General features: G+C 42.0%; 2 protein-coding genes and 1 long non-coding RNA gene across 3 annotated transcripts; 1 reads left to right on the top strand and 2 right to left on the bottom strand.

Annotated features, from left to right (window-relative positions):
• Positions 1–60,341: 60,341 nt before the first annotated feature.
• On the bottom strand, positions 60,342–62,187 carry LOC132405792 (uncharacterized). Its single transcript, XR_009515970.1, has 3 exons — positions 61,572–62,187; positions 61,147–61,264; positions 60,342–60,417 (listed from the first exon to the last, which is right to left on the bottom strand). It is a non-coding gene; the product is annotated as an uncharacterized LOC132405792 (long non-coding RNA).
• Positions 62,188–84,081: 21,894 nt separating this feature from the next.
• Positions 84,082–98,601, top strand: LOC132406054 (sphingosine 1-phosphate receptor 3-like). Its single transcript, XM_059991236.1, has 2 exons — positions 84,082–84,549; positions 93,920–98,601. The coding sequence occupies exon 2, from the start codon at positions 94,078–94,080 to the stop codon at positions 95,197–95,199; it is 1,122 nt and encodes a 373-aa protein (XP_059847219.1). The 5' UTR covers positions 84,082–84,549; positions 93,920–94,077; the 3' UTR covers positions 95,200–98,601.
• Positions 98,602–111,692: 13,091 nt separating this feature from the next.
• Positions 111,693–122,061, bottom strand: LOC132406053 (WAP, Kazal, immunoglobulin, Kunitz and NTR domain-containing protein 1-like). Its single transcript, XM_059991235.1, has 2 exons — positions 121,773–122,061; positions 111,693–115,282 (listed from the first exon to the last, which is right to left on the bottom strand). The coding sequence occupies exons 1-2, from the start codon at positions 122,031–122,033 to the stop codon at positions 113,792–113,794; spliced, it is 1,752 nt and encodes a 583-aa protein (XP_059847218.1). The 5' UTR covers positions 122,034–122,061; the 3' UTR covers positions 111,693–113,791.
• Between the last annotated feature and the right edge of the window lie 22,118 nt (positions 122,062–144,179).

Here is a 144,179-nt window from a genome sequence, read left to right as displayed (position 1 = left end):
AGCAGATATTTGTAGTAAACACAAGGTGGTGATTGTGGGAGATTTTAATTTTCCACACGTAGACTGGGAAGCTCATTCTGTAAAAGGGCTGGATGGTTTAGAGTTTGTGAAATGTGTGCAGGATAGTTTTTTGCAACAATACATAGAAGTACCGACTAGAGATGGGGCAGTGTTGGATCCCCTGTTAGGGAATGCAATAGGTCAGCTGACAGATGTATGTGTTGGGGAGCACTTCGGGTCCAGTGATCACAATAGCATTAGCTTCAATATAATTATGGAGAAGGACAGGACTGGACCTAGAGTTGAGATTTTTGATTGGAGAAAGGCTAACTTTGAGGGGATGCGAAGGGATTTAGAGAGAGTGAATTGGGTCAAGTTGTTTTATGGGAAGGATGTAATAGAGAAATGGAGGTCATTTAAGGGTGAAATTATGAGGGTACAGAATCTTTATGTTCCTGTTAGGGTGAAAGGAAAGGTTAAAGGTTTGAGAGCACCATGGTTTTCAAGGGATATTAGAAATTTGGTTCAGAAAAAGAGGGATGTCTACAATAGATATAGGCAGCATGGAGTAAAGGAATTGCTCGAGGAATATAAAGAATGTAAAAGGAATCTTAAGAAAGAGATTAGAAAAGCTAAAAGAAGATACGAGGTTGGTTTGGCAAATAAGGTGAAAGTAAATCCGAAAGGTTTCTACAGTTATATTAAAAGCAAGAGGATAGTGAGGGATAAAATTGGCCCCTTAGAGAATCAGAGTGGTCAGCTATGTGTGGAACCGAAGGAGATGGGAGAGATTTTGAATGATTTCTTCTCTTCGGTATTCACTAAGGAGAAGGATATTGAATTGTCTAAGGTGTGGGAAACAAGTAAGGAAGTTATGGAACCTATGACAATTAAAGAGGTGGAGGTACTGGCGCTTTAAAGAAATTTAAAAGTGGACAAATCTCCGGGTCCTGACAGGATATTCCCCAGGACCTTGAGGGAAGTTTGTGTAGAAATAGCAGGAGCTCTGACGGAGATCTTTAATATGTCATTAGAAACGGGGATTGTGCCGGAGGATTGGCGTATTGCTCATGTGTTTCCATTGTTTAAAAAGGGTTCTAGAAGGAAGCCTAGCAATTATAGACCTGTCAGTTTGACATCAGTGGTGGGTAAATTAATGGAAAGTATTCTTAGAGATAGTATTTATAATTATCTGGATAGACGGGATCTGATTAGAAGTATCCAGCATGGATTTGTGCGTGGAAGGTCATGTTTGACAAACCTTATTGAATTTTTTGAAGAAGTTACGAGGAATGTTGACGAGGGTAAGGCAGTGGATGTAGTCTATATGGACTTCAGCAAAGCCTTTGACAAAGTTCCACATGGAAGGTTAGTTAAGAAGGTTCAGTCGTTAGGTATTAATGCTGGAGTAATAAAATGGATTCAACAGTGGCTAGATGGGAGATGCCAGAGAGTAGTGGTGGATAATTGTTTATCGGGATGGAGGCCGGTGACTAGCGGGGTGCCTCAGGGATCTGTTTTGGGCCCAATGTTGTTTGTAATATACATAAATGATCTGGATGATGGGGTGGTAAATTGGATTAGTAAGTATGCCGATGATACTAAGGTAGGAGGTGTTGTGGATAATGAGGTGGATTTTCAAAGCTTGCAGGGAGATTTATGCCGGTTAGAAGAATGGGCTGAACGTTGGCAGATGGAGTTTAATGCTGAGAAGTGTGAGGTTCTACATTTTGGCAGGAATAATCCAAATAGAACATACAGAGTAAATGGTAGGGCATTGAGGAATGCAGAGGAACAGAGAGATCTAGGAATAACTGTGCATAGTTCCCTGAAGGTGGAGTCTCATGTAGATAGGGTGGTGAAGAGGGCTTTTGGAATGCTGGCCTTTATAAATCAAAGCATTGAGTACAGAAGTTGGGATGTAATGCCAAAGTTGTACAAGGCATTGGTAAGGCCAAATTTGGAATATTGTGTGCAGTTCTGGTTACCGAATTATAGGAAAGATATCAATAAATTAGAGAGAGTGCAGAGACGATTTACTAGGATGTTACCTGGGTTTCAGCAATTAAGTTACAGAGAAAGGTTGAACAAGTTAGGTCTCTATTCATTGGAGCGTAGAAGGTTGAGGGGGGATTTGATCGAGGTATTTAAAATTTTGAGAGGGATAGATAGAGTTGACGTGAACAGGCTGTTTCCATTGAGAGTAGGGGAGATTCAAACTAGAGGACATGATTTGAGAGTTAGGGGGCACAAGTTTAAGGGAAACACGAGGGGGTATTTCTTTACTCAAAGAGTGATAGCTGTGTGGAATGAGCTTCCTGTAGAAGTAGTAGAGGCCAGTTCAGTTGTGTCATTTAAGGTAAAATTGGATAGGTATATGGACAGGAAAGGAGTGGAGGGTTATGGGCTGAGTGCGGGTAGGTGGGACTAGGTGAGATTAAGGGTTCAGCATGGATTAGGAGGGCCAAGATGGCCTGTTTCCATGCTGTGATTGTTATATGGTTATATGGTTATAGGCTTGAAATGTAAATGTATAACAAACGAAAGAATGAAGTTGAATTCAGAGCAGGAGCTGCAGTCATCACCCTAAATTTCTGGGCACCTGCTCCAACCCAATATCCTCAGCACAATCTCACTAACTCTTAACTTTCAAGATTGTTTAATGTCATTTCCACTATAAAGTACACAATAATAAAAAAACACAATGCAAATATATAAGTTAGCTTCTGTGTTATAGATTCATTGCACAGTTCTGTGAAAAAGGCATAGGCACATATATACAGCTAAGCTGCCTAAGCCTTTTGCACAGTACTGTAGTAATTTTATGCATTGCACTGTACTGCTGCTGCAAAAAAAAAACAAATTTCATGACATAAATGAGTGATGATAAACCCCCTGTGATATGGGTCTCTCTGTGGACTGAGGAAAGGGGAAAGGGAGAAGGGACGCATGGTTGGGGAAAAGGGGAAGGGAGAGGGGAATGAGTGAGAAGCATCAGAGAGACATTCCATAAAGATCAATAAACTAATTGTTAGGGAATTAAATGACTTTGACTGGTGTCTTAGGGCTGGGTGTGTCTGCACCCGTGCCACCTCCAGCCCCTGGCACTCCTTCTCTGCCACCTGTCCCACATCCCTCTAGTGACTCTCCACCCAACATCCTCTGCTCCCACCAGATTTACAAACTCGTTCTCCACTCCATGTTGTCATATAGAATACTGTGCAATAGTCTTTGGCTGCCTAGCTATATGTATGTGCTTAAGACTTTTGCACAGTACTGCATATGGATAAAATGATGCCAGGTGTAATAGTGTCTGTACATAAGGTGACTCTGACAGCAAATGATACAGTAGTGGGGGTGTGGGTGAGTGGGAGGAAGTGTTGATCAGCCTCACTGCTTGGGGAAAGTAACTGTTTTTGAGTGTGGTGGACCCAGTGTGGATGCTGTGTAGCCTCCTCCCTGATGGCAGTGGGACAGACAGTCCATGAGCATGCTGGGTGTGGAATTTTTCATGGAATAACTGGCCCTTGCCGGCACCTTTCTGTAGATGTGCCCTTGGAGGCGATTTTGCAGGTGCCGCAGTTTTGACAGAAGAATTCAAATATTAATGCAGAAAAATCAAATTATATATTTGTGGATACCACCAACTGAAGAAGTAATCACTAACTGAGGAAGATAGAAACAGATTACAGAAAAACATGAAAATAAGTCGAATAGATAACCTGATAAGCAAATACGAGGGGTGATTGATATGCTGGTGGCCTAAGGTAGAAGGAGATGAGTTATTAACTTCAAACTTTCTGCATAATCACTCAAACAGTTGAGCTGCATGTGCATGTAACAAGAGCTGTATAACTCATCTCCTTCTACCTTAGGTCACAAACTTATCAATCACCCCTGCTGTAGATCACTTCTGGTGGTCCAAGATCCGTATGCTCTACGACCGCAGGACTAAGTGTGTAAGTGTAGGAGGGGACTATGTTGAAAAATAAACGTGCTAGGTATTCTAAAATTGACCCCTTCTACCTTAGGCCACGAACATATCGATCACCCCTCGTAAAGTTTAAGAAAAGTAAGTGTGAGATAGTACGCTGTATAAGGATAGAGAAGTAATTTTTTAATCTGGAATCTGTAAATATAGGTGAGATACCTGATGGCTAATATGGGGGCATAACGTTAAGGGGATTGGAGGAAATAGCAGGAATGTCAAAGGTAATTTTTTTTACACATAGAGTGGTGGCTGAATGGAAAGTACTGCTGGAATGGAGGTAGAGGCAGATAGTTTAGGGACACATAACCAACTCTTAGATAGACACAAGGATGATAGAAACATGGAGGTAATGTGGGCTAGAAGGGTTCAATTGATCTTAGATTAAGTTAAAAGGTTGGCACAACATTGTGGGCCAAATGGCCTGTGCTGTGCTGTAATGTCCTATGTTCTGTGGAAGAGCAAAGAGATTTGGAGTACAAATGCACCATTTACTAAAAATTATGCTGCAAGTCAGCTGGGCAATATTAAAAAAAGACTATGTATGCGCCAGGGTTTATTTCTGGAGAAGTGAAAATGAGCTAAGCATTGCTAAATCTTAGTTAAACCACACTTGAGATTATTCTGTATATTCTGAGTTACTATATTTGAAACAAAAAACAATGGAGAAGATGCTGAGGGGGATATCAGAAACATGAGTATGCCAGTTGAGAAAGGGTGGCAGTGGCTCTCATTTCTCATAGGAAAAGAAGGTTGAGAAATTATCTAATAGCGGTTTTGATAGAAGGAATGGAGAGAGATGTTTTTACTTGCAGGGTGTAATGTTGAATCGGGTTGTCGGGCCTAGCAAATGAGACAGAAAACAGTGACTGCATGTAAGTATATTAAACATTTATTTACAAACAGTAACAATTCAAATGTTCCCCAAATTACAGACACTACAAAGCTGAATATTTAACAAACGTACTTAGTTAAAAGCACGTGCAAAGCATACCTTCCCAATGGCTATGTGCACCGCTTGCCTTACACAAAGGAAGAGAGGACAAGTCTCTTCCACATGTTATTTTATACATTGAATCTTTGAAATTGGATACTAGGCAGCTGACCGATAGGAAAAGCAGCTGCAGTTTCTGAACTAACCAATCACAACAGAAGCGGCTTTTGACAATCAGAGTAAACCACACCCCCTACAGGACACAGGAAGGACATAACTAACTAGAATACAGTACATCGGTGCAAGATAGACCCCCCAAAAATTGCCATTGGCTATATAGAAGAAGCTTTTCTACACAAAAGATGGTGAGAAAGTGAAATTGATAATCACAAGGCATGGTTGAGGAGTAGGTTATGGGTTCATTCTGAAACAAAAAGTTTCAGTCTATTTCCTAAGCAACACACACAAAGTGCTGAAGAATTCAGCAGGTCAGGCAGCATCTATGGAAAGGAATAAAGAATTGATGTTTTGGGCCAAGACTGTTGATCAGGACCCTATTCATGAGTCTATTATCAGGATCCTAATATGAGTCTTACTTCCTTTGGGCTTCAAAGAAACCTATTGGATAAATCAATTGCAGCAGCTAAATGCAGAGTGGGTGTTTTTGACTTGTGAGATAATCTGCAAATAAAATAAATGCTATATCATGCAACATGGAAATGTAAATATTATTATGCAGCCATGGAGGCATATCATAGGAAGGGGTTGAGGCAATCAGTTGTAAGGAAGAAGTTAGACAAGGAGATGAGAGAAAAGTGGTTGTCAGTAAATGCTAACAGCCTGAGTACTCACGAGAGAATATGCAAAGTGATTTGTTAAGGGCGTGAATACCTGAAAGGCAGAATGAGCAATGTGTATGATGACACAGTGGTTTATCTACTGAAGTAGCATGCAGATGTCTGGAATATTGATCCTGAGAGACAAGTTGAACTCTTACTGAGATGGCTGTGGACTTTAAATTCAACTAATTAAAAACCTACAGTGCTATGCCAAAGTCCTGGGTACATATATGCATACGGCTAGGGTGCATAAGACCTATGCACAGTACTGCCGCAAAAAGAAACGAGTTTCATGATATGTGAGTGATAATAAACCTGCTTCTGATATGGGTCTCTTTCTGATATGGACTGAGAGTGGGAAGGGAACAGGGAGAGGGGAATCATGTTTGCCAAAAGGGGAATGGAGAGGGGTTGAAGCGAAAGCACCAGTGAGACATTCTGTAATGATGAGGAAACCAATTGAATCAAATGACCTTGCTTGGTGTCTTGGGACTGAGTGCGTCTGCGCCCGCACCACCCCCAGCCCCTGGCACTCCTTCTCTATCCCACACCTCTCCCGCACCATTCCCAACATCCTTTGCTCTCATGCAGACCTGCAAACTCGCTCTCCGCTCCGTACAAGGGGAGCATAAATTCAACAGCTTGCAGAGGGAAGCAGGGATGGAAATTCACCATAACCTAAAACCCCAGTAGTTTTTTTTAGTAGTGTGGTCCGAGGGACATCTATTTTATAAGCATCCATTAGTCTCGTGAGACCATGGATTTGTGCCTTTGGAAGGTTTCCAGGGCGCAGGCCTGGGCAGGGTTGTATGGGAGACTGGCAGTTGCCCAAGCTGTGAGCCTTCCCCTCTCCATGCCACTGATGTTGTCCAAGCACTAGCAGCTTGGCATTGGTGTCGTCGCAGGGCAATGTGTTGTTAAGTGCCTTGCTCAAGGACAGGACATGCTGCCTCATCTGAGGCTCGAACCAGTGACCTTCAGATCACTAGACTGATGCCTTATCCACTAGGCCACGCACCAAGGGATGTCTTAAATAAAGGTGAATTTGATGGGAGGGGTTCTGCACTTTCTGCTGGTATGCAATGGCTGAGCAACTCAATGGTTGACAACCCGAACTGGAAGTTAGCAAGATTAATAATCAGCCCACATTGGCTTAAGCACTGGAAAAGTGAGCGGAGATGAGATACGTGTTTGGATTTGGATGCACTGGCAACAAGTATGTCATCTAGGTAAACATAAAGAAAATCTATGTCTTTTAATACAAAGTCCATCAGTTGTTGGAAAGTCTGTGCTGCATTTTTTCAGCCCAAACAGCATGTGCAGAAACTCAAAGAAGCAAAATGGAGTTATCACAGCTGCTTTGGAAACATCCTTTAAGCACATGGTTGCCTGAGGGTAGCCCCTAATTAAGTGAACTTTAGAAAATATTAACTTTCTGGCTAAACATGATGAAAAGTCTTGGACGTGTGAAACCGGGGTGGAGACCTTGTTGAGTATCGGTAAATAGCACATGGAAGGCAGCCACCGTTGGGCTTAGGAACTGAGTGGAGGGGCAAAGCCCACGGCCTATTCGGCCGGTGCACAATACCAAGCCTTTCCACGTTGGCAGACTCAGCCTTCACAGCGGCCAGCTTTTCTGGCTCCAGTCTACGTGTGTGGGCATGCACCGGCAGGCCAGTTCTGGAAACGTGGTGCTCGACCCCCGTATTTTGTGCCTGTGGTGGAGAATGTGGGCTCGGTGAGGTCTGGGAATTCGCCCAGCAGTTGAGTAAGCGCACACGCAGTGGTGCATGTGCTTGGCAGAATTGTTGTGGGGAACTTACTGGGGGGAGCAGGGTAATGACCCAAGGTCTTTGACGTCCACAAGCCAGCAGTTCTTAAGATCAACTAACAGTCCTTAGGCACACAGGAAATCTGCACTGACCAGAAGTCTAGTCCCTTTAGCCAGGATGAAGTCCCACGTGTAACGTCGCCCACTGAACCAGAGTGTCACCCGTCATGTCCCGTAAGTCTGGATCATGCTGCTGCTGGTGGCCTCCAGTGAGGCTTCGTCACCCTATGCCTTTCCATCAACAGGTGATGCCGCAGCACCTGTGTCACACAAGAAGTGTCAGGCAGAAAAGATGTCTGTAATGGACAGTAGTTAACCCTGGCAGCTGTAACTCATGGTGTTCACAGACCCCTAACATTCCGAAGCACCGGCACTGTCGAATCTGCAAGGTGGCCGTCACTTCCCGCCGTTTATACCAAATCGAGGGTGGTAAAAACTCAGGCCCAGCATTGTCCGTTTTGCAGCCGCGGCTGTGCGTGTGTTGGAAGCTCTGCTGACCGGGCTTACTGAGGCAGGGAAAGGAGGAGGAATTACACACCTCCGCCTGGTGAAGTTTAGGCTATCAGCAATTTTAGCAAGCTCCCTACAGTCATTCTCGGATGCATTAGTGAGGGCTCTGTGAACTTGCTCAGGACTTTGCTACACAAATAGTTCTTTAAAAATAAAAGAAGGAAGGAGATTTCCCAGGAGAAACATTTTTCCTGTTCAGGAGAGTGTTTAATCAGTCTCAACTCTCTCGCTGCCATGGAACTACTGACTAACACTATCATGTAGTAATATCTGGTGTCATCTGTGGTGATCTCTCATGGTGTGATTTGGGCCTCGGCTTGTCCAAACCAAGCGGTGACATTTTTTCTCCCAGAACTCTGGCAGCTTCAAAGCGACAGTGTTGGATAACTCTAGCGTCGCCGGGGTCACCAATGTAGGTTGTGGTAAATAAAATGTCAGAAGCTTTTTAAGTTTAAGGGAAGCCTTGACAGCTCACTTTATTGTCAACCAACACACAGAACATAAAGTGCGGTAAAAAAACATCATGTCATTATGTCATCATGTTAGACCTGTCTCTTAAAGTGACCCGAACTCAATGTCAGCGGTTGAGAATTATCCATCCCTTTCATTACCCTAGAATTTTATAATTAGGAAGTTACTATTAGGAATGGTGACCGTGACAATACTCTATTTTTGTAAACTTACATCTGGTTTACTTATGTTTTAAAGGGAAGAGTATCTGCCGTGGTTACCAGGATTACTCTCTATGTGATGCTAGCACAGGGAAATGCAGCTCCTTCTTAACTGCAAGGAATTCTGGAGCCAGTGAGTATGGACAGTAAATTTTTGGAGTGGTACAGTAGCATGGTGCTACACTTTACAGTTGCCAGTTGTAAGATAGTGGTTTCATTCCCATTGCTGTTTGTAAGGAGTTTGTTATTGTCTCCGTGACCACGTTGGGTTTCCTCTGGGTGCTCTGGTTTCCTTTCACATTCCAAAGATATATTGGTTCAGGCTCAAAAGTTGTGGGCATGCTATGTTGGCACTAGAAGTGAGGCGACACTTGTGGGCTGCCCAGCACAATCCTTGCTGACACGAGGAAATCTGCAGATGCTGGAAATGCTGGTGGAACGCAGCAGGCCAGGCAGCGTCTATAGGGAGAAGCATGAAGGGTCTCGGCCCGAAACGTCGACTGTACTTCTCCCTATAGATGCTGCCTGACCTGCTGCGTTCCACCAGCATTTTGTGTGTGTTGGCTTGAATTTCCAGCATCTGCAGATTTCCTCGTGTTTGTTTTTTAAATTCACTACTGCGAAGCCTCTGCCACTGAAGAAGTTTAAATCTTCTCTTCGATGGGAGTTCGGTGAAACCCCCTCTCACTGCTCCCCATCTATAATTCCTTCGGCCCTTCAACTTTTCGATCATATTTTGATCCAGACCCTCTACTACAGACAATCCTTGCTGATTTGATTTGACACAATTGACGTACTTCACTGTATTTTTTGATGTACTTGTGACTAATAAATCTATTCTTCTCTTTAAATGGGGAAAGCTTGCAACATCCTGTGGGTGTCTAAGTTAAAAAGAAATTTCGATGCATTTAATCCAAGAAGGCTTCATCAGAATGTAACTGTAGATGAAAGACTGAGCTGTGGCCTTGCCCTGGTACAGACATGCCAGAAATTCCGCTTGCTGAATAAGATGTTCCCTACGTGTACTGAACAACTTCCTTCAAGCAGCACAAACAGGCCGGACCTCGCTGCTGTTCGTGATGTCTTGATACGCACCAGTAACTACAGAACAGTGACTGCACACCAGGATAATGACTTTAATGACACAGAAGAAATGCAAGTTTTTATAAACATGGCTTTCTTTACAGACTCCCTTGTATCAGAATCAGATTTAATATCGCTGTTCTAAGTCATGAAATTTCTTTCGTGGCAGCAGCAGACTGCCGGCATAAGAAAAGTTGCAATTAAAATAAATAAACAAGCAAATAAGAACAGTACTGTACAAATGTCCTGGGCACATATCAATAGCTAGGACGCCTAAGACTTTTGCACAGTACTTTGTAATTTCAAGTATTGCTCTGTACTGCTGCCACAAAAAAGATCACGATACTGTATACGTGAGTGATGATAAACCCGATTCTGATATGTGTCTCCATTGTGGACCAAGAGTGGGAAGGGGTTAGGGAGAGGGGAGTCATCGTTGGGAAAAGGGGAAAAGGGGGGCAGGAATGATGAGCACCAAAGAGACATTCTCTAATGATCAATCAACCAATTATTTGGAATCAAATGACCTTGCCTGGTATCTTAGGGCTGGTTGCATCTGCACTCATGTCACCTGCCCCCCTGCCCCTGGCACTCCTTCTCTGCCACCAGTCCCACACTCCATCATCACCATTCCCAATATCCTTTGCTCTCGCCATATTTACAATCTCGCTCTCCACTCCACATTGACAAATACGTTACAGTGCAAACGTCTTAGGCACCCTAGCTATAGGTGCTAAAGACTTTTGCACAGTACTATAAATAAATACATAATAATAAATGAATACACAAATAAATAGTGCAAAATAAGTTGCCACAAAGGTAAATAGTAGTACTTAATTTTACAAGTTGCTTTGTATTCTAGAACTTGATTCAATTTGCCAGATGGTGAAAACTAAAATGGAAAATGTGAGTACTATTAAGCTAATCAGGCAGCATCTGTGGGGAGAGAAACAGAATTAATGCTTCAGGTTAATGACCTATCATCAAATGTGAAGTATATTTGTAAAAATAAGTTTGCACATAGTTCGCACATCTCTTTGCAACAGCAGTGATTACTGGACAAGGTTGAATTCTCGACACTGCCTGCAAGGAGCGTGCACATTCTCCCCATGACCATCTGGGTTTCCTCCCACACATACAGCTTTTGAGTTGCGGACAAGCTATGTTGCCGTCGGTGACACTTGTGGGCTGCTCAGCTCAGCACTCGTCGATTAATTTGATTTGAAGCAAATGACACATTTCACCCTAAGTTTGGATGTTTCAATGTACATGTGACAAATAAAGTTAATCTTTAACTCTTTTCACTGAAACTGAATTCTATTAAACAGATTAGTCAACCCTTGCATATCAGGTTAGCTCTGCCATACCAATTTTCTTGAATCAAATTGCTATGACAGAGCTGTAAAAGGACCTGGTTCCCTCTGAGTAGCCCTTATTGAAATTCTAAAGTTTATGTTAATCACTGAGGAACAGAAGCTGATCCCTGTTTTATGTACAAGGAATAAAGATGAGAGGGAGATTCCCATGAACACTTGTACTGAGCAGAGACTGACTGCTGAGCCGTCAGAAGTAGCAGATAAATTGTCAAGAGAAGTTAAAGCAAAGAGCTGCTAATCTGCTGTGCATTACATGTGTGGGTATGAATCTCATTCTTGTCACATTTGTATTATTTTTTCTGTTCTTTTGTTGCATTTGGAAAGGGCAGATAAGGCAAAGGAATTCATGATCGTTAGTAAGGTACTGAAGCGTCAAAGAACAGTGTGATCTTGGAGTACACAGATCAGCGAATTTGTAGAGTTGTAAAGATTTTCTTCAAGGTTAGTTTTAGTTGTCATATGCACATCAAAACATACAGTGAAACCCGCTGCTTGTTTTAAATCAAATCCAGGAGGATGTACTGGGGCGGGGGGGGGGGTGCAGTCTGCACCGGCTGCCATGCTTCCCACACCAGCGTAGCATGCCCACAATGTTCTAAGCCTAACTCGTATGTCTTTAGAATATGGGAGGAAGCCAGGTCACCCGGAGGAAACCCGCGCAGTCATGGGGCGAACATACAAACTCCTTACTGACAGTGATGGGAGTCAAACCCCAATTGGTGGCCGCGATCACTTGCGCTGTAAAATGAATGTGCTAACGGCTGTGCTGATTGTGATGCAGTGATGCGGAAAGAGCTGATTGTGGACCAGGAAGGGTAAGACGAGGGAACATGAGGGAACATCATAGAGGGATCAGAAGTGGAGAGAGTGAGCAGTTTCAAGTTCTTGGGTGTCAAAGATCTCTGAGGATCTAACCTGGTCCCAACACATCAACGCAGCTATAAGGAAGGCAAGGCAGCAGCTATATTTCATTAGGAGTTTGGAGGGATTTGGTTTGTCAATTAAAACACATGAATATTTCTGGAGGTGTACCATGGAGAGCACTGACATCACTGTCTGATGTGGGTGCGGGGGTGGGTGGGGGGTTGTGGTGAACTACATATACCTGTCTGGACACGACCCCTGCTGACTGCTCCTGTGGCTCCTCCCACAGACCCCTGTATAAAGGCGATCAAGGCCTGAACCCGGCCTCTCAGTCTCCAGGATGTAGTATGGTGGTCACTCACTGTTTGTTCCTTCTTCCAGTCAATAAAAGCCGATATCTCGCCTTAAGTCTCAGAGTGAGTTATTGATGGTGCATCAGGGGTCTATTGCACAGGACCAAGAGGAGCTTCTGAAGGTCGGAAAATTAGTCAGCTTCATATTGAGTACTAGCCTCCATAGTACCCAGGACATTTACAAGGAGTGGTGCCTCAGGAAGGACCCTATTGTTATTAAGGACCCCCATCACCCAGGACGTGCTCTCTTCTCATTGTTACCATCGGGAAGCAAGGCACACACTCTGAGACTCAGGAACAGATACTTCCCCTCTTCCATCCGATTTCAGAATGGCCATTGAACCCATGAACACTACCTCACTTCTTTTAAAATATACATTATTTTACACAATCTTTAATCTATTCAATATATATATATACTTACTGCAACTTATTTATTTATTCTTTCTATATTATTTTGTATTGCATTGAACTGCTGCTGCTAAGTTAACAAATTTCACGACACATGCTGGTGATAATAAACCTGATTCTGATTCTGCTATGTTCAAAGTTCAAAGTAAATAAAGAATTAGGAACATATAATAACAAAGTAGATTAAGAAGGCATATGAAAGACTTGCCTTTAATGATTGGAGCTTAGAATACAAGAGCAAGCTATAACTGTATAAGAGTAACATTTCTGGTTGCACTGTAGCCAGGATATAATTCTGGGGAGGGTGGAAGAGAGTTCAGTGGTGGATGTTTCCAGGGCTGGAGCATTCTAGTTGTAAGGAGGGCTGGGTTGTTTCCTGTGGAACAAAAGAGACTGACAGGAGGTATAATGATGTGTGTACAATGATAATAGACCTCAGTCTGGTAAATTGAAAGAATCTATTTCCATTGGCAAAGAGATCAGTAATTAAGGCAGAGAGGCATGGAGTTAAGTTGAGTAGATGGAAGATTTGAGGAGAATTGAGCCAAGAGTTATTCCATTCACTGAACGGTGGGTTTAGAACTCACATTCTGAAAGCCTGACAGAGACAAAAACTGTAAGCATGTTTAAATAGTAGCTGGATCAGCACTTGCAAAGCTGTTAATAAAGGCTACATGCCAGGAAGTGGGAGAACCTAAAATTAATTTTTAGCTGGCATGAACAGATCAGGTTGAATGGGGTACACTCAAGACACTGAAATAACTCATCCAAAGGAAGCATGTCTATGGAAGGGGGCAGTCAACAAATTGGGTCATTTCAAGAGTCATAAGAACAAGGAGGAGGAGTAGGCCACGTAGCCTGTTGAGCCTACCCTGCCATTCAATAAGATCATGGCTGATCTGACCATGAATTCATCTCTACCACCTGCCTTTTCCCCATAACCCTTAATTCCCCTGCTATGCAAAAATCTATCCAACCTTGTCCTGAATATCTACTAAGATAGCCTCCACTGCTTCATTGGGCAGAGAACTCTACAGATTCACTGCTCTCTGGGAAAAGAAGGGTCTCGGCCTTCACATCGATTTATTCGCCTGACTTACTGAATCCTTCCAACATTTTGTGTGTGTTGCTCAAGATTTCCAGCATCTGCAGAATCTTGTGTGTTTAGGCCGAATGGCTTGTGATTCTTTGACCTGTAATCAGTCACGTACATGACCTTCTCCCATGAGGCCAAACGACATACATCTTGTTTGGGACCAGAGTAATGGGAAGGTACCCCGCATCAGTAGCTCTAGTGAGAATGTATCATTAGGTCTAGGAAGATTTTCATAAAGTTAAATATTTAAAAATTAGCTTCATTTGTCACATGTATACTGAAACATACAGTGAAATGCATCATTTGCTTCAAAGTAAAGCAGCAAGAATTATGCCAGACAACCAGCTAGTGTTGCCACAGTTCCAGCACCATTGTAGCATGCCCACAACTTACTAACCACAACCTGTTCATCGTTGTGGAATGTGGGATGATACTAGGTCATGCAGAGGAAACCCACGCAGTCCCAGTGCAAATATAGATGAACTCCTTATAGACAACAGCAGGACTGAACCACCATCTTACCTCTGGCTCTGTAAAGCGTGAGCTCTTACTCCCATTTACTGTACAAGAGACTCTTTACTCCAGTTTAATGCAACAAGGGAGCAGCAGTTTAATATTAATAAAACAATAAGAGTCTTTTATTCCATTTAAACCTCTGCTTTCTTTAATTGTTCCTATCTTCTGGCCATTATGAAGAAAGTACAGCAGTGCCCCTACTTCCTTAGAAGTTTGCAAAGATTTGGCATGACAAACGTCTATAGGTATGCGGTGGAGAGTATAGTGACACTTAGCCTGGTTACATCTTGGCCTGATATGCAAATACCAATATCCTTGAATGGAAAATCCTGCAAAGAGTTGTAGATATGGTCCAGTTCATCACGGGAAAAGTGCTCCCCACCATCGAGCACACCTACATGGAGCACTGTCACAGGAAAGCAGTATCCATCATCACCACCATCCAGGTCGTGCTCTCTTCTCGCTGCTCCATCAGGAAGAAGGTACCGCGGCCCTCAGGACTTCAACCACCAAGTTCAGGAACAATTATTACCCTTCAACCATCAGGCTCTTGAACCGGTGGGGATAACTTCACTCAACTTCACTAACCCCATTACTGAACTGTTCCCACAATGTATGGACTCACTCTCAAGGACCCTTCACCTCATGTTCTTGATATTTATTAATTATTATAGTTTCCTTTGTCTTTTGCACATTAGTTGTTTGTGCTTAGGGTGTGGTCTTAATTTGATTTATTGTATTTCTTGGATTTTCTGTGTATGCCCATAAGAAAATAAACTCAGGGTTGTATATGGAGACACATATGTACATTGATAATAAATTTACTTTGAACTTTGGATTTTGAGAAGCCACTTAATTATCACTATGGAGACCCTTTACTCAAATTTAGCTTAGTGATAGAGATTTATTTAAAATGGGGTCCCTTTGCTCCTGTTTATGATGACAAATCTTTATCTCAGGTGAGATAGAAGGCATTGCGGTTTTATAGATTCTTGAGTTTTATGTAACTCAGTTTATTTATTTATTGACGTGGACAACTAAAGGAGGACATTCAACAGGACGGCACATTTTGCTCATCTCCTGTGAGCCGTCTACGTGTGCAGATGCTATCATCTCTAAAGTGACGACTGTAACATTTCGGAATCAGTGTTCTGGCTGTGCTGACTTAGCATAATTGGTCATCCTATATTTAAAGTAATGTCGTCCTGACGAGAATACAAAACTCTACAAGCACTGGTGGAATCAAGCCCAAGATATTCTTTGTCTGACTGGGAGCAAACAATTCTCTATTGCTTTTCTATATTGGACGTTCCCAGTTCCCATTCTCATTTGGAATTATGTTATTGTTCACAGAAACCACCCTAAATACCACTTGTAAAAATTTGATTTTAAAAAGCTCCAAAAATATTTTGTGCTCACTGAGCAGAAGAAGCACAATGGATGCAAACCTGCAGGGGCTAACTGTGTTTAGCCAAGTGGATTCCGGTTTGCAGTCAGCTGTGGCTAGAAACTTCACTATCTTGAGAGTAATACTTTTATTATAAACACATTAGTTTGGGGGAGGGAGGTGGTGGGAAGATGGGATGGAGAGGATTGCAGGCAGCGAGCAGTGCAATGGAAAATGACAGGGGAATTGCAAACAGATTCTAATTGATCTCTGCTTGTTTATTGCAGTCACACCCCCAGCCTGAGGAACATTTTAATATCAGGTTTCCTTCCTGCCTTAGCCCTGCCTTGTCACAAAGGACCCCAGCCATCCTGATTTTCTGTGATACACAAACATTGCTGCTAAAATGTTTCCTTCCCTAATGAATGTACATTTCTTAAGGGAAAACTTGGAATGGGTGATGTCAATTTATGAACTCAATTACCTAAGTTAATTTTTAGAGCCCGACTGCACTGAATGATGTGTTTACATTGATCCAAAATACTTCAGATTAAAAGCCCTTCTCTTCAAACTTTCAGACTTTACCAGTTCACATCTTCCTTTCCTTTGAGTTTAAGTACTTCTCCCTCCTACCTTTCCTCTCACTTGGCTACACCTATTGCTTGCACTCGTTCTCCTCCCCCACCTTCTTACTCTAGCCTCTGCCCCCTTTCCAGGCCCGACAAAGATTCTTGAGCCAAAATGTTAACTCTATAGATGTTCCCTGACCTGCTGAGTTCCTCCAGGTTTTTTGTGTGTATGACTCTGAACTCACGGCATCTGCAGAATTTCTGTGTCCCATTATCCCTTGCTGCGACGGAAACTAAAGCAAGACGCTAAAAATCTCTACTAACATCATTCTGCCACTTTATTACCCCCCCCACCATCACATTTTTTCTGTCTTACTCTCACTGTCTCTTCCTGTCTGTCTCTCTCTTTCTGTCTGCCTCTCACTCTCACTCTTTCTCAGCATTTTCATTTTGAGTTCACCTGCTGCATTTAAATCTTTGCATTCTCTGAGTTAGCTTCTTCATTTAGCTTTGTCATTTTAAGTAAAATTGGACAGGTATATGTACAGGAAAGGAATGGAGGGTTATGGGGTGAGTGCAGGTCGATGGGACTAGGTGAGAGTAAGCGTTCGGCACGGACTAGAAGGGCCAAGATGGCCTGTTTCCGTGCTGTAATTGTTATATGGTTCATCTTTGCCCTGGGAAACAGCTTCAACTGCACTGGACAACAATTTTTTTTCTAAAGTGTTACTTACTCAGAATATTTTTTGTTTTTGATAGACTACTTGAAGCTGGACACAAATATAATTTCAGGATACTTGTATCACATTGGAATTTGGAAAAGCAAGAAATTAACTTTTAATGAACACAACGCATAACGGTGCTGACACTTTGCAATAGTTCAACTTAGCTAAGAATGCTTTGTTGATGATTTCATTTGTACTCAGTTTCTGGGGCTTCCTGCTTAAGTGCCCATCAATAATCAGCCAGCTTTGATAGATTCCAGTTGCCTGAATACAATTTCTCCATGTCCTGGAGAAACCTTTCACCACACTCGTCAGCGACAGTGCCAAGATTTGCAGGGAAGAGGTCCAAATGGGAATGCAGAAAATGAACCTTTAGTGACATGTTGCACTTCATGGTTTTGTGTGCTTGAAGCATGTTGTCAACCAGCTGCACATAGTTTGGTGCTCTGTATTTGCCAAAAATATCCTGGAATGCCTTCCATGCGATTTTCTCCGGTCCCAATAGAAGTTCTTCAAGCTGCCTGTCACTGATGACCAGCTTGATTTGTGGGCCAACAAAAATGCCTTCCTCAATTTTGGCATCAGTTATTCTGACTTGAATTATGAATTGAAATAATAAATATAGTTCATATCGAAACAATTGTGCGTGATAGGGACATATCATGGTGATTTTCATGTTCAGCAGCCCAAAATCCTTAAGGTACACCCAAACTATTAAGGAAACCAAACCTTTGTTGTCCACTGTTATCAAAAGAGTCTTCCTTTTGTTGAATTGGTTTATTATTGATACATTAACCAAAGTTCAGTAATCTTCATTTACAACGTGGTCATACATACAAATCATTTCATTCCAACAGAGCATTGAACTACTGCAAGGGGAAACATTAACAGAGTGCAGAATGAATTGTTACATTAACAGAGAGTTGCAGCAACTTAAGCAAATCAATGCCGTAGCTGACGACTTAGCACAGGGAGTTATCTTGCATGACACGCCCTCTGATCCATCCAATAATAATGTTTCAAAAAGTCAAAGAAATGTATTCAATCCTCAATTAGCAACTTGCAAAACATGCAGTCTTGAAGCGATCCAATTAAGCGATCAACAAAAGAAATAACACCTGACGGTGCCCAGTTCTAAACTGCCCAGAACTAAACACAGATGTGTAACTATTCCTTTCGCTTTTACCAAGTCCCCACTAGTCACCATAAGAAACATAATAAAAGCACAACACGGAACGCAATGTGCCAGCCAGTGGTGTAGTGGCATCAACATCGGACTTTGAAGTGAGTGGTCCTGAGTTCGAATCTGGCTTTCTCCTTGCACGCTTTCCATCCGAGCCAGGTTAAGCATCAAGTGAACAATTCGGCCTCGTAAAAAAACGTGCAAATGCTATGGAAACGGCAAAAATGCCACACAATGTGCCACAAGACACTAAAAGGAACAACGACAGAAACAGGTTCATGCCTCTTACAACAAAGGCCAGTGTAGCCAGACAATAAGGAGCAAGGCCATGAAGGGGTAGATTGTGAAGTCAAGGGTCAATATTTTTGTACAGGGGGATTATTTAATAGTCTTTATACCAGTGGGATAGAAGCTGTTCTTAAGCCTGGTTGGTATATGCTTTCAGGATTTTGCATCTTCTGCCCAATGGGAGGGGTGAGAAGCGAGAATGTCCAGAGTGGGTGATAATTTGATTATGTTAGCTGCTTGACCGAGACAGAGGGAAGTATAGGCAGAATCCATGGGGAGGAGGCTGGTTTCTGCTGAGTTGTATCCTCAACTCTCTGCAGTTTCTTTAGGTCATGACCTTCTTGACATTAGCACCGTGGATGCAAACAGAAGTGTGTGCACCATCTACTAACACCCCCTCCCCTCCGCCCCCAACTTCCTGAAATCAAAGAGCAGCTCTATTACTCTGCTGACTTTGAAGGAAAGGTTGTTGTCATGACGCCATGCCACGAGGTTCTCCATCTCCTTCCTGTGTTCCAACTCACTGCTACTTGAGATGCGGCCCACTGCAAACCTGCAACAGACAAGAATGTACAGGGAATAAAGGAAGGTGCAGAGGACACAGGCTTGTGAGGTGCCAGTGCTCAGATCAACTGTAGTGGAGGTGCCATTGTCTATCCTTACTGACTGCAGTGTGTTGGTCAAGGAGTCAAGGATGCAATTGCATAGTGAGGTGCTGAGTCCCAGATCTACGATTTTGAGGATAAATTTGCTTGTAATTATGGTATTGAAGTCGGAGGTGCAGTCAATAAATAGTAGCCTGAAATAGGTATCTTTACTATCTTGATGCTTCAGAGATGGGTGTAGGACCAGGTGGTAGGCAAATTGCAGTGGGTTGAGTCTCCCAAGGAGTCTGGAATATATAAATGCCAGTCAAAATTCTCTGTAAATGCCCTCTCTCAAGAAGCAAGTATCACTATTTTTACAGTTAAGCATCTACAAGGAGTGCTGCCACAAGAAAGCAGCATCCATCATTAAGGACTCTCACTATCTAGGCCATGCTCTCTTCTCCCTTCTGCCACCGAGAAGGAGGTACAGGAACCTTGGATCCCATACCACCTGTTTCAGGAACAGTTATTACCCTTCAACCACCGGACTCTTAAACCGGTGTGGATACCTTCACCCATCTCAACTCCGAACTACGGACTCAATTTCAAGGACTCTACAACTCTTATCCTTGGTATTACTTATTTACTTATATTTGCACATATAATTCAGTAAATCTGGGATGAAAAACTTATCATTAACAATGGCAACATACACTCAGTGGCCACTCTATTAGGTACCCCCTGTAACTAATAAAGTTGCCACTGTATATACGTTTATGGTCTTCTGCTGGTGTTTGACGTGTTGTGTGTTGAGAGAGATGCTCTTCTGCACAACACCAGTGTAACATGTGGTGATTTGAGTTACTGTTGCCTTCCTGTCTACAATCATGTTCTCATTATTATTTATTTACTTGTTTGTTTGTTTTTTTTCTATTTGCACATTTTGTCTTCTTTTGTACATTGGTTTTTTGTCAGTCTTTGGTTGTGTGCAGTTTTTCCATTGATCCTATTGTATTTCTTTGTTCAACTGCAAATGTCTTCAAGAAAATGAACCTCAAGGTTGTATATGGTGACAGATATGTACTTCAATAATTAATTTGACCTTTGAGATGCAATGAAATACACTGGGCATCCAATTTTATTCATGCCTGTTTCAATTCCTGGACAGCACTTGCAAAATCGACATTTTGTTATCCAGCTCTGACTGTGTTGAATAGAATGGTTTGCTAAATCATTTCTGAAGACACGTAAGAGTCCACCCACATTGTGGCCTGGGGTCACATATGGGCCAGACTGATTAGCAATGGTAGATTGCCTCCTCTGACGCACATTAGAGAACCAAATGTGTTATTATTATCCAACATTGTAAAAAGAAATCCCTTGTTACTTGCAGAATTTAAACTCCACAGTTTCCTTGAATTTAGATTGTTATCCTGCTCCTCTGAATTTCTTTCCCCAGGGCTTCATTTATGTTAGACATGAGTTAAGGGTTCATCCATGATTCCATCTGACGTATCACCTGATTAGGCAAACAGAACATTGGAATCAGGAGCTGCTGCTCCATGATTGTTCAGTCCTTTGGCCTCAGCTCCACTGAACCGCCTGATCTCCGTAACTTCTGCCACCTCCTTACCCCAAAATCTCATATATTTAAAAAATATAATTAATCACCCAGACTCTCGAGCTCCGAAGACCTCAGAGGAAAAAAAACTATTTCTTGTCTCAGTTTAAAACAGGCATAAAAACATAAGATATAAGGGCAGAATCCGGCCATTCAGCCCTTTGAGTTTGCTTCGCCATTCCGTCATGGATGATTTTTTTCATCACCATTGTTCCGCATTCATCACTTTAGCCTTAACCTCTTACCAGTTAAGAACCTATCAAGCTCTGATATTAATGCACTCAATGACTTGGCCTTCAGAATCCCCTGTGACACTGAATTCCACAGATTCACCACCTCCTGTTTGAACAAGTTCCTCCTCATCTCAGTTTAAAGGGAAATCCCTTTATTCTAGGGCTGTGCCCTCAGATCCTAGACTTTCCCACTAATACGTTTTAATACATCTTAATGCATTTAACTGAACTATTGCTGCTTAAAACTGATGGAAACAACACCGACTGTGGTCGGAAGTACCCAAGTAGGTTACCATGGAGGAAGTGCGGGTGCAGAGTGGGGTTACAAGTGTGTTTAAGGAAACGGGGTTTTAAGCTCCCTGTACTGACTATCTTGCTGGCAAACATGCAGTCTCTGGTGAATAAAATCAATGATCTCAGAGCCAGGGTGCTGAATCAGAGGGACATTAGTACTGTGTGTGTTCTTTATTTCATGGAATCCTGGTTAACCCTTTCCATACCAGATGCAGTGATTCAGATCTATGGGTTTACTATACACTGTCAGGGTAGATCTATAGAGTCTCTCAAAGGCAGAGGTGGAGGAGTATGCCTCATGATCAACTCTTCTTGGTGCATAAATATATCAGTGCTGTCTCAATTCTGCTCACCAGACCCGGAATATTTAGCAGTTAAGTGCCGTCCTTTGTACCTACCACAGGAGTTCTCCGGGATCATTTTGGTAGCAGCATACATTCAAACTCAGGCCAATGTCAATCAGGCTTTAGATGATCTGAGCAATGGGATCAACATGCATGAAATAATGCACCCTATCGCCTTCACCATCGTCTTGGGAGATTTTAACCATCCCAGTCCTAAAAAATCACAAAACAATTACCATCAACAAATCATTTGCAATACCAGAGAAAGCAACACACTGGACCATTGCTATACCACCATCACGAATGCCTACCGTGCTATTCCACACCCTCACTTTGGAAAGTCTGATCACCTGGTTGTACTTCTACTCCCTGAGTATAGGCAGAGACTGAAGACTGCAGCACCAATATTGACGACCAAGAAGGTTTGGACAAAGGAAGCACAGGAAAGCCTACAGGACTGCTTTGAATCGGTGGACTGGACTGTATTCAGGAATTCATCTTCAAACCTGGATGAGTATGCTGCAGTTGTTACGGACTTCATTAAAACCTGTGTGGATGAGTGTGTGTCTACAAAGACTTACTGTACATTCCCAAACCAAAAGCCGTGGATGAACCAGGAGGTACGTCATCTGCTGAAGGCTACGTCTGTGGCATTCAAGTCTAGCGACCCAGGCCTGTACCAGAAAGCCAGGTATGATTTGCGGAGGGCTATTTGAAGGGCGAAGAGACAGTTTTGAATGAGGTTGGAGGCGACATCGGATGCACGGTAACTCCGGCAGGGTTTGCAAGACATTACTTCCTATAAAGACAAATCCAATAGCGTGAATGGCAGCGACGCTTCACTACCAGATGAACTCAATGGCTTCTATGCCCGCTTTGAAAGGGAGAATATAACTACAGCTGTGAAGATCCCTGCTGCACCTGATAACCCTGTGATCTCTGACTCAGAGGCCAGTGTTAGGCTGTCTTTAAAGAGAGTGAACCTTGCAAGGTGGAAGGTCCAGATGAAGTACCTGGTAGGGCTCTGAAAACCTGCGCCAACCAACTAGCAGGAGTATTCAAGGCCATTTTCAACCTCACTGCAGTGGGCAGAAGTTGCCACTTGCTTCAAAAATGCAACAATTATACCAGTGCCCAAGAAGAGTAATGTGAGCTGCCTTAATGACTACCGCCTGGTAGCACTCACATTGACAGTGATGAAACGCTTTGAGAGGTTGGTCATGATTAGACTGAACTCCTGCCTCAGCAAGGACCTGGACCCGTTGCAATTTGCCCATCGCTACAATAGGTCAACGGCAGACGAAATCTCAATGGCTCTCCACACAGCTCCAGGCCACCTGGAGAACACGAACACCTATGTTCATCGAGTATAGCTCAGCATTTAATACCATTATTCCCACAATCCTGATTGAGAAGTTGCAGAACCTGTGTCTCTGTACCTTCCTCTGCAATTGGATCCCCGACTTCCTAACTGAAAGACCACAATCTGTGTGGATTGATGCTAACATATGCCCTTCGCTGACAATCAACACTGGCGCACCTCAAGGGTGTGTGCTTAGCCCACTGCTCTACTCTCTATAGACACGTGACTGTGTGACTGTGTGAATCTCCTCTGGACCTTCTCCGAGTCAGCACACTCTTCTTGAGATGCGAGGCCTAGAATTGCCCACAGTCTTCCAAATGTGGTCTGACCAGTGCTTTATAATGTCCCAAAAGTCCATCCTTGTTATCATTGCATTTACTTTCTTTACTACTTAACCTGCACATTAACCCTGAAGAAATTCCTAATTAGGAAATAGTCCACACTTTTCGTCTTCCTACCGGTGCGAAGCCGCCTACTTCCCTGCACTACATTCCAGCTCCCACCTCTTTACTCACTCTCCCAACTGCCCAAGTCCATCTGTAGGTAACCAATCTCCACAACACTGCCTGTTTGCCTACTGGTCTTGGTATTGTGTGCAGTGTTGGCCACAATGCCATTTGTTCTTTCATCCAAGTTATTAATATAAAAACAAAACTCATGTGATCCCAACACTGACACCTGAGGAACCCCACTAGTCTCTGGTAACCATACTGAAAAGCCCCCCTTTATACCCTTCTCACTGCCTTCTGTCAGTCAGTCAGTCTTCTATTCATGCTAATAACTTGCCTCGAACAGCATGGGCTTTTACCTTGTTTAGCATTCTCCTGTGTGGTACCTTGTCAAAGACGTTCTGAAAATCCAACACAGCTCTGTCTCCCCTTTCTCTAGCATACTTGTTACCTTCTCAAGGAATCCCAAAAGATTTGTCAGGCAAGTTCTCCCCTTAACAAAATCAAGCCAACTTCATCCTGTTTTTATCATATACTTCCAAGCACACTGAAGTTTCATCTTTAATAGTGGATTCTAAGATCTTACCAACCACCAAGATTAGACAAACGGAGCTACAATTTCCCTTTTGCCCCCTCCATTCTTAAACAATAGTGTCACAGTTGTGATTTTACATTCATCTGGGACCCACCCTGACTCCAGTAATTCTGGGAGGGCGCTTGATTACCCAGAGACGAACATTTAATGTAAACAATCAACTATGACAGAGCCTGAATTAAACACCAATTCCTTACATCCTCCAGACATCCCAAACTATTTAGTACCTAAAGGGCTACTTTGGAACGGCAATCAATACCACAGAGGCACGAGTAACCAACTTAAGTGATAGTTGTAGCTCATTTTGATTCTGATTCCCAACAATGTGGGTTTAAACCCCGTTCCAATGGGTTGTCTGCATCCAGGCCAGCAATCCCAATGCAGTGCTCCAGGTGTGCTGCATTAACACAGGTACCAGATTTCAGCTGAAATAATGCGTCAGAATTGTTGAAAGGTAACTGGATCTCAAGGGAGGAGGAATTTTCTTTAGAGATACTGCTCAATAACATGCCCTCGCAAACCACCCAACTCCACCTATGTGACCAAATAATATACTTACCTGTACACCTTTGGAATGTGGGGGGGAAACCAGAGCATCCGGAGGAAGCCACAGCATATGAATGAAACTCACACGGTCACGGAGAATAATGTTCGATAAAGAACTTACAGGCAGCGGTGGAATTGAACTCAGTTCGCTGGTGCTGTAATTGTGTTAGGCTATGCACTATGTCACCATGCAGCCCCCTAATTAATTTGTAGGGTTTAAGGAAATAAGTGCAAGAAAGGCCGACTATTTTTAAGGAGGGAGATAAATCTCTAGATGCAAAAAGCATCTATCTGCCCTCTCCAGTCCACGTAATAGCCCATCACAGCTCTTTTTCGAGATCAGATATACTCTGCCAGACACCAAGCTCATATTTATCCATTAAACAAAATCATCAAACACAGTTACCGATTTTTTGCTGTATATAACTCGGTTATTATGTTACTATTCATTACAAGAGCTAGCTCCATTTCAAAGTGGTTGGATAATGCTTTGGGATGGGCTGATGTTCTTTTTAAATTTTGGCCTAGAAATAAATAACCATTCTTTTGTATGGTAATTAAAAGGGCTGGGTGAACTTCCTCTGTCCTCCATTTTAGTAATATTTTGCAATTCTTCAGAAAATGTAATATCATGAAAGAGGTACAGGAGCCTCAGGTTCCACACCACCAGGTTCAGGAAAGGTTATCACTCTTCAACCATCAGCTCTTGAACCAGAGTGGATAACTTCACTCACCTTTTTGCATTTCCCCCTCCTCCCACTACTTTCAAATCTCTTAGCATCTTTCCCTTCAGTTAGTCCTGACGAAGGGTCTCGGCCCGAAACGTCAACAGTGCTTCTCCCTATAGATGCTGCCTGGCCTGTTGTGTTCCACCAGCATTTTGTGTGTGTTGCTTCACTCACCTCAACACTGAACTGGTTCTACAACCTATGGACTCACTTTTAAAGACTCTACAACACGTGTTCTCAGTACTATATATCGGTTATTAATTAATTTACTTCTTCCTCCTTTTTGCACAATTTGTTGTTTTTTTTTTGCACATTGGTTGTTTGTCTATATTTGCCGAGAGCTTTGTTTTTGATTCTATGGTGTTTCATTCTATCTACCGCAAGAAAATGAATCTCAGGATTGTGACATATATGTATCTTGACAATACATTTACTTTGAACTTTAAAACATCCAGTGCTGCATAAAGAAATAGAATTTCCCACACAAGCTGCTTTCAAGACAGCTGACAGAGTTCCATCAAAGTGGTTTGTTTTAAAGCAATTTAAAGCAAGAGAATTTGAGAAGAGACACAGGGACAGAGCTTCTGAGCTAAGGTATTGACAGTTGAAAGCATAGATACAGCTGAAAATCAGGAATATTGAAGTCATGTAGGTACAAAGTTTTAAAATAACCAAGAGTGATATATTGCAGAAGATTCACAACTGGGACACTGAAATTGTGTTGTCACTATCAGTCCTTTCTCAGCCTAATATTTTATGAATATTGTGTCATGACATGTGGCGTACAGGAAAGATGTCAGGAAGGGTTGAATTATGAAAGATAAATCTCTTACCCACAGGCTACATAACTCATTACGACTGGAATGTAAATTGTTTAGTAAACCGCCACTCCCTTGTGTTCTTTATTTTTTGTTTGACGTAGTTGCTGCCATGCATATTAATATTGTATTTCTTCTTTTACCCCTCATGTGCTAAGATCACATTCCAGTGAATTGAATTAAGATACGATGTGAAGACTTACTGTGAACTGGTCTGTTGTATTACCATGATATTAATGTCCCAAATTAGCATTTTGGCATGTGTAGTTCCTTGGCTTCTTGATTTATATATTTTTAAATCATTTAGAAGATGTGACCATGACCGGCAGTGACTTATTGCCCATCCTATTTATCCTTGAGGAGCCAGTGGTGGGACGCTTTCTGGAGCTGCTGCTCTCCTGCTGCTGAGCTAGCTCCCTCAGTGCTGTTGGATGTTCCAAGGTTTTGGCTCAGAGACAAAACAGGGTATACTCTGAAACCGGATAGTGTGTGATGGAGGGGGTAGCAGTTCTACAGATTCTGAAATAACAGAGGTAGAACTATCAGAAACAAAGGTTCTTTATTTAATGCTCTTCAGTGCCCTGATGAAGGGCCTTGGCCGCAAATGTCGACTCAGAGGGAGATGTTTATTTCTCTCCATAGATGCTGCTTGACCACCCGAGTTTTTTGTGTGTGTGTGTGTGTGTGAGAGTGTGTGTGTGAGTGTGAGTGTGTGTGAGTGTGTGTGTGTGTGTGTGAGTGTGAGTGTGTGTGTGTGTGTGTGAGTGTGTGTGTGTGAGTGTCTGTGTGTGTGTGTGAGTGTGTGTGTGTGTGAGTGTGTGTGAGTGTGAGTGTGTGTGTGAGTGTGAGTGTGTGAGTGTCTGTGTGTGTGTGAGTGTGTGTGTGTGAGTGTGAGTGTGTGTGAGTGTGTGTGTGTGAGTCTGTGAGTGTGTGTGTGTGTGTGTCTGTGTGTGTGTGAGTGTGTGTGTGTGAGTGTGAGTGTGTGTGAGTGTGTGTGTGTGAGTCTGTGAGTGTGTGTGTGTGAGTGTGTGTGTGTGAGTGTGAGTGTGTGTGAGTGTGTGTGTGTGAGTCTGTGAGTGTGTGTGTGTGAGTGTCTGTGTGTGTGCGTGAGTGTGTGTGTGTGAGTGTGTGTGTGTGTGTGTGTGTGAGTGTGTGTGTGTGTGTGTGTCTGTGTGTGTGTGAGTGTGTGTGTGTGTGTGTGAGTGTGTGTGTGTGAGTCTGTGAGTGTGTGTGAGTGTGTGTGTGTGAGTGTGTGTGTGTGAGTGTCTGTGTGTGTGTGAGTGTGTGTGTGTGAGTGTGTGTGAGTGTGTGTGTGTGAGTCTGTGAGTGTGTGTGTGTGAGTGTGTGTGTGTGAGTGTGTGTGTGTGTGTGAGTGTGTGTGTGTGTGTGTGTGTCTGTGTGTGTGTGTGTGAGTGTGTGTGTGTGAGTCTGTGAGTGTGTGTGTGAGTCTGTGAGTGTGTGTGAGTGTGTGTGTGTGTGAGTGTGTGTGTGTGAGTCTGTGTGTGTGTGTGTGTGTGAGTGTGTGTGAGTGTGTGTGTGTGTGTGTGTGAGTCTGTGTGTGTGTGTGTGTGTGAGTGTGTGTGAGTGTGTGAGTGTGTGTGTGTGAGTCTGTGTGTGTGAGTCTGTGTGTGTGAGTCTGTGAGTGTGTGTGTGAGTCTGTGAGTGTGTGTGAGTGTGTGTGTGTGTGAGTGTGTGTGTGTGAGTCTGTGTGTGTGTGTGTGTGTGTGAGTGTGTGTGAGTGTGTGTGTGTGTGTGTGAGTCTGTGTGTGTGTGTGTGTGTGTGAGTGTGTGTGAGTGTGTGAGTGTGTGTGTGTGAGTCTGTGTGTGTGAGTCTGTGTGTGTGTGTGTGTGTGTGTGTGTGTGTGTGTGTGTGTGTTTACTGTTCTTTGCCAAAGGTTCTGAGATCCCAACTAATGGCAGGGGCTGACACAACAATGATCAAAAGTTAGAGAATATGGTCCATTCATTTCTTAAATTACATGCACAAAACAGAGGGGAATTGGATAAGAGAGCATTTCAAATACGTCCTAGCCCAATTATATCCTGAAAATGCGGATCTGAAAGGTGCATAAAATCCCAGTGAATTTTCTAGATCGGGAAAATGGTTTAAGTCTTTTTGCAGTCCTGTCACACTGGCCCATTGACAGCTTTCAAAGTAATTGTGTGTCTTACTGTAACTCATAAAGTCCCAACTTCTCTGAAAGTACAGGCATAAGCCTTTCCTGCATTGATTCTTTGAAGTCCTTTTGTTTTTTCCTTTGAGTGCAATGTGAGCGAGTGCAAACAATGAAGGTTTTCTGATCACAGTATGAAAATAGTGCAAATGCCAGCTTTTCTGGAGGAAGAAGTTATGCTTGAGATAGTGACTGAATCATATTTTCTTGATAAATACTCTCAGAGCTGCCAAATGCCTAAGATTTCCTGAAGGTTTTCTGACATTGTGTTAATTCATATGGAAAGTATTCTTGACTAAGTCTGTGACTTCAAAGGTGGCTAAAGTAGTTTGGAAATTTAAATACCGTAGATAATATCTGTTCATCCTCTTTAATGGGCACATTTTTAAATCTTGTTTACTACAAAGGCATATGTTGTGCACATGGAATCCTTCCATCTTCATCAGAACTTATTTATTTGTTCAACTGGGAATGCCTGCAAGAAAATAAATCTCAGGGTAGTACTGTGTATGGTGACATCTAGTACATTTATAATCGTATATATAATAAATTTACTTTGAATTTTTAACCTTGAAATAACTAGGACAGAGCTATTTCCCTTATTAGAAGGGTTAGAAATTAACCATCACAGATTTGAACTAATTGAGAGAAGGTTTCAAGTGGAAATCATAGAAATCATAGAAATCTACAGCACATTACAGGCCCTTTGGCCCACAATGTTGTGCTGACCATGTAACCTACTCTAGAAACTGTCTAGAATTTCCTTAGCGCATAACCTTCTATTTTTCTAGGCTCCATGTACCTATCTAAGTGTCTTTTAAAAGACCCTGTTGTATCCACTTCCACCACATCCGCCAACACTCTCTGTGTGAAAAACTTACCCCTAACTTTCCCTCGGTACCTATTTCCAAGCACCTTAACACTTTGCCTTCTCGTGTTAGCCATTTCAGCCCTGGGAAAAAGCCTCTGGCTATCCTCATGATCAATGCCCCTCATCATCTTATACATCTCTGTCAAGTCACCTCCATTGCTCCAAGGAGAAAAAGCCAAGTTCACTCAACCTATTCTCATAAGGTACACCCTCCATTGCAGGCAACATCGTTGTCAATCTTCTCTGCACTCTCCATAGTAACCACATCTTTCCTGTAGTGAGGTGACCAGAAATGAACACAGTACTGAGTGTCCACAGCACACAGTGGTTGAGTGAACTCGGCCTTTTCTCCTTGGAGTGAAGGAGGATGAGAGGTGACCTGATAGAGGTGCATAAGATGATGAGAGGCATTGATCGTGTGGGTAGTCAGAGGGTTTTTCCCAGGGCTGAAATGGCTAACACAAGAGGGCACAGTATTAAGGTGCTTGGAAGCAGGTACAGAGGAGATGTCAGTTTTTAAATAGAGTGGTGAGTGCATGGTATGGACTCAGCGGTGGTGGTGGAGGCAGATACGAAAGGGTTTTTTAAGTGACTCCTGGATAGGTACATGGAGCTTAGAAAAATAGAGGGCTATGGGTGACCCAAAGTAATTTCTAAAGTAAGTAGATGTTCAGCACAGCATTATGGGTTGAGGGGCTTGTATTGTGCTGTAGGTTCTCTGTGTTTCTTGTTTACTCCAAGTGGGGTCTGACCAAGGTCTTATATAGCTGTAACAGTCCCTCCCAGCTCTTGAACTCAATCCCACAGTTGATGAATGCCAACACACCACATGCCTTGTTGACATTGTCAACCTGTGCAGCAGCTTTGAGTGTCCTATATGGACACGGACCCCAAGATCTCTCAGGTCCTCCACATGGCCAAGAGTCTTACCATTAATATTATATTCTGTCCTCAAATTTGACCTCTCAAAATGAACCAGTTCACACTTATCTGGGTTGAACTCCATCTGCCACTTCTCAACCCAGTTCTGCATCCTACCAATGTTCCGCTGTAACCTCTGACAACCCTCCAGACCAAGCACAACACCCCCAACCTTTGTGTCATCAGCAAACTTACTTTGATTATGCCATGGTCCCGATCGTTAATTTCCCAAATTGCTCCAATTCTCTTTGATGTTGGCACAACTGGTTTCCATCAAAGACTCAGTATAAGAACCTCTACATCACAACCACGCCACCAGTTTGTTAGTCATTTTTCCTGTGAGTAAACTACGTTCCCCGACCGCTTTGAATCGTTTATTCTAAGTTTAGTTCCAGTTTCAAGGTTTACCTATGAGACTCTGTTTCTCTGAGTCAAGGTTCCGGGTCAAGTCTCTGAGTCAAAGCTCCATGTCAAGGTTCCATATCAAGGCTCCATGCCAAGATCTCTCCTGCTTGCTGTTCTGGGTTTACGCCCATGTAAGCATCCCAACCCAGTCTCCGTGCCTGTGTCCTGCACTTGGGTTCACTCCAGTCGCTCATTGCAACACATTCAGGTCATTTATGAAAATCTGCTGGAGAAGTGAAAAAGAAAAAAAAAATCACGGTATTACGCACTCGAAGGATGGCGGAGGCTGAAGCCATCTTTACTTTTAAAATGTACTTGGATGTGTATGTGAAGACGCTATAGGGCTATAGATCTAGTGCTGAATGGAGAGATTAGTGTGAGTAATTTCTTTTCAACTGACATGGATATAAAAGATAAAATGGTCTCCTTTAATGTTGAAAATATTCTATTTTGCAATGAAAGAGTCATGATAATATAATGATTAATAATCCAGAGACCTTGACAGATAATTCATCTCAATGAGGTGAGGACCCTTCATGACAGCCGGTCAATTTTAATTCACTTAATTCCATAAATCTGGGATGAAAAAATTAGCATTAACAACGACAACATACATTTGGTAGCCATTTTGTCACATACATCCTGTAACTAATAATGTTGCCACTGACTATATGTTTATGGTCTTCCACAGCTGATCGACATGTTATGTGTTCAGAGACGCTCTTCTGCACACCACCAGTGTAACACGTGGTGATTTGAGTTATTGTTGCCTTCCTGTCTGCTTGAACTAGTCTAGGTATTCTCCTTTGACCTCTTTCATTAACAAGACGTTTTTGCCCAGAGAACTGCTGCTCATTGGATGCTTTTTGTTTTTTCTTGTACCATCCTCTGTAAACTCCGTAGAGTGTTGTGCACGAAAACCATAGATCAGCAGTTTCTGAGATACTCAAACTATTTGCCACCAATGATAATTCCATGGTCAAAGTCATTTAGATCACATGTCTTACCCATTCTGATGTCTGGTCTGAACAGCTACTGAACCTCTTGACCACATCTGCATGCTTTTATGCATTGGGTTGCTGCCAAATAATTGGCTGATTAGATATTTGCATTACTGAGCAGGTACACCTAATAAAATGGAAGCTACCAATTGTAATAAAACCTGATCTAGTTCACCAACGTGACAGGGAAGGAAATCTGCCATTTTTAATCCACCCTAGACGACATGAGACTCAGTGACCGGCTTGACTCCTATGTATTCTTTTAAATAGCTGAACAAAATGTTCAATTCATTGAATGCTAGACTACTTAATATGATTCTACTTGTGGCACAGATTTTCCAGTTTGCTTGGGTGGGTCTTGAAACTTTAATTGATAGATCGAACGACTTCAATTGTTTAAATACTGTTGGTTATTGTGAAGATGTGTTTTATAGATGATCATGGGATCCAACATTTTAGATGTTGTTTAATGTTTTCCTTGCCAGGGTAATCTGGACACCTGAGGCAGGGTCTCAGGGTAAGGGGTTGTCTGAATTGAGGAGAAATTTGTTTTCTCAGAGTTATGAATTGGGGGAGGAGCAAACTGAGAGGCAAGGATTCTTAGATGCTTGGCTATTTTTAGCAACGCCTTCAAAACATGGTAAAGAAATCTGATCAGTGACAGTTTACCATCTGTGGTTTACCGACGACCTGGAGATGTTGTTGACTCTCCAAATCCGGGCATCATCCTGCAAGCTGCAGCTAATCGACATCAGCACGGGTGCCTGGTCCGTCAGGCAGTGGATCATGAGCCATGGCCCGCCCACACCACTTGACAGGCCGAGGTTTCTTTGACAGCTCGCCGTTGTCAAAGGCTTTTGAATGGCACTAAAATGTCATAAACAATGAAAGCGTTTGGATGGTCTTCGTTTGCTAACCAAACAATAATACTTTTAATTAAAAATAGCTTTACAATTAAAGTGAGACCATTTGCCTTTTTACTCAAAAGATCATATAAATGACATCAAGCTATGGGAAGTGCAAACCACTCCCTGAGTTAAGATAAACAAAAGCAAAATGTTGGAGGAACTCAACAGGTCAGGCAGCATTTACAGACAGAAATGAACAGTTGACGTTTTGGGTTGAGACTCCTCATCAGGACGTCCCCGAGGCAAAATATTAATATTAATTCAACCCTTAGTGAACTCAGGCAGATAGAAGGTTAGTTGTTCTAGGAACCGATTGTCAGCTTCTCTCCAGTTTCTCAACAGAACCACCAGCAGAAGATTACATCAGATTAATCAGCCTAATGAATTTAGTCGTTATTGTCCTGGAGAGAGCTTATCACTGCACTTTTTTTGGACGACGTGGATAGGTTTCTGAAGCCTTTCTTGAACTGTGATGCACCATTATTCATCAAGCATTTGTCCATGGGAAGTGTGTTTGTGTGCTGACAGTGTCATCAGGAAGCAGATGTTTGGTGATCTCTCTCTCGCTGTGGTAGGGAGACATAGTCATGGGAAAAGGTGACAGCTTCTGATGAGAGAGGTCCAAATGTGTCAAGGAAATAAAACAGCACAAAATTCAGCCTGAACCGTTCTCAAAGGCAAAATGCTTTAATAAAGTCTTGTTTTTTTAAAAAAGTAGCTGATCATCATTTAGCATGTACAGGATATAAATCATTTCTCTATTGAACAAGGGAAATTTTTTTTTGGCAGACCAATTTCCTTCATAGTTGGGATAATTTTCCCATTACGGTAAGCCAAAAATCTGCAATGCCTATCCAGGAGGTTTCAGCCTGTATGCATCAGACCAAATGTGGCAATGATGTGCCAAAGTAATGAATTTCAGTTTGCACTCAGAATCACTCAGCTCCCTCTGGGATTGACAGTGGTATGTTGTTGCAGGACAGCTTGCTGCTGTGGAACTTTAATTCATTGAGAAGCATCTCCAGATGCTTCATTTCCATAAGACGATAAGGCATAGGAGCAGAATTAGGCTATCCAGCTCACATCTGCTCCACCATTCCATCGTGGCTGATTTATTATCCTCCCCCGCCTTTTACCCATAACCTTTGACATCCTTACTAATGAAGAACCTATGAACCATCTTTTTAAATATACCTGATGATTTGGCCTCCACAGCCACCTGCAGCGATGAATTCCACAAATTTCCAGTGAGTTAGTCTGATATGTCAACCAATGTGCAACAAGAACCTACTGCCAACAATGTGATCTTGCAACCAGCAGCCAGCAGCCAGCATTTAAGTTAACTTGTATAAAAATTTTGAGGGGAATTGAGAGAAAAAAAGAAAAAGATACGCAATGAGTAGTCGAGATTGATATAGGATAATGGAGGCAGAAGAGCAGATGGCACAATAGTATTTAGGGGTGGCTTGGTAGGATAGCAGTTAGTGTAATGTTGTCACAGTGACAGTGACCTGGTTTCAATTCCGGCCACTGTCAGTAAGGAGTTTGTACGTTCTCCTCTTGATTGCATAGGTTTCCTCCAGGTGCTCTGGTTTCCTCCCCTATTCCAAGGATGTATAGGTCAGTAGATTAATTGATTACATGGATGTAATTAGACTGTTCAAGCTTGTTGGGCTGGAAGGGCCTGTTACCCTGCTGCATCTCTAAATAAAATAAAATAAAATAGTGCAACTGTTTCATAGCCACAGAGATCAAGTACAATTCTAAACTCTGGCACTGTCTGTGTGGAGTTTGCACATTCTACCTAGGTGTTTCCCCGCAACTCAGCTGTGTCAGCCACTCAATTAATTGGCTGCTGTAGTGAATATATACGGCTGGTGAATCAGCAGGGCATAAATGTTTCATGAATGAGGAAGGCATATATGGCTAGTGAATCAAGAGGGTATAGAAAGGACCAGGAAGTTAACATATGGCCGGTGAAAAATTCAGAAGGTTATATGTGGCTGGTGAAAGAACCAAGAGGGTATACAAAGGAATCGGTAAGAGATTAAATTACAGGGGAGTAAGTAAGAGAATGGGGTTTGCAGAATGCTGGCACAGAGTGGCCTCCTGTGTCATCAGGAATATAAGACAAACTGCTCACCAGATTTAAATACCCGGATGATCACTTGAGGAGACATCTTGCATGGTAGTGGATCTAAAGTCAGAAATGTGATTAATCTAAAGTCCATCTTTGACTGTGATGGAAACAAAGGACTAAATGGCTTCCTTTGGGGCCATAAATGTTTATGTTTCTTGGACTAGTTTATTTACTTTTCATAAGTTTAATGGAGAGAGGTTGGTTGGAATGTGAGACAACAGTATGATAGAATATTTATAAACCCTGTACATGTTTTGTCCAGGCTATTGTCCATTCTGAAGTTCACTTCTCCTATCAGCAGAAATTCCCAAAGCACTGGAGCTTGTGGCCTTTGATTTGCCTCAGATGCCAGCTTGTAGCTACCTTAGTGTAATGGACACCTGTACACATCGTTAACGTAAATATCTACTCAGCCAATAAAGTGACAGTAGCTCAATGCATAAAAGCATACAGACATGGTCAAGAGGTTAATTTGTTGTTCATACCAAAATTCAGATCTGGGAAGAAATGACCATGGAACCAAATAGAATGGTTTGAGTATCTCAGAAACTGCTGATCTCCTGGGATTTTCACACACAATAGTCTCCAGAGTTTGGAGAGAATGGTGTGATAGACAAAGAAGAAAAACATCCAGTGTGTGGCAGTTCTGTGAGTAAAAATGCTTTGTTAATGAGAGAAGACAGTTGAGGTTAGCCATATCGGTTCAAGCTGACAGGAAGGTGACAGTAACTCAACTAACTATGTGTAAAGCAGTGGTGTGCAGAAGAGCATTTCCGAACCCACAACACATTGAACCTTGAAGCGGATGGCTACACCAGCAGAAGACCATAAGACACTGGGGCAGAATCTGTCCTCTTGGCCCATTGAGTCTACTCTGGCATTCTATACCCTCATCTCCTGCCTTGTCCTCATAAACTTTGATACTCTGCCTAACCACAAACCTACCAACTCGACTTAAACTTGGCCTTGACTTGGCCTTCACAGCCAAATGTAGCAATGTATTCCACCCTCGGGCTAAAGAAATTCCTTCTCAAGTCTGATCTAAATGGGCATCGATCTATTCTGAAGCTATGCCCTCTGCTCCTAGACTATAGGAAGCACCTTCTACACATCCACATTTTTAAGGCCTTTCAATATTCAGTAGGTTTCAATGAGAGCCCCCTCATTCTTCTAAACTTCAGCGAGTATAGGACACTAGAAGTATTATCTGCAAACCACAGTGAATAGCTGCTTGTCTGCCTGAGACAGAGCTCTGACTCAATCCCCAATGAGCATTGCCAGGAAGATTTAGAGAGTAAGATGAGGAAATCATGGTTGCTTTGGAGAAACTTAGTGGTTTGGAACAAGGTTTCACTGCGGGGATGTGCTTGTGGTTATAAAACCCCTGACAGCCAATGCCTCTGAGAACCATTGTATGAGATCTCGTTTTTGGGAAAGGGCCCAAAACGGATGTTGGTTAACTCAAAAATGATGCACTCGTGTTTCTTAAAGAAAAGATTTGCGTACGTATTCTTTTCACACAGAAATTCCAGCATAGAGACAGACCAATTAGCTGCCTCTGCTTATGAGCACTTGGACAAACCTAATGACCTCAGTATCTTCTGAAATCTCTTTATCCTTCTGTTCTTTTGCCTCTGAAGGTAATAGTTTAGAATGGTGGCAACTCCGAAGGAGTTGGCCACACTCTGAAGCTGCTTTGGAACCTGCTGATTTCTAACTCATTCCGACAGAAGAAGCATCGTAAACTGGGTGTCAAACTGCAGTCTGGTTCCAGCTGAGCGCCATTTTCTAGTGCACAACTATCCAGAATTTAATGTTAAACTGCAGTCATAAGGGGTGAGAATCACTAATGGCAATATGGTATCAGATATAACCTCTCAGAACCTAACAGCCCAAGAATTTAGAAAACACTAGGATCAGCCCTCTGCTGACTCAGACACCAAGGTTACAGCACAGCAGTGGTCCATTCCCCAGATCCGCTCTGTGCTAGAGTTTAAATAGCCCACACAAGCTTTCTCCCACTTTATCCAAACCCCGTCGTTTCCTTTCATTTCACTGTTCTACACAGATCCAGGTTTCCTTAGGTAAAATTGCAATTAACTACTGTGTGTCAACAAGCTCCATTCACTCATAACCTCAGCAACATAATTTCAGTGATTTTTATGCAAGTATAATTGATTGTAAAAGTATACTTGCATCTATTAAATTGTAAAACAAAGACAGTAGCCATAGCCAATATTGTTCTCATAAATGCATTTCCAGTCATATGCAATGCAAACTCTTGTAACAAAAATATACATTCTAATAAATTATGGAAAAGTTACATAGTTATCTCAGGATTGTTTATGGTGACATACATGTACTTTGACAATAAACTCGAACTTTGAACCTCAATATGAACTTTATTGGTTACCTGCACTGCACTTTCTCAGTAACTATTCCAGTATAGTTTACTGTGGACGTGAGATTCCACATGGATAAGGACATGCTCCACATCAGTTCTTCTATTGATCTACCGTCTTTGCTTGCAACTGAGAAGGGAGTAGTTGAACTCAGTGGACAGTGCTAAATAAGAATCAACACAATCTCAGCTCAAGACACACATTCTCTATACCCATGCGCATGGGGAAAGAGCTCCATGACTGACTTAATGTAGTCATAACCTTTGATACATTTCGTCACTGATTTCCATGTCTACCATACAGCGCTGGTTCATACAGTTACCTAACCAGAACCATTTCACTGTGTCCAACACTTCTGTTAGCTATTTTCCAAATGTACGTTTTTCATCTTAATTCTATCTAGACTATAACTTAGACTGCAAATGCATTTTCATGATCATTCTACTTCTCTGTGCTCCTTTAGCTTCTTCTGTTTAAATAGACTGATTACGAAGTTCAGGGCAATGTTTTCCAGAATTCACGATTCACTACTGGATGTAATTGGCTGGATAATTCTCATTTGGACATTATGGGAATCAAGAGAGATGGGATTCATATAAGAAGGTGGCCCTGAGGTAAAGATGAAATTATTGAAAATTAGAACAAAGAACAAAGAGACCAAATGGATGACTCCGGGCACTTCCTAATCGATCCTGGCCCAGCCTGCAGACCGAGTTCACCCTTTTAGATCCCTCCCTACCGAGTTAAACTTCGAGTCAGAGCCTCACTGGCACAGCTAATCAGTGCAGCAGAGAGATTCAAGAGCACCAGCGTAGCCTCACGTGGCAGATCCAGAGGTGCAGTCATCAGAAAAGGGAATTTTAGAACAATTGGAACTGGAATTGGTTTATCCTTGTCACATGTACCGAGGTACAGTGAAAAGCTTGTCTTTTGTACTGTTCATACAGATCAGGTACATTGAGGTAGATTGAACGAGTTAAAACAATGGCTACAGAATAACATGTTAGAGCCACAGAGAAAGTGCAAAACAGGTAAACAATAATGTGCAAGCTCATAACAAGGTAGAGTCCATTTTATCATATTAGGGAATCAGTCTGCCTTTGAGCCTGCTGGCGTGTGCTTTCAGGCTTTTCACTTCAATTCAAATCAAATAGATATAAACATGCAAAAAATATTCAAAAGTTTTAAAACAAGTCACTTACTGAAAGCAAAGACTATTGCACATCTTCCAGATGAAACCATGAACATGATCCAATTATTCTTACTTTTGTACTATTTATTCACTTTTGTAATCTATGGTCATTTTATGTCTTTGCGCATCACTGCTGCCACAAAATATGAAACTTCATATTATATAAGTCAGTGATAATAAATCTGAAACTGAAGCTACATTACACTCCCATTTATTTCAATTTAATAGATTCTATTCAGTGTTTGTGATTTTGTCACACCTACACTGGGGAGAGGAAATGCTGAGTTTCTTTTCAAACCTCCTTTCAGTCTATGTTCAGTCTCCAGTTGCCTATAACTTTTAATCCTCATGCATTTCTCACACTGAACTTTGTTTTCGGCCTCTTACACTGTTCCTATGAAACCCATTGTAGGCTTGAGGAGGATCTTTGTTTTGGCATGTTTCAGCCCTCAGACCTAATCACTGAATTCAGCAACTTCAGATAACTAGCTTTTCCAGTTTGTGACAGAAGAGGTTGGTTCTGACAATGAATTCACAAGTTGTCTGTGAATGAGAGTGCTCAGTGGACTGAATGGCAACTGAGATGGCGGGGGAGACAGTGGAATTATGCAGTGTAGGCATTTCAGGCTGATTTCTCATGGCAGGAGGGGCTTGCTGGCCTGGGGTGACTCTGCCTTTCTGGAAGATGCCTGGCTTGCTGAGTGTTTCCAGCATTTTCTACTTCTATTCGCAGTCAGTTCTGATGTAACTCAGCTCTCCTCTCTCCACAGATGCTGTCTGGCCTGATGAGTTGCCAATGTTCTCTTTCATTTTAGATTTCCAGCAACTGCTGTGTCATGAACGTCAATGTTTTCTTCCTAACCTCTGTCCTCCTTCTGTTTCTATCTTCTTCAGAAAGTTTAGCTGCTATTAAGCAGCCTCTTCTAGCCACCACCAACCTGTGTCACTTACCTTCCCTTTGTGTTCCGCCCCATCTCATATATCACTCCTCTCTCCCTATCCCCTACCCTCCATTTCTCTGCAAAATTAACCATGCTTATTTTCATATTCTCCCAGTCCCATGGCCACGTCATTGAGCTGAAAAGCTAATTTTGTTTCTCTTTTCCTAGATATTGCCTGACCTACTGAATATTTCCAGCATTTTCTTTATTTTTAGATTTTCATATTTTCAGCATCTACAGTTTTCTGCTTTTGGGCTACATTTATGTAGCATAGATTAGGTCAGCAGGGAACTGTGTGCAACTTTCATATCACAAAGAAAATGTTTCTAATTGATCATTTCCTGGTTTTGTAGATTATTCCCAGAGCTCAGTTGAAACACAACTAGTTTGAGTTTAATTCTAGAGAAGCCCAAGAGATCAACATCAAACAAGATTTTGGAACTGTGCTATCTCAACCAAGATGTCAGTGAACTAATGATTTGCATTAAACCTTCCTTATCTACATCTCTACTGTTCACAGAAACATCCATAATCTAGTCACGAAAGTAAAATAACTTTCTCTGAGATTTTTGGTATGTATGTTTGTAGAGGTGTTGAGGCATTTAAGGGGAGGGGAGCGGAGGGGAGAAGGATGGATGAGGAGGAGGTCTCTGTGTGCCAATGCATGTTCCACATAAACTTGAAGGTTTCATGACATTATTCCCCTCACCATCTTATTGACTCATTCAGGCATTTCCTTCTTTAAAATGTGACCACTAAGAAAGGCCCCAGTGATAATTCTTCTCATTACTACCATCAGGGTGGATGTACAAGAGTCTGATGACACAAACTCAGCATTTTAGAAACGGTTTTTCATCTTCCCCTTCAGATTTCTGAACAGTCCACGACCTACGAACACCACCTCACCATTTTGCTCCCTTTTTTCACTATTTCTTTATTTTTTAAATAAATTTCTTCTTGTAACACAGCAATTTTTATGTACTGCATTCTACTACTGCTACAAACAACAGATTTCACAATATAGTGTATGTTAGAGATAGAAAAACCTGATTCTGATTCTTCCAGGATTACACAGAACAGCGTTGATTAAATTAAACTCCAAGTTCTCAAATACTTTTTAGTAATTCTCCAAAGCTAACTCTCTTCAGTTAAAGGAACAAGGAGTGGATATGAGTGATTCATACTGGACTATGGCAGGAGTGTCTCTTTCCTGTCCAAACAATTCCATTCTATCTCCCTCTCTCCCTACAGTTTTGGAACAGCATCTTTAACACTGGACATTGGAGTGGTTTGAACTTGCCAACATCAGCTGGCCAAGGCATCAAGGCAGAAAGTGAACTAAATCCATCACTAACAAAGTTCAGGGAATTATGACTTGTTTTGCAGGTTTTCAAACAGGAAGTAGTTATCCAGACTGCTGTCCATTAGAGAAATACACGCACAGTCCATTAGAGAAATAAGTCTCAGCAAATGCTGGACATCAAAAATAAAAGCAGACTGTGTGGAGAGAGAAAAACACAGGGAACATTTCATTTCCTCAGAAAAGTTAGAAATAAACAGACACTAAGATGCAAAGTAAGTGTGGAGGGCAGGAGAGAAAACAAGTGAAGATTTGATTTTAATGGCTTGTCCTCAGAAATCAATTAGCTTGGCACTGGGCCGACAGCAGTTTGGGATCAGTGACTTGTGGTTTCTGATGAAAAAGTATTTCAGAAACAGTCTGAAACTTTAAGCATTGAGTAGAAAAGGCTGGTACAACAAGCAAAGCTCAAAACCAAATTTCAAAGTTTAAAGAAAATTTATTATTGAAGTACATATATGTCATGACATACTACCTTGAGATTTGGTTTCTTGCAAGCATTTACAAGGAAATAAAGAAGTACAATAGAATTAACAAACATCTGTAAATAACAGAGACTGACAAACAACCAATGTGCAAAAAAAGGCAAATTGTGCAAATAATAAAAAGTAAATAAACATACAGAGTCCTTGAAAGTGAGACTATCAGTTATGGAGTCAGTTTATCATTGAGGTGAGTGAAGTTATCCATGCTGGTTCAGGAGTCTGATGGCTGTAGGGTATTAACTCTGTCTGAACTTAGTGGTATGGAACCTAAGGCTCCTGTACCTCCTGCATGAAGAGAGCATGGCCTACATGAATGTGGTCCTTGATGATGGATGCTGATTTCCTGTGGCTGCTCCTTGGAAATGTGTTCAATGTTGGGAAGGGCTTTGCCTGTGATATTCTGGGCTGTATCCACCACTTTCCATTCCTGGGCATTGCTGTTTCCACACCAGGCCATGATACAACTGTTATGTCTTGAATTCCAAAACATAAAGCTAATTGAAATCAAAAACACGCAGCTGGGAATAACCTGCCTTAATTTCGTTTTTACTTTAAGCAAGGTGTGCACATATGACATGATGGTGTGATGACGTATGCCATTCACGTCCTTTTACATATAACCAGCAATTTATTATGTAAACAATGAATGCTTAATCAAACAATATATTTGTAATATTAACTCAAATATTAAATATTCAACACTTCTCCTTGCTTAGCCTTAAACTCCAACCCAATATAGAATGCACCTCAACCGTTGTAGAGGATTTGTTGGATGATGTCTTTCTTATAGGATAATGTCTTTCCTGGCAGGGGTGCGGGTAATCATTTTGCTTGGCAAGAGAGACTTGTGGTTGTGAACCAGTCTTAAGTTCTGGGGCCTCCTCCATGTTGTTTGTAGGAGTTGACCCTGGGGCTGCAGGAAGTGTTTCTGACAGCTATAGACATCATTCTTCTGGACATGTTGGCATCCTGAAAAGCTGCTCAGTGCGTTGATCTATCCCAGGCCTTCAGACAAAACTCTGAGCCAACACTTTCACTTTGACCACGCCTAGATGACCAACAAGTAGCTCCTCCAACACTTTAACTCTCAGCTTGGATCGTACAACAAGTCTCAATCCTCACATAAAGCAACATTTGTCAAGGGCAAATTCATTCTGGCACTGATATAAATGGGGGAAACTGGGATTTCTGCTGCACATTCCAGCTAGTTTGAGTTGCCATATAGACCTGAGGCAGTGTGGGGACTTTGCTGGTTTCCCTTTGGCTCATCCCTGCCATAACAGGGAGACTTCCAATTTGCATTAGAGAGACTGTGTCAAAAGGAGTGCTCTCTTGTATAAATTTTTCAGGTATTCCCTTTTTCCAATAGTAAATGGGATGATCTATCAGCACTTCCATGATTAGTCGTCCACTGATTTCGATTTTGTAATTCTCTCCTCCAAGAAACCAAGCCCATGTCTCCATTTGTGTTGTTGTTATTAGTGGAACACCTTTCTGTGGATTGAAAATGGATACCAGTAGTTGATGATCAGTAATAAGGGTACACTCTCTCCCATAGAAGTACTGGTTGAAATGTTTTACAACCCAAACCAAACTTAAGGCCGCTCTGTCAATCAGTGTGTAATTTTTGTCTGTGGCGGTAAGGGAATGTGATGTAAAAGCTATGAGGCATTCACTTCCGTCACTCAGAACCTGTGACATGACATCACCTGTACCATAATGTGAGGTGTCACAGGCAAGCTTCACTGAATAATATGGATCATAATGTGTAAGTGCCATGTCTGACATCACCATTTCATTTATCTTTTGGAAAGCCACCTTATACTGCTTTGCCATTGCCATTTCTTCCCAATCTGTAGCAATGAATTCAAGGCATAGATTACAGTAGCCAGCTGTAGCAGGAACCTAATATAGTCACTGACGTATCCTAAAAGGACCACAACTGTGACACATCCTTTGGCCTTGGGGTATCCACACTGCTTAAATTTTCTGAGTACAAGTGCTGCTCACTTTTCATTGGCTATTTCATTTGTTCAATGTTCAAAGTCAATTTATTATCAAAGTACATATATGTCACCTTATACAACACCGAGATTCATTCTCTTGTGGGCATACTCAATAAACCATAATAGAAACAATGAAAGATTGCACCAATTGGGCATTCAACCTGTGTTCAAAGGAAAAGATATGCTTCAAAACACTGCTCAATTTGCTCAGTATACAATATGCAGTTATCTCTTGTGCAATCGAGCACATCTATTTTTCCATATAGTCAACCATTTCTGCGTTAAGTTATGATTATTATCACCTGGCACTCACTGTTTATGAACTTGTGAACTTGTCTGTTTTCTGGAGGGGGGTGAGGTAAAGATTTGTTTATTGGTAGGATTCCTTTGGAGATGGTGGAAGGTGCAGAGAATGATGTGTTGGATGTGAAGGCTCATGGGGTGGTAGGTAAGAACTAGAGGAACTCTATCACTGTTAAAGTGGTGGGAAGATGGGGTGAACGAGGATGTCTGGGACATGGAGGAGATGTGGGTGAGGGCAGCATCAATGGTGGCAGAAGGTATATGGTCCACTCTGCACCTATAGAGGTTTGACAAAGGTTTAGATGACATGACAAATCTACAGTGCCTTCTTTGTGATGGTACTTACATGCTGGTCCCAGGACAGATCCTCTGATATGATAATGCCAAGGAATTTAAATCTACTGACCCGATCCCCTGATGAGGAGAGGCTTGTCAAGACAGTGGGAATTCCAACGCCTGTGGAAGTCAGATTTGGTTATATTTGGAGCTTCAGGAAATTAGGTTGTACGAGTTTACCATCAGAATCAGAACCAGGTTTTATGTTGTGAAATTTAGCCCATAATAGGCTGAACATTTTTCCCCACTTTACTTCAGAGAAATTACGTATCATGTCCTGTAGAGAAAGCACCTTTTCCAGGTGACTAGTGGTACCCTGCAGGGATTGGTGCTGGGACCATTGTTTGTTATACAGTATATATTAATGCTTTGGATGAGAACGTCAGACATGAAACTGATGGAATAGTTGATAGCTAAGAAGCTCAGTGGCAGATAGAATTTAATCCAAACAAATAACCTAACTCTCACTGGGTAGGCATGTTCCTACACATTCACTGGGAAGTAATCAGGAGTGGTGAGGCACCATGGCATTTCTTCCCACACAGCTAAATCAACCAAGAGAGTGAGGGATCACAAGGTCTTAGGGGTTTGCACGATTTATTTACCATATTGGGTTGTGCTGTTACCAACTGATGGAACAGAGTAGCAATTAGGATTATTTTAGTCCGAGTAGTTCTTGCAGAGTTGGGTACATGTCCTGTCACAAAGTTGTATTCGGTTAATTGTGAGCTTTCTGTTGGCTGGGCATGCAGATAATTCATCAATGGTGAGCTTAGTTTCTGACAGTAAGATAGTCTCAGTTTACAAGCTAAACAGTTATCGTGAATCCCTTTACGCCTCAGACCTGCTTTGAACAGACTACTTGGCAGATGTTCAAGGAGGCCGCCACAAACGTGGAAGACACAGACCTTGAGGAATACTGTATGCCTCAGCTGTCACTGGCAACATGTGTAAGTGTGTAGATGACGTTGGTTGTCATTGTTAGAGGGACTGAATTCAAGAGCAGGGAGCTCATGCTGCAACTATACAGGGTACTGGTGAGGCTGCACCTGGAATACCGTGTGCAGTTCTGGTCTCCATACTTGAGGAAGGATATACTGGCTTTGGAGGCAGCGCAAAGGAGGTTCACCAGGTTGATTCCAGAGATGAAGGGGTTAACTTATTAGGAGAGATTGATTTGCCTGGGACTATACTCTCTGGAATTCAGAAGAATGAGAGGGGATCTTATAGAAACATACAAAATTTTGAAAGGAGTAGACAAGATAGAAGTAGGAAAATTGTTTCCATTGGTAGGTGAGACTAGACCTAGGGGACATTGTCTCAAGATTCAAGGGAGAAGATTTAGGATGGAGATGAGGACAAACTGTTTTTCACAGAGAGTGGTGAATCCCAGGGAATCAGTTGAGGCTTCTTCACTAAATATATTTAAGATGCGGGTAGATAGATTTTTACTTAGTAGGGGAATTAAGGGTTATAGGGAAAAGGCAGGTAGATGGAGCTGAGTTTACCGACAGATCAGCCATGATCTTATTGAATGGCGGGGCAGGCTCGATGGGCCGGATGGCCTACTCCTGCTCCTATTTCTTATGTTCTTATGTACCTCAAGAATGGTCATCTGACAGCCCAACCAGACGCCCTGGCTGAATGCAGAGGTGCACTCCCTACTAAAAGCCTGGCATGTTGCCTTCATGTCTGGAGACAGAACAGCTCTTACAGCAGTCAGGAGAAATGTGATTTTAGGCATCAAAGACAAAGGCTGCCTACACACAAAAAAAATTAGGAACACCTGTCCGATAATCCCCAACATTTGTGGCTGGCCATCAATGGTATTACAGACTAAGCAAAGAAAAACAGTATTGACTTTACCAGTGACACCTCCCTCCCCAATACTCTAAACATGCTTCAAGACATGCAACACAATGCCAGCCATGAAAGCTATCCCTTCCAGGTGATTGGCCACTGTCTGTAACAACAGCCAAAGTGAGAAGGACACTGCCAAGAGTCAGCCCCCGTAAGGCTGCAGGGCCGGATAAAATCCCGGGCCAAGTACTCGGAAAGTGTGAACACCAGCTTATTGATGTCTTCACAGATCAACACTTCACTCATCCCAACTGCTGTCCCCACATGCTTCAATCATCCCTGTATCAAAGATCTCTACACCTTCAGAACTAAATGATTACTGCCCAGTGGCACTGATGCCTATCTTGGTGAAGTGTTTTGAATGGCTGGTAATGGCACACCTCAAAACTCTATGACATCATACTGGACACTTGGCAATATCCTTATGGTCAGAACTGTTCTGCAGCATCTGTCTTGCACTGGGCCCTGATACACATAGAAAACAAGGTCATTTATGTCAGAATGCTCTTCCTGTATTTCAGTTTGGCATTCAGCACTATTGTCCAACATACATTGGTGAACAAACTCCTACTCTTAGGTCTAAATGCAGCACTGGGTGTTGGGCTTCCTAACTAACAGACGTCAGCTGGCATAGCTGCACAACTGCACCTACCTCCCCACCATCCTCAAGGCAGGTGCCTCCACGGGCTGTGTGCTGAGCCCACTGCTTTAATTTAGGGCTCAAATGCAACTGCACAGCCAAATGCCCAAGTAATCACATTGTCAAGTTCGTCACCGGAGATGGAAGAGCTTAAGGCTTGGTGCCAGGCAAATAACCTCTTCCTTGATGCCAACAAGGCAAGGGAGATGGTTATCAACTTCAGGAGACCTCACAGCACTCACACACCTTTTAACGTTGTGAACAATTTCAAACTTCTGGGAGTGTACATCACGCACAACCTCTTGTGGTCCCAGAACACATCCTACACAATCAAGAAAGCTCACCAACACTCCTATTCTGGAGGAGGCTGAAGAGAACTGGACCATTCACATCAGTACTCAAGACCTTCTGCAGACGTGCAGTAGGTTCTGCAGATGCACATCCTAACATGCCGCATAACAGCATGCTGCTGAAGCTGCACTGCAGCAGACAGGAAAGCTCCATGTTGTATACATTGTTGGTGTAGCACCATCTGTGGCTGACAAGCCCAATGTCAGAGAGGCAATCTCAGCTGCAAAGCTCACATGTACAAGTGGTCTCAGCTCTGCCGGAGCTGCAGTGATCCTTTCTATTGGCCCATTTGTCTTCTGCTGCTTTCAGGAATTTATTTTTATTTATTGTAACAATTATTTCATTCTCCTCTACACTTATGTATTGGAAATAACATTAAACAACCTTGAAACTTAAATGTTCAACACAAACAATGGGAAATCAAGTGTAATGTGCTACTTGGGCCTGTGGGGGATGTCAGACAGCATTGGGCTCCGAGGTTTTCAGAGCCCCTGAATTGGTTAATAGTTGTTTAATGAGAGTTGTTGATCATTTAGAGTTCCCTGTATTTTCTTGAGGGACTCACTATTTGTATTGCAGTTTCCTAGTGATCTCTGTTAAGATTATTTTGATGGGGTCAAGGATTCTGTGTTGCTTGTATTATTTAAGTGGATGCCCGATTAGCACTAATCACGGGCTCCTAGTTTTGAGAATGTAACTTTTTCATGGTGTCAATTGACCACTGATGTTCTTTTGGAATATTATGAACGAACTCTCATCGTCATTGCTGAATTAGAGTCTGTCATTCCTGTGAACTTGGGTTCTGATTTTGCCAGTGCTCTTCATGTCGTCAAATAAGGAAACTGATTTTGAACTGTGCAACTGATTCTGGACTTTGGCACAATACTGATCTTTTTATAGCAACACAGACAAAATGTTGAGGAACCCAGCAAGTAACTCTGGAGGAGAATACGGAGTCAAAGTTTCCGGTTGAGACCGCTGCTGAGTTCCTCCAACATTGTGTGAGTGTTGCTCAAGACTTCCAGCATCAGCAGAATCACTTGTGTTGCTAGTTATTATACAGGGTGAAGCAAATTTAAGGTTTATTGTCTAACTTAATGCGGAATGAATATTCAGATTCACTCATTGTGTGTACAAATAAGTGTTAAGAAGACTGGTGATGTATTTGCTGGCTGGAAGGGGTGGAGCAAATGTTGGCCTTTGGTCCTATCTTAGTTCCTAAAATTACTCTTAAACACATTTGACTTCTTGTGAAACATTATCTCTGCTTTCTTCCCACTGATCTTGTGTGGAATTTTCCCACAATTTCCTTTTTATCACATATTTCCTGTATTCTAGAAACAGTTTTGCTTTAGACCCTCACTTATTGCTTGTTAGGGAGGGGTGAGTTTCATCAAGCTGATTTCAATATTATTTGGTCATCGGATGTTGCCTTTGCTGGCAAATGGCCTACTCCTGCTCCTTTGTCTTGTGATCTTGTGAACCCCTTCTCTCCCCTTCTCTCATGCACAAGCAGCAGCAAAGCAATGACCCTCCCCCTCAGCACCAACATAGCATGCCCACATAGGGACAGCGTAAATCTATTTCAAGACAGCAGCTGGAATCAAACCCCAATTTCACCACTGCTACTAAAAAGCACTGCACTAAACCCCACACTTGGCATCAGAACAGTTAACTATAAGTGTATAGCTTGGGTTCGACCACTTCGATGAATGTGGACTAGTTGAGACACAAGGAAAGGTAAGGGCGGCAGATTTCCGACCATGAATGATAATGGCGAACAAAATTGTTTTGTTTTATGATATTCTGGAGATCTCATGGTTTTTGTAATAGTTTGTCCAGAGTACACTCTCAAGCTGTTCCTTAACAGAGAAAAAATACTTTTCCCTCTCCATTGTTTCAGTGGTATGGATTTATCGCAGAATCACACAGGGTCACTCAGTAGGTCTCAGTGGGAAGTCATTGACAGGAACATACAAATTCTTGTGGCTTAATAAACGTCTGCAAATTTTTCTGTTGGAGAGGACAAAATTGACAGATAGATGACGCACTGACCTCTGTGGCCATAAGTGAATGGCGTCATTTCCAACAATGGAACTCCACTTTACTCCTGATACTGGGGTCTGTGAGTTGTTTACACTGCAGAATTTTGGCTCTTTTATTCTAAGCAAGGCTTAGAGGTTGGCTGAAATATCTAATGTTGGCCAGGTACGCTTTTAAACAACAAAGGGATAGGGGATCAATGAGAATCAGACAGGAAAGTGGGTTTGAAGCCAACAATCAGATCAGCCACAGCTTATTGAAAGGTTGAAATTTCTTATTTTTTTGTGACAAAGAAAGTCAGGCTGCATTTGAGTAATTAGGGAGGGGTGGGTGTGACCAATATTGTTCTAAACGTTCCTCAAGGCTTCCTCATTTTAGCCTCCTGAAAACTTAACTGAAAGTTCACACTTTAAATATGCCTCTGTTCATTCCAATATGCATTTACTGTTTCAGAACTTTTAAAAGGTCATATTCTTGTCTCACCTTTACAGATGTACTTTTCAGTGGAAATACAGATTCACTTGGGAAAAGTATATTTCCTTGAAAAGTACGGGCAATAAGATTGTTTCTTGCGTTCAACTGTAGCATTGCTAATGGACAAAATATCCTGTCTTCATATTACAGCTGTGTCTAAAGAAACATATTAATAAACAGGATATATGACTTGTTTGTTTTAAAAAGGATTTATTGGACTTTCAGATTAATTTGCTAGAGGTTCAGTGCCAACTTAGATTGTAACTGAGATCACAATGTTCTGTGACTCTCCACAAATTCTTTCTGTGACAAAGTCTTTCTCAAAAGGCTATTGCAAAATGTTGAACTACCAAAGTTGGAACTTAAAGATGTCATTATGTACCTGGAAATATTAAACTAGCTACAGTGCTCACTCATGTATTTGTATTGGTTTGCAAAGTCCACTTTGTATGCAGACATCAAAGTTTACCTTGTTTTTGGTGTTCTTTTATTATAATTTGGGGTTCACTAGTCACCCATCTTACCTTAATCATAACAGCTGACACACTGGGCAAGTCCATTCTTAATATTTAGTGAGGTAACAAAGTTCAAAGTGAATTTATTTTCTAAGTACATGTATATCACCATATACAACCCTGAGATTCGTTTTCTTGCAGCCATGCACAGTAAATCCAAGAAACAAAAAAGAATCGATGGAAGACGGCACCCAGGAGGATGGACAAAGAACCAACGTGCAAATACAAATAAAAAAATTATAATAAAAAAATAAATAAGCAATAAATAAAGAACTTGAAATGCCAACATGCTAATTGCCCATCTTAATTTTTCTAATTAGCATTTGAATAGACTTCATAAACCGCATTTAGCAAGCACCATGCTGGAATTGTGTACGTTATAGAGACACAAGTCTGGAAGTCATGTGGCACAAAATCCTCTCCTATCAGATTCAATCTTCTTCGGCTCTTTGTTACTTCCACCTATCACCTCGCAGATTCTTACATCATTCTTACTCCACCCCCCCCCCCCCCCCCTCAGCTGCCTATCACCCTCCCCCTCACCTGAATCTTTCCGATTCGGTTTATTATCACTGTCTTATATGACGTAAAATTTGTTTCTTTGGTTGCAGAAGTACAGTACAAAATCATAAGATCACTATAAATTGCAAAATAAATAGTGCAATAAAAGAAATGACAAGATAATGTCCATGGGTTCAAGGACCATTCAGTAATCTGAGAGGAAGAAGCTTTCAAGTCCTGATTACGGGTCTTGACCAAATATGTCAACTGAATCTTTTCTGCCATTGATGCTGCCTAAACCATTGAGTTCCTCCAGCTCCTTTTTGTGTTGTGTCTAATTGAGGCAAGAGCTTTTTGATGATTCTGATGGAACCCTAAATTCATCCCAATCTAAATCTCCCATCCATTCTATACTGAAGGTTTAACTCATTCAAAAGTTATTTAACCCGAGCTTTTTAAATTTTTAGGAGTGTTGGAGCAAATTATCAAAACACAGACCTAAAAGAAATTTCAACTCAAAAAGATTTATGCTTATATAGCACTTTTCATACTGTCAACCAGGATCTTATTGATGTATGTACAGTACTTGTTTTCTGCAATCCATGAGGTCTTTCATGTAGTGCTTGGTGAACAGACAGACTCTCATTTCATCTGAAAGTCATCACCTCTGCCCATGAAGCCCTCTCACAGTCCTGCAGGGAACTGACAGCTTGGCTGAATGTTAAATTCCCTGAAAAGCTCTTTAACTCCCGTTTTTTTTAATTTTAGGCAGGTGATCCCACTGAGCCATGGTAAAGGTTCTTTGAAACTGGAGAATGTGCTGTTTGTTATTAAATCAAGCTACAGAGATCCAGAACATGGTGCTTTGATCCCTTGTCTTCTGTCAGCATGGTACCAAATTTATTTTGCACTCAAAGATTAGATAAAGAAGTCTATCCAGCCTCTCTTCTCTCAATCGGTCTCCAGAGACCCAAGTTGGTAAATATTTATGGATGTTGGTTGAGGAATGAAAGGCTGAATTCTCTTCCAGTCATTAATTGTTATTATCTTGGGTCGCTTATGTAGATTGTCACTTGCACGAGATTGAGCAAGAGTTGCAAAACAATCCCAAGATCAACATTGCCATGTTGAAGAAGGAATCCATAAGTAACTGATGAAAAATGATTTATTAATGGTGAAAATATCACCGCCTTCCACTTACTGGATAAGGAGTAGCCTTTGAGAGCTTGATCATAACATCTATTTGTAATCTGAACCAGTGAACCTTGAGGAATTCCCATTATAGCCAAGAGCTGCAACCACTTCAATGCACTCATGTGTATCTAATATAGTTTGAAAGGATGATGGTATGGTTTCGGTATAGAAGCAGACCTCTAGCAGTTTCTTGCTCAGTCCACTTCAGACCTTTCCCTTGAATTCTGTAACTATTCTCTTTTTCAAATACCCATCTAATTCTCTTCAGCAAGTGATAGATAAATTTGATTTCAACATTCTTCTGGGCAGAAGGAATTTCAGCTTGAGGGCATTTATTGCATGATGGTAGCGTAGTGATTAGTGTAAGGCTTTACAACGCCAGCAATCTCGGTTCAATTCCCACTGCTGTCAGGAGGTTTATATTCTGTCCGTGATGACGTGGGTTTCCTCCCGGTGCTTGGGTTGCCTCCCACTTTCCAGACACGTATGGGTGAATTGGTCACATGGTTGTTATTGGGTGGTGCAAGCTCATTGGGCCTGTTGGGATTGTTAATTGTTACCATGTTATATCTCTGAATAATAAAGAAATGCTTTCCCTCATGTCATTCACTGTTGATTAGAAAACTTTTAAAAATCTTTGTTCCAAACATGCAAAATCTGCAGATACAACATACACAAAATACTGGAGGAACTCAGCTGGCCAGGAAGCATTTAGAGAAAATAGCAAACGGTCAACGATTCATGCCAATACTCTCCTTCAGTCCCAAAGAGGGATCAGCCCAAAACATTGACTGTTTACTATTTTCCATGGGTGCTACCTGGCCTGCTGAGATCTTCTAGCATTTTGCGTGTGTTGCTTTAAATCTGTGTCCACTGGTTCTTGACACTTCCACCATATCTTCTCTATCTGCACACCTGATGATTTTGAACACATCCACCAAACTGGCTCACCCTTTACTCTGTCTGCCCACGTGTAACTGAAGCTTCTTACCCATTAAAGGATTGTGAAATAAAGCACAGATTCTCCCTATTTATATGTCGCAGAAGAAGGAAAAGATCCTTAAATACTTAGCTTAAAAACCAGCTCTCCAATTCATGTTGTCAATATTATTTATTATTTTTGTACGTATTTGCACAATTTGTCTTCTTTTGCACATTCGTTGTTTGTCCATCTTTGTTTGCATGTAGTTTATCATTAATTCCATTGTGTTTCTTTGCATTTACTGTGAATACTCACAAGAAAGCGAATCTCAGGGTAGTATATGGTTTTGAGTACCCTTTTCTGACTTTCTACTAATGCTTCACAATTTTGCCTATAACTTGCTAACATGAGGCGAGAAGAGCATTCAACATTCCTTAACATGTGGCAGCCCTATATTTGTACAGTGCTCCACATGAATGTTATTAAATCCTGCACTCTGACATTCTCATTGCGATTTATTTACCAGAGATCAGTGGGATCATTGCAAATTCAGCAAAGGAGGAAATACTCCAATGAAATTAGAAGCTAAATGTGGAAATTGTGCAATTTATTTTGAGCTAGAGAAAACAACCTAATTTTAAATATGACATTATCAGACCAAAACATTCACCTTCTTGTGAAGTGTTGCTAGTCTGTCATTCATTGTCCAGTTGCCTTCTTGAACCACTGCATTCAATATGGTGAAGATAATCAACACACACAAAATGCTGGTGGAACACAGCAGGCCAGGCAGCATCTATGGGAGAAACGCTGTCAACGTTTCGGGCCGAGACCCTTCATCAGGACTAACTGAAAGGAAAGATAGTAAGAGATTTGAAAGTAGTGGGTGGAGGGGAAAATGCAAAATGATAGGAGAAGGCCAGAGGGGGTGGGATGAAGCTAAGAGCTGGAAAGGTGATTGGCTAAAGGGAGACAGAGCTGGAGAAGGGAAAGGATCATGGGATGGGAAGCCTCAGGAGAAAGAAAGGAGGAGGGCAGCACCAGAGGGAGATGGAGAACAGGGAGAGTGATGGGCAGAGAGAGAGAAAAAAACAACTAAGTATGTCAGGGATGAGGTAAGAAGGGGAGGAGGGACATTAACGGAAGTTAGAGAAGTCAATGTTCATGCCATCAGGTTGCAGGCTACCCAGCCGGTATATAAGGTGTTGTTCCTCCAACCTGAGTGTGGATTCATCTTGATAGTAGAGGAGGCCATGGATAGACATATCAGAATGGGAATGGGACGTGGAATTAAAATCTGTGGCCACTGGGAGATCCTGCTTTCTCTGGCGGACAGAGCGTAACACTGGGAAGGTAATCCCAGTGTTGCTCAGCAGGGAGTTCTATTATTTAACCAAATGAGTGGCAATATACTTGCAAATCAGGATTCAATGTGATACATTAGATAGATGAAAATGGCAGTGTTGGAAATTTGGTTTATTATTGTTAGGTGACCGGGGTAAAGTGATTTGCATACCATCCACACTGATCATTTCATTACAAGAGTGCATTGAGGAGGTACAAGATAAAATACTAACAGAGTACAGAACAAAGTGCTACACTGAAAGAGAAACTTCTCCCAGAGAGTTGTGGGGGTCTGGAATGCACTGTCTCAGAAGGCAGTGGAGGCCAGTTCTCTGTATGCTTTCAAGAAGGAGCTAGATAGGTATCTTATGGATAGGGGAATCAAGGGATATGGGGACAAGGCAGGGACTGGGTATTGATAGTGAATGATCAGCCATGATCTCAGAATGGTGGTGCAGGCTTGAGGGGCTGAATGGTCTACTTCTGCACCTATTGTCCATAGAAAGTGCAGTGCAATGCAGGTAGACAATGAGGCCCAAGGTCAAAACAATGTAGATTGTAATGTCAAAAGCGTATCCTACCAGAGGACCAGTCAAATAGTCTGATAACAGCTGTCCTTGGGCCTGGTATTATGTGCTTTCAGGTTTTTGTATCTTCTGCCCGGGGGATGAAGAAAGAATGTCTGGGCAGCTGGGTCTTTGATGATGCTGGTAGCCTTACTGAGACATGTGCATAGAATCTATGGAGTGGAGGCTGGTTTTGGTCATGTGCTGAGCTGTGACTACAACTCTGCAGTTTCTTGCAATCTTGGGCAGAGGAGTTGCCCAACCAAGTTGTGATGTGTCTGATACAATGCTTTCTATGGTGTGTTGAAGTTCCCACGTTCTTGTCCTTCTCAATAGAGGGAGATTGTGTGGTGGTAATGGCATTGAATTCAGAGGATCCATGATCATGCTTTCTATTGTTAGAGAAGGTTTTGCTATTATACTAAAGTTGTTTCGATGTGCTGAAGAAGGCTTTGCTGCAACAATATCTCTCTGTGGAAGAGAGAAAATGTGGAATGAATTGCTTTTGGTTCTAATAATTCACTAATGCTCCCAGGGTCTGGACAAGTGTTGCCCAGTCTTTAGTGTGCATACAACTGGATAGCTGTGTGAAATGCAGAGGGGCTGCTGAGCCTCTTGAACCATGCGTAACAGGAAGGTGATATGGTTACATTTTGGAAGTTCAGACTCAAAAAAATCACCCCATCCAACAGACCATGAGAGTTATTTGCTACCGAGGTCTGTGAACTGTTACGAAACACCAGTTGTGACCTTTGGAAGTAGAAAAATAATCATGGTATTTTGTACACCAAGGGCCCTTTGATCTTATCTTCCCAGAGAACTAACCTTATCTAGGTTAGTTTAATGGTTTTTTTTCTCTCTATTATAAATATTTCTGGTCTTTTTTTTTTGTATGATTTGCCAAGAGGAGTTGTTTATGCACAATAGCTTAATATTATATTTATATGAGTTTGACAGTATACATCACTTTTGTTGTTTGCACATTTTTTGCATTACATATTTGTTATAGCTTCTCCTCTGATTTGTAACTAATCTTTTTTTTGTTTAAAAATCAATAAAAAAAAGATGGAAAATGAAAAAAAAAGATCTCACCTTCCCAGAGAACTAACCTTATCAACTGATCCTGGTGACGTGGGAACCAAGCTTGTGTTCCTCTCCCGCACATTTATATTTCCCATGCAGGCCAGTTGGTCTCTGACTTCGATGCCCACTCACTGCAGCAGACAGGTCTGACCTGGAGATCAATGGCAAATACCTGACCATCCATTCCACCGTAGAGCCCAGCACTCTATCCAACAATGGAACACTAATGTACTAAACTGAACTACCAACCATGATTAAAGGTTTAAGCACAGGTGATTTTTTAAAATCTTTCTTAGTATGTCTCTACTATTTTATTTCAAAGAGGATTCCACTTGTAGGAATATTCAAGGTTCAAAGTTCAACTCTGAAATTCATTTCCTTGCAGGCATACTCAATAAATCTATAATAGAATAATAACCATGACGTGGGCATTTAACCAGTGTGTAAAAGACAACAAACTGTGCAAATACAAAAAGAAAGAGATCATAATAATAATAAATAAATAAATAAGCAATGTATATTGAGAACATGAGGGAACGGGTCCTTGAGAGTGAGTCCATAGGTTATGGGAACAGTTTAGTGATGTGGCAAGTGAAGTAGAGTAAGGTTATCCACTTTGGTTCAGGAGCCTGATGGCTGAGGGGTAATAACTGTTCCTGAACTTTCTGCTTGATGGCAGCAGCAAGAAGAGAGCATGGCCTATGAGTGATTATATAGAGAAACATCAAGATAACTGTAAAGCTCTGATCAATCTGATTTAGGGCTCATTAAAATTAAGAGTTTCATTTTGCATCCACTTGGTAACCCCTTAGTGTTATATCTTTTAATTTGTTCTGGTGAGTTTTATACTTTCATTATCTCTGTTACTGATTCTCAAACCCATTTTGAAAAATTAGTTTAAAATGCCTTTCGATAGTTGTAGATTGTCCTAAGGACATTGGAGGCAAGTCAGAGGATCCAAGGTCTGAGGTCTAGTCATTGCTAGTGACACACTTACTTGGTGAGATGACCATACCTTTGGGCATGAAGAATATCGAAACAGTGAACGGTTTTTGAGAAGTTGGATATTTGGGAGTGGAGGGGAAGAAACTGGAAATGTTAAATGAAAAGCAGCTCGGAAAAGCAGGCTTGCATCACTGCAAAAGAAGTTCCGCATTGTCATTCAACCATACATGAGCACAGCCAAATGAAACGGCATTCCTCCAAGGCCAAGGTACTAAACATAGTAGCAACAGCCATGCACAGCACAAGGCATGTATAACACACATAACATAGCAGTAAACATAAAGTTACGCAAGCAATTATATAATATAGCTCAAGTCCTTGAATCCCTAGGTGTAGCTGGCAAGAACAAGCCTGCAGCACGCCGCAGACAAATGCAGTCCAGCCTGTCTTCCATCAAGTGAACACTAGAGGGCAGCACCAATAGCTGGAGCCACCCCCAATCCAGCACAGACTTTGGGGTCACCTCTTCTGGGCAGCTGCGATAGGAGACACTGTGGCATGAAGCCTAGTCTGTTCTACAACTAAGGCCACGCCACTGCCCCTCCATCGGTCTCACCAATAAACCAGAAACCCTACTTGCATTCCACATTATCAAGGTCCAGCAGGGTCTTGCGATCGCTGTTAGACTGTTCACCACCTTTGTGCACCAACTCCGACGCCTTTCTGTAGCAGGCTGCAACATGGTCTGCACCAAGTCCAGCTCCTCCGCTAACAAGCACCTCGCTGATGGGCTAAACCCGCAGTACTTGAAGTTCTTAATGCCCAGTAGTGTCTTGCAATCATAAAAAAGACAATAACACCTTTGGATGGCCCCATAGAGGCTGTTACATCTGAGTGCAGAAATAAACAGCAGTGGAAAATCATCAGACATTCAGTTTCTCTTATATTGATTGATGGATACATAATAGCCAAGATATGAGGGCGAACTCTCCTTCTCCTCTTCAAAGAGTGTCCAGAGGTTGTTAAATCTCTTGTGAATTCCAGTCTACATATTCATGGAAATTGTGTTTTTTTCAAACTGGTGTCTATTTAACAAGGTTTCTGCAGTACCTCTGATACTTTAGGAATATTATCAAAAAATATTGATACAGTGTCACATTGGACTATTGAGCAGCAGATCAACTTCACAGAACCAGGATATAAAGAATGAATGCTGTGCACAGAATTCCCAAACCCGTTCACAAGCTTTCTACATTTAAGGAAGAATGAATCTGCAAACTAGTAAATTCAGCTATACCCATGTGGTAAGCATTCATTGTTGAGAAACCAATTTAGTGACCAGATGCTGGCATTGGCATTAATCTTTCTGAAGGCTGCTATTAACACTGTGACCTCATTTCCATAATTGCAGTCTTGGAACTCTACCTTGACCACCAAAATAGGAATTGGAAACTCGTACATCCTCAGTGTTGACATTTGGACTGCATACAAAGTCTTTGCAATCCAAAGAGTTTAGTCAGCAGCTTGAGACTCTCTTGAAGCAAAGTTCAATGTTCTGTGGATCACATTCTCTTGGGAATCCTACACTTACACAGATGTTCTGCTTGGGAAAATCTTGTAACTCCAATAATTCACATTCTGAGGTACAATCATTCCAACATAAATGTTCCTTGCTCTGTAAATCTTAGGGTTGACTTGGAGATGACAGAGAGGTTAGAAAGTCATAGAAGGAAATAGTTTTTGGACTATGATCTGCCTCCTAAAATATCAATGTAAAATATGCTAATCTTATTTCCTTGGATATCTTAGTTCTGCTTGGGCAGTTCCACAGTTTACACAGTGACTTACTCCCATAAGTTTCTGAGGAGACCAATGAGTACAGTACTGGACACTCTGCAGAATGCAGAATGTACTGAAGGAAACGTTTGATGAGGGAGTGAATGTGTAGTTGGAAGGAGTTGCCATCCATACTGCGTTTACATAGCCTCCGACATACAGCAGTCAAAGATTCTGAATCCTTCTCCATTTTCAGCTGTCGCGTGCCTAGGATTTCCACAGATCTGTGAGATGTTATACCTCTCAAGGGAGCTTTGAACATTTTGTTGAATCCACTCTTCTATCCACTTCCCAACCGCTTCCCATGAAAAGGCTCAGAATACCGTATTCATTAGAGTGCAGGAGAATGAGGGATGATCTTATTGAGGTGTGTAAAATCATGAGGGGTTTAGATAAGGTGGATGTACACTGTACTTTTGCCAGGTTGGGGAATCAAGATTAGTGGAGCCTGAGGGACAACAATTTCAGCCAGAATGTGGCTTATATATGGAATGAACTGCCAGAGAAAGAGGTTGAGGCAGGTTCATTAACATTTAAAAAATACCTGGACAGGTACCTCGACAGAGCATAAGATATAGGATCAGAATTAGGCCATTTGGCCCATTGAGTCTGCTCCACATTTCATTATCCACTTCCCTCCCCATAACCTTCAGGCCATGACTAATCAACCTGTCAACCTCTACTTTACATATACCCAATGATTCAACCTCCACAGCTGCCTGTGCAAGGAAGTCCACAGGCTCACCACTCTCTGGCTAAAGAATTCCTCCTTAGCTCCAATAGAAATGGATGTCTCTCTATTCTGAGGCTGTGTCCTCTAGTCTTGGACTCCCCCACCTAGAAAACATTCTTTCCACATCCACTTTCAAAGGTTTTCATACACAAGGCTTGGAGGTACCCTTCACCTCTAGAGAGGTAGCGAGGAAGCTTCTCAATGGAACTGGACCTGGAATTAGTATGTTATTGTCTCATGTACCAGAATAGAGTGACAAGTTTATCTTGCTTCTGTTCATACTAATCAGATCTTTAAACAATGCAGCATAAACAAAACGCCGGAGGAACTCAGCAGGCCAGGCAGCATCTATGGAAAAGAGTGAATGCATTGAGTTAGAAGGTAAGAAGATGACAATGCAGAATAAAGTGCGACAGTTGCAGAGAAAGTACATGCAAGTAAACAATAAGGTGCAAGGTCTCAGCAAGGTAGACTGTGAGGTCAAGAGACCAGCTTAATGTGCTGGGGAACTATTTAATAGTCTTAAAACAGTGTGGTAGAAGCTGTCCTTTGGCCTAGTGGTATGTGCCTTCAGGCTTTTTTTATCTTCTGCTTGAAGGATAAGAGGAGAAGAGTGTATGTCTCATTTAGGATACCTCTGTCCATCTCTTTTTTCCAGTCTTTTGTCACTTAAGATCCTCATGGTTATCACCTTGCTATTGTGACAAGCTCTAATTGCTCTCCATTTGTACTCTGTCCTATGGTGTAGTTACTGTTAGGGGGCTGTACATACTTCAAGTGCCTTCTTGCCCTTAATATTTCTTATCTCCACCCAAACAGCTTCTCTATCTGGGTTTCCTGAACTTGGGTCATTCTTTTCTATTTTGCTATGACTATCATTAACTGACAGAAACACTCCTCTATCTTCTCCTTGCTTTCTGTTCTTCTTAAATATCACGTACCCTTCAATATTTCGGACCCAATCATTGTTGTCTGTATTGGCTATCAGATAACATTTATTTCCTGTGGGTGCTGAGGTAATGCAGCGTTACAGCACAAAGTGTAAAACTGGGGTTCAATTCCTGCCGCTGTCTGTAAGGAGTTTGTACACACCACCCATGACCATTTGGGTTTCCTCCCACATTCCAAAGTCATATGGTTAGGATTAGTGGACTGTGGGCATGACTTGTTGTGGTTGAACGTGTGGTGACACTTGCAGCCTGTCCAGCACATTGCTCAGTTCCCTCGCCAATCACCTTTCCAGCTCTTAGATTTATCCCACCCTCTCTGGTCTTCTCTTATCATTTCACATTTCCCCCTCCCCCCACTACTTTCAAATCTCTTACTATCTTTCCTTTCGGTTAGTCCTGACGAAGGGTCTCGGCCCGAAACGTCGACAGTGCTTCTCCCTATAGATGCTGCCTGGCCTGCTGTGTTCCACCAGCATTTTGTGTGTGTTGTTGTTTGACATTCCTCAGTACCTTCATTTAATGCAAAACAAAGCATTTCGCTATATGTTTCAATATACATGTGACAAATAAAGCTAATCCTTCTTTTTGTGCTCTTGACACAAGCGCTCATACAATTATTTATTTTTTTATTTTTGCAAATAGTGGTGGGGGGGAGTTGATGTTCTTGTTGCCATTCCCACCATCAGTTCATTGCCCCCGGTTGATGTTTGATGCTCTTGTTGCCATTTGCGTGGTCTTTTTGGTTCATTGTTATTTTGAGCATTAATGCTTTTCTTTGAAGGGCTTCCTTGGCTTTCTTTGTTTCATGGCTGTCTGGGGGAGACAAATTTCAGGGTTGTATACTGCATAACACTGTAATAATAAATGTGTCTTGAACCTTGAACCTTGATTCATCTATTCTCCTTTGAATGGTACATCCTTTCAGGCATAGAGCTTTTAGATTTGTCCTTCACATTTATTCTAATCTTATCTTATGGTCCAAAAATTAAAACAGGTGATGCTAAAATTGTACTGGAAGTAAGAGTGAGAAATGGAGTCAAGGTTTCAGCTAAATGATTTTTCATCAGACCTGGTTAAGGTTATAAGTTCAGCATGTTTTTCACTGAACTGAAGGAATAAGAAGGAAGGAACAAAGCAGTTGTCTACATCTTGGTGAAAATGAGAGACTGAATGACACAATTTATGTCCGAGCCCGCTGAAAGGGAATGGTGTAGGCGAGCGTTCCTGAGAGGAGATAAATGGAAGATGAGTTAGGACTGAAGAGAAAGAGAGAAGAGGGCTGGGACAATGAAGCACAGATCTCAGCAGAGGCTGGCAAACTGAAATTAAAGGGAATATTGGAAGTACCCAGCAAGTCAGGCAGGTCTGAAGAGAGGCAAGCTGAGTTAACACTAACTGGAACTGATCAGTTCTGAAGAAAACTGGGAAGTCTGGTGGTCTGAAGAGAGTGTGCCCTAGTTTATCCTTTATTAAAATTGCGAGCAATTAATAATTATCACAATGCTGTTAATAGGCCACATGCTAAATATATGATGCCTGTACCTTAAATTTGTTTTATCTGGCTCCAATGAACTTTGAAGCATCCTGGGGGTGGGAACGGTGCAGAATAAGTGCAACTTCTTCCATCTGTGCTACTATACTTCAAATCCACCACAGATCCCTGTGATAAAAAAAGGGGAGGAAGCTGTGACTCACAATGATTCCCTTCTCTGAAGAATGCTCATAAAATTTTAATGGCAATTGCATAAGTTCATGGTCAACGTTGCTAGTGCTAGCATTTTAATTCGAATTTAGATGTCCAGTCATCGTGCTTGTGTATGAGATCTCAGGTTCTCCGCAAATGCAGAAACTATGTTGTTTGTGTTGTCATTGTGAAGGGAGAGGTGATGGCTTTGGGGACAATCTCAACTCTAACAGTGTGTTCAACAGAAGACGCAGAAGGGAAGAAGGGGCAGTGAAGGAAATACCTGAAAATGTGTTTCATTTCCATTCTAGATGAAGATGTTGGCTTGCTGGCGTCAAATGGAAAACAGCTGCAGAACCAATGTCAGATATTTATTCACTTCCCTTTCAGGGGGAAGCTTTGACAAGGTCTCAGAAGGCTGGATGGTCAAAAACATAGGAGCCTAAGGGATCTAAAGGAGAGTGGCGAGTCAGATCCAGTGCCGGCATGCACTGGGTAAGATTTGAGTGACTGATAGGCTGTGATGAATGGGTTTCCACAGGTCCTTTGCTATCTGTATTATACAGAATATGTTTGTGTTTTTAGATCTAAATTCAGGGTGTATCATTGGGAGAAAAATTGCAGATGACAGAAAAGCTGGCTCTGTGGAAAATAGTGAGGAGGAAAACTTCAGGCTGCAGGAAGATGTTAATAAGCTGTTGACCAGGAGAGTGGCAAATTAAATTTAAACAGAAGTAGTGTGAAGCATTGTCTTTCGCAATGTACTGGCATCTTGCTTAGCACTCAGTGTCTACAAGAAAGAGAACAGGCATAGACAGTGTTAATTTTAGTATTATATATAGAGAGATGACTTCATTGTTGTATGGAGAACCTGACATGAACCCTTTTCCTGCCCAGACTCTTCTAGTGTTCCCACAGCCATGAATCACCCATGGCTCAGTGTGGAGAGGGTGTTTTGTGAGAGCCTGTGTTGGGTGGATCATAGTGAACTGGGTGCCCACTCGGCACTGTGGCGTTGGGCTCAGGGATGCACGTCAGCAGCAGTTGCTTCACGCATTGACGGACCGCCTGGATCCTACCATCCCTCTTACCACCTCTTGGACGTGGAGGGGAAGCTGCGGACTGGCTCAGTCCACTGGGCTGCAGGAGTATCTGCTGAAGGGCACTGAAGCTCAGTGCAGCCAACGCTAAGTCTGTGCAGGGAAGGACCAGTCTAGACACCTTCTGCTACCGAAAGCTCCTCAGACAATCAGAGAGCCACAGGAGTGGTAATGGCGCCATGTTTGTGCTTCTTTTTCCCTTCAGAATATAGAGGCCTTTTTTTTCCCTGCTTCTTTTGTATATATTTGTTTTAATCATGAATCATGCCTGTGTTTGAAATTAAGAGGCTATCTTGGATGTGACATGGTAAGCATGACATTGTGGGCCGAAGGGCCTGAAATGTGCTGTAGATTTCTAAGTTCTATGCTCTCTGTGACGGAAGTTGCTGTCTCCGTCCCTCTTTGCTTATGCCAGGTTCCTGGCACGAAGGTACGCAACAGCTGGTGAGGTCTGGTGCCCAGGCCAGCAGGCCAGTTTCCCAATTCAGCAGCAGGCAGTCTAAGCATGTTTCGTTTTTAATGTCCAGAGAGCTAGGGTATGTACAATACTTATGAGCACTTGTCTCCAGAGCCAACAGGACTATGACTAATCAGCACTCTGCAGCAAAATACTAGACTGGAGAGGTGTGATGGAGGTCATTGGACTGCACTTCCCCAGATCCTTCAAATGAGAAGGTTAAAAAGTCATAAGGAAGGCTTTATCAGCCAGCACATGGAATATCAGAGTGGGGAACCTATTCTACTACTGCATATAACATTTGTTTGACACAGATTTAGTACTGTCTAGAATTTGGTCCATTGTATTATAGAAAAGGCATGATTGTATAGCCTCAGAGAGCCTCTGACAACCAGCTCCAGCTCCGGGCCTTCACATGTGGCTTAGCTACTAAGCCTGGCGGAACCATTTCTGACAGGATACGGGGCAATGGTGGCTTAAAACCAGTTGCTTCAGACAGATGGGGGTCATCAGCCATGGTTGACAGCTCACCTAGGAGAAGGAAAACTCTGATCTCAAGCCTCCGCTGCCTTGTGGCTATACCCACTCATGGGGAAGGATTCGGGAGTAAACCCTAAGGGAAAATTCTGGAGCTGGAGTCCCTGAGGCAGTCCTACATTGAGTTCAGTGCTGACGAGCAACTCGTGTGACGCTTCTGGTACCAAACTGTATCGGTTTCTGTCATTCCTTTGGGTTCTTCAGATGTATGGGGAGGGGGAGCTTGCTACGTGGGCAACAGCTTGGATGCAATATCCATGGTCAACTCTGACCGGCGGAGGCCTCAGAGATTGTATTGGAGAGGGTCCAGAGGATACTTACAGGACTTGCCCATCACATAAAAACTGTAAAACAGAGGAAAGGCTGGAAAACCTGTGAGATTTCCTCGTGTTTGCTTTTTAAAAACCTGTGATTGTTTTCTTTGGAGCAGAGTAAGCTGAGGGGAGCCTTGAAACGGTCTTTATCTGTTTATCCATAGTTTTGTGTAAAATTCTATTGTATTTTTTCTCTGTAAATGCCTCCAAGTATATGAATCTCAAGCTAATGTATGGTAATATACACATGCTATCATAATAGATTAAACTTTGAACTTTGAATGTGATATATAATAGTGAGGGATCTACGGCAAAGGAAAGAGAGTTGATCTAATTCTCTCAAAGCTTAAAGTGGTAGAAGAATCAAACAGACAAAGAGGAAAATATTTTCACTCAGAGGGGTGTTGGGCATCCGGAACCTAATGCCTGAAAATACTTGAATGCATGCTTTGAACAGCAATCAACTGTAGGCGGTCGGACCCCACTTTGGAAGGTGGGATTAGGCTGCATAGCCTCCAGCGGTCATGGAGTATACGGATCCCATCTTCGTAGAAGCTCCTGATTGAGAAGTTACAGAACCCGGGCCTCTGTCCAAGGGGTGTAGCCTAAGGTAGACGGAGATGAGTTATTAACTTCAAACTTTCTGCATTATCACTCAAAGAGTTGAACTGCACATGCATGCTACGAGAGTGTCTTGGACCTCCAGGTGGTCCACAGCAGGGGTGGTTGATAAGTTTGTGGCCTACAGTAGAAGGAGATAAGTTATACAGCTCTCGTTACATACTGTAAAATATGGCGCTAACCACTATTCTACCACGTCCCCTGAGGTAGAACATGATCTTTCGTCAGAACGTTAAAACATTCTACCTGGTAATCCAACTAATTTCCTGTTTTTCTGGGATCCTGCTGTACAGGACAGATTTCTCTGTTCGTGTTGGCAACCCTGATATCACATTTCTAAAGTGTTCAGACTGTGAGTTGGGACGCCACGCAGATGTGGTGATGTGCCTGCCAAATTCTTCTTGAGGAAATTGGGTTTGTGGGGGCGAATCCACTGGTGTGATATAAAGAAAATATTTGGGTGCTGTGGTTGTGGGATTGAAGGCTTTATTGTCAGGATGAGTCATGATTACAACGGTCTAAAATCCTTAACTCTTCGATCTGAGGCTTAAATTTATTTTCTATCCATTTCCACAAAGGAAAAGAAAAATATTTGACTACACTTCTCTGAAACCCACAGAAGGGATCTTAAATATCTAGTTTTAGGACTTGTATATATTTTCTTGACAGAAGAGTGTAAATTAAGTATTTTTCAGCTATGGATAGCATGTGCTAGGACTTAATGATTGTTATCAAGAAATTAATTCCAGCCATCACTGATTTTTTTCACTGACCTGTGGAATTCATGGCAAGGCCAATGTTTATTATTCATCCCTAATTGGCCCTGAATTTAACAGCCAGCTACACTGGTAACTTTGGAGGCCCTTTTAGGGTCATGCAGATGTCCTTTCCTTAAGGGCACTGGTAAGCTAGATGGGTTTTTTTTGTGTGGAAATTCAATAGTTTCATGGTCACCATGACTAATGCAAGCTCTTACCTCATTTAATTCCTCACATTTTAATGATTTTTGAAGACCAGTTCTATTTGTCACATGCACATTGATACATGTAGTGAAAAGCATCATTTGAGTCAAATCAAATCAGCGAGGATAGTGCTGGGCAGCCCATACGTGTCTCCACGCTTCCAGCTTCAATGCACCATGCCCACAAATCACCAATCCAATCCGTATGCTTTTGCTATTGGGGAGGAAACCGGAGCACCCAGAGGACGTCCACGCAGTCATGGGGAAAAGATACAAACTCCTTACAGACGGTGGCAGGATTTGAACCCTGATCTTTCAGCTGGCACTTAAAGTGTTGCACTATCCATTATGTACCATGCCCTCATACATTTAAATTCCTTATTTGTTCTAACAGGATTGAAACTCATGTCTCTGCAACATCTGTCAGGAAATTTAACTATAGTTCATGTGCTTGTACCATAGGCCAGAATACCCTTGGCAATTGGTTAGAGTGAGGCATCCGTTAGTCTCGCAAGACCTGGAAAGTCTTGCTTCAGTTTGTGTCAGTAGAGCAGCGTCTGTCACGGTGAGGTGATGCTGGAGTGTCCCCTCCAGGGCGCAGGCCTGGGCAAGGTTGTATGGATACTAGCAGTTGCCCATGCAGAGAGTCTCCCCTCTCCATGCCACCAATGTTGTCCAAGGGAAGGGCTGTTATAGCTTGGCACCGGTGTCGTCGCAGGAGTTGCCAGAGCCAGGTTGAAGGCAACGTCAGACTGCCTTAGGGACTCCAGCTCCGGATTTGTCCTCAGGGTTTACTCCCGAAGCCTTTCCCATGAGTGGGTATGGCTGCAAGGAGCGGAGGTTTGAAATCGGAGTTTCCCCTCTCTTAGGTGGACTGCCTTCCCAGGCTGACGAACTCCATCTACCCAAAGAACTGATTTAAGGTGCCAGGACCCACCTTCGCCCCTTCTCCTGTCAGTAGAAACAGTTCTGCCGGGCTTAGAGGCTAAGCCACATGAGAAGGCCAGGAGTTGGACTTGGTTGTCAGAGGCTATTTGAGGCGCATGCCGTGAGGCGTACTTTTAGGTAGTGGGAGCTTGTCCCCACTACCACTCCTCGGCTTGACAACTGTGGAACCAATTGGTTAAACCATCAGTAAACCAGGAATGTCCCTCCCTTCTCCTCCCAAGATTGAGCAGGGATCTCCAGGAATTGAACCAGGTCAGTCAGCAGAGTTCCCATCTCTGAATACAGTGGGATCATGTCCAATTCCAGAGGCCTGTTCACAAAACAGTGCAGTGTAGTGGTGAAACACTTTGCACTTTCTGACTGTGCTGTTTGCGGGTGAGCTGACAAAATGAGACTTTCACAAGGATGTGAGAGATTGCCCAGTAACATGGTGAAGAAAAGGTTGCAGGATGTTGAAGAAAATGCAGTAGTTATTTAAAGAAATTAAAAAGTAACTTTATTTGTAGAAACTGACATTGAACTGTGTTGATGGCTTCACACAAGTGTTGCCGTGCGTCAGGAACGCGGCCGGATGGACCCAAATGCAGGACGCAGACACTGAAATACTAGGGGGAGGACAGGATGGGGATGCCATGGCATTTAAGGGTAGAGCTGGGGTTCAGGTAGATAAAGTTCAGGCAGGGTGAGCAGAGCGGGTTCCCAGAGTTCAGGCAGGCAGAGCGGAGCGGGCTCCCGGAGTTCAGGCAGGCAGGCAGGTCTAGGTGGCTAGATAGGCTGGCGGACAGCCTTCCCTGGGTGGGCCGCATATGTCCCGGGTAGGGTCGCCTCCCAGGCGGAAACACTGGAGGCCTGGGCACGACGCAGACCCCTAGGCGGTTGCAGGGCACAACCCCAGGGTTCGGGCAGAAGAGGAGGACGGGGCAGAACCCCTGCCGGGCAGCAGCATATCGGCCGGACCTGCCCAACGGAGGCAAGGTGTAGGAACGGGCATAGGTCCAGGGTGACCAACATAACAGGAAAATCGGGAACGGCCGGCAGTCAGCACGACCGCACGAACAAAACAAACGAGTGGAGAAGCGGGACCAGCGCATGGGAAGAAAGGTGGGGGAGAGGACCAACCTGGCAGTACTGGTACGGGGCAGAGAAGCATGATGATAAGGAGTAGATCTGACTCCGGGCAGGATAACAGAATGCAGAGAAGAGTTCGGAGCCGGTGGAGAAACAGAACAAAATGACCACCTGCCTGGTCCCAGTCCCAAGGCCCCTTATAAACACCTGCAGCTCAATGAGTCACAGGTGAGCCTCCTTCAGCCAGGAGGGTCCTAACTAGATCACGGGTGATGGGAGGGACAACTGCAGGACCCGGAGTCTGGAGCCCTCGGACCGGATCAAAACCCAGAACACGGATTCCGGACACCGTGCTTTGGCACCATCATGGCATGCCCACAACTCACCGACTCTAACCTGTACGTCTTTGGAACATGGGAGCAAACCAGAGCACTCTGAGGAAATGCGGTCACAGTAGAATATGCAGACTCCTTACAGACCGATCCGAGATCCCCAGTGCTGTAACAGCATTACAATAACCACTACACTACTAAGCACCAGCTTCCCAATCAACCTCATAAAAGCATGCCACCTGGCTGGTGGCATATTTCCATGTGTGGGGACTTTCTGCGCCCATCATACACAAAGTGCTGAAAGAACTTAGCAAGCCAGGCAGCATTTATGGAAATGGGTGATCAGTTGACATTTTGGGCCAACACTGGGGAGGAAGCAAGTCATCTTCACCCACAGTGAACTGGGTAAGAAGTTGAGGATTATCTCACAATCATTGAAGCTTCAAAGCAAAAGGATTTTTTTCTATCAATGCCAACGTCTACTTTCATTTGTTAGCATTCAGATATTGATATTGATATCAGTAGGGGCAAATGTAAACAATAAGTCAAGTGATAGAACCTGTGTATGTTGCTCTGGATTTCCAGCAGCTGCACAATCTCTCGAATCCACTCCAATTCAACGGGTTTTGTGCTACGTGACATCTACCACATACAGGGCAGGAGGTATCTGATGGAGTGGGCAGATGACGGTAGTTTAAGGCACAAACAATCCTTGAGGTCATTGACATAGCCACCCTCAGTGCGGGTTGGCGTCAAGCAAATGTAACACAGTTATAACGTAATTAGGATTAGTGAGTTACGTGCAGTTGATGTCAGTAACTATAGGCCAGTGTAGGGAAATCCTTTCGCATTAGTAGAGCCCAGTACAGAGGAGGAGTATTTAATGTATTTTGGTCCACACAAACAAAACTGACTTGAAAGTAGTTTCTTTTTCTTAAATCCCAGACAAATTGCTCACTGTGCTGAAGGTTTCAAACCACAGGGGATACATGGGCTAGACTTACTGCTCCCTTTATGGCCAGTAGTTGGGAAACTTTTCCCTTAAGTTGTGAATTAGGAGTGGATGGGGAATTAAAGTAGAATTTTCTGACACAAAGCCAAATAAACGCATGGTACCCGTTAGTCAATATCATGACATGATTCTGAAAATAACAGGTGACTGATGAACCGTGGATGGAAAGCTTTTGAGGTCAGGGGCCCTTATCCCAAATTTTATAATAGCAACTACTTGAAAACAATTTACAGAGGTGGGGAATGTATTGAGAAATTACAATGCCATAGAAAAACCGTAACCCAAACTGAATGCAGTCAAAGTAGACTATGCAGACTCAAATGCATAGTCAAATGCAGACTATGAATGCCCAAACTGAATGCAGTCAAAGTAGATAATGATGCATTCAGCATGCAGAATTTTTAAAATCTCACTTATGAGATGTGGGTGTAACAAGCATTTTTAGCAATCGCTATATGTGGCCTTGAGAGCATAGAGGGAATCCACTTCCTTAAGCCACTGCTGTCTGTGATGAAAGCCTCTCACTGCATTGTTTTGCAGGGAAATGCATAAAAGCCAATGCAGCAAGGGCTTACAAAATTAATTGTTGGGATCAAGGGATTGTCTAATAAACAGTGATTAAGTAAGAATGGCCTTTACTCAGGGAAATTTAGTTCAATGATAGGTGCCCTCATTGTACAGTCAGTGGTAATAATAATGATAAAAAAGAATAATAATAATAAAAAGAAGTAGGAGAAGAAGAAGAGGAGGAAGAAGAAGAAAAAGAAAAGAAGAGGGAGAAAAAGAAAGAGAAGAAGAAGAAGAAGAAGAAGAAGAAGAAGAAGAAGAAGAAGAAGAAGAAGAAGAAGAAGAAGAAGAAGAAGAAGAAGAAGAAGAAGAAGAAGAAGAATGAGAAGAAGAAAAAGAGGAAGAAGGAGAAGGAGGAGGAGAAGAAGAAGTTAACATATGGATGAGCATGACTCTCTGTGGAAGACATCCCCATGATCTGAGCAGACTAGAGGAACTTCTAAAGAAATATTTTCATCAATGAAAGTAGGACTTAGTACTCCACATGAGCGTATGCAATTCCGATAAGAAGTACACACCGGTAAACTTAAATGAATGCGCAACAGTTTGGAAAAGGTTAGCCTGTGGAAGAGCATAACCCTCCATGGAAGACATCCTCACGAACTGAGCAGATTAGATGTCAACAAGGAAGCATTCAATGCCTAACTCAGAGTAGGAGACCTCCTCTCAGCATTACAGGGGTTCCTTATGGCAAGACAGGACCAGGTGGTTAACACAAAAATTTATCAAAAGCAGAAAATAGACCAAAAAATTCAGGATGATAAATGCAGAAAATACCAAAAGAAACCAGAAAAAAAAATCAAACATATTATAAGATCCTGCAGCAGTTTAACTCAATCTGATTAGTTACACAAGCACAATCAAGTGTCAAACATCATCATTCAAAATCTTGCTTTAAAATACAAACTCATAAAAGACATCATATCTTACAACAAATACAAGCCTGATTCAGTTTTAGAGTCAGAATCCTACAAATTATATTACGACTGATCCGTTATTACAGATAAGATAATGCATAATAATCGTCCAGATATAATATGATAGGATGAACAAATAAGAACAACTTACTTAATAGGTATAGCTACTCCAAACATATATAACATACACAAATCAATAAGTGAAAAAGCACCAGAAATATGCTGAATTAAAAGAGGAAATTGAAAGACAATGGAACATGAACAGGGTATACATTGTCCCATAGTTATATCTACAATTGGTGCCATCCCAAAGGCACTACACAAAAGCATTAAACAATTAGGGCCACACAGCAACATCTATGTAAATGTTCAGAAAGCCACAATACTAAATGCCACTAGAGTAGTCTGAAAGTTCCTCGCAGTTAACAAATGATTGTGCTTGGCTATGCCCATGCCTCAGGTGTTACCAGCATGAGGTGGTAAAAAAATAAATAATAATAATAATAAATCACTTAATTTATCAAATACTTTTCATACAGACAATGTAGTTCAACATGTTTTACAATGGGATTAAGTGCAAACATGAAATAAAAATAAACATGAAAATAAAAGACAAAAAGTTGTCAGTTAAAAGCAATGTTAAGGAAATAGGTTTTGAGCTGGCAGTTAAGTGTCAACTGAGTCTACATCCCTTTTAGTTTTAGGTATTGACATCCACAGTTTAAGAGCACAGATCAAATAAGCTGACCTGCCAACTATCTTTTGAGGAAGATTGTTTGAATTTAAGAGACAGGTGGAAGAAAACATGAGAGCTCAAGCAGGATTATAAAATGAAAACGGTTCTGTGATGTACTCCAATCCTAGACCTTCAAAGATAAGTTAGAGAAGTTTAAGATCATTTCTAAAAGATCCTGGAAGCCAATGCAGAGTAGTCAGGATGAGAGTGATATGTTCGCTCATCCTAGTTTTAGTTGAAAGTCTAACAGTGACGTACTGAGTGAGGCATCATTTCTCAGTAGATTGGTTTGACCATAACACCATAGAACCATAAGACATAAGAACAGAACTAGAATATTTGGCCTAATGAGTCTTCTCCACCAATCCATCATGGCTGATTTCTTTATCGCTGTTAACCCCATTCTCCTGTCTTCTCCCTGATGAGCTGATTAATCAAGAACCTATAAACATCCACCTTAAGTATACCTATTAACTTGGCCTGCACAGACTCCACCACTCTTTGGCTAAAGAAATTTTCCCTCATCTCTGTTCTAAATGGATATCCCTCAATTCTGCTGTGACCTCTGGACCGAAGCTTCCCTATTATAGAAAACATCCTCTCCACATCAGCTCTTTCTAGGCCTTTCAATATTTGATTCGCTTCAATGAGAACCACCCCCCCACTACCACCCACCTTTCTTCCAAACTACTGCAAGTACAGACCCAGTGCTAACACATACTCCTTATATGTTAATCTTTTCATTCCTGGACTCATTGTCATGAACCTCCTTTCGATCCTCTCTAATGCCAGCACACCTTTTCTAGATAATGGGCCAAAAACTGCTCACAAAAACTTGCAAGTCCATTTGCAGCTCTTATTTTTGAATTTTCTCACCATTTAGAAAATAATCTTTGCCTTTATTCCATCTACCAAAGTGCATGACCATATAATTTTCTGTAATATATTCCATCTGCTACCTCTTTGCTCATCCTTCCAATCTGTTCAAGTCTTTCTGCTCACTCACTGCTTCCACAGTACCGCTTGACCCTCCAGTTACCTCTGTATCATCTGCAAACTTGGCCACAAAGCCATCAATTTCATCATCCAAATCATTGGCATATAACATGAAAAAGAGTGGTCCCAATACCAACCCCTGTGGAACGTTACTTGTCACCTGCAGCTAACCAGATTAGGCTTCCTTCACCCCTACTCTTTGTCTCCTGCCAATCAGCCAATCTTCTGTCCATGTTATAATCTTTCCTGTAATACCACAGGCTCTTACCTTAATAAGCAGCCTCATGTGCAGCCCCTTGTCAAAGGCTTTCTGGAAATCTAAATAAACAACATCCACTGACTCTCCTTTGTCTATCCTGCTTGTTATATCCTCAAAGAGTTCCAACAGATTTGTCAGACAATATTTCCCCTTAAGGAAACCATGCTGACTTTTGCCCATTTTATCCTGCATCTCCAAGGACCCTTAAACCTCATCCTTAATAATTGACTCTAACACCCTCCCAACCACTGAAGTCAGGCTAAATGGTCTGCAATTTCATTTCTTCTTCCTCTTTCCCTCTTTAAAGAGTGGTGTGACATCTCCAATCTTCCCGTTCCCCTGGAACCATTCCAGAATCTAGTGATTCTTGAAAGATCATTACTAATGCCTCCACAATCTCTTCAGCCACCTCTTTCAGAACTCTATGGTGTCAACCATCTGCTCCAGGTCACTAACCTCCCTTCAGACTTCTCAGATTCTCAAACACCTTTTAGTAACAGCAATGAAACTCACTTCTACCTGCTGACACGCTCGTACTTTTCACATTCTGCTAGTGTCTTCCACGGAGAAGACTGATACACAATAGTTATTCAGTTCATCTGACATTTCTTTAACCCCATTGCTACCTCTCCAGCATACTTTTCCAGCAGGCTAATATCCACTCTTGTCTCTCATTTGCTCTTTATATATCTGAATAAAAGCTTTTGATATCCTATTTTATATTGCTGGCTAACTTGCCATCATATTTTATCTTTAATTTCCTGATGGCTTTTTAGTTTCCTTTTGTTGGTTGTTAAAAGCTTCCCAATCCTCTACCTTATCACTAATTGTTGCTGTATTATATGCCCTCTCTTTAGAGTTTATGCTGTCTTTGACTTCCCTTGTCAACCTTGTCACTTTCCCTTTAAGATACTTCTTCATCCTTGGGATGTACCTTTGCTGTCCCTTCTGAATGTTCCCTCAGAAACACCAGCCCTTGCTGTTCTGCCATCACCCCTGCTAGTGTCCTCTTCCAATCAACTTTGGTTAGTTTCTCTCTCGTGTCTCTGTAATTCCCTTTATTGCACCATAATATTGATAAACCCAGTTTTAGCTTCACCTTCTCAATTCGCAGGGCGAATTCTATCATATTATGATAACTGTCTCCTAAGGGTTCGTTTACCTTAAGCTTCCTAATCAAATCTGTGTTATTAGATAACTTATGATCCAGAATTGCTGTTCCCCTCATGGGCTCAACAACAAGCTACTCTAAAATGCCAAGTCAAGGGATTCTACAAATTCCCTCTCTTAGGGTCCAGCACCAACTGGATTTTCCCAATCTACCTGCATTTTGAAATCCTCCCATGGTTATCGCAACATTGCCCCTCCCTAGCCCGCATCCTGGCTACTGTTTAGAGGTCTGTATAAATCTCCCATCAGAGTATTTTCACCCTTGCAGTTTCTTAACTCTACCCACAAGGATTCTACATCTTTGTATTCTATATTACCTTTTTCTAAAGATCTTATTTCATTTTTTACCAACAGAGCCACCCAACCCCCTCTGCCTACCTGCCCGTCCTTTCAATGTAATGTGTATCCTTGGATGTTACACTCCCAGCTATGATCTGCTTTCAGCCACAACACAGAGATGTTCACAACATCATACTTGCCAATCTCTAACTGTGCTGCAAGCTCATTTGCCTTATTCTGTATATGACGTGCATTCAAATATAACACCTCCAGTCCATTTTGATTGAGGTCTTGTTACATTAAAGCCCATCCAACTGACTACGGTCTTGCTCTATTATCAGCCTGCTCTTCCTCACAGTCTCACTACATACCGCATTTAGTTGTATACCAACTGCCCCATCATCTGCCCTCTCACCCTGGTTCCCACATCACCCCCCCCCCCCACCAAATTCGCTTAAACCCTTCTCACAGCTCTGGCAATCCTGCCTGCAAGGATATAGGTCCCCTTCAGGTCTAGGTGTAACCTATCCTTTTTGTACAGGTCATACCTTCCCAGAAGAGATCCCAATGATCAATAAATCTGAAATCATGCCCCCTGCACCAATTCTTCAGTCGTGCATTCATCTGCCAAATCATCCTATTCTTAACCTCACTGGCTTGTGGCACAGGCAGCAATCCAGAGGTTATTCCCCTGGAGGTGCTGTTTTTCAGCTTTCTGCCTAACTCCTTATATTCTCTCTTCAGGACCTCCTCTCTCTTCCTACCTACTATGTTATTAGTACCAATATGTACCATGACATCCGGCTGTTCACCCTTCCCCTTTAGAACTCTGTGGACGCTGCCACCTGGGAGGCAACGTGCCATCCGGGTACCTCCTTCACATCCACAGAATCTGTTTTCTGCTTCTCTAATTATGGAATCCATTATCACAACTGAGCTTCTCTTCTTTCCCCCTTCCCCTCTGAGGCACAGAGCCAGAGATCTGGTTTCTGCAGTCTCCCCCGTTTGGTAGTCCACCCAAACAATATCCATAGTGGTATGCTTACTATTAACGACCACAGGTGTGCTCCGTATTGGCTGCCTATTGCCAGTCACCCAGGTACCTGCTTCCTGAAACTTCCTGGTAGCTCCTATCTATCATCTCCTTGTTGTCCCATGTGAACCGAAGGTCATTGAGGTGCTGTTCCATTTCCTTGACACAGTCTTTAAGGAGCTGCAGTTTGATGCACTTCTTACAGATGTCGTTATCAGAAAGACTGATGTCTCTCAGAGTTCCCACATCTCACACAAAGAACATACCATTACCCCCAAACCTGCTCTCAGCTCACCGGCTTTGGAAAGCCAGTAAAAGGTGCATCGTGGTGAGCTAGCGTATAGTGCCCACTGAGTGCATGTTTGTGACCTTCTGTTCCTGTCGGCCATGCACTTCAAGGTTGAACGTGTTGTGCACTCAGGGATGTTCTTCTGCACACTGCTGTTGTAATGTATGGTCACTTGAGTTACTGTCACCTTCCTGTCAGCTTGAACCAGTATGGCCTTTCTCCTCTGACCTCTCATTAACATAGCGTTTTTGCCCTCAGACTGCCCCTCACTGGATCTTTCTTTGTTTTTTGCACCATACTCTGTAATCTCTAGTGACTGTTGTGTGTGAAAATCCCAAAAAAATCAGCAGCTTCTGAGATATTCAAACCATTCTGTCTAGCAAAACCAATCATTCCGTGGCCTAAATAACTTAGATCACATTTCATCCCGAATCTGATATTTGGTTAGAATAACAAACTGAATCTCTTGACCATGTCTGCATGCTTTTCTGCATTGAGTTGCTGCCACATGATTGGCTAATTAGATATTTGTATTAACGAGCAGGTGTACTGGCATACCTAATAAAGTGGACACTGAGTGTATTGTGCACATCTAATGTTTATAAATAAAATGCATTTTTAAAAAATGCATAGCACGCCTGTCTCTAGCCATGTTGGCCTCAGATCTGTAGTTTGTTCTTTTTACTTAGGGATACAGCACAGTAGCAGGACCTTCCAGCCAATTGAACTTGTGACAACCAATGACCTATTGACCTACTAAACAATATGTCTCGAATATAGGAGGAAATCCATAAGGTCACGGGAAGAATGTACAAACTCCTTACAAACAGTGGCGGATTTGAACCTGGGTCACTGTCACGGTAAACACAATGCTACTATGCCACTCGAATTGTCAGTTGTAGGAGAATATTAAGAGAATTATAAGGAATTGTAAATTATGGAAGAAGAGCAAAGAACTGCTGATGCTTGAGACTTGAAACAAAAATAGATGAAAGCTTCTGGTGAAAGATCATCTTCACTCTCTTTACAGTTACTGCCAGTTGAAATGAGTATTTAGGATCTTGATATTATCAGGACTTTCAAGTTAATAACACCCAAGCATTTAGACTGAACCAGTCTCTTTAAAAGTTCAAAGTTCAGAGTCAATTTATTATCAAAGTACATAAATGTCACCATATACAACCCTGAAATTTATTGCCTTGCGTGCATACTCAGTAAATCCAAGATTTACAAGCACCAAATTTCTTGGTGTTCACCTGACGGAGAATCTCACCTGGTCTCTCAACACCAGCTCCATAGCAAAGAAAGCCCAGTACCATCTCTACTTTCTGCGAAGGCTGAACAAAGTCCATCTCCCACCCCCCATCCTCATCACATTCTACGGGGGTTGTATTGAGAGCATCCTGAGCAACTGCATCACTGCCTGGTTCGGAAATTGCACCATCTCAGATTGCAAGACCCTGCAATGGATAGTGAGGTCAGCTGAGAAGATCATCGGGATCTCTCTTCCTGCCATCACGGACGTTTACACTACATGCTGCATCCGCAAAGCAAACAGCATTATGAAGGACCCCATGCACCCCTCATACAATCTCTTCTCCCTTCTGCCATCTGGGAAAAGGCTCCGAAGCATTTGGGCTCTCACGACCAGACTATGTAACAGTTTCTTCTCCCAAGCTATCAGGCTCTTCAATACCCGAAGCCTGGATTGACACCTTGCCCTACTATCCTGTTTATTATTTATTGTAATGCCTGCACTGTTTTTGTGAACTTTATGTAGTCCTGTGTAGGTCTGTAGTCTAGTGTAGCTTTCTCCGTGTTGTTGTTATTTTTTTTTTTATGTAGTTCAGTCTAGTTTTTGTACTGTGTCATGTAACACCGTGGTCCTGAAAAATGTTGTCTCATTTTTATTGTGTACTGTACCAGCAGTTATGGTCAAAATGACAATAAAAGTGACTTGACTTGACTTGAAACATAATGGAATTAATGAGAAACTGCACAACAGAATGGATAATAACCAATGAGCAAAAGACAACATACTATGCAAATGCAAAAGAAAAATATAAATAATAGTATTACATAAATAAGCAATAAATATTGCGAATGCGAGATGTAGTGTCCTTGAAAGTGAATCCTTCAGTTGTGGGAACATTTCAGTAACGTGGCAAGTGGCGTTTAGTGAAGTTAACCCCTCTGGTTCTGAGGGGTGATAACTGTTCCTGAGCCTGCTGGAGAGGTTCTGGAGGCTCCTCTACCTTCTTCCTGATGGATGACGGGTGTTGCTTTCCTGTGATTGTGCTTCACGTATTTTTGCTCAGTGGTGAGGAGGGCTTTACCTGTGATGGACTGGGCCATGTCCACTACTTAGCCAACCAGATATTTTACAATCTCTTCGCTATCAGCTTGTGATGGATGTACTTTTCACTGCACGAGAATCATTCACTGGTGAAGACAGTGTGGTTCTGTACATGTGTCTGCTGCCATTGTGATAGTTTGCCTCCTATGCCTACCTGACAACGGGCCTGGTGATATGATTTTACTCTGGTGCACATGTAAGCAATGGGCCAGATTGAAAAGGCAGAGTGTGGGGACCAGAGGCCTGTTTTGCTCTCTCCTCCACAAGATGTACTCAGCTCTGTGCTGAACTGGGGCTGTGCCTTCTGCGGCTGCTCTGGGCTTTCTGCCCGTGGACTCACTTTTGCTCTGAATGCTATTTGCTTACTTCTATTGTTAGCACGAGTTGATTTTTTTTTTCTCTCTGCACCTTGTGTGTTTGGCAGTCTTCTTCTTTTTATGGGTTCTTTTGCGTTCCTCTGTTTTGTGGCTGCCGGTAAGGAGATGGATACATACTTTGATAACTTTGAACTTTGAATACTGCTGAAACAAAATGTTTAACAAATCCAGCAAAGTACTGAAACTGGACAACAGTAGTGTCTCAAATAGGCGAATGCTTTGAGAATGACTGTAGCAGTGAGGGTTAAAGGCAATGCTGAGTATTCAAACAGTTTCATCATTATCCGCTTCTTGTGCCTCAGTTCCCAGACACCACGGATCACAGAGTGGAAACATTGACCACAAATTCCCTAAACATGTCTGCTTAATGTATTACTTCCTTCCTTTTTTATTTTTTCCTCTTCAGTTAATTTTATACTTTCGATGAATGCCTAATGGGAACATTCTTTCACTCTAAGCCCATGGCTCTGTTCTCTCTACTGTGACTGTGGGTAGCTATGCACAGCTCAAGTGCCATTTTTAAAATCCAAGATGCCACCACTGATGTAGAATCACAGATGGCGACGAGGAGACATGCAGGAGTGTTCTCGATCAGTTGTTTGAGTGGCATTGCGACAGCAACCTCGCACTGAGCATCAGAAAGCCAAGGATTTAATTCTGAACTTCAGGAAGGGGAAGGCAGGAGAAGACACACCAGTCCTCATTGAGTGGTCATTGGTGGAAAGGTTAAGCAGCTTTCTGTTCCTGGGTGCCAACATCTCTGAGGAGCTGTTCATGGCTCACCTAACACGTTGATGCAGTCATGAAGAAAGCATGCCAGCACTTCATTAGGAATTAAAGGAGATTTGCTGTGTCACCAAAGACTCGTGCAAATTTCTATAAAATTTTGGAGGAGAGCATATTGACTGTATTACAACCTGACGTGGAGACTCCAATGCACAGGATCACAGGGGTTTGCAGAGGGTTGTAGACTCAGTTAGGCTTCTATGCGGGCGCAATACTGCTGAGCGTCAAGAAGAGCTTAAAGAGGAATTACATCAAAAAGATGAATCCATCATTAAAGACCCTCACCATCCAGGACATGCCATCTTTGTGTTATGGCCATCAGCGTCAGCCTGAAGACTTGCACTCCACGATACAGAAACAGCTCATTCCCCTCCTTGATCAGATATCTGAATGTTCCATGACCACATGAACATGACCTCATTATTCCTTTTCTTGCATTATATTCATCCTGTAGTTATATCTATTGTAACTTTATGTCTTTGCATTGTACTGCTGCTCGAAACCACAAATTGCACAGAGATAATAAGCCTGATTTTGATTCTGAATTCAATACCAGTTTCATAGTTTACAGATTGATGTACACTTTTTGAAAGCTCTTTGTTAATCTCATATTTTTCCTTGCCTCTTCAGCCTACCCCTCTGGCATCGTAGATTGCTCCTTGCTCTTGTACCTACTTGGGGTCCCTGGGGTAATTTAAATGTGGGATGTATCAAAGCCAATTTCTCATTGAAACATGAGACGTTTTCATGGGGATTTAACAGGATAATAGTGGGAAAATGTTTCTTTTGGCTTGGAGTAGAGTAACAGTTCCCCAAATTCTCACAATAAGAGACTAGGGCAACCATGAAAAGAAAATTCGTTATTCAAACTATAGTGAACTTAGAGAATGTCCCAGCAAGAGTGATTCACTGAATATGATTCATAGATTTTTAGTTAGATGGAGAATGAGTGATGTAATGCTGTACTGAACTGAGCTTTACGAAAGTGAATTCTGTAGTGTTTTGAATTCTGAAAATGTTTTGAATTCTGTAGTTTGCACTTGTTTTGTTTTGTATGGGGGGGGGCTGCATTTGATACTTTCCTTTGAATGGGTTCCAGGGTTTTCTTTGTTTCATGATGGTCTGTGGGAAGACAAATCTCAGGGTCGTATACTGCATACATACTTCTATAATAAATGTACTTTGAATGTTTGAAATCAAGGGAAAGCAGATCTCAGGTAAGGAGGCATTTATGATTTGACCAAATGGCAAAATATGTTGTGGGAACTCTTTATGGTCGCAGCCCACTTCCACCTCCATCCTTTCCCATATTAATCGTTTTATCAATGGCACAGTTTTGAAGCTCTGTAATGGTTTCTCCCATCATCCACTTCATGGTTCATGGGAAACTGTGCCTCATAATACTCTTTTAACATGGTTAGTAATGTTCCTCAATGTTAACTGTGTTGTCTATATGTAGGTTATTTTTTGTAGTGCTGGGGCAAAGGCAGCAGGAATACCTAGGTGGTCAGTAATGGGAACATTGGGAAATATTTATTGGCCTCACTCATCCCTAACCACTCCTTCCCCAATTCCCTCCCCGCTGACAAAGTTATTATCACTTTATTTTGCTCTATCTTATCTTTGATCTTCAGAAAGCTTATGAGTATGATTAGTCAGCTGACTGCATTAGCAGTTACTTCAGAGAAAAGCTAATTTAACAAACTGATTTACAAATTGTGTCTGGCAGGCTGCATCTGCTCAGATAATTACAAAGTGAAAATCTTCTCACATTTGCAGAAACAAGAGAGTCATATATATATATATATATATATATATATGACTCTCTCTCTCTCTCTGTATATATATATATTATACAGAGATATCAGCTGTGCAATTTCAATATATGTAACTCAGTGAAATATCTGTTCACAAATAAGACATCAGGTAGGATATTTTTTGGCAATAACTTACCCCTCCAGCTTTTACCATGTGATCACTTGCTGAATATGGCCAAACAAAACACCAGAGAGACATTCTGTAATGATCAATAAACCAATTGTTTGGAATCAAATGACCTTGCCTGCTGTCTCGGGGTTGGGTATGCCTGCGTTGTGCCACCCCCTGCCCTGGAACTCCTTCTTTGACATTTGTCCCACACCCCACCCACGGTGCTCCACCCTCACCATTCTTAACATCCTTTGCTTCTACCAGATTCATTCACGCCATCTATACCCATCATAATTTTATATGATGTAGATGATGTAGGAAGTCATTAAACTATGGTCCATAAGTATTGTGGCTGTGGATGGGCACACTGGATAGACTATGAAGGTTCTATCACACTCATAGACTTCTGTATGAAGTCAGTTTGCTCTATGTTTTTCCTGATATGAGAAGTTATAGTGATCATGATGTTATCCAAAGTGGTTGTCTATTGGTGGGCCTTCAGATGATTGTAGGGATCCACAAACGTGGAGAATGCCTGAGCGTGACTTTGTTTAATGTGCGGAAGCTGATTCACAGGCAGCCACCACATGGTCCTTGACAGGGTCCAGTGGCACGGAGTGCATGATGACTAAGACAAAGGTGGTGAACTTCAGGAAGGTGAAAACACCCTGCATTCCCATCTCCATCAAGGGAATGGATGTGTAAGTTGTCTGGGACTGCAAATACCTGGGAACTCACCTGATCATTAAACTGAACTATACTAAAAATACAGAGGCTCTGTACTTCCTGAGGAGCTCAATGTCTGCCAATGTTCTACAAGTCAGTGGTGGCCAGCATTCTATTCTATGCTGCGGTGTGCTGGGGCAGCAGGGTGAGGGCAGCGGGTAGCAAGAAAATCGGTAAGCTTGTCAGGAAGGCTGATTCTGTTCTGGGGGTGGAACTGGATTCTCTAGTGTTTGTGTCTGAGATGAGGATGCTGCAGAAGCTACGGAGCATTATGGACAATCCCTCTCACCCCCTCCATGACATACAGGACAAACAGAGGAGCTCCTTTAGCAACAGACTGATTCCACTGAGGTGTACCACTGATCGCCACAGGTTCCTTTCTCCCTGTGGCAATAAGACTCTACAACTCCTCCTCTTTAAGTATATGGTTTCATTGCACATCTCTGTTTTTCGCTTTTATTCTTTAATGGATATTTTGTACTTTTTAGACCTCGATGCTTACATTTCGTATTTTAAAGTATATATTTCTGACTGAATAACCTTGCAACAATAGTTCCCTTTGGGATAAATAAGGTTTTATCTTATCTTATATGTCATCGTCTTCGGCCAGCTTCATGGTTGATGTCTTGCCACATGGTATCTGTAATTGGCCTGCTGAATCATTTAATGAAATTGTAACAGAAAGACAGTTAATTAACAAAGGATTCTCTTCCACAAGTGCTAATCTATGGTGGATCAATTGTTAATTTTAAATCTGAGATCTTCGAGTTTCAATAAACCAAAAGGCATTTAGGGTAGTAGGGTGGAGATACATCTCTAACAAAGGAGGTGTAAGGTGCTCCTTCCCTCCATTAGCCTGCAGATCACCCTTGGGCAAGGTGTAACACCTGCTTAGCACCTGCAACCCCCCTTCTACTGATCAGGGTCACATGAAGCCATGGGAGCAGATGGTCATATGAGCAGCTGGTGCCTATCATAAGTCTTAGTTATATGACTACTGACCCCAGGCAGACAAACCCTGAAGAGTATTGACAATGGCTGGGGTCACCCATCTTGTAAAGATACTGACCAGAAGAAGGCAATGGCAAACCAGTTCTGCAGAAAAAAATTTCCAATAACAATCATGGTCATGGAAAGACCATGAATACCTACACCATAAGACATGGTACATAACAAACCAATGAATGAAGACACTAGTGCACATGAAAGAATTTCTCTCCCTGACTTCCTTCCTTTAATATGCCCTTAAAACCCTCCTTCTTTGAACAAACATTTCTATGTGCCACTATAAATAGTGTCAAACGCTGATTGATAGTGTTTCTTTGAAGCAGTTTGGAATACTTAACTGTATTAAAGATGCCAAATAAATTTATAGTCATTGAATATCAGGTTATATTAGATGCTGTTGTAAATTGAGTTGTTTTGGAATACATCTTTGGTCTACAGGGATACATGTGGTGCTAATTCATTGACAGTAGATCCTGTCAGTCACCTTAGACAAATAGATTTTGCCTTGAATGTCATATTTTATGGATAGTTGGTGGGAAACTGTCACATGGTGCGAGCAGAATCATCTGCAGCTTAATGTGAAAAAGACTAAGGAGCTGATGGTGGACCGGAGGAGGGCTAAGGCACCAGTGATCCCTGTTTCCATCCAAGGGGTCGGTGTGGACATGGTGGAGGATTACAAATACCTGGGGATACGAATTGACAATAAACTGAACTGGTCAAAGAACACTGAGGCTGTCTACAAGAAGGGTCAGAGCTGTCTCTATTTCCTGAGGAGACTGAGATCCTTTAACATCTGCCAGACGATGCCGAGGATGTTCCACGAGTCTGTGGTTGCCAGTGCTATCATGTTTGCTGTTGTGTGCTGGGGCAGCAGGCTGAGGGTAGCAGACACCAACAGAATCAACAAACTCATTCGTAAGGCCAGTGATGTTGTGGGGGTGGAACTGGACTCTCTGACAGTGGTGTCTGAAAAGAGGATGCTGTCCAAGTTGCATGCCATCTTGGACAATGTCTCCCATCCACTCCATAATGTACTGGTTAGGCACAGGAGTACATTCAGCCAGAAACTTATTCCACCGAGATGTAACACTGAGCGACACAGGAAGTCATTCCTGCCTGTGGCCATCAAACTTTACAACTCCTCCCTCGGAGTGTCAGACACCCTGAGCCAATAGGCTGGTCCTGGACTTATTTCCACTTGGCATAATTTACTTATTATCATTTAATTATTTATGGTTTTATTTTGCTATATTTCTACACTATTCTTGGTTGGTGAGGCTGTAACGAAACCCAATTTCCCTCGGGATCAATAAAATATGTCTGTCTGTCTGTCTGTCAAGACCTGCTGACCTTCAAGTGCACCAGTGAGGGCTAATCTTCAGGACCTGTTGCGGGTTTCGATCCAGAATGCTAAGAGTTCTATCCCACCAACAGATGCTGGTTGATTGGCCCTCGAGACCCTCCAGCATATTGTTTGCTGGAACCCTCCAGATTCCGGTATCTGTCGCCCCTCGTATCGCCAAGTTTCACTTTAAGGACCGATGCTCTTGAATCTAAAGGCCCACAGACCCCTTGGGTCTATGGCATTAAAAAAAAGTTTGGGAACCCTTACAGGAGGAAATCTGCAGATGCTGGAAATTCAAGCAACACACACAAAATGCTGGTGGAACGCAGCAGGCCACGCTTCAAAGCTGCCTGGCCTGCTGCTTCTAACAGCATTTTGTGTGTGTTGGGAACCGTTATACTGGGTAGCCCTTAGCATTGGAGTGGGTAGTCAGTCTAGATTATATTGAGGAATGTACCTATGCATATGACAATAAACTAGACTTTGATTCCTGGAAGGGAGTCCATTCCAGCTACTTTCTTAATTTGGGACCTGTTTCCCGGTAACTGAGCCAAGCTAATTGGCTGTTGGGACCATTTGACGAAAATGAAGCAGGAAGACATAAATAACCACGGGTAAAACGTCAAGCGGCGGCAATAAATGTTCTTTTGAGTCTAGGGGTAGGAGATTTAAAGTGCGTGAAGCTATTCCGTCCCCAGAAATTACACGAGGAAATATTGGGATAAATGTTGAATATTATCCTGGGTGAACGATACCTCTCTGCGTACCGGTTCGACGCGATCATTTGTGGCCCCAGCTAACAGGACTGGGCAGTCGTTTGACAAATGGAGACAGGATTGATGGGTAACGTAATGTGCCACCTCCCACTAGAAAGCGCTCAAAGAGAATAAGAGGACCACGCGTGCAATCTTCTTTTAGAAACTCGCTGCCTCACTGCCCTCTTGACTACCGCAGATTACCGAGAGGTGTTTCGCAGACATTTGGGGCGCCGTGGGACGCGCCTGTATTTTTCTCGCCGGGGATAAATACTGAAAGGCAGACTGTTGACATCAGGCTCAAAACTATCTGAAGGTTTTGTGTTTGCGCTTAGAGTGATATTGGATGGATCAGCCGGCCGTCTCTGGACGTGTCAGAGGTGAGTGTGATGTTTCTGAAACTTTAACTATTTCTAACAGTTCAGCGGATCGCAGCGAGAGGAATTGTCTGACTTTCAACTCTGCCTATTATCTTGTGGAGACGCTTCAAGTACAGTTGTAAATCGGACGGTCTCCGCGGAGGGTGTGTAGAGTCTGAAGGTTATCTGAACAATATTTACCTACTTGTTATACACCTCACGGTTGCGGCTAGCGATATAATTACAGGGATTAATATTCTACAGAGAAAAGCACAATTTGAGAGAGAAAGAGACAGAAACAGACGCACAGCAAAAGGGAGGGACACACATTGAGTGAAACATACAAACTCAAGCAGAAATAACGACATAGGGATATTCACCACATACATATACACACACGGAGACAGTCACAGGGACGGACCCACACATTCACAGGCTGGACAGTGAAAGCGGGATGTATAAAGTGGTCACGGAGAGAGAGAAAAAATAGTAACTCGGACATCGTAACGCTTCACTGAGAGTAGAAGCAGAAATGCCGAAGTTTAGAAGGGGAGCAAGCTCAAGGAGAGATAAACACGGAATGTGGAAAACAGCAAAGAGTTTGGAGAAAGAGTCACTCGTGGCCAGGAGTGAGAAGTTAGCGCCCGAAAGCCCCGGTAACCGGGCACGTTTGATAAGAAGTAGCACCCACAGGAAACAGAGGAAACTCAAAAATGCAGCCCTTCACTTAAAAAAAATCCTTCAAAAATACAGCCCTTTATTCACTCAAAGTCAAGGGTAATGCTAGTCAAGTGACAGTATATCAGCAGGCTGTTCTGCTCCGCTCCTTGCTCTCATGGACTTCAATGGGAATTAGTTGGCACAACGGCAGAGAGACAATAAAGTTATGCGCCATACCTCTATGTCTACGGCACTGACCATAAACTTACTTTCTCTCCACGTTTCCTGATTTACTGTGAGTCCAGTGGGTGCCTATCGTTGACAAAGTTATTTGACTGACAGCTAGCCCCGGGGGTTTCATTAACCTCAGGATTTCACACACATTTCTGGATTTAAATGTCTTGATGGTCTTAGCCCACTACGTTGGCGGTTCATTCCTCTCGGTAGATGTTGCACGACCTGCGGTGTTCCTGCAGAATTTTGTATGCGTTACTCTGGATTTCCAGCATCTGCTGAAGCTCGTGTGTTCGTGGAATTAAACATAAACGCGCCTACTTGTTGTATGGCAACGCGAGTGCATCAGGTTATTAGTTAAATTGGTAAAGAAAAAGAAGGCGGCATTCTGTAAGATTTTGAATTAGCTTCCGTTGTTATAAGCAGAAGATGTTGGTTACACTGGGAAAATACACTCTGTGGCCACTTTATTAGGTACGGGACTAGCACCCAGTGTGGTCTCCTGCTGTAGCTCAGTCACTTCAATGCAGAATGCAGTTTTGCATTCTGAGATGCTCTTCTGTAAGTCACTATTATAATACATAATACTCGCCTTCCTGAACCGTTGTGGCTATTCTCCTTTGACCTCTCTCATTAACAAGGGTGTTTTCGCCTACAGAACTGCCGCTCTCCGAATGCTTTTTGCTCTTGGCACCATTCTCTGTAAACCCTAGAGACTATTGTGCTTAAAATTCCCAGGAGATCGGCAGTTTCTGAGATGCGCAAACCACCGTGTCTGGCACCAACAATCATTCCGTGGTCCAAGTCAGTTAGGTCCCATTTCTTCCCTATTCTGATGTTTGGTCAGAGAAAAAAACAATTGATCCTCTTGATTATGTCTGCATGGAGTTTTTGCCACATGATTAGCAGATTAGATGTTTGCATTAACGAGCAGGCGTATCTAATAAAGTGGACATTGAGTGTATTTGGAATTTTTTTTACACGTGGGTTGTGTATGCCTCTGTAAGATGTCACTTTGCAGACTTTACATAGAAATAAAATCATTTTAGTTCAGACAGTGGGAGTTATGATAAAATAATGATTAAAACAACGAAAGAACTCTACAGTCTACCTTATCCAATTTTGCATCAAGTAGTTGGGAATTGCATGGGAAAAGTTAGACTTGCATTACAGGAACTCAGCACACCCAAAGCACTTTACTTCAGTTCTGCTCTTTCTAAGTGCAGTCACTGTTGTCAGAAATTAATTGCAGTTTTAAGAAACAATATATCAAGCTATGTTATTTTGATAAACAAAGAAAATATTGAGGACGTGGTTAATATTGACCTTCCTTGTGATTTTGTCCATTTCAAATTGATTTTAAAAACTTTGAATTATTAGACAGAACTGAACAGTAAACTGTAAAATGTGTGAACAAGGCAGGACTTGCATTCCTGAAACAGGCGGGTGTTGATAAGCCCTAGATATCATTTGAGAATCAATACTAATTTGTGATCACTGAGCAGATTTCTCTTGTGCTGTCAGATCAGTAAGCTGCGATGACCACTGGACAGAATAGAGTGATTGGGAATGGAATTTGATGCACCCTCATATTGTGGAATGAGGGCATCCCAGGGAAAGGCAGCAATAACCACTTTCTTAATTTTCTACTCATTTATCAAAACCTGTTAAAGTTTGATAGATTGTTTCTTAAGATTACAACAAATTACGAAAATGCCAGGAATTAAATATTCTAATGAGGGCTAAGGTAATTCATCATTGAGTTACCTACTGTAAACCTCTTCAACTTTTAACCATCTGGCAAGTTAAATCATACTCAGCCTGTTGCAAAGATTGTTGTGGTGTTGAACTAAGGAGGGTGACTTTACTCAACTTCACTTACCCCATCATTGAAATGGTCCCACAGCCTTTGGTCTCACTTTCAAGTTCTCTTCTCCTCATGTTCCTAATATTTATTGATTGTTTGTTTGGTTAGTTAGTTAGTTAGTTAGGTATTTATTTATTAATTTATCTATCTATCTATCTATTTATTTATCTGTCTGTCTGTCTATTTATTTATTTATGTGTTTGCACAGTTTGTTGTCTTTTACACACTGGATGAACACCTAAGTTGCTGTGGTCTTTCGTTGATTCTATTATGGTTATTATTCTATTATAGATATATTGAACATGCCTGCAAGAAAATGAATCTCAGGGTTGTATGTGGTGATATTATGTAGTTTGAGAATAAATTTACTTTGAACTTTGAAAAAGGACCATTTCCTTGAAACAGCATGGATATTCAACTAAATTCTTTATTTGATTACTTCTGTCTTGGCACGGTAGTGTATTGGTTACTTCAATCACTTTACAGCACTGACCTCCCCACCGTTGTCTGTAAGGAATTTGTACATTCTTCCTCTGTTTGTGTGGATTTCCTCCTGGTGCTCTGGCTTCCTCCCACATTCCAAAGATGTGTAGTCAGAGTTAGTCAGTTGTGGGTATGCTAAGGAATTGTATTGGCACTGGTGGACTGCCCCCAGCACAATCTTTAGACTGTGTTGTTACAAAGAACAACACATTTCATTATATGCTTTGATAAACATGTGACAAATAAAGCGAATCTTTATGTCAGCTTTGCTCGTCTCTTTTGATACTTCAGAACTGTAGATCAGTTGTAGGTCATAATCAAATATTTCAACATGTTTACCGGAGATTAGCATATCCTAGTTCCAAAAACATTGCATAACCTCTACCTTAGGGGCTCTATTTGGGTTTGTGGCCACAAATTCATAAGGTATAATTTGGGAAATTACTAGTGTGTGAGACAGCTGCTAGTTGAGACACAACATAAAATCTGAAGTTAACCAGAAGATGTGAAGCAGGCTGATTTACATCTAGAAAGATTATGAGTTGCTGGCATCAGAATTTTGTTCCTACAGTGTGTCCCTACCTAAAAGACAATCTTTGTTCCTTTCAGAGGCTAGTGCAGTTACTTCATAATACTAACTTTTCATTTTGGAATTGATTTCCCATGCCAGCTACAGCTAAACTTACACTCAATGGCCACTTTATTAGATACCTTCCATACCTAATAAAGTGGCCACTGAGTTACCATTCATAGTCCTCTGCTGCTGCAGCCCGTTCACTTCATCCTTTGATGTGTTTTGAATTTAGAGACACTCTTCTGTGCACCACTGTTGTAACGTGGGGATATTTGAGTTACTGTCGCCTTCCTGTCAGCTTTTACCAGTCTGCCTATTCTCCTCTGACCTCTCTCATTAACAAGGCATTTTTGTCTGCAGATCCACAGATCTGTTGCTCACTGGATGCTTTTTGTTGTTTATCACACTGTGCTTTGTAAATACTGGAGACTGTTGTATGTGAAAATCCCTGGAGATCAGAAGTTTTTGAGATACTCAAACTACCCCATCTGGCACCAACAGTCATTCCATGGTCAAAGTCACATAGATCACATCTCTTCCTCATTCTGATGTTTGGTCTGAATGACAACGGAACCTCTTGAAAATGTCTGCTTGCTTTTGTGCACTGAGTGGATGTACAATGGCCAGACACATAGAGCGATCTCAAAGCCTCTGAGATGACTTAGGGGCTCTAATACTTATCTTCCTTTAGCAGTCCATGTGGCTGAGGCACTTAGCCTTGGATACATTGGTGACTTTTGAGTAAGAAATGCTGAAGGCCCTCATTTCTTCTCTCAGGTGACCATGGAAGATTCCATGGGTTACTCCAACAAAGAGAATGGTGCTTCTGCCCAGGTTCATAGCTGAGCCAACAGCCAAAGAGCAGATTATCTGGTCATTTTTTGACATGTATTTTTCTGGGAACTTACTGTGGACAAGTTCAATACTGTGTTACTAGCACTTCAAAAGTATTAAGATGTTTGCAAATAATCTCTGAAGATCCTACAGTATGAAAGAAATCCAAGTCTATCAAATCTGAAAACAGATGTGGTCTGAGCACTCATTTTTGTGGCTTTGCATCATCGCTAATTTATTTTCTGAGGGATGGAATACATCATAGGTGTCAAACTCAAGGCCCGCGGGCCATATCCGGCCCGGCGTACAATTATATCCGGCCTGCGAGATCATTTTAGATTTAAAATGAGTTTGACACCCCTGGAATACATGGATCATTGTACCTAATTTCACAGTGCATCAAGAGTCAAACTGCTTTGTATTTTTAGGTATTATTTAATCACTGTGAGCCCAAGGACTGATCCTTGACCATGGAGAGAGGACTGTGTAGTAGACAAGAATTGCTTTATGGGTAATTGTTAACAATATTGAATTGGACATATAAAGCGCCATTTTGAAATTCGAAGATGACACAAACCTTGAATGCCTGGTAAAAAGTGAGGACATCAATAGTACTTGAAGATAGACATGCTAGTGGAATGAATATTTACAACATAAATTAAATCTTAAGGAGAGAATTATGAAGTTGTAAATTCTGATAAGGAAATTAAGGAAAGAAAGTCTTTGATGCAGGAGCTAAGGGATTTGGATGTATATATTCACAGTTTTTTAAAGATGTCAAGGAAAAGATTAGGAAATGGAATTGACTATATTGTCTCTATACAGAGCTGATGCAATATCAGTGGGTCAAATAGAATTCCATTGTTAGGATTGCATTGCCCATCTTAAAGAATTGCCACTACAATTGCCACCCATGGGGGTGCCACGGCAGTGTAGCAGTTAGCACGACACTATAACAACTCAGGGCTCCAGAGTTTGGAGTTCAGTTCTGGCACCCTCTGTAAAGAGTTTATACATCCTCCTCATAAACACACGCAGATTACCTCCCGGTGCTCCGGTTTCCTCCCACATTCCAAAGACGTATGGGTTTGCATATTAATTGGTCATTGTAAATTGTCCTGTGATTAGGGTTAAATAAGATGGTTGCTGGGTGGTGTGGCTCATTATGCTGGAAGGGTCTGTTCCATGCTCTATCTCTAAGTAAAACAAACAAATAAATAAAGGACTATTATGGGATTCCTCCAAGAAGCCCACAACCTCATTACAGGGTTTGGAGGCTTGTGTGCCTCAAAGACCCAGAGAGTTATGTTGACTGGGATCAGGGCTTTATGTTTTGGCACTTGGTAGGGTCACCCATGCCAAACAGCTCAAAGGCTAGACTAAGAGTGGTCCACTGTTCTTTCAGGTTCGCGTGTTCAGTTCAGGGCTAACAACCCTGACTGGTAAAACAAAATTGTTACCAGAACAGCAATGAAGAATTCTTCTACATCAGCGTGTGACGGATTACTGAGTTTTCATCTGGGACTTGCATGATGACAGTAGTGAAGGCTGAGTGGAAGCTACTTACATGATGAAGGACGGCCCGAATGCCAGCAGAGGTGGAGGACTTCCATTGCTACCCTAAACAACAGTAGTGTAATAGGCAGTAAGAAGAGAATCTGGAATTGCTGCAAAAAATCTTGAAGGCATTTAAAAAGCAAAATTGTTTTTTCTTCAGATTTTTTTAATTTACATTTTTTGTTAAAGCATTGAAGGTGGAGAAATGAAATACTACTCTTCGGGATTGGGGGTTACGCAGTTCTTTGGGAGGATGAGAGACCCAGCACTTTCACAATAGATGATGGAGGAAGTATTCCTGTCTCACACCTGGGCTCAGTGCTGACCTTGATGCTGCTTGAGTCCAGTCTGCACGTTCTATTCGTAATCAACACATAAGGCATTAGGGGAACTCAGCGGGTCAGGCAGCATCTACAGAGGGAACTGAGCATCATACATTTCGGGACAAGTTCAGATGAAGGGTCTCAGTCTGAAAAGTTTACTGTTTATTCCCCTCCGTTGATGCTGTCTGACCTGCTGAGTACATCTAGTCTTAGCGTGTTGCTTCCAATTCAAACATCTTTAGTGCTTCCTACCTTAATCCTGCTTGTGATCACACTATCTACTTTGAATGCCACCTCTTCCTTTCCTGTCCCGATAAAGGGTTCAGTCCAAGGCATCAACTGTTCATTCCCCTCCATAGATGCTGCTGACTTGCGAAGTTCTTCTTGCATTTTGTGTGTGTAGCTTAAGATTTTCAGCATCTACAAAATCTTTTGTACCTACTCTGAATGCTTACTTCCCAAGTTCAAAAGTTCAAAGTTGAAAGTAAATTTATGATCAAAACACGTATATGTCACCATATTCAACCCTAGTTCTTGCAAAAAGTGCAGTAGAATCAATGAAGGACTACCCCACTTGACAGAAAAACAGCCAATGTGCAAAAGACAAGAAATTGCAAATACATAAAAAAAGGAATAGCAATAATAATAATAATAATTAATTAACAAATAATAAATATCAAGGACATGAGATAAAGAATCCTTGAAAGTGAGTCCATGGGTTGTGGGGACATTTCAATGTTGGGGCAATTGAAGTTGAGTGAAGTTATCTCCTCTGGCTCAAGAGCCTGATGGTTGACTGTAATAACAATTCCTGAACATGGTGGTGTGGATCCTGAGGCTCCTGTACCTTCAGTAGGAACAGAGGGTGGCCTAGGTGGTGAGGGCCCTTGATGATGGATGCTGCTTTCCTGCGACAGCGTTCCATATACATGTGCACAATGGCGGGAGGGCTTCTGTGTGAGAGTGTTGGTGTTTCCATACCAGGTCAAGATACAACCAGTCAATATATACTCCACCACACATCTTTAGAAGTTTTTAAAAATTTTAGATGACACGCCAAATCTTCACAAACTTCTAAGAAAGTGGAGGTGCTGCTGTGCTTTCTCCATAATGACACTTGTGCTGGACCCAGGACAGATCCTCTGAAATAATAACACAAAGGAACTTAAAGTTGCTGACCCTCTCCACCTCTGATTTCCGATGAGGACTAGTCATGGACCTCCGGTTTTGTCCTCCTGAAATCAATAAGCAACTCATTGGACGTTGACATTGGGTAACATTGTTGTGGCATCACTCAGCCAGGTTTTCAATCTTCCTTCTATATGCCACCTTTGATCCAACCAACAACAGTGATGTTATCAGCAAATTTAACAATACCATTGGAGCTGTGCTTTTCCTTATAGTCATAAGTATAAAACAAATAGAGCCGGGAGCTAAGCACACAGCTCTGTAGTGTACCTCTCTTAACCCAACAGTTATACTGGCTGTTGTGTTATAAGACCTGAAGGCCATAGGAGCAGGATTAGGCCATTTGGCCCATTGAATCTGCTCCACCATTTCATCATGGCTGATCCATTTTCCCTCTCAGCCCCAATCACTTGCTTTCTCCCCGTATTCTTTCATGCCCTGGCCAATCAGGAATCTAACAATCTCTGCCTTAAATATACCCAGTGACTTGGCCTCCACAGCCGCCAGTGGCAACAAATTTGGCAGATTCGCCACACTCTGGCTAAAGAAATTCCTCCATGTATCCCTTCTAAAATAACTTCCCTCTGTTCTGAGACTGTGTCCTCTGGCCTTGGGCTCCCCCACCATAGACTATTGTAAATTGTCCAAGTGGAGGGAGAATTGGAAGAATATCGATGGACAGGTGTGAGAGAATTGGGTTACAGGGAAATTTGATGGAAAACGGAAAGTCTCTGGAAGTTGACATACAGTTGATAGGCCAATTGGCTTTGATATTATGAAATTCCCTCATTATGAAATATTTCCACTGAGGCTAGGGGAGAAAAAAACCAGAGGACATGGATTAAGGGTGAAGGGGGAAAAGTTTAAAGGGAACATTAGGGGGAATGATGGTGGTGAGTGGTGGGAGTGTGGAATGAGCTGCCAGATGAAGTTGTAAATGTGGGCTCACTTTTAACGTTTAAGAAAAACTTGGACAGATATGTGGGTGAGTGGTGTATGGAGAGATATGGGCCGGGTGCAGGTCAGTGGGACTAGGCAGAAAAATAGTTTGGCAAAGCCAAGAAGAGCCAAAAGGCCTGTTTCAGTGCTGTAATGTTCTATGGTTCTGTGGAAATTATGAAATATGAGAATATGTGATGCTGGTTGACAGACAAATTTTGATCTGGTTTATACAGGATCCATAACAGAGTATGTTGCTCAATGCTTTAATATCATGGAAATGTACCTTTAACAACCAAAATCAATGGCTGTGGAAGGCAAGATTTGGACAACCCAGGAAAGAGACGTGGGGAAACACAAGAGATTCTGCAAATGCTGAAAATCTAGCGTAACACACAGCTGGTCGAACTCAGCAGGTCAGGCAGTATCTAATGGAAAGGAATAAAGAGTCGACGTTTTAGGCTGAGACCCTTCATCACGACTCTTAGTCCTGATGAAGGGTTTTGACCCGAAACATTGACTCTTTATTCCTTTCTGTAGATGCTGCCTAACTTGCCGAGTTCATACAGCATTTTGTGTGTGCTACTAAAGAAAAACGGGACCTGGGTCTCCTCCTACTTGTTGTTTTGAATGTTATTGCCAACAGCGAATGCCCTTTTTACTTCTAACCTCAGAAATACATGCAGTAACTAATATAATTGAACTAATTTTCTCTAAAACCTCTCTCCTTAGGTCTGGAGCCTCAGTGAAAGGATTTCTTCTGAAACAGTGGACGTTTCCTTTGCCCAATATGTACAGGGTACATGAGTGTCAATGGCGCCCTCTGAAGTTTGAGATGCATTAATGCAGATGGTAGACTCATACCACTGCCAACCAACACAGGCATAAAAATGGGTTCGGCCAATAGTTTTCAGGAGAACAAGATCATCTATCAACATTATAATTATTCAGGGAAGTTACGCATGAGAACAGAGAATGACTCCATCAATGTTAAGGATGTAATAATTACCCTGGCATGTATTTTGATTGTCATTGAGAATGTGATGGTCCTTGTCGCCATTTGGAAAAACAAGAAGTTTCACACAAGAATGTACTACTTCATCGGAAACCTTGCCCTATCGGACCTCTTGGCTGGGGTGGCCTATCTAATCAATAACCTTATGTCTGGTAGACGCACTCTATCTCTAACACCTAATATGTGGTTTGTCAGAGAGGGAAGTATGTTTGTCGCATTGTGTGCATCAACCTTTAGCTTGTTGGCCATCGCCATTGAGAGACACATGACCATGGTGAAGATGAGGCCATATGACTCCAAGAAGCAGTACAGACTCTTCCTGCTTCTGGGGGCTTGCTGGATTATCTCAGTCCTCCTGGGAATCCTGCCCATCACTGGATGGAACTGCATTGGTAACCTCAACTCTTGCTCCACAGTCTTGCCACTCTATGCCAAAAGCTATGTGGCCTTTTGTGTCACCATTTTGACAGTCATCTTGCTTGCCATTGTGATCCTCTACGTCCGTATCTACCGGCTTGTCAACACCAGCAGCCGCAAGGTCAAGAAACGGAAAAGCCCAAAAGGCAACCAGTCAGAGAGGGCCATGGCTCTCCTACGCACCGTCATGATCGTCCTAGGTGTCTTTATAGCCTGTTGGTCACCGCTCTTTATTTTCCTGATGCTCGACGTGGCCTGCAGCCGCAAGCAGTGCACGATCCTCTACAAAGCCGACTGGTGTGTTGCCTTGGCTGTACTGAATTCGGCCCTGAACCCCATTATTTACACCCTGACCAGCAGGGAGATGCGGGTTGCCTTCTTCAGGCTACTCTGCTGTTGTTTTGTGGGCTCCAGAGTGGCTAGAGATTTGCCAATAGCGCCGACTGCAGACCACAGCAGGAGCAAGTCTAGTGGGAGCAACTTTAACAAGCCCAAGGAAGAGATTGACTCCCCGTCAATGCTCATTTCACAATGTATAGTCAAAGCAAGTGACTTTTCTCTGGAGAAAGGGAAATCATGAATATTCCTGCTGATTAATCTAATAAAAGTACATTTACCTGCATTGGGACGGTGATTTAAAGACCATTAACATCAGTGTTTCTGTGTTAATATATAAACTGTTATCAATACCTTGTACAAACAGTAGAGTTTCACAACAGTGCTGATTAGAACCACTTGCTCAGGTTTGTCAATCCTCTGGCCCAAAGGTCACCACCTCCAGTGCAGGGAGTGTTTATGTGCAAAGATGCCACATCTCGCTGAATGAGGTAGGGGTCCAGAGATAGAAGATACTGTTATGATGGTAGCAGGTGGGAAGTACAATCATTACAAAGCAACCACAGTGTTGAAAGGTCATCATCCTGAAATATCAGTCTTTTCTCTCATCATTGGTTCCATCATCAGCAGTTTCATATCCCACTTCACCTTTCCAGAAACCACATAATCTATGATTTTGATTGATTTTCTGACCCTTGGCCAAGAGGTTTCCTAGCTCTAACTATCCAGACAAATTGGAATGAGATCCAGAGGGTTGGCGGAGCGTAGAAGTATGAAATGGCTTCAGAGCAGAGCAAAAATGGTCCATTGATCTGAATAGTTGGCTGTCTCCTCCATTTGGTCCATTGAGTACATGATGGCTCCCAGAGAACATCACATTTACTCCATTCCCCGATCCAATACTGTGATGTAGTTTATGTATACCTTGTTTCACATAACAGAAAACAGAGTGTTTATTGTGAGAGATTGGACTGGATGTGCATTGGACAAGTCACTGAAAGTCAACATAGGTGCAGTAATCAAAAATGGTGCTTGCCCTTTTTATGAAATATTTTGATTATGGAAATGAGAGATGGAAATGCAAATTGCATTTGTATAGGGAGGACCCTGGTGATACCACAGCTGGACTACTGAGTGCAGTTTTTGTCTCCTTCCCAAAGGAGGGCTGTGTTTGGCCTAGACCGAGTGAAGAAGTTCCAGGAATGCTAGGTTTGCAATATGAGTCAGGATTATGAAAGCCAGGACTGTATTCTGTAGAGTTTGGGAAATTGAGGGAAGATTTCATCAAAACTTAAACATTTTTGATGGGGCTTTATTGGCAAGATGTGGAGGCCAGGTTTCTCCTGACCAATGAGTCAAGGGGCAGAGGTAATGGCCTGCAAGAAAAATATGGGCATTCAGGAACAAAATAATGAGAAGTTTCTTCATTTTGAAGTTGGAAAACTTTCAGAATTCTCTTCCTTAGAGAGCGGTGGTATCCTGGTCATTGTGTTTGCTCAAAAGAGATATTGGTGGATTTCTGCATATTAAGGGAAATAAGGAATGCCAGAATAATGCTGGTAAGTGGCACTCAGAGAGAGGGTTGACCATGACATTGATGAATTCTGGAGTAGATCTGTGGTGTTGCATGGTCTGTTTCTGCTCTTGACTCTGTGTTCCCTCTACCCCTACAATTTGCTCTCTCACTCATGTCCTTAAACTTTTCATTGAGGGTTTTTCTTTGCCATTAACGTACACTAAGGGTAATTAACACTAATCAATAATCCTACCAGCACATTTTTAGAATGGGCATAGAATCCCAAGGCCTGGATGATCTCAGAGGTCATTGAGGAAACAAACAAATCCACATGCTCTGTATCTAAGGTCAAGATCCAACCATAGAATTCAATGGTCCTTTGATATTGAATGAACATCAGCTATGAACAGCAGCTTCATCTTTGAATGATTCATCCTTCCACTGTTCAGGATTGGATGAGGGGAGATGTGATTGACAAGATGGCTTGGATGGATGGATCACATTGTGACCATGGGGTAACTTGGGAGAACCATAGAAAAGCAGAGCTAAATTTTCAGAGAGAAGTTAGTAATGGTGATATAAATGTATCCAAGAGATGACTTAGGCACAATTCTAAGGAGAGAAATGGTAAGGGTCATAGATTCATGGGGTACTGCAGCACAGAAACAGGCCACTTGCCACACCTGGTCCATGCCAGCCTGATATTCTGCCTAGTCTCATCTACCTTCACCCAGACCATAGCCCCCTCTGCCCTTCTCATCCATGTTCCTATCTAAACTTCTCTTAAATGCTGCAATAAAACCTGCATCTACCATTTCTATCAGCAGCTCATTCCACACTCACACCACCCTCGAGTAAACAAGTTCCACCTCAGGTTTATCTTAAATACTTCACCTTTCACCCTTAATCTAAATCTAATCTCATCAAACCTGAAGGGAAAATAACCTACATGCATTCATGCTATCTACACCCCTCAGAATTTGTGTACTTTGATGTGGTCACCCCTCATTCTCCTGCACTCCATGGAGTAAAGTCCTAAACTATTCAACCTATCCTTATAACTCAGGTCTCAAGTCCCAACAACATCCTTGTAAATTTTCTCTCCATTCCTCAAGTTTATTGATTTCTTTCCTGTAGGTAGGTGACCACACAATACTCCAAATTTGGACTCACCAACATCTTGTACAACTTCAACATAGCATCCTAACTCCTGTAATCAGTGCCTTGACTTATGAAGGCCAATGAGCCAAAAGCTATCTTTGTGATCTTATCTACCTGTGACGCCACTTTCAAAGAATTATGGATCTGTATTCCTAGGTCGTCTTGTGCTAACACACACCACAGTGCCCTACCATTCAATGTGTAAGTGTTACTATGGCTTGTCATTTCTTAGGTTTGGTGAGAGTTTTAATAATAACATTGGTAACAACATTTAGCCTTACATTCAGCCTTACCCTTATTGCATTTACTCACAGGCCAATCTGCTAGTGCTTTCCCAAAAACCTTTCCTTCCGTCTTTAAATTCTACATATTTGGCCAACATTCCTAAACTTTCTTTAAAGCTCTTCTGATTCACTTCACTGTCTTCATTACCCATTGCCCGTGTCTCACTACAGGCATGTATCTAGGCTTCTGAAGATATAATATATGTAATTTGCTTGCCCATTTATAACAGTGCACTGCTTGTATGTGCCAATATGGGATCAGAGAATGCTTGGAGAATGTCGTGGCATAATTCCCATTGCCACTCAGGACGGTGCATCAGCTACAGTCTAACCTTCGGCTTGCAATGGGCATGTAAACTATTATGAAGAATCAGACCTTGTGGGTTGGAAATGTGCCATTATTTATAGGTTGATAGAATTGGTTTTTGTAAATCCTCCAAAGGGACTGTTAATTGTGCACTATTTATTAAATATTGTGATTATTTGTTTTGTTGAGCCTTGTAGAAATGAATTTTCTATCAGCAATGTTCATTTTGAATTGTACATGTGTTAGTAGCATAAACTGTGTAGCTGGTAACGACGGCCATATTAAATGGACTACCGACGTACTGCATGTCAATGTATATTTGTATGACAGTGTGAGAAAAAGAGCACTTTGATTAATAAAGAATCTGTGATACATTTACTTAACTTTTTCCAGTGATTGTCTCATACAGTTAAAACACGAAGATAACCCTCTGACTTGAATCATCTGTCCAGATGGAATAACCTGACGGTACCAGGTCTAAACCTGAAACAAATTCTTCATTTGGTTTTTAATTAGACAAATGACTTTTGGCTTCATTTATCCAATCAGATGCATTTTAATTAGAGAAACTCTTTATGATACTAATCCTACAATCTATCTGCTGACATACACCAACTCCATGTGTGTTTATCCCTACACTGAGTCGAATTGAATGCAAAGAATTTAAACACCCTTGTCAGTGTCGGCTGAGGATTATCAAGTAGCACTGCTGATTCCATTTGAGATGGTTGTGGATTCAAATGACCGCCTGGAAATTTGAATACAAATTCCAAATTAATGGTGCTAATTCTGTAGCATTCCAATTCCCTCAGGAACGTAGAATTTCAGTTGATATATTAAACAGAGGTCCCTGTCACCAGAGGTAGTTGAAGATTCCTCACCAGGCTGAGAGATAAGAACAAGCATGCTGTGTGCCTGGTTTTTCCTATTGTCCAGTCGCTTGCTGATCCAGTTGATGGAATGTATCCTGGTCCTCAGGTTCTTCAGGAGAAATGGAGAAAGGAGCCTTGAAAGTCTGTGTACTTGTTGCAGGTACTACACTTTGTAAAATGTGAAAGCCACAGATGGGAAGAGAAGGAAACAAAATAACTAAACCTGGAAAACGTATTTTCCCCTGAGTTTGCTGAGAAAGCCCATTTCTGTGTTTAGTGTGGTTGGTGATTGGGTCCCAAAAAAGGAATGTTAGGGACAGAGTTAGGGCAGTAAACATTCAGAAACCTGGACTAAAAAGAGACTCCAATGCAGATGGGAAACACTCCAGGTTGTCTAGATGTCGACACTTTGATTTGACTGGAGTCGGCCCTTAAAGGCACACTCTTGGATGTCATAGGGGCATAGGAGGACAAGGGGAGAGCATACTGATACTGAGACTGGGACTGGGACTGGGACTGGGGCTGGGACTGGGACTGGGACTGGGGCTGGGACTGGGGCTGAGACTGGGGCTGGGACTGGGGCTGGGACTGGGACTGGGACTGGGGCTGGGGCTGGGACTGGGACTGGGACTGGGGCTGGGACTGGGGCTGGGACTGGGGCTGGGACTGGGACTGGGGCTGGGACTGGGACTGGGACTGGGGCTGGGACTGGGGCTGGGACTGGGGCTGGGACTGGGGCTGGGACTGGGGCTGGGACTGGGGCTGGGACTGGGGCTGGGGCTGGGACTGGGGCTGGGGCTGGGACACATGACTGGAATGCCTTCCTGACATGGCCGGTACAGATAGAAGGCACTTCCTGAACCCGCCTCACCTAAGGAACATGGACTTCACCTCCAGGCTCCAGAATGGAGGCCAGGACACCATAACCTCCATTCTGGAGAAGATGCGTACCTGTCCTGTGACGTTAGGTGATACTTCCATCAACAGCACCTAGGGTAGAGCTGACAGTGACTGGAGCAGAACAGGAGGAGACCAGGAAATGTCTTGCTGCTTCTGTGCAGCCTTTGCTTTGATTTTGTGGAGTTCTGATCTTAGGGTAACGTGAAGCTCGGAGGGAACAGTGACATTCGCCAGAGAGCATCACGATGAGCAGAGTGAGAAGCCACTCACGGGCAGGCTGCCGCTCTCGGTCGGTGCTGTGATCCCGGATGTTCTTTGCAGCAGAGGAGTGGTGTGCATGAGCCACCTCTCTGTTCTGCCCCGGCGTGAGATGCATACTGTGTGTGAGCAGATCAACACCCACCATGGGGCAGAGATAAGTCAAGTCAAGTCACTTTTTATTGCATTTTGACCATAACTGCTGGTACAGTACACAGTAAAAATGAGACAACGTTATTCAGGACCATGGTGCCACATGAAACAGTACAAAAATTACACTGAACTACGTAAAACAACACAAAAACTACACTAGACTACAGACCTACACTGGACTGCATAAAGTGCACAAAACAGTGCAGGCATTACAATAAATAATAAACAAGACAATAGGCACAGATAAGGGCAGTAAGTTGGTGTCAGTCCAGGCTCTGGGTATTGAGGAGTCTGATAGCCTGGGGGAAGAAACTGTTACACATAGTCTAGTCGTGAGAGCATGAATGCTTCAGTGTCTTTTCCCAGACGGCAGGAGGGAGAAGAGTTTGTATGAGGGGTGCATGGGGTCCTTCGTAATGCTGTTTGCTTTGCGGATGCAGTGTGTAGCGTAAATGTCTGTGATGGCGGGAAGAGAGACCCCGATGATCTTCTCAGCTGACCTCACTATCCGCTGCAGGGTCTTTCGATCCGAGATGGTGCAGTTTCCGAACCAGGCAGTGATGCAGCTGCTCGGGATGATGTTCAGGAAGTTGTGGGAACTGCCGGAGCAGCCAACTAACTGTCCATTACCCACCAGCTTTATCGTGAGCAGAACCCTCCTCTGACTAAGCAGAGGACAGAACTCTAAGAAGACAAGTGAAGAGAGTAGGGTCCTGTGATTGAGGGTCAGCCAGCCGGCTCACTCTGAGTCTTGACCGTGAAGTCGTGCTGCAGCGTTGAGCGCCAGCGGATCATTACATCTTTGCATCACCTTGTCTGCAGGCATGGAGTACCGGTGTCCTCCCCTCAAACACGCACCCCACCCCACCATCACTTCGTGAAAGCGTCAGTCACTTCCCATCACTACCTGCTCATCCCAAACCAGCCCGTCAATTTGCCCTGGACCACAGCCTGAGGCCTGTCCATCCAGGGCAAGAGCTTCTTGTGGTCCAAAGACATTTGTGTGGTCTCAAGGGAGAAGGAGCAGCCTTCCTGCAGCCAGAGATTACAAGCACAGAGGCGACACTGTACAGTAGAACGTCACAACTCACATATAACGTCGCAGAATGGGGAAGGCACGCAGGAGTCAAAGTTTAAACTCAAATCCATGATTTTTGATGTTTTTTGTTGTAAACCATTCTGAATACGTTTACAGAAAGCGATGGAGGGTATATGGAGTGAGGCACCAGAGAAATCTGTAGAGGCAGGTTCCTGGTTAGGAGAAATTTAGAGGGAAATAAGCCAAAAAGAGGCAAGCGGGAAGAGCTTCAGTAGACATCTTGGTTGGCATGGATGAACAGGGCCAAAGGACCTGTTTCCACAGTATAACTCTATGATATGGTTCAAATACTTCCCGTTTAGGGCAAATCATGTCCTCATGTCTTACAAGCCTCCACGCGTGGATGAACTTTAAACGATACAGTCACTAGAGCTTCAGAACTGAGTTATCTGCTACATTTTGGTCTTAACAGCAAGGTACAAAAGCAAATGTTGTTTGCATCACATATACACAAGATGATATTACATTGACATGTTTTAAAAAAATATAAACTAACCATTAAACACATCTGTGACAGAGCCTAAATTTCAGCCTGAATATCTCACTCAAAAGACCACTGTAACATACAGTTTGTAATATTGATTGGAACCACATTCAGAATTGGGTCTCGTCACTGGCTACATTATTGAGCATAGAATTTCCTGGAAGTGGGAGAAAGCACATGGTAACAAATGCTGGCTTGCACAAACTAAGTTCTTCTACAAATAAGGTACCTTAGCCTGTCAGTTTAAATTATTGACTTTTCTCCAGTATCATGGGGAATAAATTAAAGATACTTACACAGACTAGTCCTTCTAACAGTTGAGCCTGTGCCAGACTATTTAAACTGCATCTTATTTCTGTTAAAGCTCTTCCCCCAAAGCTTGATAATGAGACATGACAGAAGAAAGAACGACAATTGATTTGTTCGCAGACTCTTCCAGCTCATTGTATTAATCAACAGATGCGAGAGCCTTTATGAAAGTCTTGCTTTTCCAGCTGTGGTCATAAGGGGGAGGTACAGTTCAAAAGCTGACCATTCTTAGTGGGTTTCTAATGAATATTGTATAGAAAGCCGAGTTTATAACAGGGTTGTTATCATATTTTATAAATCTATCTGTGGTCAATAAAAGCATCTGCATTAGCATTAATAAAGGCATAATTGATTAAATTGGGATCATTATTCACCCTGTTTATGTTGGCATTACTTATTACTTTGCAAATAATGCAACTCGTTTTCAGTAATTTTATTTACTTAATTATTTTATTTATAGTTTGTCTTCTTTTGCACATTTGTTGTTTGACAGTCTTTGCTGGTATGTAGTTTTACACTAAATCTATTCTGTTGCAAGAAAATTAATCTCAAGGTAGTATTGAGTACTTCTAATAAATTTATTTTGAACTTTGAATTACTTCCCTTTCTCTTCATCTTGCTGTCCTCCTTCCATCCTTTTTATAATCTACTGTTGGAAACCATGCTTTCAGCAGCTTGGGTTAATCTCTTGTAATAAAATTCTTCAACTGCTATGGTTAGGTCTGAACGCTGGTCTTCAGCTTAGGCTCTTATAACTCAGAACACATGGCCTGTAAAAGTAGTAAAGGCAGATTCAAATTCAACTTTCAAAACAAAATTGGATTATATTGCTTAGCAGAAAATCAGTTTGCAAAAAGAGCAAGATTTGGGCAGGAATAAATTTCCTTCTCAAAGAGATAAGAATTACATAGTTATCCAGCATGGAAATCAAGCCTTTGGCCCAATTTGTCTGTGCTGACAAAGGTAGCTGTCTGAGCTAGTCCCATTTGCCTGTGTTGGCCCATATCCTCAGGGCTCTTTTATATCCATGTACTTTTCGAAATATCCTTTAATTGTACCTGCCTCAATAGCTTCCTCTGGCAGCTTTTTCCATATAACTAACTCTGTGTGGAATGTTGCCCCTCAGTTCTCCTTTAAATCGTTCCACTCACACCATCAATCTATGTCCTCCAGGCTTAGAATCATTTACCCTGGGAAAAAGACTGTGATTATCCACCTTGTCTATTCCCCTCATGAGGTGACATACCCACAAAAGGTCATACTTTGCCTCTTCCACTCCAGCCTATCGAGACTCTCCTTATAACTTAACCCCGCCAGATGAAAAAGAGCCCAATGCCCTCTTTCTATGTTGAGATTCTGTGATGCATTACATTCCAATGGAAAATTATTCTCTCAGGTGACCGTGTAAAGGGAGTCTCAGTGCTATTTGCTCCCGGTTTTTCCAGCTCTTCCTGAAAGATTCTGTTTGATATTTTGATGTAAATGCATCCACTCAAATAACTCTTCCTTGCATCTTTCCTCCTGTGATCTGTGCTGTAGGCAGAAACTTCCAACAATCTTACCATCTCTTTTCCAAGCTTTTTTGACCAATGCAGAGGTGGGCAATTGAGGTAGAAATGTCATAAATGTGTCAGTCTATATGCCTTTAACATAATATACAGTATATGTTAATATGTAGGTCAGGAGAACACACACCACTCCTCATTGAAAGGTCAGCGATGGAATTGGCGAACAGCATCAACATCACGGAGGATCAATTCTGAGCCAACACACTGATGGAATCGCGAAGCAGGCACACCAGTGCCTCTACTTCCTTACTGAGTTTGAGGAGATTCGGTATGTCGCCAAAGACTTGCAAAATTTCTAGAAGCACACAAGTGTGCAAAAGTCTTAGTCACATGTAAAAAAAAAAGTCTGTCAGCGAAGATGATTTAAAAAAATAATGAAATGAGAAGTTTCTAAAGTTTTATAAGAAAATCGGTTGGTGGGTTACTCCAAGTTTCTTACAGAACTTACAGAGTTCTTCTGCAGACTTTGGCTGTCTTGCCTGCCTCTGTCTCTCCAGGTAATCCCCGACAGCCTTGATGATATTGAGATCAGGGGTCTTTAGAGGCTGTATTATCTGAAACCATATAAAAAAATCTCGGGTACCTAAGACTTTTGCACAGTGGAGAGTATTCTGACCAGTGGCACAATGGCCTCTTCGGGAGCCTCCGATGTACAGATTGCAAGAGGTTGCAGGTTGAAGACTCAGGCAGCTCCATCACAAGCCTCCCTGCCATCAAGGGCATTTTAAGAGGCGATGCCTCAAGAAGGCGGCATCCATCATTAAAAAACCTCACCATCGCCCACTTCTCATTACTACCATCAGGAAGGAGATACACGAGTTTGAAGTCCTGCACTCATTGTTTTGAGAGCTGCCTCTTCCTCTCTGCCATCAAGATTTCTGAACGGTCTACAAACCCATGAGCACTACCTCATTATTTACCTTTTGCACTATTTCAACAGGTACATTTAATGTCAGAGAAATGTATACAATACACATCCTGAAATTCTTTCTCTTCACAAACGTCCACAAAAAACAAAGAAGTGAATCTGTTTATTTAGTTTTTAACTTATAGTAATGATTTTATGTCTTCCACAGTACTACTGCCACAAAGCAATAAACTCCATGACATATGTTAGTGACATGAACTTGGTTCTGATTCTTCTTATATGTGTAACTTGTGGAATGATTTCTGGTACATCATTGTACCAGCTAATCCTGTTATCTGAGATTTGGCTTTCTTTCATAAAGGATGTTTCTTGGTAAATCTGCCTATATTAATAACAACCAGCAAAGAAACCTACAGACATTATATGGGGCATCAAGTTTGGTACATTGCTGCTTACTCTTTGTGGCATTTATTAGCCTAAGAAACACTTAGAACTTTAATAGCTCAAGATGTCTTCTACCTCAGCTGGGGACTTGGGAGATATAATCAAGACTGGCACAGTAACATAATTTGGGTAAATACATGTGTAGGTGAGGTTTAGGGGGATACAGGCAAATGGGACAAGCTGGTTGGAGTGGATAAGTTGGATGGAAGTGCTTGATTCCATGCTGTGTTTCTCTGAGATTCAATGTCAACTTCTTCGACAGCTTGACATGAGGTCTCTATCAGCATTCTGTCCAAATACAATCTAAATTAACGCAGGGATATTGAGATCAGCAGGATGAAGCAGAACTCCCAGTAATATCTAACACTCCAGGTCCATTATTTTTCAATGTTCTGAAGCACCCTGAAATCCAGTGCTGCAGGCTGCCTCAGGATTTGGGGCTTAATCCTCAACACACTCTGCATCTGGATTCCATCTGCGCAATGGTGAGCACGTAAACAAACCGAACCTCATAGAAACCCGAGAGCACATTCTGATAATCTGATACGTCAAGCTCTCCTCTAGCTAAAGCTCAGGTGCTTTCAATATCAGCATGGCACACCACTACTTTTGAGAACTGGCTGATATGGAAGCTTTAGAGAGAGAGAGCAAAGGAGACTTTTCAAGGATGCTGCCTAGATTAGAGATCATGTCTAATTGAGGAAAGGTTGAGTAAACTAGAGCTTTCTCTTTGGAGAGAAGGAGGATGAGAGGTGACTCAATAAAGATCATATGAGGCATTAATAGACAGGATAGACAGCACTTTTTCCAAGGGTGGCAATGGCTAATAGAAGAAGGCATAATTTTAAAGTGATTACAGGGGGATTCCAAGTCCAGAAGACACAGCCTCGGAACAGAGGGATGTCCATTTAGAACAGAGATTGGGAGATATTTCTTTAGCCAGAGAGTAGTGAATCTGTGGAATTTGTTGCCACAGGTGGCTGTGGAAGCCAAGCCACTGGGTATATTTAAGGCAGAGGTTGATTGATCCTTGATTTATCCATGAAAGAACACAGGGAGAAGGTAGGAGATTTGGGCTGAGAGGGAAATGTATCTGCCATGATGAAATGGTGGAGCAGACTTGCTGGACCAAATGCCCCTATATTTTGTGGTCCCTGCTTAGAGGGGTTAGATATAGTATCAAGCATGACCTTGTCGAATGGTTGAACAACTCTGAGGGTCATTTAGCCCATTCCATTTCTTCTGGAAGTTTTTATTTATTAATTGTCCAAGGCACATGGAAATGCTGGCATTTATTGTCTATCCTCAACTGCCCCTAAACTGATGAAGTATTTAAACGTGAACCACGTTGGTTAGCTTGGAGTTACATATAGGTCAGAGTGACTGTCATTGTCTGAAGGATGCTAGTGAACCAAATGTGACTTCATGTTTCTTGTTTCCTGTTTGTTTTTATTTAACTTTTCTTAAAACTTCCATGACTTCCCCCATTGGTGTCTAAATATATTCAACTTGAGGATTGTTGAGGATTGTAGCTGCCAAGTAATCCCTACATCTGTGACAAGATGCAGGTCACGGAATGCTTTATGTAAGTTGACATTTGGTAAAAATGTAGTGGCTTCAGCCAACGTTGAAATTTCAAACAATACTCGATTCTCGGTACAATATAAAGTTTCCTAATACAGTGAAAGGAGAGCTCATGTTATAACACGTGTCATCATATTTGCTGTTGTGGGTATGGGTCAAAAATAACAGAACTGGGTAAAAGACCAGCCGATTTCTTATCACTTGATGGATCTATGTTCTATGTTATATGGACAAGCATTGCTCCTTGTGATCTAATGTCTTCGATGTCTCAATAAAGAGTATCTCTGGAGAACACTGACTATCGTTTTAAACACATTGTGCCAGAAGAGGCAGCTGCTAAATAAATTGAGTTATTTATCAAGAAAATAGGTGTTTACTTAAAGTCAAGAGTATTTAGGGATCAATAAGCTAAAGCAAAATCAGGATTAATAGGATTGGGATTGAGTGAGAAAACCATAATACTTAGTGGGTCAAGTAGACTACAACAGGCCCTGGGACATGTGCTAGTCAGCAGTGGAGTCAAAGAAAGGTTCCAGGAATGTTTTCACTTCCATGCAAAAACTGGGAACAACAGGCCATTCAGCCCTCTCACATGCTGTGTTCAAATTTGATCTTCTGCCTCCTGCACAGGGGAGGGGGGTGTTTGTCATATTTGGAAGGGTAAATTACAGTAAATCCAAGGAAGGTTGTATCCACAGAGAATGTAAAACTCACTAGCACAGGGAGAAGTCGAGGTGAATGGTGCAACCACAGTCAAGAGCTTGATGATCAGACCGCATCGAAAGGGGCTGGGATGAAGAGAAGTGGAAGAAGATTATCTGTGAAGCAAAACTAACCAGTGCCAGTTGGCCTTTTCTGTGCTGTATGTACAGGACCAAACCTCATAGTTCATGACTGATGGTGCTACCAATTATTTCAGTGTAAAAGATGCTTTGCCCTTCTGATATCTGTGATCTAATGTGGATACAAGCAACACTAACTATAATTTTACAAGTCATGAGGGACATATCCTTGAGAGAACATCACTAATTCTGTTTTTGGGGCATTAACTGATCTACATTTGTTACATTAATTCCTAGACTACATTAAAATCCTAAGTAAATTTATTATCAAAATCGCCATATACCACCCTGTGGCCCATTTTCTTGTAGGCATTCACAGTAGAACAGCAGAATACAATAGAATCAATTAATTGGTATGTTACTGGCAATTTTGAGATGTATAGACACTGTGAACAGTTCAAATGGAACTGTACTTCTTGATTTTCAACATCCTGAGAAAACTCATTACTCAGAATTTTTGAAGGAACGTGTGAGGCACACGCTCCTGTGCCTCACTGACTTCTTCCCAAGCCTTGTCCCAAAGCCAGCTTTACCTAATGTTGGATCTGATGTTTAAACCTGATCAAAATTTTCTACAATATGGATCAGCATCTTTGTAAAAGTTAAAGAGAAATGTCCTAAGAATTCTAAGTTTAGGATGAAGGAATAATTTCAGTGAAACTGTAGTGTTGAATTGACATATTTCTGCAGTGAGCGCTGGCCTGGGGTATCATTATTACAATTTTATTTTAGATTCTGGAAGACCACTTACCATTATTTTTCCTGTCTGGACGTTAATCACAGCTGCCTTCTGAAACCGTCAGAAGGAAGCCACTCAACCCACATCCATCCAGCCCAGAAATGGACTTCAGGTCAACCTCTTCTCTCAGTCCATTGTCCTTGCAGCTTATGACATTCAGAAATTTATGAAATGTGTTGAAGTTATTGCAATGGGTTATAAAACCTCACTCCTCATTGAGTTAAAAAAATAACATTTTATTCTTAAGAGATGGTTAGATAGGTACATGTATATGAGGATGATGGACGAATATGGACAGCATAGGTAGAATGGATTAGCTTTAGGGTTTTTTTTGGTTTACTTTTTAGCTGGTTCAGAACAAGATTGTGGGCCAAAACTGTTCTATGATCTCTGGTTCATAATTCATCAATCTATGTAAAGCAAGTACAGTGTTCTTGTTCGTAATCTAGGCTTCTAGAGTTTTACCCATCTCAATTAACCCTTTTCTCAATCTCCTTTGTCCCTAAGCAAGCAACGCCAGGCCAGTTATTCTTCCCTCAGTAACCCAAGAGATTCTGCAGATGCTGGGAGTCCAGAGCAACACACATAAAATGTTAGAGGAACTCAGCAGGTCAGGCAGCATCTATGGAGGGGAATAAACAGTCGACTCAGTCTGAAACATTAACTGTTTATTCCTCTCCATATATATTCCTGAACTGCTGAGTTCCTCCAGTATCTTGTGTAATTTTTTCCATCATAATTGTAATCTGCCAGCTCCGCAACATCCCTCTAAATCCTAACTTTATCCTGGTATTGCTTTCATATCCTTCTTGCAGTGAGGTGACTAGACATGGCAAGATGCAGGTGGAGTTATAAGTCATATGTTGCATGAATCTCCAGGCTGGTGGTCAGAGAAAAACAAGATTTGCATTTATGTAGCCTCTTTCATAGTATCAACCTGCTTCACAGGCAAGTGCATATCTTTGTGGTTACCTTTGCAGAGATGAGCTATTTTGTTTTGTAATTAATTACTCATTGACCTTAATTATTTCAACTATGGGTCCAGGATCCTGAGACAATCCTGCTTTCTTGTGGAACTACAAGGGCTGGCTAAGCCTCAGTTCACGGCTTTTTTCAAAGGCAGTAGCTCGGACAGCACTGCCCTCCCTCAGAAACTGAGCAAATAAAATCACATCAGCACTTGCAGTCAGTTTTAGGGATCTTGTTATTTCTCGGAATTTGAACAAAAACCATACCAGAATTAATTCATCTTTCCAGTGCACTCAGCAGTGCTCGTCCAAGACAACTCAGTGCCTCAGTCATCCAAAGCTTCAGCTGGAGCCAAGCCATCGAGCTCCTTCCATCACTTCAGAATGCAATTATCCCTGTTACTGGAGTGGCAAACTCCAGACTGGCTGCCTAAACAAGGACTGCAATTACTCTGGCTGGCAGCCTAAACCAAACTTCTCTCAAGTTTTTTTTTAATCTTTGCTTTGCCTGAGGCATGGCAATTTTGAGCTCAGCTCTTTTCAGATTTTTGTAGTGGAGCAGTATCGACAATGATGTATGTATCTGGTGCTGCAATGTAGTGTGCATTTTACTACAGCGTTATCAAAAAGACTTTTGTTTTAAACCAGAAAAGAGAACATCAGGTTGATGACTTGAGCTTATGAGCAACAGTATAAGTGACCCTCTTGTTTTCAATAATCTTCTCCGTTGAGATTCTTAGTTTGCTGATAACTGTGACTTTAATCAAATTACAGGAAAAACATCATTAATAAACTAAAGGATTACATGGAAGCAATGAAAAGTATGGAATTCATTTTAAAAAGTACCATATATTCTGTACAGTATAAGGAAATACGGTAAGGACTTGATTTACAGATATACAATGTTTTTAGAACAGAAAATGAACACAATCTTGTCAGACAATCATCACTGCTTTTAGTTCATTTGCTGAAATCGATCACAAACAGGGGTTATGACAGAGGATTCATGGGTAAATGTCCTATTCCCAAAAGAGGCTGCACATTGTTGCAAGAGAAAACAGGCCTGATATTATCTAATCGTAAACAAGAGAAAATCTGCAGATGCTGGAAATCCAAGCAACACACACAAAATGCTGGAGGAACTCAGCAGCCCAAGCAACATCTATGGAAAAGAATAAACAGTTGATGTTCCGGGCTGAGACCCTTCAATAGAACTGCAGGAAAAGAAAGATGAGAAGGTGGGGGGAGGGGAGGAAGAAGTACAAAGTAGTAGGTGATGGGTGAAACCAGAGGGGGAGAGGTGTGAAGTAAAGAGCTAGGAAGTCAATTGGTGGAAGAGATTAAGGGCTGGCAAAAGAAGAATCTGATAGGAAAGGGAAGAGGATCAGGGAAGAAAGGGAAGCGGAGGAGGTGATGGGCAGGTAAGGAAATAAACTGAGAGAGGGAAATGGGAATGGAGAATGGTGAAGGGTGGGGGGGGGGATGCAATTACTGGAAATTCGAGAAATCAATGTTCATACCATCAGGTTGGAGGCTACCCAGACAGAATATAAGGTGTTGCTCCTCTGACCTGAGTGTGGCCTTATCATGGCAGTGGATTATTTAAGTGCATTCTAGCTTCAGAATGAAGTTATGTTCTTTTTGCAATGGGGGTAGTGGGTCACTGTAAGGGGTTTGAGTTTGAACACAGGCCATTAGAGTTAATAGTTTGGGTTTGAGGTTTTCTGAGTTCAGAGATGCTCATAAAGTTTTAGAGCTTGGAGGTTAGTAGTTAGGAATACAAAATACATTTTGTAATTATAAATTACATTTGGGACCCAGGAGTAGGATTTGCTTTGTAGATGTATATATTTCAGTTTATATAGGAGCTGAGGGTATCTTGGGACATTACTGAGAACCAGTCCAATTACTGCTGACACACTTGGACCATTTAATTTGGAACTTTAAGTTTTTCTTCCTCCGTGTATTTGCTTGAGTCATGTTTGTTTTGAGAGAATTTGGTATCCAGGTCTGTGTTTTTTCAATCTAGTATTTCTCCATTCTTTTCCGTTGAAGGAGTAAGCGGGTGTATTTACTGGTAGGCTTGGAATATGCAAGAGGTTTAGACCATGGAACACAGAGCAGTACAGCACAGGAACAGGCCCTTCAGCCCACAATATTGTGCTGAACTAATTAAACCAGTAATTAAATGTTTAACTGAACAAATGCCTTCTTCCTACGCAATGTCTATGTCCTTCCATTATCTGCATGTTCATGTGCTTATCCAAGAATATCTTCACAAGCTCCATCGGCAGTGCAATTGAGGCACCCATCATTCTCTGTGTAAAAGATAACCTGCTTCCCCCCCCCCCCCCAATCTTCTTTGAGCTTACTCCCTCAACTTAAATGCATGTCACCTAGTATTAAACATATTGAGCCTGGAGAATAGATACAAGCTGTCTACTCTATCTGTGCCTTTTATAATCTTATAAACTTTTATTCGGTCAGCCTTCTCTAATCCAGAGGAAAAAAATCACTGTATAAGTTTGTCCATATGTCCTCTAATCCAGGAAGCATCCTGGCAAACCTCTTCTGCACCCTCTCCGAAGTGTCCACATCCTTCCTATAATGTGGCAACCAGAACTGAATGCATTACTCCAGATGCAGCTAACTAGAGTTTACAAAGGTGCCACACATCTTCCCAACCAACACTTGAACTCAGTGCCCCAATTAATAAAGGCGGGTATGCCATACACGTTCTTCACTTCCCGATCAAGCTGTGCAGCCACTTTCAGAAAGCTACAGACTGAGACCCAAAGATCCCTCTGCAAATCAACACTGTAAAAGACCTTATCATTAATGGTGTACTTTCTCCTTACATTTGATCTCCCAAAGTGTAACACCTCAGATCTGGCTGGATTATTCTCCACTGGACATTTATCTACCCACTCCTGCAACCGATCTGTGATACACTGAATATTTACAGGTCTCTGCTCAGCACCACTGGAAACTGACCTTTGGCCCATTGACCACCACCTTTTGTCTTCTATGGGAAAGCCAAATCTGAATCCAAAAAGCCAAGTTACTGTGGACCCATGCACTATAGATATCTTACTAAAATCCACATTTCAACCTTTATCAAACAATGGTAACTAGCTGGTTGGGTGATAAGTTTGTTCATCATCTGTTATAATGAAATGGAAGTATCTGTAAATTCAGTTATTAACCTATTTTCCTATACAGAACATGCACATTATTCAAAGCCAACTCCATAGATTACTTTTTATTGCTTGCATGTAATCCTTTAATATATCAGGGATGTCCCTACTATTACTTGCTACACAAAATCCAATGGACTTATAGGTGTTTATGTAACTCATGTTGTTTATTACCATAGTTTTGTGCTGCTTGTTGTTCACTGCTAATAAATGGACCTTGAGGTTTCATTTCCTTAAAAACTGTTGCCATCATATATTGGCTGAGAAGTCCCCTTTAAATTCTCCAAAATAATTTTTAGTTAATTTGTGGATGTTTTGGACTATTATTATTAGATTTAGGTTTACATCTTAAAGTGAGAAAAAGGGGCAGTGATTTTTTAGTGGAAATCTGAAAATTAGGGGCTCGTGAGCCAAGGAATCAACTTGATTCGTGATCTTCACCATTTTCTAAACCTAGATTCTGGTCTGAGGACAGTGAAAAGTTACATAACTCCCGCAGCATTTAGACCCAGTGCCGATGCTTTGCGCTGCCTTCAATGTACAGCCATTCCCTCAGAAGCTACACCATTCTGATTCTATTGGCTAGTACTCGATGGAAAGTATAGCCAGTCCCATGCGGCAGGAATTCCATTGTTTTATGAATTTCTTCATCCCTTCAGGCAGTGCATTCTGAACACTGACTCGCTAAGTGTTCCACTTTTATTTCGTGCTTTCTTAAAATTGTGCCTTCTGGTTCTCTGCCGATAGATGTAATTTCCAACTGCAATACTTAACTTGTCAAGACCATTCATGGTCTCCTCTTAGCAGTTCTTTGTTCTAATTCAGGATTCCCCAACCAACTCACAAAATCCTTCTTCCTGGCACCCAGTCCAGTCATCTGTATATGCCTTTTGGATTTCCTTTAATACATGAAGGTGCAAACCTTAGTTATGCCTCCTTAGAAGGCTCCCAGGAAATGGCGATGGCAGCAATGAACAGGGGTAAAAGGAAGCAGGAATAGTCCAGGTGTTATGGGTTAGGGTGGACTGATTTCCAGGGGGATTGCATTTAAAATTAGCTTTGACTGGGTCTGATGTGGAATAATATGTAGTAACCCCCAAGTCTGGATCACTGCCACTGAAAAAATGTGAAAATGGAACAAAAATGGAGAAAAAATAAGTTTGAGCTGAATTACACATAAATAAAAATACAAAGGCATTTACCAACTTATACTTGGATCTAGGTATAACAAGATATAATCAACAGTAACAAATACCATCGAACTAGCTGTGAGGTGATTCGGTTTAATCCTGGAAGCGATGCAGGAGTTCACAAGTCTTTTTCTCCATGATTTCATGCAGTTTTTTAATGCGTTTGTCGCTCACAGTCCGCACATAGCTCTCGGCGCTCAGCACTGCCATCCCGTCATGGACATCGCCCATTATAAGGAGGGGTCCATCTGAAAGGGTTATGTTCGGGCACGGGCAGTTCCAGTCCATGTTTATCATTATCACCTCCAAGTGCTTGAAGTCAAAGAACTTGAGCCCCATTTTCTCGTCCTTCAGCACCTCGTCCAGCGTAAACCTCGCCACGCCGGAGTCTTGTTCCTCGACGATCTCAGTCACCCTTCCCACGATGGCGTAGTCACTTCTGCAGAAGCTGGGCACAATCTTGTGCCGGGGCTTGCAGGCCTTGCATTGCTGGTTTTTTGGGAAGGGGCAAGTCTCCTCGCAGGTCTCCTTGCTCTCAAAATTGTTTTTGTTGCCCTCGCAGCCGCTGTAGACAAAGGCATGACACTGCTTCATCAGCGAGTTGTAGGCCCACCGGGCCTCCCACATCTTGCAAGGGCCTTGCACGGCTGGAAAAGTGCAGATGTTCACCGTCTCATTGACACAGGCCAACCTGCACTCCTCGTACGTCTCAAACTGGTTCTTGCTGCCATTGCAGCCACCGGACACAAAGGTGGAACAGGTGCCTTTCTTGTGGTCGTAGAACCACCGGACATGCTGGTGGCCACAATCCCTCTTGTCTGGCTCCTTAAAGCACTCTCCTGATGGTAACGGCTGACCTTTGCTGGCTGCACCCTCTCCCGAGTGGCCTCGCTTTATGACGGACAGCGGGAAGTCTGCCCTCAGGAGGCCTGCGGCATTTCTCGCCGTGCACGTGTACGTCCCAGCATCCTCCTGCTGGGCACTATAAATCACCAGCTGGCCAATGTTGGTGACCACAACGTTGGCGTACATTTGGTCAGGCCTCATGATGATGTTTTCCCGGTGGTCGCTCTGCTTCTCCCAGGTGATGTCCGGCCTGGGGCGCCCGCTGACATCGCAGTGAAAGCTCACGGTGCCCCCGACGTAGACGGACTGGTGGTAGGGGTTGGTGTAGAGAGCAGGAGGGATGTGGTCTTCCAGCGAGCTCGTAGATGTGGGGTTGGCCGTGGTTTCCAGTGGCTGAGGGCTGGTGTTGGGCCAGGTGATGTGGTACCGGCAGGTCACCACCGTCAGGCTGATGCCTCTGATACACGCCTCGGCGTCCATGTAGCACTTGTTGTAGTAGGTCAGGCCATCTGAGGCGCAGGTGAAATTCGGCTCCTTCTCGCATCTATCCTTGCACTTGCAGACGGGCTGCCCATCCCAGATATCACACTCTGAGCCTTGCTGGGTGCACACGATCCTCTCGCACGTCGCCTCCTTGGAAAGATCCGGGGATGCCAAGCTGCCGTCTGCAAACCTCGCTGCCACACAGCTCTTCAGGCCACACACGTTGGTGCAACACTTCTCAAAGCTCTGACAATCCTGAAAAAAAGCAATGCACCTCATTGAAAGAAGCTTATCTCCACACATTGCATCCTGTTGTGTTCACAGACCTAACGCAAACCAACACACAGAACAAAAGACCCAGTCCACCATAGCGACCTTCTTGAATATTTATGACAGAGAAATTGGTTTCTTAGCCCATCAAGCCTATCCTAGCCCTTTGTATATTAACCCAGTTAGTTTCATTTCCACATTCTATTCCATTAATCATGCAAGTTACTCTGTCTTCAAAGACTACCTAATTCCCTTTAGAAAGCTGTGTTTGATTCCCTATCCACCACTCTATAGACAGCAAGTTCCAGATTATAACTCTCTACGTTAAAAGCTTTTCTCAACTTTCACAATATATATCCTGCCCACTTTGAACCATCTACTAATAGCAACAGCTTCCTTCTATTTACACTGACTAAGAAACCATATCACCCCTCATCATAGCAGACACACCTTTCAGAAGATAAATATGCATAATATTTATATAGCAACTTTCACATCCCTTTCAGAAACGCTCCATACCACTTTACAGCCAATGAAATTCTTCAAAGGTGTATCCATTTTTTCCTGATAACTGTACATATACAGAAACAAACTGGGGTATGCGAAGCTGAGGAATTGACTGCAAGGATTCAGGTACAAGTTTGTTTTGCACTAACTCTGTACAGTAATACATCACATGTGAAACTTCTATGATGCTGGACATTATTTTCTGCACTACTGGATTTTGTTTCTGTTAGCAAGCTTTTTTTTAAGATGGTATATGATACAATAATTTTTGTCATCATTATGTGCCATGTCATATGACATAGGCGATCGTGGTCTTCCATTTGTCTTTTTTTTCAAATGAACTAGGTGAGTTTAAAGTGAATGTGGGAACTGGAACCAAGTGAGAGGACAAGGACCACAACAACTATTTCCTGGTGAGCCAGTTAACATAAATCACTACAGCACAGTACAAGCTTTTCAGCTTCCAATGATGTGTCAACCTTTTAACCTACTCTTTCCTCCTACTTAGCTGTCTATTTTTCGATCATTCATGTGCCTACCTAAGAGTCTCTTCAATGTCTCTACTCTTTACTAGCACCCCTGACAGAGTGTTCCATGCACCCACCCATCACTCTCTGTGTACAAAACTTACCTTTAACATCCCCCATACTTTTCTTCAGTTACCTTAAAATTATGCCCCTTTGTATTAGCCACTTCTGCTCAGGGAAATGTCTCTGGCTATCCACTCTATCTATGCCTCTTATCACTTTATACACCTCTATCAAGTTACCTCTCACTCTCCTTCACTCCAAAGAAAAAAGCTCTAGCTTGTTCAACCTATCCTCAGAAGATGTGCTCTCTAATCGAGGCAGCTTGGTAATTCTCCTCTATACCCTCTCTGAAGCTTCTACATCCTTTCTACAAGAAGGGGACCAGAACTGAACTTAATACTCCAAGTGTGGTCTAACTAGGGTTTAACAGAAATACAACATTACCTGGTGGGTCTTGAATCCATCAAATGAAGGTCAACACACCATAAACCTTCTTAACATCCCTGTCAACAAGTCCAGCAACTTTGAGAGATATATGGATGGAACCAAGGACCTCTCTGCTCCTCCACACTGCTAAGAATCATGCATTCAACCCTATATTCTGCCCTTAAATTCAACCTTCCAAAGTGAATCACGACACTTCTCTTGGCAATGTTGAACCATCAAGATTTCTACAGAACTGGACAGTGGATTATAGGCATTTTACTATATCTGCTTGAAACCAATCTGTCAACCTTTCTACTCAGATATGTATACTGACCTGGGATGCAGTCACCATAATAAGTGATCTATATGAAACTTTGCAATGTACTCTGGTTCAAAAGGAGTGAAAAGGTAAACCCAATTCTTCAGACACAAATGCAAGAAAAATCTTTGCTTTTTGGGATATATTTCTGAACAATTTTAATACAAATATTTCTTCTCCCTGAGATCTGCAATGCAGATAATTTGTTTCTGAAAGCAAAATTTCACATTAAAAATTCAAAAGCCAGTAGAATTACTTGTAACTTAAATTCACGTTAGCTGGTTTGAAACATAAAAGGAATATATTATTCAGGTTCCTAGCATGATTGTTGAGTGACATGGAAACATGAGAAGTTCAAGGTATCCTGAAGCTGTGAGATACAAACAGGGTGGAACCACTGCCTAACCAGTCTCTGTAGATTAGCCTGAAGCAGATGCTGACAAAGCAGAAGGAAGGTTCTAATAGTAGGCGCCTTGCTTGGGAAGTTGTACCTCTTGAAGTTACATTGTTGTTACCTCTGTGACTTCAAATCAATCAAAACTTTGTGTAGGATTCAAAATTTGATCTGCAGATTAAGAGAAGTGCTAAATTCAGTGTGTTTACATTTTAGACTTTATTTTAACATTGTAACTGTTTAAAGGAGTTTCTATAAGTGTTAATAAAGGCCGTTAATTTACAATTCAATTACATAGTTTTAAAAACTTATTACAAGTTGAAGGAGATTTTTCCAGGATATTACCTGGACTGGAGGGTTTTAACTATGTGAAGAGATTGGATAGGCTGGGCTTAGCTCGCTTTGAGTGAAGGAGTTTGAGAAGTATATAAAATTGTGAGATAGGGTACAGTCAAAATAAATTTTCTCCAGAGTGGAACATTAAAAACAAAAGGGCCTAGGAAAAGGGTTTTAAAGGGGATCTGAGGGAAAAGTTTTGAATACAGTGAGTGGTTGCAATCTGGGACACATGATCAGAGTTAGTGGTGGAATCAGATGCAATTACAATGCTTAAACAAACACTTACAAGGCAATGCGTAGTAGGATATGGCCCTAATTCATGCAAAGTGGATTAGAGTGTGCGTGCAAAATAGTAGATGTGAATGTGATGGGCTAAAGGATCTCTCTCTATGGGGTACAAATCCATGACTCAATATTTTTAAATGTTTCTCTGTATCACAGAATTTAAATATCATTATAAAATCTCACTATCTTTATCATGTCTAAGTCACAACCTTGGTTCTTGCCACAGGCTATTGATCTATTCCAACTGTGGAGCCTCAGTAGTACACCAAGTGAGAGCCAACTGCCAGAGTCCTTTCAGTCTGACTCCAGGACGTGGAAGCTCAGATTGGGACCCATATTTCTGTAATGGTTAATGTGGGTGTGGGTAAAATCCAGGACCTGAATCTAATTGACAATCTGAATTGGAAGACAATGACGCTCAACAAACCAAACTTGCAGATAGATGAAACAGAACCCATGGTTCTTTTTCAAAGATGAGCAAGGGAGCTTACCCCGTTGTCCTTAATCATATTTTCCTTCAACCAACATTATCAAACAATTATCTTTTGATCTGATTTCCTCATCAGTACAAAGTGGCTCCAATTGTCAGCCTCCATATGGAGCAGAGAGTACTCCCACGGGTGTCCACTCCTTCACCCTTCTCAGATATAATAAATCCCAACTGCTATTTAGAGTGGGGTTGTGGAGGTCTAGGATGAACATTCTCAGAACAGATTGAATGTCAATCACTTCAGATCTGCCATCTTCAGTCTGTTCTTTTGGCTTATGTCTCAACTGAGAAAAACCCTGCATGTTCCCTCACTATTGTACTGGTGTGCCAGTTTGAGATTTCATCTTTCAAGTGTCTGTGTGTGGTTCGATCCTTAGATTTCCCTAATTTTGCCTAAAGCTTTAATTCAAAAGTGGTCTAACTTAAATCGCACCACCCAATCTTACCCTGAAGGATATATGAATCAGTAGGAGATATGGCTGCAATTAAACGTTCTGTTGTCCATCACAATTGACTGGACAGCTCTGAATGATGTGGCTAAGTTACTGGGTCAGTAACCTATTGACCTGGTCTACCTGGAGGCAAGGGAAGAGATTTCTGGAGCCCTGATGGAGATATTTAAATCTTTACTGATCACATGTGATATGCCAGATAATTTGAAAGCAGCAAATATGGTACCTTTATTCAAGAAGGGAAGCAGAAAAAAACCCTCCTGATGCAGGTTTTCGACCTGAAATGTCAACAGTTCCTCCTCCCCACCCCACCCCCCCATCAGTGCTGCTTGTCCCACTGAGTTCCTCCAACTAATGGTTTAAACTACAGACCAGTTAATCGAGCATCAGTGGTAGGGTCAATAATGGAAAAGAATAGTGGGGATCTGGTTAATCTACACTCGAAAAGATAGGAATTGATCAAGAAAGTCAGCCATGGATTGTTGGTAAGAAATTCCATCTGACAAGTTTAATTGAGATTTTTGAAAAGGTAACAAAATATATATATTTTGAGGACAGTGCTGTTAAATGTTGTTTACATGGACTTCAGTAAGGCCTTTGACAAGTCTGACATGGATACCTGGTCCAAATGATGAGATCCTATGTGATCCAAGTCACGTTGGTCCACTGGATCTAAAATTGGCTTGGCAATAGGACACAGAGGATAATGAAATATCAACCCCTTTGCTGTAACTCTGGATTTCCATACAAGCCAGACTAGGTAAGAATGCCAGAGCTCCTCCCCTAAAAGACATTGGTGTCCTAAGTGCTTTTTATGACAATCCTGTAGCTCATCACTGCCATTGACTGAGATACACAAGAGTTTCTGCAGATGCTGGAAGAACTGGGCACATCAGGCATCATCAGGGAAATAAATAGTTGACGTTGCAAGCCGAAACCCTTCATCAGGACTGCTAAGGATTAACCACTTGTCAGGATGCCCTCATTCTAGAAAATACATCACAGAAACACTCTCAAATGCAGATTCAAAGGCCTGAAAACAAGTGTGTAGCTGATGGTCCAGTGCAGTGCTGAAGCAGTGCCACATTGTTGGAGGTGAGGTGTTCAGTTTTTCTGCACATGTCAAGCCATGGTCCAATGTGTCCCCTCACCCTGATGCATATCTGTTACATTTTCCTTTTCAAAAATAAAGTGAGAAACTTCCCTTGCATCCTGTCCATTTAAACAAACACAGCACATAATAAGTGCACCTGCCAGACATAGAACAAAAAATAGAAAATTGTGGAAATCCTCAGCCCATTCTGACTGGGAAAATATATCACTGTTCTCCTTTTATCCTGGAAGATCCTCCCTACCTACACTGTGGTGGGGGGGGGGGGTCTTCACTGGAAGGACTGAAGCAGTGCAAAAAAGCATCTCACCATCATCTTCTCAAGGGCAGTTATGAAGGGCAATGAACGCTTGGCTTGCCAGTTGCAGACACATCTCAAAAAAAATAAGAACAAAAATAAAATGTCTGAGTGCATGGGAGGCCCATTTCACTAAGTAGTGGTTAGCACGATGCTTTACAGAACATCTGACCTGGGTTCAATTCCCGCCACTGCCCATAAGGAGTTTGTATGCTCTCCTCATGAGTGTGTGGGTTTCCTCTGGGTGCTCCGGTTTCCTCCCACAGTCCAAAGTCATACCAATTGATAGGTTAATTGGTCATTGTGAATTGTCCAGTGATTGGACAATTATTGGAAAATAATTGGACAAATTGGGGAATTACTGGAGGGGCTGTAAGGTCCTAATTCCGCATTGTACTGTATCTCAATAAGTAAATAAGTGAAACAAAATCAGTACTTGTAACAGAGAAGCATTCCCTGACTATTACACTGGGTGTCAGCCAAGACTCCTGTGCTCCAGCCTCTGAAAAGGGACTTAATCTGCATCATTCTGACTGAGTGAAACCCCCTGAACATCTCCATTTGCTGGAAATAATAATTACAGTTACCTAGTCCCCTGCTGCATGTTTGCTACTTGACATGAATCACCTGAAGCTCCATGCAAATAGAAACAGAAAAAAAATGTTTTAATTCATTTGTATTTGGATTTCGTATCTGACCTGTTCACTTCAAAATTGACTTTGAAATCCTGAACATTCTCACAACATTACAGTCTATAACAGCATCTGTAAGAGCATTATATATATAGTTTTAAAAAATCTTATTTATGATATGGAAACGTACCACTAGCCCATCTATGTTTCATTCTTATCTTTCTACTTTCACTCATTGCCCAACCTCCCTTCAAGGCATCTGTTCCATTCACCTCATCCACTCCATCTATCACCTTCTCTTAACTTTTTGCTAAAGCAGTCTCCTCATAATTCAAGACTGGATTTCCTGGTGACTGTCTTATACTGAAATTTGACTGTTTTAACTTCGATCTGGACTACCAGAACGGACAAAGGCGAAACATGTGCCCAACATATTGAGGGCGAAACTGACGCCAAAGTCAATTCACAATAATACCAAAATAACGTCATTTTAAATGGTCTCTCGCACCCAAATGCCGCAGATTTCACGGGACGTCGCAATATGGTGTTAAGTGGTTCTTGGCTTCAGACTAAGAAAAACTACCTTTCCACCTCCAGCATAAAATTCTCTCTTTTTAATATCGCTAATCGCAGTCTAATGAGATCAAGCACATTACTTCAGGACACAAGTCTATTACAGCGCTTGGTTCTACCTCATCGGCGGTGCATTCCCTCTCGCAAGTGCTCTGCGCGTCCACCCACAGGTTGGGATTAAGCTGGTTTGGACAGGCGCCGGGATAGGAGAGCTTTCCGCCGGGGAGACTGGCGCCTCCGGCCAGCCTCAGCAAGCAGAGCACAATCACAAGTGTCCTGGGCTGAATTCGGTCTCCTCCGGCCTTTCTCTCAAACATCAAACCCAATCCATTTCTGCAGCACTTTGAGAAGTAAACGTGTCCCTGCAAAAACATCAGCATCTTTAGCGCGGGGGAAAGGGTCCCAAAATAGTTCTCCCCGCCCCTCAAAACTCAATAAAAAAAAGGTAAATAAAAATAGTTTGCCAAGAGAATTAAAAGTTCAGGATGAGGCTGGAGGAGAAAAGGAGCCATTGATTGGGTAATGGGACATAAAGGACCGTCTGTAACCAGAGCAGTGTCGGTTCACATGATGGAAGTGGGAGGTGTCTGGATTTCAACATCAAAAACATTCTGTGACCCAGACCACAGCCCCGTCTGGTCAACGGCGGGCTGGACAAACATGATATGGGGAGCCTAGAACTTCAAACACACAAGGTTTTATCCGAATTGCCAGCGTCGTTCCGGGAGATCAGTGCACACAACTATCACTCTGGAGATTAAGTGCAAAGGTTTGGAGATATCAAAACTTTACAAAATCAAATAAAAAGGTGCGACTGAGTTATATTGAGAAAGCTTTTCGTTTTTTTTTACACAACACTCTTTGAGAGGTGGGATTAGATTTTTTCAGTATATGAGATTGATGGAAGCCAGAAGTTAATTACCAACCCATAGAACAACATTTATTAACAAAATTATTGAAGAGTTCCTGTGGTAAGTGGAGCAAAATCACATCAAGGTAATAGTGGGAGGCAGAATGGAAGACTGCACTATGACACCTGGTCAAATTATTACCATTGTATTTGCATTATCAAAATTCAAAGTAAAATTTATTATCAGAGTACATACACGTCACCACATACAGCCCTGAGAATTTGCCACAGTCCACTGTGATTTGTCCACCTGAATAAAATGACAGAAAAAAAGGGATATATATTTTGGATTACTCTCCTGCTCCTCCTCAGTTCCTGATGAATTGGTCTTGGCCTGAAGTGTTGATTGTTTATTCCTCTCCATAGATGCCGCCTGAACTGCTGAGTTCCTCCAGCATTTTTATGTGTTACTCATTGTAATCACTATGTTTTCTGAAGTCTCAAGTTTTCCTTCCAAATGACGATATGCACTGGACGTGCTAGGCCACAGACACTTTTTACAGTGGTCTGTGATGGTGTGTGGACCTCACAGTGAATGTGCTACGAATGTGTGAGATTTAAGCAGAATCTCCCTAATCATCAGAGGTAAATCCTTCAAGGTCATTAATCCTACAGTCATGCCTTGGGCTTTGTGTTCAGTGGAATTCACTTGCAAAAATAATGGGATGCCTGCTGTGTACCCACATTTAATGCAATTTACCAAGGTCCAGAGAATTTCGAGGATGCTGCCTTTACTTTCAGTACAATCCCTCGGCTTTAAATTCCTAACTCACTTAATGCAGCCCTTAGACCATCCGGGTCAATGCACAGGAGAATTTCTCGCCAGCTCATTACTCAGTCACTCATTCCCACAGGGAATGAAGCCCCACAAGGTTAAGCTTTCAGGCAGCGGAAGATAAGTTGTTTCTTTATAATCTTAGATCAGCAAGGAGAACAATGGGTTGTACTTTGCCCCTTTTGCAACACAGTGTTTTTTCCTCTGAAATTTCCCACCAGTTTAGTGCCACACTACAACCTGCAGATAGTTTCTTAGGAACCATTTTTATCAGAATGCCTTGATTTAATTAATCCTAATGATTTTCAAAATCCCTCTTTTGACTGGGAGGACTATTCTTGACTTTGCATGACTGAAGGACAGTGAGAAAGCTGTCATCACCCACCGCATTAACCCTGTGGGTCAGTATGGAATTTCAGGTACTGTATGCCAGGTTAGTCAGTGAGCAATGTCCCCTCTAATTTGTAATGACCAGTGTGCAAAAATCTTGTGCTGTGCGATTTTTTTTTTACCCAGTGCAACAACATGTGCACATTGAATTATAAGACCATAAGACAAAGGAGCAGAATTAGGCCATTTGGCCCATCGATTCTGCTCTGCCATTCAATCCTAGCTGATCCTTTCTTCCCCTCCTCAATCCCGTTCCCAGGTCTTCTCCCCGTAACCTTTGATGCTGTATCCAATTGAGAACCTATCAATCTCTGCCTTAAATACACCCAACAACCTGTTGCCTGTGGTAATAAATTCCAAAATTCACCCCCCTCTGGCTAAAGAAATTTCTCAGCATCTCTGTTTTGAAAGGGCACCCCTCTATCCTGAGGCTGTGCCCTTTTGTCCAAGATTCTCCCACCATGAGAAACATCCTTTCCACACCTCTATCTAGGCCTTTCAACATTTGAAATGTTTCAGTGAGATCCCCCTCTCATCCTCCTAAATTCCAGTGAGTCCAGACCCAGAGCCATCAAACATTTCTTGAATGATAACACTTTCATTCCTGGAATCATCCTTATAAGCCTTCTCTGCACCCTCTCCAATGCCAGCACATCTTTTCTTAGATGAGGAGCCCAAAATAGTTCAAAGTACTCAAGGTGAGATCTCACCAGTGCCTTATAAAGCCTCAGCATTACGTCCCTGTTCTTGTATTCTAGACCTCTTGAAGTGAATGCTAACATTGGATTTGTCTTCCTCACCAATGATTCAGCCTGCAAGTTAACTTTTAGGGTGATCTGCACAAGGACTCCCAAGTCCTTCTGCATCTCAGATTTTTGGATTTTCTCACCGTTTAGAAAACAGTCTGCATATTTATTTCTACTACCAAAGTGCATGACCATGTATTTTCTACCATTGTATTTCATTTGCCACTTCCTCGCCCATTCTCCTAATCTGTCTAAGTCCCTCTACAGCCTACCTGTTTCCTCAACACTACTTGCCCCTCCACAAATCTTCGTATTCATCTGCACACTTGACATGAAAACGAACTATTCCATTATCTAAATCATTGATATTCAGCATAAAAAGAAGCAGTCCCAACACCAACTCCTGTGGAACACCACTCATCACTGGCAGCCAACCAGAGACGGATCCTTTTTATTGCCACGCTGCCTCCTATATAGAGAAGTATTCTTTTTAACAGCTAGCAAAACACTATCATTGAGAACTTTGATCTCCTCTGGGATTGATCATTTTCACTCTCGGACATCTGCACTTGCACAAAACATATGTAGCAAGCCTGGAGCAAGTAATGAAAGATTTTCTCACTGGAGTTTTTGCACAACAACCATATGCGATATGCTTGTTAAATGATGCTTTAAAAAGTCAAGTTTGCAAATATCACTCCACTTCTTCCTACTTGCAAATTCTCCAGTAACCTTTGTATCACAATACATGCAGTTAATGTCAGTTTCTGTACTGTACATAAATATTTCTTGTAGCTGCACATCCCTGACCTCATGAACTTTCCGTGTTTTCTACTGTTACATTAGCCATTCCGATTTAAATGAACTAGCAGTTCTTTTGCATTTCACACCCTTTGCTTTTTTAGAATTCAACATAGTGAATCAATAATTTCTTCAATAAAAACAGTATGAATAAATGAGTTCTAAAATCTGCAGACAAATCATTGCAAACTCCACGTTGCCAACACCGTACGCGTCAGTAAACAGAAAAGGAAATGTGATTGTGTACAATTGTGAAATAACTTGACATGTCAACGAGGTACAGGGTGACAATCTTTTGTACACAGTTTAAATTCCTTTGTGCACTTGTAGCAAAAGATGTGTGCACGCACATACACACACACACTCCTTAGAGGGAATATTGTCAGTGATTGTCTGTAAAGAATTTATTGCCGTGCAGCTAAGTGTGAAGGCAGTTCCCTAAACCTTAAAGTCAAAGCGAAGAGTCTACAACAGGAAGTCAGAACTTCCCAGGCATCACCGGCACCAACCTACATGCCACTAAGGACATATAGACAGAAATGTCCAGAAAAATGCCAGTAACATCATGAAAGATCCCACCCACCCTGCTGATGGACTGCTTGTCCCACTCCCATGAGGGAGAAGGCTATGTAGCCTCTATTCCAGGACCTGAAGACTCAAAATCAGTTACTTTCCCCAAGCAGTAAAGCTGATCAACACCTCCACCCACTAACTAACTGCTCCACACCCCAACCACCGCTACTTTATCGATTCCTGTCAGTCACTCCTGTACAGTGTGCCACTTTGCAGACATACAATCAATCTATGTATACAAGCTATCTTAAGTATTTGTATTGATTGGGTTTTTTCCATTATTATTATTATTGTGTTCTTTGAATGGAAAATCCAACAAAAAATAATAATGGATACAGCACGGCTCATCATGGGTAAAGCCCTCTCCACCACTGAATACATCTAACTGAAACATTGTCGTAGGGAAAGCAGCATCCATTGTCAGGGACCCCCCACTATCTAGGACATGCTCTCTTCTCACTGTTGCCATCAGGAGGGAGGCATATTCACCTCAGGACTCACACCACCAGGTTCAGGAATAGTTATTACCCCACCCCCCCAGCCACCATGCTCTTGAACCAAATGGATAACTTCACTCAACTTCACTTGCCCAACACTAAAGTGTTCCTACAACCTATGGACTCACTTTCAAGGACTCTTCACCTCATGTTCTCGATAATTATCACTAATTTATTTATAATTATTACTTCTTTCTTTTTATGTTTGCACAGTTTGTTGTCTTTTACACATTGGTTGAACGCCCAAGTTGGTGTAACCTTTCATTGATTTTATTATGGTTTTTATTCTACTATGGATTTATTGAGTAAGCCTGCAAGAAAATGGATCTCAGGCCTATATACAGTGGCATTCATGTACTTTGGACTTTATCTTATTTTGTGTTTTGTATGCTGCATCAGATCCAGAGTAACAATTACTATTTCATTCTCATTTACATGTATGCACTGGAAATTACGCTAAACAATCTTGAAGATGCTGTGACATAGAGAGAGGTTTCAGAAAGTCACTTGGACTTTACCATTAGGGTAAGTGCCCACACTCTCCCTCCCCAGACCAAGTCGCTGAGTGGTTTCCGGGAATCCTTTCTGACTTCGTTACCTTCATTTTGTCAGTTTCAACACTGACGATCAATAGTATAAACCCTGAGCCGTAAACAATGCTGGAAAAAAGGAACCAGATCAAAAGGCTTCAGTCATTTTGAAGACCATGATTCTAAACAGGAGACAAATGGGACCTGACTGATGTTGCCACTTAACGTAAAGTGTGAAATCAAACCCACTTCCGCCTATGAATATCTTTAACTCAATTCAAACAATTGGCTACTTTATCACATCCTGTCTTTGACACAAATTCTGTGGAGTCATAAAGCACAGAAACAGGCCCTTTGGCCCTTTGTCCATACTAACCATCGAACATCCATTTACATTAACCTGAAATTAAACCCACTTTATTCTTTCCACATTATCATCAGATCCCCCCCAGATTCTACTACTCACCCACCATCAGGAACAATTTACAGTGGCCAATTAATCCACCTGTCTGTATGACTATGGGATGATCAAAGTTCAAAGTAAACATTATCAAAGTACATAAATGTAACCATATATAACCATGAGATTCATTTTCTTGTGGGCATTCGCAGCAAGTATGAGAAACACAATAGAATCAATGAGAGACTGCACCCAACAGGATGGACAAACAACCAATGTGTAAAAGACAGCAAACTGTACAAATACAAAAAGAAAGAAGAAAATACCAAAAAATAGATAGATAGATAGATAAATAATTAAATAAATAAATAAGCAAGCAAGCAACAAATATTGAGAACATGAGGTGAAGAATCCTTGGGTTGTGGGTACAGTTCAGTGTTGTATTGAGTGAGGTTGAGTGAAGTAATCCCACAGGTTCAATAGCCTGATGTTTGAGGGGTTATAACTGTTCCTGAACTTGGTGATGTGGGTTCTGAGGCTCCTGTACCTTCTTCCTGATGGCAGTAGTGAGAAGAGAATGTGGCCTGGATGGTCAGGGTCCTTGATGATGGATGCTGCTTTACTGTGACAAGGCTCTGTGTAATTGGGGAAGTTTTTTACCTATGATGGACTGGGTCATATCCACTACTTTTTGTAGGCTTATCCACTCACAGACAGTGGTGTTTCTATGCCAGACTGTGATGCAACTAGTCAATATACTCTCCACGACACATCTATGAAAGTTTGTGAAAGTTTTATATGTCATGACGAATCTTTGCAAATTTCAAAGAAAGCACTGTTGTGCTTTCTTTGTAATGACACTTATGCGCTGGCCCCAGGACAGAAACTCTGAAACAATAACACCGAGGAATTTAAAGTTGCTGACCCTCTCTACCTCTGATCTCCCGATGAAATCTTTCTCAGGGACCTCCTGTTCCCTCCTCCTGAAGTCAATGATCAGCTGTTTGGCCTTGCAGATTTTGAGTGCGAGGTTGTTTGTGGCACCACTCAGCCAGATTTTCACTCACTCCTATATGCTGATTCGTCACCACCTAGTACGGGAAGAAACCGCAATGTCCTGAGAAAATATCACACTGAGAATGTGTGTACTCTGCATTGTCAGCAGCAGAGCTCACAGGTTTCTGCAGCTGTGAAGTACAGTGTTACCAGGCGTGACACTGTGATATCCCTAAGGAAGACTCTGTCTGAGAAGGTTGTTAAGTGTTTTACAGACCCGAACAAGACACAAAAAATGCTGGAGGAACTCAGAAGGCCAAGCAGCAACTATGGAAAACAGTAAATAGTTGATGTATTGGGCCAAGACCCTTCATTGGGACAGGGGGGAGGAAGGAAATCTCTCTTAATGATCCAATTATTCACCATTCTTTTCTCAGTCAGTTGTACCACAGCCAGCGATTAATCAGTTTCCTGAAACCTGTTTGGGGAAGGCTGCCCTTCACAAAAATAGTTGCCTTTTTGATCAGCTGCGCAACAGCAATTGCATTTCTGAAAGCAATTCATCAGCAAAATGTCAGTCGGAACTTTTTCAAGGAAGTTGATAAGGCGTGGTGCAAATTTGATAAGGTATGATACCGTGAATGAAAGAGTTAATTTATGCCGAGCTTTTGTTGGCTCTGGGACAGTTTAGAGGGGATGTCATTTAAAACTACGGAATATTGAAAGACCTAGATAGAGTTGGCATGGAGAGAATGATTCCTATAGTGGGAGAATCTACGATCAGAGGGCATAGCCTCAGAATTGTAGAATGTCCCTTTAGAACAGAGATGAAGAAGGATTTCTTTAGCCAGAGGGTGGTAAATCATTGTCACAGACCAGCTATGAAAGCCAAGACATTTGGTATATTTAAAGCAGAGGTTGAAAGGTTCTTGATTAGTAAGGATATCAAAGGTTACAGGGAGAAGACAAGAGAATGTTGAAAGGGAAAGCAAATCAACCATGATCAAATGACAGAGCAGATGGCCTTAATTAAGTAGCCTGAATCTGCTCCTATGTCTTACGAGATTCAAGTTCTTTTTCCTTAGAATCAGTGTCATTGATTTATCTGGTACAGAAGAGGACCATTCAGCCCATTAAATATTTATCGGCTCTCCACAGAACAATCTTATCAGCCCAGTTCTCCTGTTATTTTTCCACAGCCCTGCAAACTATGGAAAGAGCTCTGCTTACAGCAATGTATTAAAAGTGTAGTAGACAGTATTGATCAGCTGTAGGAATCAGGTCAATGGATTTCACATATGATCGACTTGGAGATGTATTACCAACAGGGCCACTGATAGTGACAGACTATGCTGGGTGAGTTAAATTCCTGGACCGTATTAATTTCTTGTCTCTGGTGTGTTAGGTTCCATGTATCTACCTGGTGATGGCTCCACAAAGCTATCAACTGTGAAGTTTTTAAATAGATTGTTCTATCTGATAGAAAACCTTCTCTTGACACATATAGAAAGAGAACTGAGTTCACGTAGAGTAAGCTCTTTAACCCTTTCTAGTCCACTTTTTAATCAGCGTAGCCTTTTATTGGCTTGTTTTATGTAATTACTAAAAAAAGTTACATCGTATAAAAAGAAAGTAGATAAAAGTAACACAGTGGATTTCAGTTAATTGTGATACATTGGGACAGGTATACCTTGGCCCAATTAAGTAACTGCCCCAATTAGCTGGTTTCGTTGAAGTAGTTAAAAAGATATGGGAAAATACAGTTTAACTGGGTAACAATTTATGTATTTAAATGAAATGCATAGCAAATTAAAATATTACCAATACTCTTACAGTACTATAAAACCGTGTATTTCTTCCTGGGCAGCCTCCAACCAGATGGCATGAACATCATTTTCCTGAACTTCCGGGGATACCCTCCCCCCTCCCACTCCCAATCCACTTCACCATTCCCGGAATCATTCTTGTCAACCCTCTTTGAACCCGCTACAATATCAGGATATCTTTTCTTAGATAAGGGGCCCAAAACCATTCATAATATTCCAATTAAAGTTTCACCAGTGCCTTATAAAGATTTGATCCATGAGGTGTAAATGACAACAGGGTGCAGTTTGTCTAATGCAGAATTTCCTGTAACTGAGACTAGTGTTTTTCTTAATTTCATATTTATAGAGTTATTATGCTAGATGGAAATTTGCTAGTCAAATTCACATTTGGGTCAATGGTTCAGAACTCTGACTGCTGGTTCTGTAACTTAATCACTATCATACTCACCATAATAGATACTAGAGGACCAACTCTTTAAGAAGAAGAAATAGAAAGAAGGAGAGCTAAACTTCAAAACACTTTTATTTGTTTTTGATTAATGGAGTTATCCTATGTGCTAGCCTTTACCAAATGTGTTAATTGGCTAATTAAGTAAATAAAAGTAAGAAACAGAAATGATTATTGGCATGTGATTTACCATTCATTCTCAGGGTGTGTATATGTGAACTTGAATCTTTTTGTGCGTAAGTGTCCTTGACTTATAAAATTACTGTTGTCAGTAAAACCCACCTTGTTCACTATTGTCAAAGTCAAAGTAAATTGACTATCAAAGTATGTATATATCATCAACTACTACCTTAAGATTTATTTTCTTGCAGGCATTTACAGGAAAATAAAGAAACAATAGAATTTAAGAAAAGCTATACATAAACAAAGACAGACAACCAATGTGCAAAAGAAGACAAATCGTGCAAATAAAAATAGGTAAATAAATAATAGTAATAATCAAATGTTCAAAGGTTCATTTAATATCAGAGAATGTATACAGTGTACAACCTGAGATTGGTACTCGCCACAGAAATCCACGAATCAGGAGACCCCATAGAATGAAAGCCCCGAAGCCCTGCCCCACCCTTCGCAAAAGCATAAACCCCCTCCCCCACTCACACCAGCGGAAGCACTGGCCCCCACCATGCAAGCAACAGCAAACCCCTGCCCCCCCCCCCCCCACCCCGGCGTCCATCAAAACTACAGTCCGTAACCCAGCACCTCGATATCTCAGACAGATTCTTTCTCTCCAGCGAGGAAGAGAGAAGTCTCTCCTGCTACAACGAGGGTGGAGACCATCAGCTTGCTGCTCCAATGTGACGGTCTTCCAGGTCGCTTGTCCAAACGCCCTGACTCAAAGACCGACAGGCTTTCACTTTCCATCAAAAGAGAGTGAGCGAGGAATCGCTTTAAGTACAAGGGCCTTCCTCTGACATGCCAGTGATTAGCAAACACACCACCTGTTTTCTTGATGCGTTTAATAATAACTAAATAAATAATAATTTCCTAATCCTTTAGGGAAGGAAATCTGCCATCCTTGCCCAGACTGAATTACATGTGATTTCAGACCCACTAATGTGCCTGTCTCTTAACCATACCCTCAGTTAATAGGGCAAATAGGGAATAAACAGTCTTCCCAGCAACAAGAACATCCTGTGGACAGAGACGAATAGTAGTGCTATGAGCCATTCTTTCCAAGCACAATTGATGGTTTACACTGAGGAGAGCTAACCGAACATTGAGAGAGCCCGTTACGGAGAACTTTCAGAAGGTTGCTCTGTTTTCCCTCTGCTTTCCACAAACATAGGGTGCTTCTTAATCTGGACACCTGTTGAGACGTGATAGAAAGTGACATCGTTAAAACCGTGCAGTTTTGCTGCACCGCTGATTTATATCATTCAGTAAGAGACCTTACACAGTTCAGGGTTTAACCCCTAAGAATGTTGATCAGCAGAGGGGTCTTGGAATCCAACTTCATAGTTCCCTGAAAGTGACTACACAGGTTGACAGGGGGTTAAGAAGGCATATGGCATGCTTGCCTTTATTAGTCGAGGCATTGAGTTCGAAAGGCAGGAAGTTATGTTGCAGCTTTATAGAACTCTAGGTAGGCTGCATCTGGAGTATTGGACACAGTTCTGGTTGGCCTGTTATAGGAAGGGTGTTGAGGTTATGGAGAGGATGAGGAAAGGCACTTACTGTCTAAATTAGAGGGTATGTGCTGTCTGGGAGAGGTGGATGCTGAGAGGAGATGTGACAGAGGTCTATAAGATTATGTGAGGTATAGATAGAGGAGACAGAAAATACGTAGGTCAACTATGATGGCAGTAGGTCAAATATGATGATAGAATATAGCATTAATGATAAGACACTTGGCAGTGTGGAGGATCAGAGGGATCTTGAGGTCCGAGTTCATAGGACACTCAAAGCTGCTGCGCAGGTTGACTCTGTGGTTAAGAAGGCATACAGTGCATTGGCCTTCATCAATCATGGAATTGAGTTTAGGAGCCGAGAGGTAATGTTGCAGCTATATAGGACCCTGGTCAGGCCCCACTTGGAGTATTGTACTCAGTTCTGCTCGCCTCACTACAGGAAAGATGTCGAAACAATAGAAATGGTGCAGAGGAAGTTTACAAGAATGTTGCCTGGATTGGGGAGCATGTCTTATGAGAATAGGCTGAGTGAAAAGAGCCTTTTCTCCTTGGAGCGATGGAGGATGAGAGGTAACCTGATAGAGGTGTACAAGATAATGAGAGGTGTTGATTGTGTGGATATTCAGAAGCTTTTTCCCAGGGCTGGAATGGCTGGCATGAGAGGGCACAGTTTTAAGGTGCTTGGAAGAAGGTACAGAGGAGATGTCGGGGTAAGATTTTTACGCAGAGAGTGGTGAGTGCCTGGAATGGGCTGCCGGCGGCAGAGGCGGAAACGACAGAGTCTTTTAAGAGGCTCCTGGATAGGTATATGGAGCTTAGAAAAATAGAGGGCAATGGGTAAGCCTAGGTAGTTCTAAGGTAAGGATATGTTCGGCACAGCTTTGTGGGCTGAAGGGCCTGTTTTCTATGTTTCTATGAAATGACTAATAACAGAAGCAATATATTTAAAGTAAGAGGGGATAATTTCAAAAGCGATGTGAGGGCAAGTCTTTTTCCACAGGATGTCTGGAATGCCCTTTCTGGGGTGGTGGTAGAAGCAGATACATCAGGGACTTCTAAGGGACATTTAGACAGGCACATGAATGTGAGGAAAATGGAAGGATATGGACAGTGCGTAAGCAGAGGGCATTTGACTACTAATCTAATTGGTTTGGCACAACATTGTGGACCAGAAGGGCCTGTTCCTATGCAGTACTGATCAATGTTCTATGTTCTAATAATCTGAACTGCCAACATCTATTCATCCCATTTTAGAGGGCCCTTGAATTCTTTGAGGTTGGAATATTTTTCCCATTTAAAAAAAAATCTATCTCCAGTATGTTTTAAAATGTCTTCTTAACACTGAACATATGAAAATATGACTCAGGAGCAGGAATCAGTCACGCAGTCCCTCAAGCCTGCTCTGCACTGAATAAGACTATGGCAGATCTGACCGTGACCTCATAGAGAATAGAACATAGAATGGACCTAGATGGACCTCAACTTCATCTTTCACAGGTTTCTTTCTCTCTTTGCTTTTTAAAGATCAATTTCAGCCTTAAAAGTATTCAAAAACTCTGCTTGCATGCCTCTTTAAGAAAGAATGATGTGAAGATATGGGATCATTTACACAACAAAGAACTCTAATCCTCAAACCTGGGGTTCAACTACCATTGTTATTGAAACTATTTCTTTTGCAGGCTGGCTCAGTGCATAATCTACTATTATTACCCGGCAGGACAAAGAGGGCACCACTTGACTACTGCTTTCGCTTCTAACTGAGCAGTTCACATTGTAAAAATCTCTGGCAATATAGTTAAATATTCCCTTCTGTTCTTGTTGAGTGTTTGTACGTAGTCTTCTGCTGCTGTAGTCCACCCACCTTTAGGTTCAACATGTTGTGCGTGCAGAGACCCCACTGTTGTAACGCATGGCTATTTGAGATGTTGTTCCTTCGTGTCATGTTGAACCAGTTGGCCATTTTCCTCTGACCCCCCCCCCCCCCTCATTAACAAGGTGTTTTGCCTACAGAACTTCTGCTCACAGGTTGTCAACTTGGTTCTTGCACCATTCTCTGGAAACTCTAAAGTTGGTTATGCATGAAAATCCCATGAGATCAGCAGTTTCTGAGATACTCAAACCACCCTATCTGACACCGACAATCATTCTATGGTCAAAGTGACTAAGTTCACAGTTCTTTCCCCATTTAAGTTCAAGTTCAGTTTATTCAACTATGCACATGTACACTGGCAAATGAAACAACAGTCCTCTGAACCAAAGTGCACAACACAGCACTTACAAATCACACACAACAAAAAAAAAATTATCACTCATAACTTAACAAATAACAACTTGCATTTGCACCACAAGTTAAAAAGTAAAGAGTATTATGCTACTGGTGCATCATGCATGATGAGGCCTGGCTGATAGCAGGGAGTTCAGTGGTCTTGCAGCCTGGGAGAAGAAGCAATTTTCCACCCTAACATCTCTTGTCCTCATGCTACAATACCTCTTGCTTGATGGTAGATGGTCAAATGGATTTTTGTATGGATGGGAGGGATCATTGACAATGCTAACAGTGTTCTAATGTTTGGTCTCAACAACAACTGAACCTCTCGACCATGTCTACATGTTTTTATGCATTGAGTTACTGCCATATGATTGGTTGATTAGATATTTGCAGTAGTAAGCAGGTATACAGGTGCACCTAATAGAATGGTCATTGAGGTCACTGAAGCTATGGAAAAATTCTTACTTACAGCTCATTGACATATGGTACAGTTCAATAAATAAGCTGAGTGTTTTCTTGATCTCACTTGGCTTTCAGATAGGACTTTAGACTTTGGGGTAGGACTGTAAATACAGAAAGACGCTTTGTAAAGAGGAATTGTTCTGTATATCCACAAACCAAGGAATGACCTATCTCTCGTGGCCTACATGTCTCATTCAGGGAAAGTATCAGCCCAGTCATTCGGTGCTCATAAGGTTTTAACATTTTACTCCCTTGATTGCCATGGAGAATAGAGTTACTGGTTGAAAGAAAAAGAGTTGAGAGGAGTGGGTGATGTTCACTCCTCTGATTGTGATGCTGAGGCTGTGAGACTGCCCTGGTTGCTGTGCTTCATATCTGCAAGCTTCGTGGCAATTACCCCGCTAATATGATGAGCTGAGACTCGGGCTTCGGGCCTGCTCCACGCTGCTCAGCGGTTTTGGATCTAAGGACTCATTGTTTGGAATGCTGTTGCTCTCTTCTATTTTTTCCTGTTTTTATGTTTTATGTTTTTTCGGTTTTGTTTCTCTTTTTCTGCACATTGTGTGTTGGTCTTCCTTTTTTTTCAGTTGGGTTCTTTCACATTTCTTGCCTTGTGTCTGCCTGTAAGCAGGGAAATCTCAAGGTTGAGTAATTGATACATTCTTTGATACCAGATGTACTTCGGATCTTTTGATTCCAGCCTTCCAATTTCTTGCATCCATTGTCAGTTCTTCCAGCTTCCCTTTCCTCCAGAATTTACGCCCATCAATCCTATGACTCTTCACTCTTCAAACTAATCAGAACCTCATTTCACACTGAGATTCTAGTTAGCTTGAACCTCAGTGTGAAATAAATGAAAACCTATGAGGTTATGACAAAGATCACTTCCCCTCAATTTCCTTAGCCTGCATTGCTGAGTCAACTTTTCTTCAAATACAATAGCAGAGATTGGAACTCTCAAACTTCGAGACAGGAAGATCTACACTAAAATAAGCCTCTGTTAAATCATGCAAAACTCTGCAATTGTAGATTTTACAGTAAATATCTTACAAAGTTCAAGAAAGTACTTTGCATTGAACCACTTGCCATTTCTCTGTTTTCTGCACTAGTTATCCATTATTGTGTTTGAATGAATCCAGTAATTTTCTGAAATGGGGACTCTTTCCTCAAACAGTATTGGATTACGGTTTGTGTTCTGGTCTCCTTAACTCATTTAATGACATGTTGTCACTGAGAAAAATTTCATCTCATGGTTTTGCAATAGATTTGTACTTGGGTCCCAAAGGTGAAAGTGCAATGTTCTACACCACTGCCTCTGCTCTGCAAAATCAATCCAGTTATTAATTTGCTTTTGATTCATAGCAGTGCACCATCAGATTAATTCAGGTTTTATCAAGACAGTTCTTTGGGTTATTGAAAGTAACAGCACAAAAGGATAACCTTTGCCCCAACAAGCACATACTCACTATCAAGCATTCATTTTTACACTATTCCTACCCTAAATTATATTATTCTCCCTGTATTCCCATTAACTCCCACTAGTTTCTATCACTCATGTATATTTTGGAAAGATTTAGAGACATAGAGTCATACAGCATGGAAAATGGCCCTTCGGCTCACTGTGTTCATTGCTAGCATCAGGTCCAGAATCAACCCCTCCACCTCAACCACCAACTCCAACACCTCTGTCCAACCTTATGTTAAACATGTGTCCTCGGATTATAGACTCACGTGTTAAGAAACAAAGCTTTTTCACAATCTATGCTATCTATGCCCCTCATAATTCTGTAGACCTCAGTCAGCAGTCCCCTCAATCTTCACCCTTCCAAACAAAATAATCTCACCCTATCCAGTCTTTCAGTACTGAAGCACCAGGGTCTAACTGATTGTAGTTAGTTAACCTACCAGCACATTCTTGGGATGTGGGAGGAAACAAATGCACCCACTGTGCTGTCTTTCAGTAAGTCTTCTATTGATCATCAGCTTGAATGCCATGATCTAGTTCAATTGCTATACATGGCTGGAGTTACTGTTTTGGAAAGAGTGAAGAAATGGCTCACTAGATCAGCCAGCATTTTGTACTTTGTATCATTGTTTGGGGCAGAATGGTTTGCTCAGTTGATTTTGATTGACTTGGGGCGAGGTGGGGGGAGGTTGATTTAAAAAAATCCTAAATTGGCCTGGGTTTTAAACAGAATTGTTCCTTTCCAGATATTAGATGGGATGTGCAAGTAGAGAAACATGGGCCTTAATGCCCATGGTACCTGAGGCATGTACTGAACTCAGAAAAGTTGTCTGTCTCCTGATCTAATTTGGTTTGAACATATTTTCTTCTTTAAACATAACATAAAGTATGTAAGCTTAATGTAGAGTGAAGATGTAATCCATCTGGGAAGGTATCAATTGGAAGGTGATCCTAACTCTTCCCTTCAACAATCTATCAATCACAATATACAAGAGCTTCTTGAATAACTCAAAAGCTTTATCCATACTCAGTATCAGAGGGGAGGAACGAAGTTATGATGGCGCTAATCAGCAAGACCTTTGCTTGCATCTTGGGAAACAGTTCTATTTCTATCTTTGATATCTTTTTTTTCCTTTTCAGGGTTCTTTTGAAGACCCTGACCTGGAGTTACACCATGGCTTCGGTTCTTTGCAGGAATGGAACCCACTCTCAGGGCCTCACGACCGGCTGCTTTTTGATATCCCAAGGATGTGGCCTGGAAGACTAGCATAACTTTAAGGTGCTGGATTTTCGTGGCTCTGGAGATGCCCCTGACTGAAGCAGCGTGAGAGAACACAAAACATCGGGAGCATCAGGTTAGCTGCCTGGAGTTGTGTGTCCGAAGAGCTGCGACTTTCTGGGGCAACTCTCGGGGCACAGAGCTCAGAAAAAGCGATGCAACAGACTTTTAATATAGTAAATCAGTGAGTTCTTTGTTATGTCTCCCCTCTCACTGCGAAACGGTGCACCTCTTTTTCCCTTATTAGGGAGAGAAAGAGAGAGCCTGTGGTATGTCGAATTACTGAGTGAATGAGTAGCCTTTGGGGTATTGCAAGTCTGTCTCTTTATTGATGCTTGCTACACACTTAAGTGCTGGGTGGAGGCTGCTGATGCTTTTTTGCTGGTTGGGGTGGGGGAGGGGTCATGGTCTTGCTGCTGTTTGTGTGTGGGAGGGGGAGATAGGGGGTCTTTGGGGTTCTGCCGTTTAACTTGCTCATTCTTTGGAGCACTCCTCTGTTTTCATGGATGTTTGTGAAGAAAAAAGAATTTTAGAATGTATATTGTACACATTTCTCTGGCATTAAATGTACCTACTGAACCTATCGTACCTCCCAGAGCTCCATTCTGTACATTATTGGGCTATTGGATAGACACAGAGGCCTGCATTAACCTAGTCCAGTCTTCTGCACTGGTGCCCAACAGTGTAGGAGTGCAGGGAGTTGGATGCATGTCCGTCTGAGCTCCGATCCTGGATTCACCACTGAGTTCAGGAGCATTTCATAACTTACTGAGCTGAGGGGCCAGGTGTGAATTGCATCCTGCCTCTTTCACACCAACCATAGCACAACTCCATTTATTTGACTGAGATCACTGACCTTAATTAGATATTTTGGTGAACATTTTTTATATTTCTCTGCAAACTTATATTTTTCATTATTTAATGGAAATGTAATAGCTTTCTTCCATGAAGTGATAGAGATATGCAACATGGAAATAGGCCCTTTGGCCCACTGATTCCATACTGACCATCAACTTCCTACTTACATTAATCCTACATTAATTCCATGTTTTATTTTCCCTATGTACTTATCACTCTCCTGGATTCTACGACTTACACATGGAGCAATTTATAGTGGCTAATTAACTTATGAACACACAGGTCTTTGGGATGTGGAAGCAAATGGGAACACCTCGAGCAAACCACTGTGGTCACAGGGAAAATGTGCTAAGGACTCCATGCAGACAGCAGCCCTAGTATCTGGCATTGAGATGCAGTAGCTCAACTTGCTGTGCTAATATACTACCCCAAATAAACTTTTTTAATGGTTTAATTGTTTATTATCTTCTAAAATTTCAGTAACTTAACTTCAACTGTTCTAAAATTCATTGATTACTTTGACATCTCTGAAAGGTTGTCAGAGAGGTATTGTGTTGAGATCTCAGAATGTCTCATCTAAAGGCCTGGTTGCCATTAACAGCCAGTGCTGCTTGCAGGATGGTCTTAGCTGCAAAAGTGTCAGTGTAACTGTGGTGCCAGCACAGGAAGTTAGTATGGACAGCAGGCCAGTGTTGTAGATGTGGAGTCACTTGGAGAACAAAGTTTTAAATGTAAGTTTAAGACCATAAGATGTCGGGGCAGAATTAGGCCATTCAACCCATTGAGACTGCTCCGCCATTCCATTGTGGCTGATCCTGGATCGCACTCAATCCCAAACACCTGTCTTCTCATCATAATCCTTTGATGCCCTGACCAATCAGAAAACTACCAATTTACACCTTAATTATACCCACAGACTTGGCCTCAGTCTGTGGCAGAGCATTCCACAGATTCACTACTCGCTGGCTAAAAAAATTCCTCTTTACCTCTCTGTTCTAAAGGGTTGCCCCTTCAATTTTGAGGCTGTGTCCTCTAGTTCTGGATCATTTATTTAATCTCATTACATCAAATACACAGAGAAGATTAGATGGGATATTCTCCATGCAAATCAAAATACACTGTATATTGAGCATTTTGGATTCAATGATGAAGATGATTGCCAGATTGTCAGCTGTAGTCATGACCACTTGGTGAAGCTTATGTTCAGATAGTTTATCCACGTTAAAATGGAGTCAAATATATTGTGCCCTTGATGTCTGGTCCATTCATAACTTGTTTACTTGCTTTTAGTGAATTTTCTCAAAGTCAAGTGAAAGTAAATGTATTATCAAAGTATGTACATGTCACAATATACTGCCCTGAGATTCACTTTCTTACAGGTATTTAACAGAATATAAAGAAATATAATCAGAATTATGAAAAACTATACATAAACAAAGACTGACAAACAACTAAAGCACAAATAAATAAACAAGATGAGAGAATAAAGAGATGGATAGGTAGATAAAGAAAGAAAGCTGAGAACATGAATTGTAGAGTCCATAAAAGTAGGCATCTAAGTTGTGGAATCAGCTCAGAGTTGAGGTGTGTGAAGTTATCCATGGCAGTCCAGCAGCTTGATGGTTGAAGAGTAATAACTCTCCCTCAACCTGGTGGTAAGAGATCTAAAGCTTCCGTAACTCCTTCCTGATTGTACTAGTTATAGTTACATTTCATAACTATTAACAATACAATTGTTCTCTTTATCTTTATTTCATCAGTGCTTCTTGGCACAGAGTGGCACTGTACCTCTTATGCTCATCTGTCTCAACCAGTCTACAATATTCTATGTACCTCTGACCAAATATCACACTTACTGTCTGATGTTTAATGACGGCATCCATCATTAATGATCCCCATCACCCAGGACATGCCCTCTTCTCATTGCGACCAGCAGGGAGGAGGTACAGGAGCCTGAGGACATACATGAAACAATTCAAGAATAGCTTCTTCTCCTTTACCATCCGATTTCTGAATAAACATTAAACCCATGAACATTACCTCACTATTTTTGCACAACTTATGTCATTTAACTTTTAAAAATATATATATACTTATTAATGTAATTTATATTTTTATTACTTATGCATTGCAATGCACTGCTGCTATATAACAACACCTTCATGACATATGCCAGTGATGTTAAACCTGATTCTGATTTTGTCCCAATGGCAAGCAAATGTGTGTCTCTATATATACTGAGGACCAGGATTTTTCCTGGTGAACTTTCAGTTAAGTTGGTAAAAATACTATAGTTAGTTTTGAGAAGTGGTTGCAGTCTGTGTTAACATTGTACAACTGTCACTCAAATTGATAGCTGTCTTTAACAACCCACACTCAGCATTTCGGAAACAATTTCTGCCCCACTGTTATAAGATTTCTGAACCACCTCCTCTCCTGTACTGTTTAGTTTTGATTGTAACTTAAGTAATTTATTTTGTGCATTGCACTGTACTGCTGACAGAAAACAACATACTTCATGACATACAGTATGACAATCAGCAGTTTCTAATTCTGGTGTATCCTAGTTATTCAAATAATCCATTTGTGCATATGTTTCTGATAAAGAATACAAGAGAAATAGATTGAAAGCTGGTGCTATTTACTATCTATGGTTACCCATTGAGTATTTCTCTTTCCCCCTGCTCTGTCAGATCGAGTATAATCTTGCTCAACAACTCCTTATAAAAAAGAAATTTAATTCCTAAATATGGTTTCCCCTATTTGACACTTTTCTTAGAAATCAAAAATTAGAAACAGGAGTAGGCCATTCGATCCTTCATGCCAATCCTGATCAATAAGTTCAGAGCTGATCTGTCAATCCTGATTTCTTCTTTTGTATCGGTTTCCCATTGCCCTCAATTCCCTGATCTTTCATAAGACCATAAGATTTATGAGCAGAAGTAGGCCATTCAGCCTATTGAGTCTGCTCCACCATTCAGTCATGGGCTGATCCAGTTCTTCCAGTCATCCCCACTCCCCTGCCTTCACCCCATACCCTTTGATGCCCTGGCTATCCAAGAACCTATCTATCTCTGCCTTAAATGCACCCAATGTCTTGGCCTCCACAGCCACTCGTGGCAACAAATTCCAGAGATTTACCACCCTCTGACTAAAGTAATTTCTCCCGCATCTCTGTCCTAATTGGAAGTCCTTCAATCCTGAAGTTGTGCCCTTTTGTTCTAAACTCCTCTACCATGGGATATAACTTTGCTATATCTAATCTGTTCTGGCCTTTTAACATTTCAAATGTTTCTATGAGATCCCCCCTCACTCTCCTGAATTCCAGGGAATACAGCCCAAGAGCTGCCAGATGTTCCTCATACGGTAACCCTTCATTCCTGGAATCATTCTCGTGAATCCTCTCCGAACCCTCTCCAATGTCAGTATATCCTTTCTAAAATAAGGAGCCAAAAACTTCACACAATACTACAAGTGTTGTGTCATGAGTGCCTTATAGAGCCTCAATTCACATCCCTGCTCTTATATTCTATACCTCTAGAAATAAATGCCAACATTGCATTCACCTTCTTCACCACTGACTCAATCTGGAGGTTAACCTTTAGGGTATTCTGCACAAGGACTCCCAAGTCCCTTTGCATCTCTGCATTTTGAATTCTTTCCCCATCTAAATAATAGTCTGCCTGTTTATTTCTTCCACCAAAGTGCATGACCATACACTTTCCAACTTTGTATTTTATTTGCTACTTCTTTGCCCATTCCCTTAAACTATCTAAGCCTCTCTGCAGGCTCTCTATTTCCTCAATGCTACCCGCTCCTCCACCTATCTTTGCATCATCAACAAATTTAGCCACATATCCATTAATCCCATAGTCCAAATCATTGACATAGATCATTAAAAAGCAGCGGTCCCAATATCGACCCCTGTGGAACTCCACTGGTAACCAGCAGCCAGCCTTTATTCCCACTCTCTGTTTTCTGCCAATTAGCCAATGCTCTACCCATGCAAGTAACTCCCCTATAATTCCATGGGCTCTTATCTTGCTAAGCAGCCTCATGTGTGGCACCATGTCCAAGGCCTTCTGAAACTCCAAGTACACCACATCTACTACATCTCCCTTGTCTACCCTGCTTGTAATTTCCTCAAAAACTTGCAGTAGGTTAGTCAGAAAGAATTTTCCTTTCGGGAAACCATGTTGGCTTTGGCCTATCTTGTCATGTGCCTCTAGGTATTCCTTAATTTCTTCCCTAACAATTGATTCCAACATCTTCCCAAACATTGATGTCATGCTGTCAGGCCTATAGTTTCCTTTCTGCTGCCTCCTACCCTTCTTAAGTAGCTGAGTTACATTTGCAATTTTCCAGTTATCCGATACAATCCGGTATCGATTCTTGAAAGATCATTGTTAATGCCTCCTCAATCTCTCCAGCTACTTCCTTCAGAACCCAAGGGTGCATTCCATCAGGTCCAGGAGATTTATCCACCCTCAGACCATTAAGCTTCCTGAGCACCTTCACAGTTGTAATTTTCACTGCACATACTTCACTTCCCTGACACTTTTGAATGTCCAGTATACTGCAGATGTCTTCCACTATGAAGACGGTTGCAAAATACTTATCCAGTTCCTCTGCTATCTCTGTGTCTCTCATTACAATATCTCCATCATCATTCTCTATTGGTCCTATATCTACCCTCAACTCTCTTTTACCCTTAAAAAAGCTTTTAGCATCTTCTTTGATATTAGTCACCAGCTTCCTTTCAAAATTCATCTTTTCCTTCCTAATGAACTTCGTAGTTTCCTTCTGCAAGTTTTTAAAAGCTTCCCAACCCTCTATCTTCCCAGTAGCTTTGTATATCCTCTCTTTTGCTTTTACTTTGGCTCTGACTTCATTTGTCAACCACAGTAGTGTCCTTCTTCTATTTGAAAATTTCTTCTTATTTAGAATATATCAGTCTCACACTTCCCTCATTTTTCACAGAAATTCCAGCCATTGCTACTCTGCAGTCTTTCCTGCTAGTGTCCCTTTCCAGTCAACCTTGACCAGTTCCCCTTTCATGCCATTGTAATTTCCTTTATTCCACTGAAATAATGACACATTGGAATTTAGTTTCTCCTTCCCAGATTTCAAAGTGAACTCGATCATATTGTGATCACTGTTCCCTAAGGGTTCCTTAACCTTAAGCTCTCTTATCACCTCTGGATCATTGCACAACTCGCAATCTAGCACAGCTGATCCCTTAGTGGGCTCAACAACAATCTGTTCTAAAAAGCCATCCCTTAGACATTCGACAAATTCTCTCTTATGAGGTCCAGAACTAGCCTGGTTTCCCCAATCAACTTTCTTGTTAAAATTCCCAGTGATTATCATGACATTTCCATTCTGTCATGCCTTTGCTATCTCCTGCTGTAATTTGTAGTCCATATCCCGGTTGCTGTTTGGAGGCCTGTATACAACTGCCATTAGGGTCCTTTTACCTTTGCCATTTCTTAACTCAACCACTCAACCCATAGAGACTTCACATCTTCTGATCCTATGTCATCACTTCGTAATGATTTAATATAATTTCTTATACACCGGGTCACACGGCCCCCTCTGCCTACTAACCTA

This window comes from Hypanus sabinus, chromosome 16 (genome assembly GCF_030144855.1).
Source record: "Hypanus sabinus isolate sHypSab1 chromosome 16, sHypSab1.hap1, whole genome shotgun sequence".
In the NCBI taxonomy this organism is placed as follows: Eukaryota; Metazoa; Chordata; class Chondrichthyes; order Myliobatiformes; family Dasyatidae; genus Hypanus; species Hypanus sabinus.
Note: the sequence above shows the minus strand (reverse complement) of the source record. Positions and strands in the feature narration are given on the sequence as shown.

Bases quoted from the DNA above. Each gene is read 5' to 3' on its own strand.
- LOC132406054 (XM_059991236.1), top strand. From the start codon at position 94,078: ATGGGTTCGGCCAATAGTTTTCAGGAGAACAAGATCATCTATCAACAT.
- LOC132406053 (XM_059991235.1), bottom strand. From the start codon at position 122,033: ATGCTGATGTTTTTGCAGGGACACGTTTACTTCTCAAAGTGCTGCAGA. The intron at 115,283-121,772 runs GTAGAACCAAGC...GCTTTTTTTCAG, and splicing joins GGGAATGCACCGCCGATGAG to GATTGTCAGAGCTTTGAGAA.